The sequence below is a fragment of the Triturus cristatus genome, chromosome 8, assembly GCF_964204655.1.
Source record: "Triturus cristatus chromosome 8, aTriCri1.1, whole genome shotgun sequence".
Classification (NCBI taxonomy): domain Eukaryota; kingdom Metazoa; phylum Chordata; class Amphibia; order Caudata; family Salamandridae; genus Triturus; species Triturus cristatus.
In genome coordinates, this window is record NC_140591.1 from 1,671,531,455 (window position 1) to 1,671,675,633 (window position 144,179).

Below are 144,179 nucleotides of genomic sequence, written 5' to 3' on the forward strand. Positions count from 1 at the left end.
AATATAAATTTTTATGATCAAATTGTGTCCCCTATCTAGACCCCAACGGCTCCATGAACATGCTACAAGTACATGTATGTTCCCTCCACTTCAAGCTATGAAGACGCAAATACAATTGTGTCCAACATTAATATGCCTTCAAGTTCAGATCTGCCATGAATGGGTCAGATATTCCGTTCCTAAGTATGCCTTGCCACCGTCTTTATATGGTATACTTTTCACGTCTTTCACGTTTTCCAGCTCTGGCAAGGTAGGCCCTGAATTCTGCCATCAAGCTTTTCCTGCTTCTGCCTCTGAATGCTCCAGCCTGGACCTGCATCTGTATCCATGAACTTTGTCTTACTTCCTGCACGGCTAACGGTGCCTAGCCCGGCCTGTTGCCTGCCAAAACTGTATTCAGCCTTCAAGTTATCTGCTCCGCTCCTCGAGAAATGCATTCCTGTCCAGTGGCTTAGGTAAACATCCCTCCAGCTGCAGAGCAAAAGGCCCGGCCTTACTGTCTCCGTGCAAGTAATTCATGACTTTCGTTACCATGGTAGGCCCATGCCCCCTCGCATCTCATGTAGACACTTAGAAGCTTGTACACGCACTAGCAGTCAGTTTAGAATAGGCTCTGTCCGAAAAGACCTTTCCTTCCAGATAATATAGTTCCTTAAACACAAGATATTAGATACGATTTGGGACTAGGTTGACCTGACATCCCAGACTTCTGTCTCCTCATGTAAGGCTAAATGTCAAGTTCCCTTCACCCTCTAGTTACACGTCAATCACACGTCATGCGGCTGCGCGCGCATCTCTGCCTTGTATTTCTGCTGACTTTGCAGGATTCTCTTATGGATCCACCCACTTGTGTCATCATCATAATGACGTTTCTAGTATACGCCTTTATGCACGCCTATTGTAACGCCTTTTTCATTACGTATGTGTATTCTTATCTCTCTTCTCAGCTGTTACGCCTCCTGCATCTGTCTTTACTGTAATGCATTTAATATAAATATGACAACCTGTCAATAATGTGCTGCTGATCCCTTCCTGAACCTTCGTGGTGACGGAACTCGATTGCCTGGTTCGAACCATCATTCCTTTGTAAGGAATAAAGTCCCTTTTATAACCTCAAATACCACGGATTCTGCCTCTTATTTTTACTGAGTTATTCTTATTGAATTTTACCGCATAAATTAAGTCTAGGTAATTTAAATTTACCACATAATTGGCGCCCGAACAGGGACACCTCTCACACCCCACGCGCCGGAGGTGCGTTGCAGACTCGGTCTCCTGCCACTACCGGACGGACAATTACGCGTACCCGCAGGATTTCCTGTATCTCCCTCAGGCCAGCGGGGGCGACTGAGGCTGCGATCAACACCCAGACGAGGCGGTGAGGAGTGCGGAGAATCCCGACCAGAGCCTAGCTGAGAGAGCAAGATCCGAGGTATACAGAGGCCCACCAGATTCCGAAGTTCCGAAGTATCTAAGTCACGAGTCGAGTCCAGTCCAGTTTGGTCTAGTCCAGTCCAGACTTCCGAGGCCTTCCGTTCCGTGCTTCCCGGTGAGTACCGTTGCTGGGGACACATCTAGACGTGCACATTAGTTTGTGCCGGTCAAGACGGGTTTGGGTACACAGACCTGGTCTGCACTGTTTTAGCAGTGTATCTGTACTGTTTAGCAGTACATACAGTATATTTAGTATTATGCAGTTAACTAGTTTTATTCTAATTATTATTGTACGTTCTAAAATGTTTTGATATGTTTTAAATGTCGTGGTATGAGTGACTGTTCGATCTTCATTATTGTGTCTGTTGTAATTATTGTGTTCAAGACCAAGTAAGAATTAAGTAGCAAGGTTCAAGATGCCGTTATTTTCAAAATTAAGACAGATAAAAACTAGAAAAGGGATACTCGAGGAAGCTGTTCCCATTCCACCTAGGGACACTCCAGGGTACTTTATGTACCATAAACATGGCCTAGATGCCGTATTATATCTTGATCTATGGGTGGACTACACCAAGGATTTAGCAGAGAGTCAGAGATGGCCCGCTGCTGGAACATGGGATGCAGATTGCATCATGAGAATAGAAGAAGTATTATGGAAAAAGAAAGCCAGACAATCACAGAAAGATGCCATTGAACTATGGCGTAAAGAATCGCATAGGCGCACAGAGAAAGCGCTCAGAAAGGAAGAGAAAAGTAGGGAAGATTCAGAAAGAGCCCGAGAAAACGTATTAATTGACGAAGGTATCCGAGTAAAAACAGAACAAGTAGACAGACAACGAAACACTCTTATGAATGGTATGTATCCTCTTCTGGCCGAGGGTTTGCCTAAAGCCACCATGGAGGTACCAAGAGATCTGACACCTCCATTACTCCCGATTAAAGTACATCCCAAGACCGCAAAGGACATTTTCCTTTCTTCCTATTTAGATGATGCAGCCCCCGAATATGCTAATGGTGCGCAGCCACGCACACCACCTGTTAACGACGCTCAACCCCAAGATCAGCTGCACCCACCTCAGCAGCAACAAACTCCTCCTCACGTTCTAAACATTCCATCTGTTTCTACAGTCCTTCCTGCACCCACACTCTCTACCCTACACCCAACAAATCCTTTTGGACTTGGCACCTCAGGAGGTGCGACAGGAGGTTTTTCCACGCCACCGCCAGCAACTAGATTGACTTATAGGGATTTAGCACACCAACGTACACCTCAAAGAGCTAATGACAATATATTAAATGAGCCTCTTACAGATTGTAGATATGATCCAGTGCCAGGTAAACACGACAGAATGTTGCTATCTTCAGTACGTTTACGACGAGTCGCAAACTATTTAATGACATTACCAGGAATGGTTGAACATCTAGACAGAATATATCGCTTTGTCCAAACAGGGCAAGGTCCTGAAAGTATTGGCGAGGCCATGGAATACCAGAAAGTAGACATGCAAAAATTATTGTTACGCTTTTTCATAAACTGCTTGATCAGAAACAGAGATAGGCCTGAGGTAGATGCGGAGGAAATACAAGTACTTACCAGATGGGGTCAGAATATAGCAGACGGAAAACATGATAAACAGAAGTATATAGAAGTCATGTGCCGAAAGATCAGAAAAGAAGTAGAACGAATACATGAAAGAAGATTAGAAGCAGATAAAACAGAATCAGAGGGAGAGGAGGAGGAACAGCCAGAAATGAACACAGGACAATTAGAATTACCAGCTAGACAAACGATAGCTTATGTAGGAAAAGGAAGATCTTTTAATAAAACCATACGTCCGATACGTCCAGAATGTAACAGAATTTTTCAAACAGCTATCTCAAATCCAAGGACCCCTGAACACTTATTCCAGGCTACTGATAAATTACTTCGAGAACGAAGGGGGTACCATGTGCTCGATTCTATGGATGAACAAGAATTAGCCAGGTCAGCAGTACAATGGGCTGACAGTTCTGAAAAATACAGTGATGATGCGCTACACACACGTTTCTGAATCTCACACCCGATGAACAGCGTTTAGCTAGTATATACATGATACAACATCTCCTTATATTGTATAAAAAAGAACACACCGATCCTGGTCCCCTACCTGATATACTGATAGAACTACTCCTGAATAAATGGAGAGGTCTAGGTACCGATCTAATTAAAGTAATTCTAGAATACCGACATAGATATAGTGCCTTTTTGAGTCCAGAACATGATCCAGCTCCTTCCATGGAGAGAAAAACGTATTACATAGACAGACAGAATCCCTTACGCGAAGTACACCCAGTTAGAAATGATGATAATACATTTAGACGCGTGTTTCTGTACACGCCCATAACTAAAATAGAACTATTGGAAATGAAAAAATTAGTGCCTAGCCATGACAAAGATCCAGCAGGTTTTCACCGTGAACTAAAGGACATGTTACTCATGGGTGATTATACCTATCCTGACATTATGAAAATATTGAAAGTATTATTGCCTGCCGGTATTTATGAGAAACTCAAAGAAAAGGAATGGGAAGTGGGAGACCAAAAGATTGATTGGACAGTATTAGAAAACGAAGAAAATGCCCGACTGCAGGCGTAGGGCTTGGGGACAAAACTAAAGCATTACCAGGATTATTAGTACAAGTATTGCCACGTTTATTAACTACGAAAAAGGAAGACTGGGGAGCAATCTCAGCTTGTAAACAGAAACCAGATGAAGACACTAGTGATTTTTATTCCCGATTTGAAAAATGTTTTGGTATTAATAGCGGCCTGAAAGCAAGTAGCGATTCCTATCCACATCTTTTTGTAACAAAACTAGTCGAGAATTCCCTGCCACAGGTCAAAAATAGAGTATTAAAAGTTGAGAGCACTTGGCAAGCTAACACTCCTTCACAAATGTTACAAATGTTACAGTATCACCAAAATAGAATTAGAGAAGAACATGAACACGAACAAAGACGTATGAAAGACACGAAAATGAAAATGCTCGTCGCTCAGTCAGTTCCAGCTGACGGTCATAAAAAGGGTGCGACACAGTCCAGTAATTCAGCGGTTCCCGTTAAAGGGACATGCAACTATTGTAAACAGCCAGGTCATTATATAAACGATTGTGCAGTTCTGAAACATAATATCTCTACGGGTAAAACCAAGGAGAGACCACGTCCGCCTAGACAGGATCAGATCCAACAACAAGCACCTCAACATGTACAGCCTATGCCGGTTCCACAACAAACCGTAGTGGTACCACAGCCACAGTCTATTGCCGCAACACAAAACACGACACAACAGATGTACCAGTATGCACAAAATGACTATCCAGATTATCAGCGCTACACATGAAATAGCCTAGAGAGGGAAGTTGGCTTACCCCTTATTGAGGTTCCTGTAGATCAAGAGGGTCCTTATGTACAGAGTCAAGTATTAGGGAAAGACAGAAGGTTCCTACTTGACACAGGGGCAAGCAGAACAACTATAAGTCACGACGAAGTCCCAGGGGCACCCCTCTCAGGCTCACAAAATATTTCCCTTGGTTTCTCAGGAAAGCCTACCATTAACGAAGTATCGCAACCGCTTGCATTTACAGTTGGTCCATTGACACGGACTACAGATCTATTGCTTACAAAATCATGCCCAGAAAACTTGTTAGGTATAAAAACATTGAAAGCTCTAGGAGCTATAATATGTTGTTCTCCGGACGGAGTACGACTATTTTTGCGTGACTTTAAAGGTCACTACGTGTCAAGAGACATGGATCACCGGTTACAGAATCTACCTGCACATTTATGGACAAAAGGCCCCACTGATGTAGGTTGTATGCACATTACACCATATCGAGTCACACTCAAAGCAGGAGTGGTATTACTACGAATGCGACAATACAAGTTACCTCCAGATGCTGTAGTGGCTTTACTGCAAATCATTGACGAGCTCATTGCACAAGGAGTGGTTGTAGAAACCGACTCCAATATATGTAATTCTCCGATCATTCCGATTCTTAAACGAACTGATCCAAAAGCACCCCCAGTATATCGATTAGTTATTGATCTGCGCGAATTGAATAAATGCATTGTACCACAATATCCCGTGGTCCCAGATATCTCTTCATTACTGACAGCTATTGATTCAGAAGCAACGTTCTTTACTGTGATTGACCTCAAGAACGCCTTCTTTAGCGTTCCAATCGATCCGGAAAGCCAATATTTGTTCGGATTTAGTTTAAATGGACGAAGTTTTAAATTCGCACGCGCACCTCAAGGATTTACAGAAAGTCCTAGCATCTACAGCCAAGCACTGAAAAGACAACTTGACAGTATCCACATGCCAGTAAACACTGCACTGCTTCAGTATGTCGATGATCCACTGATCACCGCCCGAAGCGAACCCGAATGTGAAAAAGCATCACTGACGGTTTTACATTTTCTGGCCGACAAGGGGCACAAGGTGTCCCCTTCGAAGCTGCAATTCTGTGCCCAGCAAGTTGTGTACCTTGGGCACTTGCTGTCCAAGGGGGGGAGACAGCTCACACCTGACCGCATCCAGTTAATTGTAAACATGCCACCACCCAAGACACAAAAGGAGGTACGGGCCTTCATAGGCCTCACTTCATACTGCAGGCAGTGGATTCCCCAGTACGCATTTTTAGCAAAACCACTCATTCAGTTGACAACCCAGGAGGCAGCGACATCGACTGTCCTCCCTTGGACTCCAGAACATACACAAGCTTTTGAAGACTTAAAGAAAGCTTTATGCCAAGCACCTGTTTTAGCGACACCATGTTACAGTAAGCCTTTTACACTCTTTGTTACAGAACGTGAAGGTACTGCTTTGTCAGTACTCACTCAGGAACAAGCAGGATCACACAAACCATGTGCTTACTTTTCTAGCACATTAGATCCCGTAGCTCAAGCTCTTCCTGCGTGCCTGAAATCAGTCGCAGCGACAGCTCTAGCGATCAGACAAAGCGATTCCATAGTATTAGGACATCAATTGACAGTACAAGTACCACACGCAGTAGAGGTTCTCTTGAACCGGACACAAACACAACACTTGACTATAGCACGACTGACAGGTTACGAACTAACATTATTTCAGCCACACATAGAAATCAGACGTTGTAGTACATTAAATCCTGCCACACTTTTGCCATTAAGTGGAACAGACCCACTGGCACATGATTGTATCGAAGTCATTACTATTACGACAAAACCCAGACAAGACTTGACAGACGTCCCATTACCAGACCCAGACCTGACACTTTATGTGGATGGTTCATGTATGAGAACAAGTACAGGAGAGTTAGTGGCCGCTTATGCAGTCACGACAGACACCGAAGTCATAGAAACAAATTGTATTGACACATTATCAGCTCAAGCAGCAGAGCTTATTGCTCTGACACAAGCCTGTATTCAAGCCAAAAATAGAAAAGTTAACATATACACAGATTCACGTTATGCATTCGGAGTTGTACACGACTTCGGAGTCCTTTGGCGAGAGAGAGGTTATTTGACTTCTCACGGTGCCAACATTCAACACGGTCCCCTCATTCAAGCTCTGTTAGATGCAATACATCTGCCTACTTCAATATCTATCATGAAGTGCAAAGCCCATACAAAAGTCACCGATATTATTTCCCAGGGTAACGATCTAGCAGACCGAACAGCTAAACAGACAGCTCAGAATCGGAATCACGCAACGGACGTGACAAAGGCAATAGTTCCGACATCGACACACTGCATGACAGTTAGGGATCCCGCCCTTGATGTGATTGACATACAGACACATGCTACAGCAGAGGAAATAAAGAAATGGACTGAATTAGGAGGGATCCAAACAGATCAGGGATGGATGACGAAGGGAAAATCTATATGGTTTCTCCCCGACTCAATGGTTCAAGTTATCATTAACACAATACATAGTCCAGCGCATCTAGGAGAAAAAGCTATGTTAGACAGTATTCAACACATTTGGTTCAACAAACACTTACGAGCTGCAGCCAAACAGAAAGTCCGAACTTGTATGATATGTTGTCAGTTCAATCCAGGTAAAGGCGTACCTGTAGAGCAGGGTGGATTTCAACCTCCCGATCACCCTTTTGAAGTCCTCCAGATGGATTATATCCAGATGGAACGATGTCGAGGATTCAAATATGTCCTCGTAGTTGTATGCGCTCTTTCCCGTTGGACAGAGGCATATCCCGTCTCAGATTACACTGCCCCGACTACTGCCAAACAGTTAGTTCGTGAATTCTTCCCACGGTATGGTTTGCCCCGTATCGTGTACTCAGATAATGGCCAGCCGTTCTCATCCGAGCTAATGAAACACATTTCACTCTTGTTAGGCTATCAATGGAAATTTCACTGTGTCCGACATCCCGAGGCAGCAGGTCTCGTGGAACGTCATAATCAGACCCTGAAAATTCGACTTTCCAAAGTCTGTAGAGAGAAAGGCGTCGACTGGATAATAGCCTTGCCAGTTGCACTCTTTTACATAAGAATGGTAGCACATTCTCGCACAGGGCTATCCCCGTATGAGGTGGTCTTCGGTAGGCCACCAAATATGTGGGGGACGCCTATACCTCGTAAAATCACTGATGTTGATTGTAATATGCTGACAGATTACCTTGCTTCCTTGATGTCTGCACTACAATCTTGCCGTTCACAGGTAGCTGCAGCCTTTCCCGACAACACCGAGGTGAAGCCCCATGAAGTGGTTCCTGGAGACCTAGTCCTCATAAGAAACTTCGACAGGAGGAGCCCGTTGGAGCCTCGCTGGCAAACACCAAAACTGGTACTTCTAACCACGAGGACAGCAGTGAAGGTCGAGGGTCGCAAGGGTTGGTTACACTCGAGCCATATCAAGAAATTTCATGGACTACCATTTGACTTGAATTCTCAGCCCTGCCCCCTTCCAGAGACTGATTCAAAACTCCCCCTGGTTGAAAAGACCGAATCACAGGACTATAAACTGAAACTAAGATCTAGCAAGTCAGACAATTCGATTGTTTAAGTCCTCTCCAAGGTGAATCGGTTGAATTAAGTCTCTGACATGTATCCTCTAGACCGAATTAGAGAGAGAAATAGACAGAAACAGCTCAAGAAACATGCATATTGTAAATCACTTCATAGTCACTGTATAGTGACATTGTTGATTATGTTTTTTCTAAGTCTTTTTATTATTGCTGCGAGTATACTGTTGCACATGTACTATCCTATTTTCAAGCGTGCTTATTCTGCTTACAATGTTACTACCGAACATTCTTTTAGTGAACTACCTCCACATGAGTTGTCCTATAGATTTGCGCTGCGCAACAACACATTCATTAGTATGTTACACCATTTTCATCAGACCAGCAATGCTACAAATTGTTGGATATGTGGCCGACTTCCTCCCTATCAGAAATACAAAGGAGTTCTGCCTCTCTTTCCGTACCCGTTCACACGCAATGGTTCCTGTGGAGCATGGTTTAGTCTGATTAACTCTTTAGATTCAAACACTGTAGTTTACCAGAGCAACTGGGTATGGGGAAACCTGAACTTAGTTTTACTTAAAGCCTGTTATCTTAACAAGGAGGGACTTCCCAAAAGAACAGGAACTGATCTAGAAAATGAAGTATATGGATTAGGTAATTTTACACTTAACCTCATGATTCTGAATGTTGAATCTGAAGCTGTACTAGTCTTGCCTGCTATGTCAGTATTATCAGTCAAAGGTGAATTCTGTGTAAGAAAGAATGGTTCAGTACACCTGGGTCATAGTAAATGTACTACTGTGATCGAATTCAGTGATAAAGGCAAGTCTACATTTAGAGCTTCCCGTCATTCCTACTTTATATGTGGTCATACCGCATATATACGCCTACCTCTAGATTGGGATGGTACCTGTTACATTGCATTCCTTCTGCCACCTGTTTTCCTAGCCCCTCCTGATTATCATAGAAATACCAATCTAGTACACCATAGACCCCAGAGAGATATCCCAATTGTTGACTACACTGAAACAGCATGGGAACAATATACAGACTTCAATAAAGGTCTCTTTCCTTACATAGGTGTGGTCTCAAATAGTAAACTGATACGTAGATTAACCAGAACCCTTGAAGCAGTAGTGAATGAAACTACTTCCGCCCTAGGCAACTTAACAGAGGAGCAGTCTGCGATGCGGATTGTTGTTCTCCAAAATCGTCTTGTCCTTGACGTCATCCTAGCCGATAGGGGCGGAGCCTGTAGGGTCATCGGATCAAGTTGCTGTGTTTTCATCCCAGAAAACGCGCCATCCGTATATAAAGCCATAACTCGTCTTCACAAGATTGCAAACCAGATACATCAGAATCCAGGCACCTGGACATGGTCCGGTTGGTTCTGGAGCGTGTTGTCAGCCTGGGGATGGAAAGTCCTATCCTTCCTAGGTATTGGCCTTCTCATAGTATTCAGTTGTTGCCTGTGTCTACAATGTGGACCAGCGATTTGCGGCCTGTGTGCCACATCGTGTATTCCACGTTCAAGTTTTCATTCAAAATCCCGGAAGAAGAAAGAAGAGCAAATGATGTTACATGAACAGATTGATGGATTCCTGAAGATCGATATTTCATGAAGGGTCCGTAGGGGACAAGGAGGGAATGAGGAAATATAAATTTTTATGATCAAATTGTGTCCCCTATCTAGACCCCAACGGCTCCATGAACATGCTACAAGTACATGTATGTTCCCTCCACTTCAAGCTATGAAGACGCAAATACAATTGTGTCCAACATTAATATGCCTTCAAGTTCAGATCTGCCATGAATGGGTCAGATATTCCGTTCCTAAGTATGCCTTGCCACCGTCTTTATATGGTATACTTTTCACGTCTTTCACGTTTTCCAGCTCTGGCAAGGTAGGCCCTGAATTCTGCCATCGAGCTTTTCCTGCTTCTGCCTCTGAATGCTCCAGCCTGGACCTGCATCTGTATCCATGAACTTTGTCTTACTTCCTGCACGGCTAACGGTGCCTAGCCCGGCCTGTTGCCTGCCAAAACTGTATTCAGCCTTCAAGTTATCTGCTCCGCTCCTCGAGAAATGCATTCCTGTCCAGTAGCTTAGGTAAACATCCCTCCAGCTGCAGAGCAAAAGGCCCGGCCTTACTGTCACCGTGCAAGTAATTCATGACTTTCGTTACCATGGTAGGCCCATGCCCCCTCGCATCTCATGTAGACACTTAGATGCTTGTACACGCACTAGCAGTCAGTTTAGAATAGGCTCTGTCCGAAAAGACCTTTCCTTCCAGATAATATAGTTCCTTAAACACAAGATATTAGATACGATTTGGGACTAGGTTGACCTGACATCCCAGACTTCTGTCTCCTCATGTAAGGCTAAATGTCAAGTTCCCTTCACCCTCTAGTTACACGTCAATCACACGTCATGCGGCTGCGCGCGCATCTCTGCCTTGTATTTCTGCTGACTTTGCAGGATTCTCTTATGGATCCACCCACTTGTGTCATCATCATAATGACGTTTCTAGTATACGCCTTTATGCACGCCTATTGTAACGCCTTTTTCATTACGTATGTGTATTCTTATCTCTCTTCTCAGCTGTTACGCCTCCTGCATCTGTCTTTACTGTAATGCATTTAATATAAATATGACAACCTGTCAATAATGTGCTGCTGATCCCTTCCTGAACCTTCGTGGTGACGGAACTCGATTGCCTGGTTCGAACCATCATTCCTTTGTAAGGAATAAAGTCCCTTTTATAACCTCAAATACCACGGATTCTGCCTCTTATTTTTACTGAGTTATTCTTATTGAATTTTACCGCATAAATTAAGTCTAGGTAATTTAAATTTACCACAGTTGTGTACTCAAATAGCGTAATGCTTTAAGGGATGCATGCCTGCACCAAAAGCAAACAATCTAAGAAATGTCCTCATTCTATATATCCTGCGTAATTCAGGACATGAATAAGAGACATGTAATTATGTAACCTTGGGAGGCACACTATTGGCAAACAATCCCAAGTCCCTTATCCTTATATACGTTGAACTGTGTGAGATCTTCATTGGTGCTGCATGGGAAAAGCCACTGCAAGGCCCATCAAACACATCCTCAATGGAAGGGGAGTCAATGCTGCACTTTGTTCTTGCTTGCCTTACTGCATATCAATGAGGCCATGCAAGGGCACGCAGTCTGACTTTGCATTGCCTCAATGATATGAGTGTGAGACCTGCTCCACCAGAGCATCATGAACAGTGATTCTCCAGCAGCGCAGTTCACTTTTATATGTGGCCCACAGTGGCGTAGGTGGTCTAAACATATGTGACTTGTGTGATTGTGTTGGGCATATGACATGTAGTATGGTGCAAGTATGTAGGCCTACATCTGCTACAAATGCACTCCATTTAGTCCAACACTAATATGGCAACGTATTGCAACATAATTGAGTGGCATGTGCTTTACAAGTACTTTCCAACCAATATGCCATTCGTATATGTCCGATTCTGGAAGCGATCATTGATGATGGAATGACGGAACATGAAGGATTCATGAGCACTGCCTGGGTACTTTACGAGGACATTGATGATGAGGCCCAGGTGGTCCATGAATCACTGCATGTTCATGGAATGCATGTGCTTTCTACAGTGGTACAGTTGTGATGTAGCTGCTGGAGGCACAAATTACACACGTATGCAGTCCAGTGCCCCTTGCTTTTTTTCCTGGTGTTTCTGCGTTCAGTTGGGGAAGATGAGGTACTGTGGTACTGTGGTATGAGCCTTATGATGGCATTCAGGACGAAGGGGAGGAATGCTGAGAAGGATGCCCGGGATACTCCTGCCACTCTGGCTGTGGTGAGTTAGAAAGTTCCAGATGTCAGCATGTGTACTGAAGCCAGTAGCTTGGCCTGTGGAAGGATGTTGGTGCACCAATGCGATGTTGGCTGCAATCTTTTTAATCTTTACATCAGACCTTTGTGGTGTCTACCATTTCGGTTTCACTTACTCTTTTTGCCCACGTTCGGATCAACCTCCTCTGTCATGCTGCTGCTCAACTTGACCCAGTTCCAGGCAGGTCGCTCCCCACGCCGCACAGCTCCATCGTTCTGTGCCCGTGTCCCTGGTCGCTGCTGCCGCAAGTTCGAGGCACTCCTCCACCCGCAGGCCCGCGCCTGCGCCTCATTACTGGTGGTCAGTGGTGAACCGTACGTATCTGTCTCCTCACTCTGTTCCCGTTGCCTGTTATTTGTCTGTTATTGTATTCCATTCTGTTGTATTGTGGTGTATTTGTCTAGTGTTGTATTCCTTTCTGCTGTATTGTGGTGTATGCTACTTATTCTGCTGTTGCATTCCATTGTGTGGTATTCTGCCTTCTTTCTACTGTAACCCCGTTTTTAGTATTCTGTTCCCACTGCTGTATACCTGTTGTAATCTGGTTCCACTGTTATATTCCTTGTTTTTGTAGTCTGCTCTTTTCCTGACCATTTTCTCTCTTAGCCCCTGCATTCCAGCCTTCCTTTCCCCTTCCCGCCGTTTCATCCCCTGCGGCCCCGCCCCTCTCACTCTGCTGTGCGGCAGCGCGTGCCGCTGGCACGCCAAAGGCAAGTACGTCTGTGCCCGTTCGTGCCTGGACCATGCCCAGCGCCAGACCCTCTGGCCCCCGCGAGCGCCACGACATCAGATGCCGCTATGATGCCATCCTCCTCCATGCACTCAATGCCGGCCGATCTACCACCTGCTTCCAGGCCACCCCGAAGCGCACCCACGGACCTTTCACCTGCCGAAACTGCAACTTCACCAGCCAGTGTGCATCAGCACATCCTGCCCCCCCCCCCCACCGAGGCAGGCCACAACCATCTCAGATGCATACTGCTCAACACCCGCTCTGTCCACAGGCACGCCGTCGAACTCTGGGACCTGCTTGACTCATCCACCCCGAGCATCGCTTTCCTGATGGAGACCTAGCTGAACACCTCATCGGCACCTGATGTTGCCATAGCCATCCCGGATGGCTACAAGATCACCTACAGGGACCGCACAAACATTCCGGGAGGAGGAATCGCCATCGTCCAAAGAAACGCCCTCAGAATCTCGACCAACAACGAAGACACCCTCAGCACCGCCGAACACCTGCACTTCCAGATCTACATCAATCCCAACACCACCCTCAGAGGAACCCTCGTGTACAAACCCCCTGGACCCCGGACACAGTTCAGCGACTCCATCACAGACGTCGTCAGCCCGCACACCTTGGCCTCCACAGACTACATCCTCCTCGGAGACCAACGACAGCAACTCCACCACACTGCTGGACAACCTCGCCAACCTCGGTCTCAAACAGCTCGTCACGACACCCACCCATTCCGCCGGACACACGCTTGACCCCATTTTCTCTGCCAGCAGCCACGTCACCTTCAGCCACCACCACCTCTGCATCCACTTCTCCTTAGAGAAAACCACCGCACACAACCACTAGCAAAGAATCCCCCACCGCAGCTGGAACAAGGTCATCAAAGACCAGCTAATTACCACCCTCGCCCGAGACCCACCAACCGACCACACCGACCCCGACACAGCCACCCGCAACCTCAGGCAATGGATTGATGACTGCGCCAACACCCTGATCAAGAACCCTCAAACAGACGCACCAAAAGAAGGGCCATCTGGTTCACCGCCAACTTCCAGGCATCCAAGCATACCTGCCGAAGACTAGAGAAGAAATGGCGCCACAAGCAAACACCGGACAACCATGCAGCCCTCAAGAACGCCAGCCACAGACACCACCAACTAATTTGAACCGCCAAAAGGACCTCCGTCAAGGAACGCATCGTCAACAACGCACACAACAGCAAAGAGCTTTTCAACATTGTGAAGGAACTCGCCAACCTGAGCTCTAGCTCCAATTACATCCCACCGTCACAAGACCTCTGCAACTCTCTAGCCGCCTTCTTCCACCACAAGCTCATAGACATCCATGACAGCTTCAACATCCAGACCCCCTGACAGCCGCCGACACCCTAGACTCACCGCCTACCAGCCACACTGGCCTCCTGATCTCCTGGAACCACGTCACCAACGAAATCACCATCCAAACCATGAACACCATCCACTCCGGATCACCATCAGACCCCTGCCCCCACCACATCTTCAACAAAGTGAGCTCCATCATTGCAGCCCAACTCCGAAAGATCTTCAACAGCTCATTTGAGACTGCCACCTTCCCGGAAATCTGGAAACACTCAGAGATCAACGCTCTAATCAAGAAACCCAAGGCAGACCCAAAGGACCTCAAGATCTTCCGGTCCATCTCCCTGCTCCCGTTCCTGGCAAAAGTCATTGAGGAAATCGTCAACAGACAAATGACCCGCTTCCTCGAAGAGAACAACACCTTGAACTTGTCCCAATCCAGATTCTGCAGCAACCACAGCACCAAAACCACCCTCATCGCTGCCACCGACGACATCAGGACCCTGATGGACAGCGGCGAAACCGCAGCCCTCATCCTCCTAGATCTCTCGGCCGCCTTTGACACCGTCTGCCACCACACCCTACGCACACGCCTCCACAATGCAGCGATCCACGACAAAGCCCTCGACTGGATAACCTCCTTTCTCACCGACAGAACCCCGAGAGTCCGCCTCCCGCCATTCTGATCCGAAGCCACCAAGATCACCAATGGCGTACCACAAGGATCATCCCTCAGCCCCACCCTCTTCAACGTCTACATGACACCGCTCACCAACATCGTTCGATCACACAACCTCAGCATCATCTCATATGCCAACGACACCCAGCTGATCCTCTCCCTCACCAAAGACCCCGCCACTGCCAAAACCAACTTCCATGATGGAATGAAGGCTGACGCTGAATGGATGAAGAACAGTCGCCTGAAACTGAACTCAGACAAGATGGAGGTCCTCCTCCTCAGCTCCACCCCCTCCGCCTGGGACGACTCTTGGTGGCCAGCCTCGCTGGGAGCTGCGCCGACACCCACCAACCACACACGCAACCTGGGGGTCATCCTGGACTCATCTCTGTCAATGACCCAGCAAGTTAACGCCCTCTCCTCCTCCTGCTTCAACACCCTCCATATGCTGTGCAAAATCTACAGATGGAGCCCCACCGAAACCAGAAGGACGGTCACCCAGGCCCTCGTCACCAGCAGGCTGAACTACGGCAACACCCTCAACGTGGGAACCACGGCTAAACTCCAGAAGAGACTTCAACGCATACAGAACGCCTCCGCACGCCTCATCCTTGACATCACCTGCCACAGCCACATCACTGCCCACCTGAGGAACCTGCACTGGCTTCCCTTCAACAAGAGGATCACCTTCAAACTCATCATCCATGCCCACAAAGCACTCCACGACGCCGGACCAGCATACCTCAACAAACGACTCACCTTCTACTCCCCCAACCGCCAGATTTAGTCGGCTGACCTCACCCTCGCCACCATCTCACACATCCACCGAATGACCACCGGCGGGAGATCCTTCTCTCACCTTGCCGCCAAGACATGGAACACCCTTCCATCCACCTGCGACAGACCCAGGACTTGCTGACCTTCAGGAGGCTTCTCAAGACCTGGCTGTTCGAACAGTAGCAGCCCCCCCCCCCCCCCCCAAGCGCCTTGAGACCCTCACGGGTGAGTAGCGTGCTCTACAAATGTTTTATTGTTTGATTCCTGACAGGAACCAGGAGAATCTGATACCTGTCTGGAGTCTTGATTTTAATGTGATCACGAAAATCATATTGTTTCTCAGAGGACTCCGTGGGTGGTTTACCTTTCTGTTGTTGTTTAGATGTTTCCCATAGGTTTTTAACAAACTCACAGGCCGGCTTTGATTTATTTTCTGTACTAGGTTTGCCAGGAGGTGGTTTGGTAGGTCTTGTTCCCAATTATTGCCTCCTAAGGATGTATATACATTAGCAATATTATAAGCAAATTGCGTTCACTGTCGGCTGATGGTACCGCCACGAGCCACTGGCATTTAGCCAGAGATGCTGTTTCACCTTTAACATTAGACAGAAACTTTGCTGTCACTGTGGGAAAATTCCCCAGAAGTTTGATCCCCAAATCTAGGGCAGCACCTGCTCCATGTTCATTCTATATCTGTTTGAGTACATCTGGTATGACAGACATCAAGGGTGTGCCATGACAGATAGTATAGACAGCAGCAAAGATTGTCCCCCAGGTGTTACAGTCTGCAATACTGGGAACCATCCCATTGGGTAAGCGCATAATCAAAATTCTGTGCTTGTCTTGTGGCCCTGTAGGGGGAAACACAGATGCCAGTTGATCAATTTTGGGGACAATTCATAATGAAATTTCCTCACAATTAGTGGGTCCTTTGCCCACTGAATCAATAATTACAGGACTTATGGTGGGTGCTGCAGGCAACTGGGCTTGCCCTTGCAGGTCAATTCTAGCTGGCCCTGCCAACAAGGCACGTGAAACAAATTTAGTCAATCCTCTGCATAAGGCAAATAGACCAGTGTATAAAGCTTTTGATTATACAAGATTTTGATTAGCCATATCAGGGTAGGGTTTATATCCAGCTAAGGCTGACCTCAGTACTAAGTAGGACCCAAGCGACAGATGTAGCTACGTGAGGGAGGGCTCCAAGGAGATAATTTTGGTGTTTCCAGTAGGGGAGAGAAATCTCAAGAAGTGCGTAAGAACTATAATGATTAGGCGCTGCAGGTGTAGTGTATGTATGGAATGTCTTAGTGTTCACTTCAACAGCTGGAAATGTGAGCCAAGAATAAAAAACTTCAAAGCGATATGCAGCATCCCCTTCAACAACAAAGATAAGATGACCACCCGCTTTAGGAAGACCATGTTGTGCTAAATGTGCGTAAACTGCCAGTCTGCGATTGAACGTAATGGTTAAGGCCGCTCAGCCATCAGACAAACAGAAATTAAATCAAAGTGGAATACAAACTGGGTTTAAACCTTTTAATATTCTAAGTTGAAAAACTAACAGGTATAGATGCTTCGTAAACACTGCGGAAGATAATTCACAAACACTACTCAGGAGACCTGCAGATGAATACCAGACCAAATATTGGTGGACTATGCTTGGAACCATAGAACATCTGCATGTAGGGACTGAGTCACTATACGAAATAAGTATCTATGGCCCTGAATCCAACTCGCTTATATTGTCTGACTTGCCCTCCTAACCTTTCCAGAGAGTCAAGTGATTTGGCACCCAAGAACACAACACCCCCGACCCTCTGAGGGATCCCGGTATCAGGTCACCCCTTTTTATTTTCCTACTCGTACTTGTCCACCATAAAATCGAAAAGAGATATGAAGGAAGTTTATCAATATCTATGCTCAAATATTCAATAAGTGTGTCACAACTACAAAACAAATACAGGTCAGTAATGTCATTAGCATGATTAGCAGACCAGATGCAATAAAAAGCCCAGTCATATTATCTGACAGATTTGCCTAAACACACCCTCACTACAAAACTAAGTGATTTTAGATTATAGATCTCTGGGCTCAGTGGTGAACCCCATACCTTAGCATACATAGATGGTTGCTCTACATCTCAGCCATTGCATCCCTCTTGTCTCAGGATCTTTGCTCTTTCTGTCTTTTTTAGAACAAAAAATATGTGTGTTCAAAAATAACAGCTGGGTTTCTCTATTATGTCTAGGGGCTAGTGCCTGACCACAGAGGATAAGAAGAAGCAATGTTTGACCATGCCTAGGTTGTTCCGAATATAACCCAGAAAAAGAACAAAATACAGAAACATGCGGCTGATTACGATGTCGTTCAGAAACTGTTGTGAATGATTCAGTCTCGGAATCGTTTCCATATGAATCGAGTCCTACGAGTCCGAACGACCGATTATGATGCTTCCCAACATCGTTTGGTCAGACTTGCATTGACTTCGATGAGAGCCTGTGTTCCAAACGAGAACACAGGCTTCCATTGAAAAAAGAGGTGGTTGGGGAAAACGTTGTATCCTCTGGTGAGCACCACATGTGGCCTGCCATATTGCGCATAGTTGGGAAGAGGGGTCCCTTGGGTCCCCACACAGGCCCCAATCGGACACCTCCGGCTGAACGGGGGCCCATAACAGACCCCCAAAGACAGATTCCGACAGCCATTTCGAGTCGGATAGACCAAATCAGAACAGCTGTTTGAATCGGTCATCGTAATCGCTCGTTTGGAAACCGTGTCCATAGAGCTGTACGATTCGGCTCCAGAAGACTCGAGCTGTCTGAATGCCTTTCTGGACCAATTTGGACTGCCCGAATGGTTACCGTGCATCGTAATCGGTCTTTGGGAAATGTGTACGATTCATTGGGAAAGAAGGGTTCCGAATCGGATTCTGCAATACCAAATCCCATTCGGGGGCCTTTCCAAATGACATCGCAATCGGCCCCTATGTGTGAAAATAAAATGTGGCACAAAAACAAGCATGATATTTAGTAATGTGTGCAAAGCAAACGCAGCCTAAAATGTGCATATTTAGGGAAACATAGGGAAAACGACAATGGGAAATAGAGGAAACACACGACAAAGGAACAATTCTACTGTCTCCTTTTAAAGCTACGCTGGGCAAGAAGTTCCCTTGCTGTGCCCTATTATTTGAAAAAAACTTTAAATGTGGCACTAGCTGTCTGTCCTTCTGCCCCTTTGGAGTCTAACCGTCATAGAAATAAAGAGAATAATGATCCCAATGCTGCCCAGTCAGTTGTCACTTGGCCGATAGGGACATTGTCGACATCACTAAGTTAGCATGGCTCATGCAGCCATGATGCTGCTTTTGCACACGTTACTACATAACTTTATTTTTGCAAGTCTGTTTAAACCTTTCACATGAGAACTGTCTGCTGTGTTCGTTCCCTGCCTGTTCCTGGAGTTTAGTCTGAACATTGTGAGCAAGGTAGATAAACAATGCCCCTTATTATTCTGTTCTGGTCAGCCCCTAGTACCTAGACGAAACACAGCACTACAGCTGCGGCTGAAGACTCATGCTTTGATATTACAGGGATACATGTTTAGGAGAGACACACTTAGAGAGGCACCTTTCCAGGGAGAAGAGCAACACCCACCTTCGATGTAGAAATCCCATCTAAACTCTAAGGTATGGGATGTGCTAACAAAACCAAGAGATCTTCTATTGTATAATAATACTTCTTCTTTACAAGGAGAGGGAGGTTAGGCACTAGAGTACTTTCACCATTGTCTCTATACGATGACATCTCCCTTCATAATGCATGGACTGGCTGTGATGCTAGCTGTATTTCTGTTATGCATTTTTCTGCTTGTTAGTTAAAATAAACGTTCTAAACTACATTCGTGTCTCAGTCAGATCTGATTGTGGACAGGTACGAGAGTGTGAGCAAAAAGGTGTGTCTTGTTAATGCGATTCCTGAGAGATCTGGGTGTGTTGTGTTCTGGGGTGTCTAATAATTTGCTTCTCCGTGTTTGTGTAGGTCCTGGGCTCGTGGGTACTAAGGCGGTAGAAAGGCCCAGCCCCTATACACCAAGGTCCCACAATCCTGTTCATAGTTCTGTGTATGTGCAGAATCCCTGCAACACAGTTCCTCATGAAAACAAGAGAATCAGAGTCAGGGGACATAGAAAGACAATAGAAGGCTGCAAGATCTTGTGGTGTGTGCTTGTTAAAAGAATATCTTAAGGTGATACACTTATGAGCACCTGCATATACATTCTCTGCAATATAAACATGCAGGCATCTTAAAGATATGCTTCATGGTTACCACCTTTAGGCTACTTGACTGCTTCACAACTGCAGAAGGATCACAAACCAGGCATCAGTTGGGCCATAGCCGATAGATCACAAATCAGGCATTGTCTAGGCAATAGCCAATGGGACGCAAATCAGGCATCAACTGGACAATGGCTGGTGGATCACAAATCAGGTATTGGCTGAGCAATGCCTGATGAGTCATAAATCATGTATCAACTGGGTAATAGCCGATGGATTACAAATTAGGCATCGTCTGGGCAATAGCCTATGGTTCGCAAATCAATCATTGGCTGGGAATTGCTGATGGGTCACACATCAGGCCTCACCTGGGCAGTAGCCGATGGGTCATAAATCAGGCATCGTCTGGGGAACAGCCAATGGATCAAAAAGCAAGCATTGTATGGGCAATTGCCGATGGATCACAAATCAGGCATTAAACATGTCTCACAGGAAATCAGTAATAGGGTAGCATTAAAACACGTATCATGGATAAACAAACATGTGTAACAAAACAGCAAAAATGTATAAGAACAAGAACACATCATCCATATTTTCAAATCAGTAATTAACTCACAATGAAGACACATAAAATGCTATCTTTGCACCAACCAAAATACTCCATGTATGAGAGTGTGCCAGGAATTTCACATAAAAAGGTAACTATTGACCTTTCCAAATAAATGAGATCAGAACGTCCACAAATGGAATTAAATCAAAATTTCTGCCTCTTCCTATGAAACACATCCTTTCAGTGTCAAAAGAACCTCCTTGCACCTTTGGATGAGCTGCCAGCTGCATTCTGATGTGATTGAAGATGTGAAAGGAGTCTGCAACAAAATAAAAAGACTCCAGCATCGTTTTGTGGCTTCCTAATCCACTACCCTCAGCTGATGGAACTACCCTTGCACCACAATAAAACTGGCAGGCAGTAATGTGTGTGCATACTTGTTTTATTTATTCATTTTAGAAACCAGAAAAGCAGAAACGGGCTAAATATTGGTGAATACACAAGGTTATTTTTCATAAAGTTCAGTAAGTATAATGTTAGTCTTCTGTGTACTTCATCGCACAACTTTATTGTTTATGTTTAATGTGCAACATTATTTATATTCAATGCACAATTTTCTTGATAACACAGTACTTAAAATAAAAATATTGGCAGTAGCCGACAATTGTACTAGACTTTTGTAACTAAGACTTTTTCAGTACGACTTGTTTCTTCTTAAACTCACAAATTCAGCATGAACTGGGCAGCAGCACATCAGAAATGAGGCATTGGCACCATTGGAATACCAGATGCATCATAAATCAGGCATTAGATGGACAGTAGCTGATGGCTCACGAACCAGGCATTCACTGGAATACACTGGTTAGTAGCAAGTGGATCATGACTCAGGCATCAGTTGGTTCGTAACACATGGATCAGGCATTGGCTTGGTAATACCAGATGGATCCCTACATTTCATCTTCTATAGAAAACAAGATGGACCACAAATCAGGCATGCATGTGGTTTTGGAGATTGATCACAAATTAAGGACCGGCTAGTAAATGGTAGATGGATGGAGAATCAGGCATCGGCATTGGAATATCAAACAATCACAAATTAGTCATCAGCTGGGGATTAGCAGATGAATCACAAATAAGGCATTTGTTTTCAGGATTAGCATGAGGATCACAAGTAAGGCATTAGCTGGGGATTTGTGGATGGATCACAAATCAGGTAACGGATGAGAATTGGGAAATAGATCATTATTCAGGCATCGGATGGCTATTAGCAGATGAATGAAGAGTCCAGCATTCGTTGGGAATTTGGATATTGATCACAAATTCTGCATCAGCTAAATGATAGCAGATTATTAAAGAATCAGCAGGGGATTAGCAAATGGACCATGTATCAGGCTTTGGCTGGGGACTATTAAATGCAACATGACTAATGCATCTGATGGGGATTAGATGAAGCATCAGATAAAGGCATTAGCTGTGAATTAGCAGATGGATTTCATATCAGGAATCATTTAGGGATTATCAGATGGGTCACAAATCAGGCATTGGATGTGGATTAGAAAATTAATCATGAATGAAGCATTGGCTGGGGATGATCGGATTTATGAAAAATCAGGCCTTGGTTGGGGATTAGGAGATTGAGCACTAATTAGGCATCAGATTGATGATAGAAGATGATTGTAGAATCAGAAATTGGCTAAAGAATACCAGATGGATCATATGAAACTGGTTTTGTCTGGTGTTTGCTAGATGGATCATAAATCAGGCATCAGCTGGGGATTAGCAGATGGACCACGAATAAGGCATTGGCTGGGGATTAGCAAATGGACTACAAATAAGGCATTTCCTGGGTATTAGCAGATGGAACATGAATAAAGCATTGGTTGTGGGGAGCAGGTTTTATTGTGGACATACAAGTACGAGGAAGATGAGCTGCCTATTAAAAAAACAATGATGCAAGCAGAAGTAAAGAACCTACTAAGAATGTAAGAAAAAACAAATGCAGAAGTACGAAAAAAACAGAGTGTGAGCTGGATTGATGGTGAGTGAGCCCACCAAATAGAATGTCTCTTGCCATCTAGGAATGGGTTAACTTGTGTCTGCGGTGCCTGGCTCAAGTCCTCTTGACCTGCCCCACACCGTCATGAGCTGCCCCAGGGGCTGGCTAGTACATACGCCCTCACGCTCTGCTCCAAAGACTCTTGCATATCTCTGCCAAAGCTCAACATTTAAAATGCAACGCAGGAGAAGTGTCTTCTTGGGGACAGATATCTACTGCTCAAAGAGGTAGCCCATTTAGTGTTCTGACCACTTAGTGACTTTTCATTTCTGTGAATACTGTTGCGTAGTGTTGCAGAATGTTTGTTGGAGGTCTTACAATAAAACACTTATTCTTTATAATGATGCTCAATGTTTCACCATTTTATTCCAAATCCTTGTGGAGAGGAGTTGACCTAACTGCTAGGACGGTCAACCTTGAATCTGGGGAACCGGGTTCGAGTCTCGTCAATGACGCTGAACATCCTGTGATTCTGGGCAAATCACTTAGGGGCATGTTATCAAGAAACGGAGTTAAAATTATCGCTGCTTTAGTGGCAGAAAACTGACGCTAAAGCGGCGATAATGGGCTTGATAGTATGCCCTTGAGAATTCCAATTGAAGCCCAGATTCCCACCAGGATATGGACTTCTATGGGAATTCTCTGCGGCATATTATCAAGCCCATTGTCGCCGCTTTAGCTGCAGTTTTGTGCCGCTAAAGTGGCGATAATTTTAACGCCATGCTTGATAATATGCCGCTTAATCTCCCAGTGTCTACAAAAAAAATGAATGTGTCCTCATGTAACGCAACTGGTCATATGTAAAGCTCTCTGATGCCAAGTTTGCGCTATGTAAAACTCTGTAAAATAAAATAAACATTTAAAAAAATTAATTGTAATGAACTTCAGAGTCTGTTTAAAACATTATTTAAAGCTTAATGCAGAGTCCCTGTAATAATTACCGAGCAAAGCACTAATGCGTTTGTGTCCTTATTTGCACTATACCCGGATGTGCATGTGAAACAAAAAACAGAAGTGTCTTTTGACTGCTGATGATAGCCTTCTATCAGCATTTATGTCTCTTTCCAATTCCCCTTCCTTCCATGAAGTGCTCTCTGTTCTCCTGTCCTAAAGATGATCATTGGAGCTCCAGCAGAGTGAGATGGATAAGGGTCCTGTGCATAGACTGGGATGTGCTGATACAGTGAGGGTGTGAGAGGGAAGGCCCAGGCCTTCTGAATCATGGAGGCGGTCAGTGATGATGGGCGGAGTTGCTAAATCAACAGATGTTTGCATAATGGTTCCCTTCCCACATGATGGGCACTCCCTCCTACGTGTGGAGCTTCCTTTGGTGTGGGCGGTAAGTGACACCACCATGCCCGCAGGTAGACAACAGATGTTTGCATAATGGGCACTCCCTCCTACGTGTGGAGCTTCCTTTGGCGTGGGCGGTAAGTGACACCACCATGCCCGCAGGTAGACCTCTTTGTGGAATGAATCAGTGAATATGATGGATTTCTTAAGTGAGGCCCTGGTATTTGAGTATTCTAGAGAGCTGCTAAACATGAACATGTTAGAGAGAAACATCCCTTATTCCACGTGGATGAGGCATCTCAGCTTGACAGAGGGAAATCCTTAGAACATTTGTGCTCCTGTTTCTATGGTCACTCTATGTAGCATACATGCACTTGCTGGGTCTTGGAGAATTGCATACAAGTTGTTGATCTATTCTTCAAAGCCATGCTTGGCCTGTTGGAGCAGGATGCATTCTTAGTTGATGCTGGCAATTGTGGCAAAGTGGTCGGTTAGGCCAGTATTTGAGGTGTCATGCCATTTATGTAAGGCAGAACATTCTTAGTCAGTGTACTTGACAATTTCGAAGGAAGCTCCTGTTAAATGAAGGGGCATCAATTTCTTCACCTCATATGCAACCTTTGTGGCTGAAAAGAATATATGTAGACCAGCTACTGATATGTGGCAATTTGAAAACTGCAAAAATGATGCGACAGCCGTTTCAAATACGCTAAAGGAGGAATGCCAGTCATAGTTTGCAGATGTATGGTGGTCAGATTACCAAAGATTACCAAAGAACAAGCTGTGAGACCACCGTAGTTTTTCCAAGGTGGGGTAACTCTTGTGAGAAAAAGTGTTTAGAAGTGGTCTGTGGTGTACTTCAGTTCTCCCAGAGCTCCATCCTGACCCTGATCGCTGGTGCCGCATTGATTCTCCAACCCTTCCTTAGTGAAGAACATCAGGAGATGTGTCTTAGTATAATGGTTCAGAGATTTCAGTGGACATGTTTAATCCTGGTCTTGATAGATGTTGGCATGGATAGCAGAAGGAGGCAGTTTTAGGAAATTCACTTATATCTGGTCATGGATGTTAATTGGAGTTGTCCAAGCCCAAAACTAAAGGTTCAACCGCAAAGTTTCTTAAATGCAACAATATTTGCAAAAATGCACCTGTGCATGAAAAAGTCTTCCAAATGCTTTTACTGAGCAGTATTTTTCTTCAAAGCTCTTGTGCAAAATAAAAACCTTCCAGCTAAAAGTGTGTTGTGTGTAGCCTGTTGGATGAGGGGCTGTTTAACATTTATACACCATTAATGACAGTTAGGCACTTCCCGTCTGTTGAAGTGTTGTTATCGTTAGTGACTTTGCAATCCATCTGATTTTTTTCTACATATAAATTTAGGAGTCCATATAAGTTTGAAATAAATAATGATAATAGAAAGGGGATTGGGAGGATGCCTGTTGTTCGTTATGAGAGGAGGGAGCATGATTTGACACAATTGACCATTTTAATTCTTTTTTAAAGTTTCCTTGGAATGGATTTAAAGGGGTGATTGGCTCCAGGGTGACATATCCTAACTTGTCTAACCTGTCCAGTACAAACCAAGACCGCCTTACTTTGGGAAGCAAAATGGTGACCCAACAGCACTATGATAATGTTGCTCTTATTAGTTAAATCCAGGATGCCGCACCATAAGACGCTTCATAAAGCTGAGTCTCTGTCGACCAACATACAGAAGGATTGTGTTGATAAGTGTGGGAAATTCCCCTTTTTGTACAGTCACCCCCACACTTTTTCCCCCCAATGTTGATGGTTTTGACTCTGAAAGTGCACTGGTGCTTGGTAGCCAGGACCCAGGGTCGGTACCCTCTCCCTTAAATAGGAAACATGTGAAATCGTATTCCCAATTGGCAAGGACTTTTTCCCCCTTATAGGTTCCTATGAAGTAGTACCAGTGGAAACCGGGGCATGGGATTTAAAGGGGTCATCATGGCCTGCAGCACAGATTGTGCCACCCCTAGTGTCCCAAGTAAATACATTCCAGAGTTCCTGCCATTGTGAACTGCATGAGCAGTGCAAACTGCTCAAACCTCTACAGAAGTGCCTAATATATATATATATCACCCCTAAAGTAGACCTCCTGAGCCCAGGTGACAGGGCACATTATATTAAAGGTATGGATATATAACTGTAAGCTTATATATCGCTATAGAAGCCTCTTTCCATTCAGGGCCACTATTAGTGGTCAGGTAGACATAAGATAACATGAGCTGGTACCCGAGGACACAGAGCTGCCACCTTCATTAGGGTCTCACTGAAAAGTGTCATGTTTGGGATCAAACAACTTGTCTCATCAAATCTGACGTTTTCCCAAAGTCAGATTTAATGTGGCATGCACCCAGGTGGCTACCTTATAGATTGCCCACCTGGTTGCCCCAGTCTTTCCTGTGCCTTGGCTGACAGTTTTCAGCTGCTGCCGCCAAGGCAGGGATTTGACCCCTGCCAGGAGATGTGAACACTCCCAGTAGTCAGAAAGAAAAGCCTGCCTGGGTAGCAGGTGTCACCTCCATCCCTGACAGGATGGCTAGTGAAGTGGCTAGTGAAGTGGCAACAGGCTGCCTGCCAAAGGATGAAGCAGCCAACCCCTGGTCCCCAGGCATGTTTGTACCCAGGCAGGTGGGAAAAGTAGTTTGTAGGACACATACACCCCCAGAAGGCTAAACACATCCCTACCATGGGCAACCGGGTCTGTACAGTCAAAGATGGCTTCTGCCATTTTTAAAAGTGGCAGAATAGAGGGATCTGGATCTAGAAAAGATGGTACACACCACCAGATGTGATCACCTCAGGGGTAGAATAGCCAGTAGGGTTAGTAGCCCATTGGTTATTTGCACCCACACACTTAACACCCATAAATCCATGGTTTAAGGGCAACCTTGGCACTAGAGCCTCAGACCTGCTTGAACTGCAACCAAGGACAAACAAGAGACCCGAGTCTGAGACTTCAGGACCTGCATAATGCAAAGGTGCAATAACAGGCACCTGTGGCAACCGCCCAGCAACTGCATGATTGCTACTTGTCCCAGACCGGAGACCAGTTCCAGTGTTTTTGTATATAAGAGTCTATTCACAAAAGCATTTACAAATCTAGGATGCAGCATTACTGGAGTACGCTTTCACTTACTCTTCCACAGCTCTAAACATCCAACGCCCTATTAGAAAGAATGCAAATAGGATACAGCCATTTATATTTGAACTACCTGTATACAAACATTCCTTGATTATTCACATTTTAGATGTTTTGAAACTAATTCACAAAAAGGCATGTAAGTGCACCTAAAAGTACTTCAGGAGTAGTAATTTACTCTAATATGCCTTTGTGACTATGCCCCACTGTGCCAAGATAGCCTTACTGCTAACGTGGCACACGGTGGCATCCTGCTGACCTGTACTCTTCCAGAGGTGTGCACTTCAAAGTGATTCATGTCATCATTCTAAAGTTGAAGGTTCTAATGAGCCCTTTCAACCAGAGCTTATGTGGAGTATCTGTATTATGTTGAATGTGTGTTCTGTTGGGTAAAAATCCAGATATTCTGCTTTCTAAGGCTAGAAAGATGTGTAAATATAATGGGCCCAATTCACAAAGGCAATCTGAGATGAAAGTCTAACTTTACGATTTTTGGTATTCACAGAGGTCCTTTACGAGTCATATATTTACTTCTGCAGTTGAACAGGAGTCTCCGGCTTTGGCCGTACTTTCTGCACCTGGGCCGTACTCTCCGGCGGGAAACATCGTTTACATCGCATTCAGTACAACGCGATGCTGTTACATCGCGGTCGTTACAACGAACGCATGTAACCATGCGATGCCATTACAACGCAAGTCTTTACATCGACTTGCGCTAGATGGTGTGCTAACATTACAAATAGTGTAGTTTACTATCCCAACACCTTCCCTACTGTTAAGTGGACTGGAGTTGGAATAGTAAATTACGCTTTTCTAATGTTAGCACGCCATCTAGCGCAAGTCGATGTAAAGACTTGCGTTGTAATGGCATAGCGTAGTAACATCGCAGTCGTTGTAACGACCGCGATGTAACTGCACGCGTTGTAATGACTCGCGTTGTTACGTCATACATCCTCTCTGGCTCAGGCCGCATGAAGTGTTAACAATGGGCCCATAGTCATTTACAAATTCCAAAATGCTCCTCGCCCATAAAAGAGCTACAGGGGCAATATCGAAATATCAGAGGCTCTCACACAGTAGACCAATAGCGGCGGCTGTTAAGGTTTATGAGGGGAAGGCACTGTCATCAGCCCTCTATGGGGCGGAACTGTGGGGCTTTGAAAACTTGACAGAGCTAATTAGATCTGAGAACAAGTTCTTTAGAGATCTAGTCTCTCTCCCCCTGTCTACCCCACTAGCTCCACTCCGCAGCGACTTTGGCAGATATAACATCCGTGACGTGGCCAGGCTGCGCCCTATCCTATTCTGGTCGAGGATTAGAAGGTCCCCCCAACTCCACCACTTTGTCTTAGCCCTAGATGAGTTACTAAACTTGGGAGCAGACCACAAGATCCCCTGGATAATAAATTTGAAAAAACAACTGCAGAAGATTGGTTTGGAAGAAGCGTGGGTGACTCAGGTCCCACCCCCCAAACTAATGCTAAAAAAAATCTACTGGGATTGTGTTATGGCAATAAAATTAAGAAGCCAGGATGGTGTCCTCACTGTGCGCTTTTTAGATATGAAACCAGCTCCTAAATTGGAGCTTTTTCTGGATTTTATTGAATCACCGCACGACCAGTCATTATACCTCAAGCTCCGGTATGGTACCCTTCCTCTCTATGATTTCCAATCTAGTTGGAACAAGGTAAATACGCACCCAACAGGTTGCCCTGGCTGTGCTTCGCCCACCGAGTCCATCGGCCACTTTATGTTTGCTTGCCAGGCATACAGGCAACCCAGACTAAGGTGGCTTAAACCTGTTTGTAAAAATCTGGGCATAAGGTCTGCAAGGGCAGCATTGCGTATTTTGACATACGACACAACTGTCCCAAGTGTAATCTGCGGGACTGCCAAGTATCTGGGTTGGGCTTGGAGGTTAAGACGTAGGTTGCTTAAGGTGCATCATCTGCAAGAATACCATCCACCCACATGAATTTGCAACCTTTTTCTGCTTATAACATCAATGTCAGAGGTCATGTGAATATAACCTGAGCATATATGACTTTTTTATTCTTTTTAATTTCATATGAATTTTAGTTGGTTGCTGTAGTATGGTCTATTTTAAAATGTTTTCATACACATTGTGATGAACTTTTTATATACATTGAGATGAACTTTTATGACATTTTTTGCTAATGTCGAATAAAGTACTACAACAACATTTACAAAGTGCCAGACTGGCCCGAGGGGCAGCGGGGTATTGGTGGGGTACTTATCACAGAAGGCACAGTAATCACACCGTAGGGATACCGCCAAACAAGTGAAAGGCAGGGTGACCTGCAATCAGATGACATGAGTTGTAGTCACCCAGGTATCTGAAGGCAAGGATAGTGCCCAGCACTGTATATACACATTTTAGGAGCAAGGCAGGGAGTGGGATAGTGATGGAAGATGGCCGCCTGATTACAAACTGCACACCTTTTAAATGCCAATATTTTACCTATTACACCTCTCTAAGAGAGGCCAGCGTTTTTTGTGGGGCCACAGAGACCCCCTGCTATTTGTAGTTTATAAGAGTTTATGAAGATCTCAGAAGTTCTAGGCTCTGTATGTCTGTCCATAATGTAAAATGAAAGTGGTTTCCTGACAAGGAAAAAAGTGCTATCAGCAGGGGAACTGTGTGAAGAAATGTATACCCTTAATCCATTTGTGTGAAATATTATTGTCAGCTAAAGCTGTTCACTTATATGGTTAGATTTCAGCCAGAGCCGTCCTTTTTAGTAGACATTCATCTGGACCACTGACGCCCTGGCGTTATCTTTCAAGAAGCCCTTTTAGAGATTGGATGTCTGCCATGGGTGCCACTGGTAGCCCTGAGCCCTCCTATCCCCTCAGCTGTCCTAAGTCAGCAGCCATTGCGTTTATGGCACAAACTCTAGTGCTCACCTTGATGTTACAGGAGGTTCTGACCCTCTGAAGCTCCACCTCCTGCATGTGCAGCACCTGTTCGAGCAGGACAAGGTTCTCCATGACTGTGTGATGCAGAAGGGATGTGATGAGGTGTGGTGTGGCATTGGTACCTGCACAATGCAGGCTAATGCAGATCATTCCAAAAATGCTGCATCCTATGAGGATGTGACACAGGAAGTGAGAAGATTGTACCATACATCAGGCTACCTGACTGCTACACTTCCTGCAGACCGGGCTGCGTAGGGAGGAACACTCCCTTGAGCAACGCAGGTGAATGAAGCTCCTGGACTTGTTGACTACCTACTCACTAGGTATGACTAGGAGGCAACAAAAGAGAAGGGGCTTCTAAGAGGACATCTTATCAGAGCCGTCGTACAGACAGGGGTTGTGCAGTTACATGCCCTTTCCTGCACACAATATCTCAGTACAAGACTCAGCTTGCCAAGTGGGGGTGGGTAGCAGGGCCCTGCATCTAACCTGCCACCTGGAACACACCCACACAGTGCATGGCCAAAAGAGGCTGGCCACAAGGCCTTTGGGCATAGGCAGCAGGGGTTGTCCTCAGGCCACATCGACAACCAGGCCTGGCGCCCAATTTAGCTCAGGCTACCAATCCCCAGTCCTTAACATAGAACGGGCAGGTTTTCCTATTTTTAGATAAAGGGGGCATATGTATCAAATGAGTTTGTATTCGCAAACGCTGCGAATCGCAAAAAAACAGCGTTTGCGAATACAAAATGGCAAAATGAGATGTATGAGGCATTTCAAGAGCGCATTCTTAAGGAATCTCTAATTTTGCGATTTCTTAAGTTTGCGTAAGCATGTAAGAAATCGCAAATTGCGATTCCTTAAATGCCATGTAACACGCACCCAAGTTGTGCGATTTCTCCTTAAGAAATCACAAATTACCACCAACTTCAAGTTGGTGGTAATTTGCGATCTCTTTGAAAAATGCACTTTTTGGCATTTTTCAAAGTGCCATGTGTGCACACATGCTGATTTCAGGGGTGCATCAGGGTGTCATCATGACACCCTTGCACCTTTGAAAATATTCTCAATTTGCGATTAGCAAATAGCGATTCGCAAATTGAGAAAGACTTCCCATTCATTGCTATGGGCCTCCTGGCCCATAGGAATGAATGGGAAGGTATTCCTTAATTGCGATTTCGCAATTGCTAATCGCAATTAAGGAATTTTAAAAAATCGCAAAATTTGTGCGAATTTTTAGATACATCCCGTTTTGCAATTCTCAAATAGCGATTCTCAAAAAATTGCTATTTGAGAATCGCAAATGGGAATGTTCATACATATGCCCCATAGTCTGTTTCCCTGCCCTAAATTTTTATTGTGAGATTTAGGAATTGTATGTAGCAAGATATTCTTTAATTATAATGTGTTATTTTAACACGGGCCTCATTTATGAAAAGTGACGCATCACTGCGTGAAAACAGTGATGCGCCACTTTTCACTGCGCACTCCCTGCGACTCCAGTGATGCGTCATATTTACAGTATGACGCATCATGTCGCAAGGAGTCACAGATACGTCAGTATTTCTGACGTATCTGTAGGCGCAAAAGTGACGCATCGCTGGAGTGTGTCACAAAAGTGACGCAACTCCAGCAATGTGTCCTTTCACATGGGGCAAGCCCCGTGTGAAAGGGCCTGCGTCAGTCTTACGCCTGCCTTGAGGCAGGCGCAAGAAATTGACGCATTTGCACCCTAGAAGTGGCGCAGTGAAATCTCGTAGATTTCATTGCGTCACTTCTATGACCCTTTGTTGCGTCAAAACGCCCCCCTTGCATACATTATACCTGGCGCAGGTATAATGTGGCGCAGGGGTTTACAAAGTGACGCATCTACCTAGATGCGTCACTTTGTAAATATGGCGCAACATGGCACATGTTTTACGCCACTGGTGCGTCACAATAAGTGACGCACCGGCGGCGCAAAAGTGACGCAGGGGCTCATAAATGAGCCCCCTTGTATTTAACTGTTTGTAAAGTGCTTTTTATGCTATTTATGGAATTTAATTAACTCGGTGAACTTACTTTTTTCAGTTTTTTGAGACTTTTTAAAATGCATTTTTTATGTAAACCTTTTTTAACAAGTTTTTCATTATCCCTGTTTTTAACATTTTTTTGAAAATTTCTTACCATTTTCTTCCCAGTGTCTGTTCGTGGTGGAGAAGGTGGTGTGGTTATTTTACTCACTCAACAAAATAATTGTTTTTTAGAAAAAAGCAGCATGTGGCAACCATTTGGAGATGTGGGTCTGACTGCTCTTCCTTTTATCTTGATACTTCATGGTCCAGAGTCTCAGCCTCATCCTGACTTCCTGAGGGAAATTTCATTGGGGTGCATGGCTTACAGACAATGTAGATTCCAGTTCCTCCGAATGAATACGCCCCATGAGGCCTCCCTGTAACACCTGATCCCAAAGAGTGCGTTCACCTCACATGAGTTTAATTGGGGCCGTTGGTCTCTTCATCTGGATGTTCTTGCTATCTCTACACCTTCTATCTCTACAGCCAGGGCCTGCATAGAAGCTCCAGGAGTTTCAGATTGAGCCTGTTGTTTCTTGGGTCTGCTGAATATTTTCCTGGGACAGCTTTTCTTAAGCAGTTTTGTTCTGGTGAGTCAAGAGAGAACTTGTCTGTGGAGAGTGTGAAACAAAATGATGTAAGCGCGAGGGTGGGGTCCTTCCTTCTTCATGGTGGGGACTTGTGTTTTGGTCTCATCTGTGTTTCACCAGTCAGATCTCCTGTTTTCTGGATGCCTAGGGGCTGTGGTTCCATTGATGTCTGAAGATGGGATTTCTCTTCTGAATATAACTGTACCAGGAGTGAGTGCCCTGACCCCATCATTTTTATAAATGTCCAGTTTTATATGAAAACAAACTCTGGGTGGTGTTTGAAGGAAGGCCCAATGTAAGAACACTAAAAGAAACATAAAAGTGCATGTTATTTTCATTTCAGCAATAAAGATGCACAGGACTATTTTTGGAATTGTGACTCTTGCGCCACTGTGATGACAGGGCATTCTTCCTGTGTTTCCATAAATGCGTTCCCCAAACCATGTCATTCTTTAAGAAGTCAAGTTTGGTAGGAAAACCAATGGTTCTGATTAGTTTGCAAGCAGTCATAATGGTATTATCTAAAAAGGTCACAATCCTAGACTCCCATTTTCATTTTTGCACTTTTTAAGCCCTCTAAGGTTGGATTAGCTCCTGCAGATGTTTTCATCTGGTTCAAATCGCTCTTCGCTCTCAGAAGCCATTTCCACTGTACAAGTCTGCTACAGGAGAGAGTGCAGAGTTTTCTTGAGTTTACATTTTAAGGGAAGGTAAACCTTTGGTTTCTTTACAATTGCTTCTGGGCAAGAAGAACAGGAGACTAGAAAACAAGTGCAAGAGAGGCGAGAAGAAACCGAACAACTGGACGGTGTTAACATTTACAAGCCCCATCGCCACCACAGCGTCACTTTTCATGGTTTTGTGGTGGTGATAATGGCTATGCCTTATGTACAAGGCTGCGTTAAGGCACGTAATGTGGCTTAGCGCTGTCTTGTAAATAAGGCCCCCTTTCATGCTGTACTTAGCGTGAAAGGGGTGGGCAGTGGGTGTTGTGGTGGGCGTTCCACCGCAACACCCATTGATTTTGACGCTGCCGTAGATTTACAAGAGCAGCGTAAATATGGGGCAGCGCGAAAATTAAGACCCGGGAAAACCTGGTCTTACCTGGTGAAATGAGGAAAATGCTTTATTTCTCCTCGCTTTTTTTGTTTCTATGTGGGCTGCATTGTGCAGCACATATAAAAACAGCAAACGCTTTGTACAATTGTTGATGTTCAGTAAGGTGTCCCTTCCTGCACATAAACAATCTTTTTAAAAATGGCGAGTTGCAACTTCTATGTGTACTGAACAAAGCAGCACACATAGAAGTTACAAATCGGCATTTAAGATTGTTTAAGTGCAAGAAAGGACACCTTCCTGCACATAAACAATTATTCCCCACAACGCAGGAACCCTTGCACTATGGTGCAAGGGTGCTTGCATTGGCTCTTGGCAGCTGAAATTAGCTCCAGCACAGGGGGAAACGCAGGGATGCACCGTATTCTAAATACAGTGCAGCCCTGCGTTTCAGAAGTGGAGGAGCGCTGTGTTAAGCCAAGAAGGCTAACACCGCGCTCCATCACTTCCATGTAAATATGCCCCTCAGTGTTCCAAGTTATCACCAGAATGTATCCTTTGGAAACTTTTCACCATTCCATCTGGTGAAGCACTTTGAAGTACCTGACTTGCACTTTAGACCAGAAGACGCTGAACAGAGGGAATGAAAAGAAACGCAGCTTCTGAACCTCTTCAAAGCACAAGCATGTAAATGCTTGAATGAATAACAGCTCAATGCCGGGGAGAGTAGTAGGGAAGCAGAGCCATCCCTACCAGAGAGAGGGTGCTTGAAGGCATCCTTCTGAAGGAGGATGGAACCATCGATCCCTTCTTTCTAGCTGTGGGAGTGTATTACTGTGTGAGTTGCAAGGTCATCTCTTGCAAAGCGAAGTGGATGAGCAAGCAAAGATCAAGATCAGAAAACTAATAATGCTTTTAAAACAATAGTTATTTTCAGAACCACCTCTAATGGTTTTAAAATAATATAAATAAAGGTTGTTGATTTTGTATTTGAGTGAGAGTGAATGAGAGAGAGTAAAAGTGATGGACGTGTGCAGAGTTGGTGAGTTACAAGTGAGTGGGAGAGTAGATGAAGGCGAGGAAGTGAGGAAGAGGGAGTAAGTGGGTAAATGTGAGAGTAAGTGAGTGAGTGCATGAGAGTGAAAGGACATGCTGGAGTGTGTGAGTGAGGGGGATTGAGTGAGTGAGAAAATGAGAGGGTGTGGGCAGTGGTTATTGGTCAATTTTGGGGTTGAGCACATGGCATAGGCACTTGTCAAGCGCTACTAGGAAACCCTTTGTGGGGGAGTAGAACATACAGTCTCTCAACAAATTCATTGATGGTTTCTCCTGGTCTCTGGAGTTCCTGACTGAATATGTATCTTTTATAATCCACATTTGGCCCTGGATTAAACTTGACATTCATGGCTGTTTTGATGTGTTTGTCTGTCCTTCTTCTGGTATCTTTGTCATGGCTTCTTTCACTCCTTCACCAGCCACGTTCCCAGATACCTTATAATCTTTTTATCATCTTTTTCATCTATCGCATCTACGAAATCTTCAAAAGTCTCTATCCATGCAGTCCTTCTATTGCCAATACTGTGTTTTTTGGCAGTATCAAACACAGTGGACGGATTTAAGAATTCTTCAGCAATATATACATTGGACAACAGTAGTGGGCTCTCAGGCGATTCATGTTCAACTTGATGAGGCAGAACTTCTATAGTGCCTTGTGATGTGACGTGCTGGCTGCGGAGGGCATCATTACTAACTTTTGCCGCTTGGATCTTGCCGTGCTCTCCTTTGGAGCTGTATACTTGATGGCTGTCTGGTAAGTTGTTCTGGGGCTCTGCGCTGCAGCTTTGGTGGTGGCCCGCTTCTTTTGGGACAACTCCACATGCAGAATCCCGGAACCTCTGCTGGTGTCACTCCACAGCAAATTGTGGCACAGCTATTCATGAATGGCTTTGGCAAGTAAACATTGTATTCTTCTAGTTCATCAAAAGCAGATAGTGTTATGATTTTTGGTCGGGTTCGTACTTACCTTTTTCTTCACAACCACCTGGATAATCTCTAGTTTGTAGTAACTGAATTTGAGTTTGATTTGTACTCAAGTATCGTTGCGTGCTGCTTGTGTAACCTGGTTGCATCCTCCTTTAGAGTTCCTACTCCGTATGGCATATGGCATTCATTTGCAAACTGTATCAGTACCTTTTATTTGTGGCCACTTCGGTTTGTTCCTGGCCACCCTCATGAAGACTTTCACTCTCACTTTCTTTATCTTGAAGTGTTTACAGAGGCTGGTGTTGCACTGAGACTTCACCCTCCCAGCGTCACTGTCCACTTCGACTGCAGCACACGTGGCATGCACAAGCAGTTTGCTGGACAACGGCAAACTCTCTGGAACACCGTTTTTAGTGTACAGGCTTCAGATCCCCTATCTCGTCACAAGGTGTATCGTCCTGCCGGCCTAGGTGTGTACAACTAGTCTCCATGTGTTGCGTACACACTCGCCAGTGTGTACGCAACACATGGAGACCAGTTATACACATCTTTATTCCGCTGCATGCAAGTCAGAACTCACCATTCTAAGCCTGCCTTCAACTCATCCCTCAAATGCTTACGTCATAGCCCTACGGTGTACAGTGGGAACCAAAAGAGTTCCAGCGATCTTTTATTACCAGACACTACAGAAGGGTGAATCAAAGAGGCCGGAAGGGCCACATATAGCGGCCACACATAGCAATGTCAAGATAAGAACTATTGGCGTTGCCCTTGCATGATAGAAGGGTAGCTTGGAATTTGTTTACAAAAATTTTAAAGCCATTTCAAGATTGCTAGTCATGCATGTGCATGCGTCGTGATCCATGCACATGCATGAAGTTGGTAAAGAACAATTGTCAAAGCAACTAAGAACTTTTTTAAGCTGTGACCTTTTGGCTTTGCCAATGACCGTTTAAGGCCGGAATGAGCAGCCCCCATTATGAGAGCAGGCTTCACTTACGACAGGTGAGTAAAACTCAGATCTGAGACTCCGTACAAACTCTTCTGATGATTATGGTATTTACCATTATATTTCACCTCCTATCCTCCTATACTCTGCTCCCGGATTCCTTCTCCGCTCCCCCCCTTCTCCCTCCCTACCCCCCTGTAGCATCACTATGCTGTTACATGTTTTTCTCTTCATAGCGCTTGGTAAAAGGACATAGGGGCATATCAGCAAGCAGGCGATAAAAAATTATCGCTGCTTTTGCGTCCGTTTTCGGACAAAAGTGGCGATAATTTTATCACCTTATCAGCAAGGTCACTCTATCGCATGGAACCTTGCCTTATTGCCATTTCCCTTAACGCCCATCTTTGCATCTCTAATGAGATGCAAAGTGGGCGTTCCTCCCCAGGATAATGGGAGAAATGTTACTAACCGACATTTCTCCTATTAACAAGCCTCACGCAAAGCAGCATAGCGACAAGAAAAGTAGCGATAACCTCTGTTATCGCTACTTTCCTTACGCCTGCTTTGAAACTGACTTAGCCACGATATCCTATGGAAGGTGGATATCATGGCGAAGTATGTGAGGCCCTATCAGCAAGCTATCGCCAAACTTCGTGGGATAATCTCACGTTAGGCAGTTAGCGCTAGGATTTTTATCGCTTTTGAGATAAGTGTTGCTAATAGCACGCTATCTCAGCGATAAAAATCCACGCTAGCCGGACATAATTATCCTAGCGCTAAGTGCGCTTAGCGATAATTATCGCCAATCCTTGATGATATGCCCCTTAGACCTGCTGCACTATTAAATTTGTATGAGTGTCTCTCATTGTTCACTGTTTAGTACCCAAACGCCAATATAAGGAAACAAAAGTGATATAAAAACGTCGAATAAATAAATACTGACAATAATACATAATGATTCTCAAAGTTTATTGTCAAAAATTATTCCCACACATTGCAAACTTGGCACCACCTCAAAATGTACATTATGTAAATGAGAATTACATTCGAAATTCGTCTCGCAAAATGGTAAGAGTTGGGTTTTATTTAAATGCACTTTGAGGTCACCCGTGGTGGAATAAGTAACAAAACTTATATGTTTCTGATTTCGGGCGGGGGGTGACTTTGACAAAGCATGGGGGTGGTAGGGTGAGGGAGGGTGGGCAGGGGGGATGAACTTAGGGGCTACCTTAGGCTCGACAATTACACGTACCACTACTGGTTAACAGAGTCCACAGTGGCCTGGCAGATGTAATAACAGACCTTTGAGTTCATCAGAGCAGCTGTGATTATCAGACACCATGCCTTTCCCTGGTGATGTTTAATGCCGGAGTGGAAGGCCCCAGGGTTTCAGCATAAACACACTGCTGTAAGGACAGCCCTCCCACCCCCTTCTAGAGCTGGGCGACAGCTGGTCCTGGGCACACCTTATAAATGATGCCCACCTTCAGAGGCGCACCCAGAGGTGCCCCTCGGCAACGCCAGTGTGTGCATGGGAGTGTAGGTGCCTCCATGAGCTTGAGGGAAGCTGGTGGCTGTGGGGGGCGCCACGGAGTGCTGTGGGGACAGCCACGTCGCCAGATGTTGATGATAAACCGGATCTTACCATGTTGGCCTCAGATGTGCTTTGTTAGTTCAATGGCTGTCCACCTCCCCATAGCGCTGCTCCTCCTCGCCTTTGGGAGGGGGGAAGCGCTAGAAAAAGGCTGCACACTCCAGGCCTGGACCCAAGACTCCTACTCGAGGAGCGGAGATGTGCTCCTGGGGGGAGTGTTCATCGTTCACTCGGAATCCACCTCCCCTGGGCTCACATTCCAGGAGCATCCACCGCCGGCGTCCTGTGACGGGTAAGGGCAGCAGGTCACTGTCGCATGGCCCATGGCCGGGCTGAAGCTGGGCTCTGTGAGGGCAAGAGGCAGTTCAAGCGGTGTGAAGTGTCTCCAATCCGCATCTTGGTACTAATGAGTTGAGGCAACTGCCGGAGTTAATTATCCAGAGAGGCGCAGCTCCAGGGGGTTGTTTAGGGTGTTACACCCCCTAATAATTGTATTTTGTAATGGATAGTTGGGTGCAGGTGCTGTCAGTCGGGCATGGTGAGCTGTCTCTGGGATTCCTCCAGGAATGTTCACACACACCTACAAACTCGCACACACACACTATCTCCCTTTCTGTTTAGAAAGACTTCATGAATGTTGGTTAATTCACAAAATATTGTGCGGCAGATTTATAAGAAGGTTATGCATCTGTAGAGATGCGTCACTTTCCCTGCGCCACCCTGAGAAACCCTTGCGCCAATGTGGATGCGCCGTATTGACAATACGGCACACCATGGCGCAAGGATTAACAGATGCGTCAGAAATTCAGACACATCTGTTGCCGCAAAAGTCATGCATTGCTGGAGTCGTGTTGCAAACACGGCGCAACTCCATGAATGCATTTTGAGGACTGTACCCAGTACACTGCGTCACTCCTTATGCCTGCTTCAAGCAGGCGTAAAGTTTTGACGCAGTGGCGTCTTAGAAATGAGGCAGTGAAATCTTGTAGATTTCACTGCGTCACTGTTACGAGGCTTTCTAGCTTTGGACCGCCCCCACTGCATACATTATACCTGGCGCAGGTATAATGTGAAGCAGGGCTTTACAACGTGACGCATCTCCCTAGATGTTTCACGTTGTAAATAGGCCACATAGTTAGCGCCGCCGATGCGTCAAAAAAAGTGACGCAATGACAGCACAAGGCGCAAGGGGCTTGCAAATCTGCCCCTGTGTTTTTTCTCACTTAGTGCCCCTTCAATGCACATTCCTCTCCCTCTCTGCTGCTCCTTGAGCCCCTGCTGTGCACCCTGCTTGTGCATAATGTACTTTACAATGAGACCCAGTGTGATTGTTGGGAAAGCTGAAGCTGTAGCCCCCCCCAATCTTACTGATTAAGCCACGCCCCTGCTCATCCAGACTCCAGAGCAAAGATGTACACTTCTAAAGCAGAACATAAAATCACTAATTTACTAACGACTGACCTGCAATCTTGGGTTCAGGGGTAGCATGCTACTCGCTGCAAAGTGCGTCAGAGTCTCGTCGGGGCAGTAAGCGTTACATAGATACAATTTTCAATGACCACTAATGAATATGCTAGACCTTTGAAACGTGTGTGATCCCAGAATAGCATGAACTACACGCAGTCCAAAGTGTATCCACTCGCGTCCCTGCTGCGGTGACGCTACATAAGGGAGCAGAGCCTTTGCGGTCATTGTGTACAGGGTCTGTCTGGGCTCCAGCACAGGCCACTTCACTGTAACAGGGAATGGATGAGGGTCGGAAGTCCTTTTCTTTGTGTTCTGAAGCTAGGTGGACAACATGGTCTGAAGAAATAGCATCAAGTTCATCATCACTCCATAATCAGGCAGCTTCAGCCCCATCACGTGCTCGTTCTGGCAGCCAATTAGGAAGAAGAAAAGATATTCTATAAAGGAAGAGAAAGCATGATGATCTTTCATTGTTCGAGGGAGCTTTCTTCATTGGTCAGCTGTGGGAGATTTTGTAATCCAGTGGGATTGGACGCGGAAGTGCTGCTCAGCGTTTCATTGGCTCTGGAATCCTGGAGCACTTGCTGGACCCACTGACCTACCCTGAGAGGGGGACTCCCTCACACTTCCAATGCTCTGCTCAGGATTGGCGGAAGAGGACTTGGGGCAGTATGTGTGGAAAGGACTCGATAAATGCTGGTGGTGTTTTAGGTGAGAGCTCCATGTACCATCAGAGAGGCTAAAAGTCAGTGGGTTGTTTAATAGGCAGCTGATGAAGCTGAGAAAGATGAGGACTGGTGTGTACAAAACAAGGCGTTCCTAGGCGTAACTCATCACAGAAGGTTGACTTTAGAGACAACAAGATCCAAAGAATTAGTGAAGTCCAATTGCAATAGTTTCCACCTAAGCATACAGGTGGTAGAACCATTCTCAGAGACCTGAGACAACAGGAGATGCAAAAACTACAGGGAGGTTTGACCAGCAGAGGAAGGTTTACAGCCATTGTGGACACCAAAGCTCTTCAGAACAGTGGAAGGAAAGACTTAATGAGCCTTGATTGTCATCTAGCGATAACACGAGCTGGGCGTGATCAGCATACATGCACTATCTGGTGCCCTTCTTGGAGAGGGCCATCGCTGAAGGCACCATATACTTGTTGAAAAGATACTCATAGCTAGTACTGGAGAACTTATGAGCAGAAAAGGAATCCAGGTTAGCTGCTCCATAGACCAATTCCATCAATGCCAACAGCCTGATGCGCTTTACTAGAGTTGTGACTGAATGCCTGAAAGGTAGCGGAGATCCCATAGGATGGGTCGACTGCTTCTATCCCACTTCCAGAGGCAGGATCCCACTGCCAGAGACCGACCGGTCCTGTAAGCCATACCCGGCAGACGGCTGACAGCACAGCGGACTCCCACCCTGGTCAAGATGGCATGGAGAGGTGAGCTCTGCTCAGTCAAGCAATGCACCACACCTTTTGAGAACATCTCCAACCCCTAGCTTCGAATTAGGATTTGAAAGTAAGAGCCTTGTTTTTCAAGAAAGAGACACATTTAGATTGCATCAAATATGTGAAAAATCGAATGAAAAATCATGGGATCTAGCAATAGAATGGACCACACTCCAACCTGAAATCTAATATAAAATAATCTTTGAACTGTTTGAGAAGGGCCTGACAAACACATTGCTCATGCAAAAGAACTTATGTCATAATAACCTTGAATGAGACTCCCCAACCCAACAGACACTATGGCCCTTCCAAGAGCCTCATACAACTTACAGGAATAACTTTAGCCCTTCAACGACCCTCCTGCCCCCACTGCTCAGATATCCCATTGAAATACCCCTGAATTACTTCACAGAGTACCCCATTCTGCACGTTACCTGTTTGAGTGACCTCTGACACTTACTAAGCCCACTACTACCTTATCATGTAGCGCCCCGCAGCACTTTGAAATTTTATGGGCGCTTTAACTCACATATGAACTAGTTAAATGATGTTAATATTAATAACCCAATCAATGAAAATAAGAACGAGAGCTGATTTTAACATTTTGATATAAATATTTAGATAGGTGTGAGGTCTGGACATAGCAAAGCTTTGGTAAATCTGCCAATACTGTGTCCATTGCCCTTTCCAGCCTAAAATGTTTTTGTAAAATGTATTAATTCCGTATCAATTGCATCGCTAATCCAGATGTAGCTTGGTTTTATGTCTATGAATACAACTTGGGGGATATGTACAACAGAAGTGGCGGAGTGAGGCGTTTGTCGTCATGGCTTAACGCCTCAGTCCGCCACTTCAGAAACGCAAGGCTTACTTACAAGGATATGGTGCCGCCTTGCGTTTCCCCCAGCACTGGCGCTACACTTAGCAGTGTAGCGCCAACGCAGGCACCCTTGCACCATAGTGTCTGCGTGCAGGGGAAATATTGTTTATGTGCAGGAAGGTGTCCCTTCCTGTACATGAATAATCTTGAAATGCCATTTTGGCACTTCTATGAGTGCTGCTTAATGCAGCACTCATGGAAGTCACAAAATGTCATTCTTTTAACCCTTTCCCTGCATGCGTTGGCCAACGGCCGTCGCGAGCACTACCTCCGTAGTGTGCGCACGTCCATTGGCCAACGCGGCCCCGCCCGCGCACGGAAACGCCTGCACCGCGGTGGTTTTTCTGCCGCGGTATACGGGTTAAGGATTATGTGCAGGAAGGGGGACCATCCTGTACATAAAGAATAAAAGGCTTTTGGCTTTTTCCATGCGTGGTACACAAGGCAGCACACATGGAAAAAGCAAACACAAGGAGAAATATAGCATTTCTCCTGGAGTCACCAACTTAGGACTAGGTTTTCCCTGGTCTTAATTTTGGTGCTGCCTCCTATTTACGCTGCCCTTGTAAATAAGGGGCAGCGTCCAAATCAATGGAAGTTACGGTGGAACGCACATTGCAACACCCACTGCCCACCACTTTTATGCTAAGCATAGCATGAAAGGGGGCCTTATTTACAAGGCAGCGTTAAGCCTTGTTAAGTGGCTTAACACTGCCTTGTAAATAAGGTGAAGCCCCTATCGCCATGGAAACGTCACAAAAAATGGCGTTCCCATGGCGATAGGGGCTTGTATATATGCCCCCCTATATCTTCAAAGCGTAAGATTTCATTAATTCTACTGCCACAGTGCACATGGAACTAACTGCCTGTTGCTTCACCCTACAGGTTCCATGTCCGCTACTACCGGGACGTGCTGGCCATGGTCTTCGCCATAGAAGAAATTAACCATACTCCAGACCTGCTGCCAAACATCACCCTCGGGTTCCAGATCTATGATTCCTGCTTTTCGGAGATCAAAGCCATCGGAGGGATCCTGGATCTGCTCTCGGGGAGCCAGCAGCCAGTCCCTGGGTACCATTGCCATTCTGGGGCAATGCCTGCTGGAGTTATTGGGGAACTTATGTCCTCTATTTCAGTCCCAATAGCCAGGATTTTAGGTCTGTTCCATGTTCCACAGGTAAACAGAACACAACTGTGGGATTGACGTGCTTTGTGGGTGGGTGCACAACTGACAGGTGGACCAACAATAAGACCAAGAAGTTTAGAAAAAACTGTAACTAAACCAGGAAGAACATATGGGCAGGCAAGAGCATTCAGGATGTTAGAAGTCACAATCTCAGGATAGTTTGGGGGTAAAAGTTTGAGTCATTGACAGTAAAACTGCACAGCTTCTGAGAGAACTTGGCTGGCCCACTGAGCAATGCTAATAATAGATTGTGGACACCAGCAGCATGTCCACCATCAAGGTCCTTTACATCTGCCTAAAATAGATTGTGGGAGCCAGTGGTATATCCACCAGAAAGGTCCTTCACATTTGGCGATAATATTCTGTCGCCAGCAGCATGTCTACCACCAAGGTCATCTACATCTGGCCTCAAGGGAATGGCTGGAGGAGGAGACACAGTTCTAACCTCCACCTGGGGTGGGGTTTGTTGGACCCTTGCAGGTTGGTACTGACAACACATTCACTCTTAAATTTTGAATAACCATTGTCACAGTTTCACGGGCCAGTTCTGCTTGGGCTCGGCAGCCTGTGTAGGTGCCTTTCAAGGAGCTGTGTGGTTAGCACCACCACTTCAGTGTGAGTGGGTTTCTCCATCAGTTGGGGTTCGGTCAGATGACACATGGGATGGTTCACTGTCGCTATCGTTTCTTGCCCCGGCCCTTGAACGATTAGATATTATAAGTACGAGGGTGAAGCGTGCATCAGAAGACAATGGAAGTCAATGGAATGGAAGAGGTTGCTGTGTGTGGAGGACAGCCTTTTAAAGAGCTTTCTTTCTGTGCTCCACTTATTGTGTTTCTTAACAGGACATTTGGTGAGCTCACTGACTGGAAGGTAGGAAGACACTCATTGTTTGCTAACAGAGGAACCCATTCTGTCTTATAAATCACAGCATTCAATTGCAGACTGCTAGTCCCAGCAGGAAGGGGAATGGGTTCAACTTCTTTGTCCTGAAAGTTCTCTTGTCTTCTTGTTTTTTGTCAACAGTTTGTGGGGCCTCTGATTCCTGGACTCCTTCAGTTGTAAAGTGGTGTCCTCCAGGGACACCTACATGCCAGCCAGGGACGCCCACTGCCCTGAGAAGCAAGACCCCATGTTGATCCCCTCACCCCAATGTCTCAGACCCTCTGCACAACCACTGGCCATAGTTTTAGCCTGCACACCCACACCCATGGGAGGTGCTCACTTGTCTCCAGCTCTAGCATACATCCTAAGCCTCGGCTCAGATGGTGGCATCTTTGAGAATGAATGCTAGTGATAGAGATCAGGGTGTATACAATATTCCCACTACCACAGATAGAGTAATCTCACAGTTACACGCACATACATTCATCATACGCTAGGGCCCATTTCACTAACATACGCTCAAATACTCTACCACCAATAAACCTGTGGAAGAAAACACTCCTAAACACCCTGCATCTATATCGAGGCCGATAAGACCTGGTTTTGTGACTGTCCCTAAGTATAGTCTATACAATATATACAACAGTAATCAATAACGCAAACCCAATAATTGACAAAAATGAATATCCAACACCATGTTTAAAATTATATTGCTTTATCTAAGATTAGTCAAAGAAATTCAATCAGAGTAAATCATTTCTCATAGTTACCTATTCTAGCTAAATGTCAGAACAGGTCAGGACAAGTCTCTCGGTAAATGTCTCTCAAGACGAAGTCCCGTCAGCATCAATCCTCAGCAACGCAAGTTCATCACGCAGCAAAGGCAAAATGGTAAGTGGCAAATGGGGTGGGGAGAACCCTCTCTAAGCTAACAGTTTTTATAATAAATTGAACAAAGGAAAGATACATTGGAACATAGGAAAAATCATAATGTCCGCCGGACTTGCTGAGCAGAGCGAGAAGGAAAGGATGTAACATTGCTACATTTATGAATCTCCGCTCAGGAAAAATACACATAGCGAAAACTACGGAACAGGAACCAAGAAAATAAAACATGTATCACATTAATCCGGCTTCTCCTCGGCTATCGAGCCACAGTTCAGAGTTTCCCTCTAAGGCTCCTTTGTTTCCCAAGGCTGCCAAGGACACTTTCATTTCACTTGGAGATCTCCCAAAAACTGCTGCTGTCCTCATGGAAAGTTTCTCGACAAGGACCATGGTCAGTTAGCTTCAAAACCATTTCCAGCAGGGGTCTCCCTCGTCTCAGTTTTCACATATTCACTCGAGGCCAGGCTCACAAAATCAGCCATCATGGACTAGGCCTCCATAGGCCATAATAGACCATCTCAATTAAAAGAAATAAAAACAACGTTACTACAGCATAATGATTAAACAGTGTTAACCCCACTAATACCCTTAAGTGTATGCATTTATCTAGCTCTCACAACATAAAAAGCATTAATTCAAAAGCGTTTTGTGCTCAAAAATAAACAGCACATAGCAACGTTTAAACATGAAAACACATTTAACACACGCGTTATTATCAGTCAGCACATTTAAGCACATTCACGTGTAACTCTTTCTTGTTAAAACAAACGGATTGATTAATATAAACGCACTTGCACAAGACTAATAATTAATTATTAATTATTATTACTTTAGTACAACGAATAGACATGCCAGAGCTTCAAAAGCCCCAGAATTTTCAAACTGAAAACTCTGCTCCAGCACTAGTTTTGTACATTTGAAATTTTAGTGAACCTAAATAATATTTCCATTATTGATTCAAATCAGCAAAATGCATGAGACATGTAAATGTTTAAAGAACATAACGAGAGCACCAATTGTTATTGTTACTTATGAGTATATGCAAGCACTGGCAAAGCCAGTAGGTCTGATGTTGGCCTGCAGCCTTTTTAGGTTTTGCAGATTCTTGTTTTGCTGTGTCATGGTGAGTGCACAACTTTATTCTTGGAGAACCATCCGGGTTCTCATCAACCTCAAAAAACACCATTAGCTACAGGCAAAAATTGTTTTGGGTTTAAGAAAAACGCACATTAACATAGTAGCCCCTGACACAGAAGCAGGCAGCTGTGTGTGTGACTGCGTTCTTTGTGACAGGGCAGCATGCCGCCACTAAAAGTAAACTCGGCCAGTGGCTGAAGGGGGCCCACCCATTGACCAATGATGTGTGTTTCAGTGTCTGAATGAATACATGTGAATGACACAACAACAGAGTAATGGAGGAGATCATGGTGAATCCCCTACAAGTAACTATGTTAGACATGTCATTTATAGTAAAAATCAAAAATACTTGACTAACACTAGACCTAAAAAAGCCAATCGGTCTGGCATGGGCTGCCAGCTTCTGAACTTTGCTAATGCCTTTTCAGTAATACTTTAGGTAAAATGTTCTTACAAATAGGGAGGCTTGCAAAGACAGATATATATGATTTGATTGGTAGATAGTGTTATACCTGACATCTTGGTGTTGTATTCCCTCAGACATTGTGCCTTCACTTCCCTGTTTTGGCTGAACACTTGTTTGATGCCATTATGACTCTGCGCACCTTACCCCTGTTAATCAGTTGTAAAATGCATGTGCTCTCTCCCTTTCATCATGGTAGAATTGGTATTAACTTAATTGGCTCCTTTAATTTACTTATAAGTCCCTAGTATATGGTACTGCATGTACCCAGGACACGTAAGTTAAATGCTGTTAGTGGGCTGCAGCACTCATCGTGCCACCGACTAAGGTCGCACTTTAAGACATGTCTCAGGCCTGCCACTTCAGACTGTAGTGCAGTTTTAAACTGTCATGTCAACCTGGCAAAATAGAAAATGTTGCCAGGCCTCACCCTTCCTTTTTAATACCTATAAGGCATCTCTTAGACCCTAAAGGCTGCTAGGGCAGGGTGCATGGTATTCAAAAACTAAGACTTTTGTACTTACGTTTTACATGTCCTAGCAGTCAAAAACTCTGACATTCAGTTTTCACTGTAGCACGGCTACCTCTCCCATTGACTAACACTGGATCACCAAATTGCACCTAAGAAGTGATAATTTCAGGTTGAGGTCAGATAGAGAAATACTTCTTCTACTAATCTGAATTGTAAATTAAAATCCAAAGGAGGAGAGAGCACACTGCCTGGCACCAGCACACTCCCAGACGCATTGTGGTAAATGCAGTGCATGACACTCACTTCAGTTGAAACTCTTTAGTATTCACCATTTCTGGTGCAAACAGTGCTGTGCATCTCTAGACACGTGTTCTAGGATTGCTGAGCTTCTCCAGTAGAGAGTAACAAGTGATATTTGGGGGGCTGGCAATGCGGCTCTAGAGATACACAGCTCTGTACACACACACTAATGTGCATTGGAAGGGTAACCCTACAGCCAGTGATTTGTACAAGTCATTTCTTGGTAAGAAAAAAAGACATGCAGTATCACACCAAAATGAGATCACATAAAGCAAACATTTGAATGTAATAAAGAACGAGTTAGTATGTATGGTCTGCAGGTACATGTGCCAGAGGTTATACATCATGGGTGAAAAACTCAAGAAAGACCTGAGATATAGGGGCATTCAAGAGCTGCCCAGGAACCTAACAAACAAAGTTAAGTAGGGGCTGCAAATCCAGTCTCTACAGAGTTAACCTTTTGACCTTAGTGACCTTTAATGTATACAGGATTGTTCAGCACAAAGATGACTGCCATTATTATTGTGTTACATTAAGAGTTCATATTTTATATTTCTATTAAACAGCAGTTTGAACAGCCTGGACTTGTCCCCGAGGTCATTTAGGGGAGCTAGAAAAGAAGCAAAAGACAGGGAAGGAATTGAGCACAACCCTATGTAAAGAGGGCTGCGTTCAGCCAGGTGTCTGGGAAGTCCTACATCTGGCAGTAGGAAATCCCTCCCTATGGAGTGGAAGATGAACCTTGCTTGACCTGATCACATTTCCTACTCAGTAGACACATTTAACCTGCCTGATTATGTTTTCTTTGTATAATGTTTGTTCTTTGGGCCGTGTTTTTAAGAGACTGGTTTCCACTACATTGCAATTGCCCAGATGTTTACTCAGGGACTAGGAGACTTTTCTCAAGGAGACGTAGAGTTGAAGGATTGTTCCCTTGACCAGGGCATTGATTTAAGGAGTGAAATTGAAGTCTGAATCTAAAATGACCAGTATGTTTGGACTGTATATCAGTGGGATGCCCAAACTTGTAAAAGTGGCTCCACCCTGACCCCCTACTACAAATGCAGCTTCAGTCTTTATTCCATGTAAACAATTATTTTTTTCTGCAACCAGTGGCTGTTTTGACCTAAGAACTTTGTGAAGTGTGCATACGGGTCATTCCTGATTGCCTCCCTGTCCCAAAAGCCTCCCTCAGAGAACGTTGGGGTGCACTGTGTCCCATGCTTACACTAAATCAAAGGACATCAAGGCTTTTCACTTACCTTCAAGGGTAACAAGGAGGCCTTCTTTTATATTAGCCAGAGTTGGTTCTGTGCCTCACAAGGGTGTGTAGACAGGATGATGTATGATATCCTGTTTGATGATGAATACATATTGGAATATTTAAGCACCTTGTACTTAAATTCTTCTTTTATTGTAATTTCAATTTACATAGGCAACATTCAACATTAATAGTCTTTTCCCTTTGTTGTCAAGTATTACGCTTAAAAATCCATCAGTCTTTGTCCAGCATCTTCTCTTAGGACAGACCCCTGTTGCAGATTGACACCTCTTTGCCCCATGGCTTCAGTGCCCCTCCAGCAGTAACTTCAATGCATTTTGTGGGAACATGCCCCCTTTTCCTGGTTGTGTTTTCATGCAGCATGTTATAAGGCACACCGACACATACTCAACAGCAGGCAATGCATACTTATAAATATCTCTCTTACTTCATGGATCCATGTAATAGCTTTCTAGTTATCCAAAAATATATATTTACTAAACGCATCTCATTCACTGCAGATCAGCTATGGGTCGGTGCTCTCCACACTAAGCGACAAGCTCCAGTTCCCATCTTTCCTACGTACGGTGCCGAGCAGCTCCTTCCAGAATATTGCTCTAGCCCGGTTAATGGGTCACTTTGGCTGGACCTGGATTGGGATGATCATCTCTGATGATGACCTGGGAGTGAAGGGAGGACAAGACATGAAGAGGGTAATTGAGGAAAATGGGGGATGTGTGGCTTTCATGGAAAAGGTCCACCTCATGTATGCCATAGAAAAGCTCCAACATATCGTCGAAGTTACCCAGTGGCACGGTGTGAAAGTGATCATTGTTCACAGCTCGGAAGTCCATGTCAAGATGCTCATGGAAGTATTCCTTGCATGCAAGGTGATGGATAAAGTATTTGTCTTCTCCGCATCATTCACTCTGACACCTGGACTCTTCTCTAAAGAAACCTGGACATTATTTAACGGTTCCCTAGGACTTTCTCCCCATGTAGCAAAGATGGAACATTTTCAGGAGTTTCTTACTCACCTTCATCCTTTAAGAGATCCAAGGGATATCTTTATCAAACCATTCTGGGAGAAAGTGTTTGGCTGCAAGTGGCTGGAGTCTGAGGAGGTGGAGACAATGGCCATGGTACAGAAGAACAAGATGTCAGTTCTGTGCTCAGAGAACCAAACCTTGGCCAGTATGGTCACCGAGGTGTTTGAACTGTCTGACCTCAGTTACACATACCACACCTACCTGGCAGTGCACGCCTTGGCTCACTCTTTGAATTCTTTGATGTCTTGTATACCTGGTCATGCTCCTCTCAACAGTGAAGCCTGTGCTGATATCAGCAATATTCAACCCTGGCAGGTAAATGAGCAAAAACCATTAATCCCTTACAGTCCTGGAACAGACAAAGAATAAGGGCTCTAGGCTCTAGTGAGACATCCACCGCACGCATCCCTGTTTGAATGGAGAAGGTATGAAGGGGAATGTGAAGACTGTTCACATTTTTCAATTGCTCAGTGTGCAGTTATTTTCCATAGAGGTTCTCATATAAATCCTGGAACACTCTCTAGTGAAACGTTTCACTTCAGATGATACACGGGCTTGGGAAACGGCAAGTATGAGTAAGGTGTTGGCGTGTTTGTTTCTGGGATGCCAAAAGTTTGTAAAGGTGCACAGTGTTTTTGACCTGCCTGTACAATAATAAATATTTCTCTATACCAGTGAATAATGGTAGCATCAATAGCTATGGTGCAGCAGTAATTTGGTGGTTAATATCACTCACGTAATGGTCATATCTATCTATATATGTCATCAGTGATGTAATAAATGATGTCATAGCCATGTCATGAGTGATATAAAATGTAAGGTCATAAGCAGTGCATGGCGGAGGTGCACAATACAGTAGCTGTGCTAACTCTAACTGGTGAAGTTCTGTGTTTTTTTTAGTTCAAAATGTTCAGTTGGCACTGACATATTCATCTAACTATACCCTCCTTTAACCTTTGATTTTATCAGTCAATATCTAGGGTGATTTTCGACCTGATTAATATTTTTCTACTATACGTAAAGCCAAACCCCTGATGCGCATGGCCAACCACCCCTCATCGGCAGCCAATCCCATGCTACCCACAGTCTTCAGCCGGGTGCATCGGTGGAGTCAGCCACAGTGCCCAGTGCCTAACCTCCCAGTAGACAGCAATCCCCATGCTGTCTTCGGCGGTGCACGGCGAGCATTGGTCACAGGGCCTGGCCTGTGACCAACCCCTGTTGCAGGTAGCCATCCCCCACAGGCTACCAACCCCACACTGTGCACGGCCTTTGGCATATGCTGAGTAGGGTCGGCCTTTGGGCCCCAGGGATCCCATTACCCAGGGCAGTTTTATTTAAAGGTAGAGGGGGTTATGCGGTCTATTGTACTGACCATTCACTTACCCTCTGCGTTTGACCCGCATAGTAAGCTTGCTGCCTTTGCCCCTTCCCCATGCCATATGTTGTCTGAGCCCAGTGCATTTGCCTCTGTCTATGCTCAAGCCCCCTCCTTTTGGCCAACATGGTCCGTTGTGCTGCCGCTAACCCTCCTGCCTTCCATATTTGGTCTGTTGTGCTGCCCCCACCCCTCTAACCTTCCCTGAGTGGTCACCATGCTGTCTTTGCTCCTGACCACCTTCCAGCTTTCCTCCATGTGCGACTATCACCTCCCTCCTGCCCTTCATGGTGCATTGTGCTTCCTCAGCCCTTGATGGTTTGCTATGTTGCCACAGCCTTTCTCTTCTGTTCTGCATGGTTCTTTTGCCGCCCTTGTCACACTGCCCCTGCCCTCCATACTCCGTTTTTCTGCCACTGCCCATCCTGGCTGCACTGTATGGTCTTTGTCTTGCCCCTCTTGTCTGACCAGCATGGGCAGCATGATGCCTCCTCTCCTGCTCTCACCTGCCCCCCGCTGTCCAAGTCTGAGCCCCTGCTTCCTCCCTCCCTACCCACAGTGTTCTAATGAACAACAAGAGCGTTAAAATCCTGAATGCCATCATGACGGCATTCAGGCATGCCACACTTTTGTCATAAATACAGTAAATGTAGTTCTTCATTAGAACACTCTGGGAAAGTTGATGATCACCAGGGAATTAATTGGCAGGCTGCTGCTGGTATTGAAGGTACATGTTTCAGTCTCAATCTCAGAATGTTTTAGTCAGTCAGTCAAAGTTGGCTTTATTTCGATATAAAACATATCTTTAAAAGCAATACAATACATCTATTTTTAAAAATAAAATAAAAGGCCAATTCATAAGAAAACAATTATGCAGGTTCAAAATACGAATGGCATAGATAAATTACATAAAAATTCCAATTTTTAAAACCATAATTAAACAACATACAAAAGCCTTTTTGATCTGATCGACCATGCCCGATTTAAGAACTTCGCCATACCACAGGCGAATAAAGGGCGTGTGTCGGATTTTAAAATACGGAGAGCCTCTCTACATTGTCTTGTGCCTAGCGCTTTACATAGGGGTTTCAGCCACCTGAGGCGAGGAGCTTTATATGCAGGACATTCAAATAAAAGGTGGGAAACCGACTCAATCCTGGTCTCACAGAAAGGGCAGAAAGGAGTAGTCTGTGCTGGTACCTTCCATCCTGCGGTCAACTCACAGACGGGCAGCACACCTATCCTAAATTTAAAATATAAAGCCCTATCTCTAAATTTTGAAATGATATCGAGATAAGGCTCAAGTAGTGCCACCTCCTTTACTAATAGGAATTCAGCAGAAGGTCTACATAGATTGGGATTAGAGTTTCTGGACTCCATTACCCATTTCCAGTACAGTTTTTTCAGGACAGACTTGGATGGTGCGGTCCTGGACTGCCAGGCCCCTCCAAGACCCAACTCGCCCAGCAACCGCTTAACATCCCTCAACCATCCTATTTTATGCCAACCAAGCATTGATAAAACCTCATTTAGCCCCTCTTCATAACTAACAAGCTCCGGAACTCTCCATATGCGGGCCCAGAGGAGTAGAGGGCGCAACCTTGCCTGGTCTTTAATAGGACAGCAGCCCATGTCAAGGAGTAAGGGAAGGGTGGGGGTACTATAAGGGAGGCCCATTAAATCCTTCAAAAACGTATTTTCTCAACGGGTCAACTGATCCACATTCTGCGCCCCCCAAAGCTCTGCTCCGTAAAGCGCCGCACTCACCCCTCTTGCCTTGTAGATGTCAAGTACTGGGGCAATCGGTTTGAGGGTGGAGGACCGTTGTTCTTTGAGCAGTGCCCCCACCACCCTTTTATGACTTAGCAGCATTTTGTGGAGATGACAATTCCACCTCATGGTGTCAGAGAGGCGGATTCCTAAATAGTCAAACTCCTTGACTCTTTGTAGGGACACTGAGTTCAGTGCAGGTGGCCAACCCCTTTTTTGGGGGGGATTCAAGACCAAATATTTGGTCTTTCCCGTGTTAATTTCTAATCCCCTCAAATTACAAAAAGTTTGGAACCGATCAAGGAGGCACTGCAGTCCAACTGGGGTCTTAGAGATCAAGAGGGTGTCGTCTGCAAATAATAGAGTGGGTATTCTCCTGCCCGCCAGGGATGGAGCATCTGAAGGATTTTGTAAGAGATGCTCCACCACTCCATTGACGTACAATGAAAACAGAGTGGGGGCTAAAACACAGCCCTGACGGACACCTCTATTTACAGTTATTCGGGCGGTCTTTTGGCCCTGATTGCCCCACCGAACCTGTGCAAAGTTTTCTGCATGGAACTTAATTATCAAAGATAATAAGTACGGTGGCATACCTAAATCTGACAACACCCTCCATAAGCGGCTGCGGGGCACTAGGTCAAAGGCAGTCCGTAAATCTATAAAGGCAAGATACAGACTGCCTTTGCCCAGCACAACCACCTTCCAGTATAACAACAGCAGACGGAATGACTGCTCAATGGTCCCAGTACCTGACCTAAAGCCCGCCTGGAAATCAGAAAGTATCCTATTCTCCTCTACCCACTGGAGCATCCTCCCTAAAACCACCTTTCCTGCCACTTTTTGCGATTAATCCAGTAGGCTTATAGGGCGATAATTAGCTGGGTCGTCCCGACTCCCTTTTTTGAAAATCGGGACGACCTCAGCGCCCATCCTGGATTCTGGGAGAGGTGCATCATAAAAACTTGCATTAAGTAATGATGCAATGAGCTTTCCCCATTCTAATATATTAATGCGGATCAAATCCCCGGGTAGCCCATCCGGCCCCGCAGCTTTATTTGGGACAAGACACGAAATCGCAACCTCTACTTCCTTCCCTGTAAACAGGAGGTCCTCACTCAGCCCGAAAAAATCAACCGAAAAAGTTTCAGCTGGATCTACCCCAACCCCCGTAGCCACAGTATAAAGGTTGGAAAAATGGTCAAACCATGACGCCTCAGGGATATTGCATGTTATATGGGAATCTATGGGTGTGTCCCTGGTTCTAATTAAATCCCAAAAACCCTTCGAGTCCCTCCCAGCACTTGCCAGTTTTAGATCACACCAGAACTGATTTTCCCACTCTTTCTTCGCCTTACCAATAGCACCCCTGTACAACTTTCTGGCTGTACTAATCAATTCGGTATCCTTAAGTTTAACTGCATTGATTAAGTCCCTTTTCGCACTTCTGCAGGGAGCAGAATACCAACCAGGGTTACCCTTAGGGCGCCCCATCTTGTTGGCCCGATAACCTGGATTTCGCACAGTGAAGAGGTCACCTAATTCTTTGGTAGTATGGCTAAACAGAGTGGAAATCTCATGAACATTCGTCGCAAGGGAATCTAGTCTGGACAAGGCGTTAGCCATGATTGATCTTATTGCCACGATCTTGCCCTCATCGAAAGCTACATTTTTCCATTTTAGGCGCCTACCGCAATTCGAGGGACAAACATCGCTTGTTGACTTCCACGCCTGGGGGGCTTGCAGTTTCTCCCCAACCGTCCACATTGGGGACAGTGACAAAGACAGCGGATTATGATCGCTGTCAGACGAAGGGAGGACTGCCATATCCAACAAATGCCCCCAGAGCTTGAAATTCAGCAGGATATAGTCAATTCGAGATGAATGACCTACCCTATTGAAGGTGTGGGCCCCACAGGAGTCCGACTTTGACCGTCCATTTACTGCCCTCACACCATATTCCAGGGTTAGGACATTTAAATGGATAGCACTTTGGGTCCAGCTCTTAATAGGTGGTATTAACAGGGGTGGAATGCCTCTCCTAACATCTTCTTCTTGAGAGCCTAATATGTCATCCTCTGCTAGGGGTTCAAAGGTGCAGTTAAAGTCCCCTGCTATCATAATATACGTTGCTGACCTACAGGATCTGAGTGCATCCTCTAAGCCCAGTAGGGTCAATGAGGGCGCGCCCCCTTTCGGGGATCTAACATAGATATTAAAAATCTCTAAAGTCCGCCCCCCCAGAAGACCCTCTGACTACTAGTCTCTGCAAATCTGGGGACTTAGTTTCTATACACCTAATCTGATACCCCAATAAGATGCTTACCCAAATTAATAGACCGAATAATGAAATGGATGAGTAAGATCTTTGAGAACTCATACAAAATGCATTTTTGGATTTGCTTTCTGCAGCCCTAACCTTAATTTTTATGACAAAACAAACCCCTCCCCCCATTTTGTACATTTCTAAAGGAAATGTTTTAAGTTTTAAAGCTTTGATTCACTCAAGATGGCTTCGGGTCTGCCATACTTTAGTCATAAGTAACAATGTCTTTGTCCTCGGCACGTAGAAGACACAGCGGCCCTCATCCTCCCGGATCTCTCTGCAGCATTTGACACAGTCTTCTACCCCAAAGCCCACATGAGATCAGAATCCAAGAACATGCACTCTGAAGGATCTGCTCCTTCTTGACTGGAAGGGCCCAGTCAGCCAACCTGGCACCGTACACCTCGGACATCAGCAAACTCATCTGCAGAGTTATTCACGGATCCTCCCTGAGCCCAACCCTTATGAACGCATACGCGATCCCTCTAGCCAGCATCATTCGTTCTTATGACAACATCAACATCCTCTCCTACGTCAATGACACTCATCTCATTGTTTTCCTCACAGAAAAGACACCCAGAACCTGGATCAAGTTCAGTGCCCACTGGATAAACACTATGGGCCAAATGTATCATTTGTTCATGCATTAGGAAAGCTCGCTGGGGAGGCAGGAGCTTTATCTACGGGGCTGCCAAAGCTTGGAATGAACTTCCTCCGTACCTCAGGACCGTGACGGATCTGCTGTCATTCAGAAAGGAACTTAAGACCTGGTTGTTCCGTAATGAATATTCCCGGTCATCCATCCATACATTGCCCTTGACTGAGGATCCTCAGGATCTTTCTAGACAGCGCCAGGACACCTCCGGGTAATTGCCGCGCTATACAAAACTCAATAACATAACATAACATAACATGCAACACAGCAAGACATCTTGCTGCACTGTGTGAAAGGGAGAGGGCAAGTATGCACCGTATCTATTAAGATACGGCGCATGCCTGCTCTGTTCTTACGCAGGTGCACTTTACGTGGCTGTCAGAAAAAACTATGCCAACCAATGTTATAAGGTCTAGAAATACCCACGTTGGAGAGAACAATTACCGTTTGTTCGGTTTTTCCTTTGCCATCTTCTGAAGATGTTTTGCTGCAGAGGGATTGCAGACTTACAAAATGGCTGCCAACTCAAAGACCGATTCTGTTAGTGTTCTATGCCTCAGCCCCTTTTTTGATTTTTCCAGCTTTGATCACGCCTGCACGAATCTCTTGCGGCGCACTTCGAATTTTGTTCGACTGAGAGGAGCATTGTCTTGTTTTCGCCCCTGTCATTCTGATAGGAATTTCAGTCACTCCCTTTTTGTTCCACCTGCTCTTGTAGGCTGGTGTTCACACCAAGGAGTATTCTCCTCTTTTAGCCATAGTGATTTCCTGTGAGCGCCTGTCAAGTGTTTTGACAGCAGCACAAGAAGACCGTTCTGAGGGCAATAAATGGTCAGTTTTTCAATGGACTGTCAGAAAATTCTGAACTACATAACTTCAAGCTGCAAGTAAGGCTTTTCTGAACATTTTCCCTTACACAGTAATTGCATGAGATGAAATATGAGGAAAAACTAAGACAAGACATAAAGGCTCATTTGGAAAAGTATCCTGAAATATTCTTCATCTTCATCTGAAAATAAATACCTTCCAGAATTCTTGATAATTCGTTTTCCAATATTTTAATTCTTCTAGAGCCTTCTTTCTACTGAACTCTATTCAAGAAAGTCTCCTAGAAGTATATGAGAGACATGCTTGTGCCTCAAGGGCTTTAGGTATATTGAGAATTTAAGTTTACAGTCATTAGTATTAATTTAGTTCTGATTTTAGCTTGATAGAGGAAAAGTGATATAATGCTTATGAATGTTATTCTTTTTAGAGGAACAGAGAAGGACACACTAGAAGATATTGAGAGCGTAGTGGAAGGCGGCGTCCGGAACCCAGGCAGTCGCTCTCTTGTCTCTCCCATCCTGCTGGTGTGTGCTGGCAAACTGGAATGTTTCTCCTTGTCAGTAGGCATCGGAGGGCATCAGGAGGATACTCATCTGCTCCTGTGGAACCAGTTGGAATCAGTTCAGTCTCTTGACAGTAGCCTAGTGCCAACGCAGGCTCCCTTGCACAATGGTTGCAGGTAGGGTTGTTTTTGAGCAGGAAGGTACACCTTCCTGCACAGAAACAATCTTTTGAAGTTTTGTATTCTTGCTACGTGTGCTGTACATGTAGAAAGAGGAAAAAAAGAGGAGGGATAAAGATATTGCTCCTTGTTGCACCTCCCCTAGGAAGGTGTAGCATTTTGACGAATTCCCAGGTCTACTACTCATAGTAAATCAGGAAATGCGCCAAATCAATGGGTGGATGCATGGGAACATCCAGCCATTGCCTCTCTGGGGCAGAGGAACGCAAAGCTGCGACTTGCGATGCCTTGATGTACTCTAGGTTTACCAAGCACCGCAGGGTCATGCAAGGTGGTCTTGTGTAGCCCGGTAAATTTCACCTAGGTTTTGCGTCGCCCTAGCATTACCTGGCACGGTACAAGGGCGAAGAAAAACTATGAATAATATGCCAGAAATTATTATGTTCAGTAAGAGCACATTACTGTGAGACTCCACCTGGTGGCCAACAGAGCTAGCACTGACACATCTGGGGGTAACATTCAATAAAGAATGGAGAGGAAGAAGAATCACCTCTTTTCAAATAGTGGAAAGAAATTCTAATAATCCATGGCTTACCAGGCATGGGCACAAAAGTAGAAAATTTCAGAAAAAGCCAGTATCAATCACAGGCATAACCACTATAAGCAGGCAAATTGAACCAATGAGACAAAACAAATGTCCCCACCAATGTAAGGCGCAAACACATTAAGACATACACATAATAGGAATAAGAAAGTTGGCATCAAAAACAGAAAATTAACAGATAATAATGAATATAAAGGTGCTAGTAATACATGAGCCCTTAGTTAACCATTATTGAAAGTAGCCACTTGTCAATTAATTTATTCCAATTCATTAAGGCCATTATGTGCAGTGGTGTATCCATTTACATGATCTTAGCTTCATTTTAGCAATGAGATCACCACCTCCTGGAGTTTTAACATTTTTAAGCACAATCCACCTTACCTCATCAGCATGTGGTTGGTGCTAGATACATGTTCAACTAGGGGTGCTCCCGAGTCTCACATCTGATGCGACTGCAATGTTGCAAGATTCTGACTTTGACTTTTTGTCTAGTTTGACCCACATCAGCCAGTCCACAAGAACATTTAATACTGTAGATCAGTGGTTCTTAAGCTTTTTCCTTCTGTGGACACCCACTTAATCATTACTGGTACCCAACAACCCTCAGTGAATCATTATTTGAATACGGGGACCCCCCACTAAGTCATTAATAGAAGCCGGGGACCCCGGCCTGAGCAATTTCAAGGATATGAATAGAAACACAATAAACACAAATACAGAAACAAACATTTAACAAATACACAAATAATGAAATATTTTATATCATTCACAAAAATATAAACAAAAACCAACTTTGTGTAATTTTCATGAAAGGGTGGAGCTTTTCTAAATTCAACTGAAGCCACTCATCATCCATACTATATTCAGTTTGATGAATTTGCAGTTCTCCCACTAATTTTTCTAAGGATACTAACGTACGGGCTCATTTATGAGCTTGTGACGCAGCGCAGCAAGTCACTTTGCTGTGCTGAACTGCATGACAGGAAAAGGGCAGGAACGTGCCGTATTATGGGCAATGTGGTAAATGTCTGTCCTTTCATCTGTGCTGGCGCCCTTTTTGGCAGCCTCGCACCTATGCAGGCACCCTTGTGCAAGGGTGCCGGTTTTGCATGCAGAATTTGGTTTTTGTGCAGGAAGGTGCACATTCCGGCACAAAAACCATCCTGGGAGGCATATTCCTCTTCCTATGTGTGCTGCAGAATGCAGCATATATGGAAAGAGGAAGAAACAAGAAGAAATAGATATATTTCTCCTCGTTACACCTCCCCTTAGATGGTGTAAGAATTTAGTGCATCCCCCACACAACGCACACGGAACTCCTTCCCAGGGCAGAGTAACTCAATGCAGCAGTTTGCACTGTATTGCGTTACTCCAGATTTTTAAACCACTCTGAGGTATACAAAGTGGCTTTGTGTGGCTTCAAAAGTCTGACTTAGGGGTTTGCGTCACAAATGAACCATGTTGCGTGGTGCAAACTTGATACACCCTCCAATTTTAAAGTGCTTCACATTTTTAAAACATTTTACATTTTTTAATTTTACATGGTGCTGCTTTATTTACATATAGTTTATTTATCTGTTACTATCCTTTCGTTTTCCAAGCAGTCAAAGACCCTCTAAGTAGGCTTTGTAGACCTACAGAGGTACCCGGACCATAGATTTGGAACCACTGGTGTAGATGACATCTGTACTGTTACAATTGGTGTAGTCTTGCGTGGTGAACTTCTTACACTTATGACTGAAATCCTTGCGTTCAAGTGCCAACTCACAGGTCTTAGAGAGAATCTATTGGAACCCAAAAAGAATAATGTCACCAAGAAGAGCAAAGTAACACGCGTCATTCCGATACCACTGCAAAAACACAGTAATTCCTATACTGTTGTTTATCAAGATGACTTTGTGAGTCCCTTTTTCCTATCTCATTTATGGTAGTGAATAGTTCACACTTACAGGAGATTATGACACATGTTTAATATGCAGAGTGTTCCTATTGATTGTCCTGATGAAGACAACATTATGATGTACTTCTGGCACGGTTTCTAGGAGAGTCGAAATGTGGATGGAAGCCTTTTGTTGCCTGGATCCAAAGACATTATGTTGGGTCAAGAGATATGTGAATCAAGTGCACAGTCCCAAGTATTTAAACTCACTGAACTTTGTTCTTGACCAGGCATTTTTGGAAAAGTATTGTTTATGTGCTTATGTAAATGTTTTTTTACGTATTAAACACCTGATGACACATCGCACAGGCAATTTTGCACTAACCACGAAGCACCATTTTTAACATCATTGAAAGCAGTCTCTATGACTCAAATGTTTACATAAATTGTCATTTTTTAATTAATTATCATCATGAGTTATTTATTATCACAAAAGAGCCTCCTCCTCGCTTCTTGAATTCTACAAATAACCGAAGACCTGGCTTTTTGAGTTGTCCCAGTAGGCCGTAGCTATGGCTAGACTCACACCTCAGCACCAGGATACCCTCCTGGGTAACTGCGCATGTTACAAATCTGTATAACATAACGTAACAAATGTAGTGCTCTAGTTGTTCATTAGAATACTGTGAGACGCTCCTGTAGAGCCCTGGGGAACCAGCTGACCGATATTGCTGCTGCTGCTGGGATACATGTTTTACTCAGAATATAAGACTTTAATCTCACATTGCTGAGGGAGATAGTGTGAATTTACAGAAAATATTCTCTTGTTTTAGATTCTATAGCATCTTCCATAACCTCTATGAGGAAATCATGAGAGAAACCAGTTGTCTCTAAAACATGATCCATTAAATCTCTGCAGATAATCAACATTTTACACAGAGTAAAAGTATCTTAGAGTATTAACAAATGGCTTATATTGTGGGTAAAATCGGTTATAACCCTTTAGATGTGCTCCTTTTGTGATGCTAAAAAAGAAGCTTTCATTATAATGTATTTCAACTGGAATCATGTCCTAGAATCTGTAATGGCTGCCACAACATGCTGTCAATGATGTGGCCAGCAGTCAAGGGACCCCTTCCCCACCTGCACTTTGGAGTCAGGGTGTGCTCACCCTGCCACCTTATGCCTTTTTTAAAAATTCATTTCCAGGACACATCACATCACACCAAACTGAAAAAAGCACTCCTTTCAGTAAAGATCTTGCTTTCAGAAGCACTGACTAAAATTCTTGTCTGAAATTGCATGAAAACATGCGCTTTGGGACCCCCCTCCTCTTTTTCTCATTTGCCACCTGATGGATCACCCCTAAGATTTTCAAGCAGGAGCTGATGTGCATGAACTATTTTTGGAAAAGTTTGTGAAGTTTAATCAAACGGCGCAAAAGTTATTAGCAAATCAAAAAATTCTTTTTTCTATGCATCTGACCCTACAATAACCACATAGTGGTGACCACATGTATGTATATACATATAGATACATATATATTGGTGCATCTGGGGTCAAAACAAGTGCACATCACAGTCACCGATATTTGTGTAGAATACTGGTCTTCACATTTATGGATGTTATTATAAAAGCAAAGTTTCCTCATCTGCATTAGCATCAATGCATGGGAGTACATGGAGAATGCTCTACTCTTGTAGTAATGCCTGTATACCTGTATACGGCATGACCAGGATTTCAAACAGTATACTTCAGAATTGCATATGCTATTTTCAACACTGATTGCCCTGTTTAATAAAAACACTTTTCCAATGTAACTATACAGTATAAAAATAATAAAAATGTAATATAAACAAAACTGACTGGTAATATGAAATATTGTCCTCTATTACCATCTCGGAGTTCTGTAACGCCAAGATGGTAATATCGGACTATATTTCTCATGTTAAAGGGACGTTATAGTTAGGCGATAATGTCACTGATAGAATAATGTTTAAACCAAATAAACACTGAAATTCTGTAATTGCAAGTTAGTGAACTAACTATAACTTGCGCGCCTTGAATGCACTGCGTATGAACTTACATATTACATCACTCATCACATGTTCAATTACATCATTGATGACATCTCTGATGACATCTCAAATTACATAATTGATGGAATCTGTACTTAATGTGCCTGAACCCTACTAAACTGACAATTAACCCAAACAAACACAAACACAAAGTGAAAATTTCCAAAAAGTCCTCATAAGAATGTGAGATGTCTAAAATCAGAATGCAGAAACACCTGGATCTATGTGAAGGACAAACTGATGATGCTGAAATCAAGGACCACATTACCTCATCATGTGGAACATTTCTGCAATAAACAGATGCACTTGGCACACCAGCAGTCAGTACTCAATCAGAATAGAGATGCAGGATTAAAAACATAAAAACAAGGCAACAAGTTTGCTCCATCTGCACACCCAGGATCTGCAACAACATCTGCGTGCCCTTCAGAACTGACCTAACCATACTTTAATTTATTAAAGAGCTGAAAGCAGACCTCTTTAAAGAGATCTACATTATAACACTACATCAGTCCATATTTGCTCTCAGAACCCAGAAATACCTCATATCACTTGTTAAGTGTAATTGTAATTGTGATTGTAATGGTATTTGTAGAGCGCGATTGCTGCCCGTGGGCGTCCAAGCGCTAAGCTGACCAGAAAGTGATGGAGGAGGTGCTATGGTACAGTGGGTTTGTCAAACAGCCATGTTTTTAAGTTTTTGCGGAATGATAGAAGATTTGAGTTGGACCGGAGTGAAAGGGGAAGGTCGTTCCAGAGCCTGGCGGTATTCAGCGAGAACATTCTTCCCCCTGCTCTGGCTCGCTTTACTCTGGGAATGACGGCAAGGAAGGCCTCCTTTGATCGTAGGTTCCTGTTGGGATGATAGGGGGTGACAAGATTTCTGTTGATCGCTGGGCTTGTGTTCCAGAAGGTGCGGTGCGCCAGGCACAGTGCTTTGAAGGCTATCCTCTGCCTCACTGGCAGCCAGTGGAGAATTTTTAGAGCAGGTTTAGCAGACTGAGTGCGCGGGATTTCTAGCAAGGAACGAGCTGCACAGTTTTGAACAGCCTGCAGTTTTCGAAGTGTAAACTCAGGTGCCCCCATGTATAGGGCATTGTTCGAGTCAAGGCGAGACTGGATTAGCCCTTGGACCGCAACCTTTTTGGCTTCTAGTGGCAGCAGCGGAAGAACCTTCCTCAAGGTTCTTAGAAGGCCAAAGCATGTGGCAGATAGTTTTGTGGCCTGGGTGGAGAAGGAGAGTTTGCTGTCCAACCACACTCCCAGGCTCTTCACGCTTTCCTTTGGGGTGGGGGGGGGACCCAGTGCATTAGGCCACAGGGAGGTGAATGGGACTGGAGAAGGTGGGCCTAGGAGCATGAGCTCCGTCTTATCTCCATTTAATTTAAGGGAGGAGTTGGTCATCCAACCCTTTATGTCCTCTAGGCAGTGTAGCAGATCGGCAGGGGAGCACTTGCTGTTCTCGGTGGCCAGCGAGACCACCAGCTGGGTGTCGTCGGCGTATGACACGATTTTGATGCCATGCGGTTCGACGACACTTGCCAGCGGCCTCATGTAGACGTTAAACAGCACAGGGCTCAGGGAAGAGCCCTGTGGTACTCCGCAGCTCAGGGGTTTGCTTGAGGATACTGTTACACCGTCGAAGATCTGAAACGACCTCCCAGACAGAAAGGATTCCAGCCACCTTAAAGCGTCACCTGAAACTCCGATGTTATGGAGACGGTCCAGCAAGGTGGAGTAGCTGACCGTATCGAATGCGGCACTTAGATCAAGGAGGATCACTGCCACTGATCCTCCTTCGTCCAGAATCCTTCTAGTATCTTCGGTGACTGCTAATAAGGCGGTTTCTGTCCCGTGTTGTGGTCTAAAACCTGTCTGGGATATGTGTAACAGCGAGTGATCCTCCAGGAACTGCACCAGCTGTGCATTTATGTGCTTCTCTAGCACCTTGCTCGTCCAAGGAAGGAGTGAGATGGGACGGTAACTTGACAGATCGTTTGGGTCTAGGCTAGGTTTCTTTAGCAGTGCCCGTACCATGGCCTGCTTCCAGGCTGTAGGGACAGAGCATGCAGAGATGGACGAGTTCAAGAGATCCAAGATTACAGGCAGGGTGGCTTTGCTTGCCTGCATCAGGATGTCTGGAGGGGCAGGGTCACGGGGAGATCCTGACTTGACCGCACGGGCCACTTTGCTTAAAGTGTCGAGGTCGAGGGGGAGAAAGTGCTCGAGCGACGGCTGGCCTGGACGGGGAGGTGGTCTGAGGCGAGGTGGTTTGAACGCTTCCGGGGGGGTGGCTGCAGGTGGAAAGGTGGAATAGATTTTTAAAACTTTGTTATGGAAAAAATCTGCAAGCTCGTTGCATTGCTTCTGGGATTTGATAGGGGGGGGAGCCGTGGTGGCGCTAGAGCATTGTTTTATGATTTGGAAGATTTCCTTGGGTTTGGACTTCGCTTCCATTATTTTCTCTGAGAAATAGGTAGCCTGGGCTGCTCTAATCCCTTCTTTATATACCTTGATGGCCTCTTTATAAGAGGTCTTCTTTTCTGGGAGGAAATCTAGGCGCCAGGCTCTCTCTCTTTGTCTGCAAGTGCGTTTAAGCTGTTTTAGAGAGTCAGAAAACCAGGGGGCAGATTTATGAAGTCTCTTAGAGGAGGATTTACGCATCGGGAGAGTGGAGTCTAATGAGCGGGTGATCCAGTCTCTATAGATGTCATTTCCCACATTAGGATCCGAGCAGGGTGAGGGGCAAGTGGAATCCAGTTGGTGCAGCCAGGATTCCAACGGGAGTTTTGACCAGTTCCTCCTAATGGTCACTTGAGGGGGTGCTTGGGGATTTTTATGAGTGGCCCACGAGAAAGGGACCAGAAAGTGGTCTGACCACGGAAGGGGAATGGGTTGATCAACCGTTAGGTCCAGGCAGTTGCTGAAAATGGGGTCTAGCAAATTGCCTTTTCCATGGGTCGGAGCCGCCACCAACTGGGTGAGTTGGAGGGCCTCCAGATCTTCTAGTAAGTCCTGTGCGATGTGATCAGCAGGGGAATTAAAATGAAGATTGAGGTCCCCCAAAATCGTGTGGTTGGCTGATGTGAGGGTTCTTTCCGCAATGATTTCTGGCAGGGACCTGTGGAACAGTTTTGCAGGTTCCGGGGGGCGATAAATCAGGGTGCCTGAGAAGGAGTTGTTTGCATCGAACTCTAAGCAGAAAGCTGCGCTTTCACAATCAGGGATAGTGTCTGCCGAGAAACGGCATTGGTACTGGTTTTTCAGAATGATCGCCAGACCTCCGCCTCTGCCGACCGGTCTATCCACTCTGAGAATGTGATAACCTACGGGTAGTGCTCGCACCACGTCTGGGTCGGAGTGGACAGTGAGCCATGTTTCTGTCAGGAAGATTGCGTCGGGTTTTTTCTCCTCGAGCAATATGGCAATCTCCGTATGGTGTTTCGGTAGAGAGCGGCAGTTTAGTGCAAACATATGGAATACTTGTGCCTTGGCCGACGGAGTTTTGCGGAAGAGGTGCTTGCATCCCTGACATGAGCCGGGTAGTTCGGTGGGGGCATATATAAGAGGGCATTGGGGAGTACAATTCCTACCTCTTTTGTGTAGGGCCGCCGAGCTATAAGTCCTGCTCTGGGCGAGGAAGGGGCCAGGGGTTGTGGCCCTGGGTCCCGGCTGGTCGCGGACGGGCGCAGACGGGCTTGCCTTAGGCGCGCCTTCGGCGCGCAGACGGCGCTCCCGCTGCGCTCGTCCGCTGCGCTTCCTGTAGATGCACATTTGTAGGGCGAAGGGGCGTGGCCTCTAGTGGGCGTGTCCGGCGAGCGCGCCTGCTCTAATGGCGGCCGCTTTGTTGTTGTCAGTAGCGCTACAGCGTATGCACCGCTGAGTGCTTCAGGGGGTATTTGGCAATTCAATTTTTGTTTAAAAGCACAGATTTAACAAGTGACACCACACAAAGGTTTAAAACTTGGATTAGCCAAGTGTTCTTCGTTCAGTACCTCCAGCTCCCGGCTTCCGCCTCAGGACTGGGTCAGCTGATCGGTCGTTGCGCTGTGGAGCAGCGTTTATATAGTCAAGGGGGCGTGGCCTCTAGTGGGCGTGTCCGGCGAGCGCGCCTGCTCTAATGGCGGCCGCTTTGTTGTTGTAAGTAGCGCTACAGCGTATGCACCGCTGAGTGCTTCAGGGGGTATTTGGCAATTCAATTTTGTTTAAAAGCACAGATTTAACAAGTGACACCACACAAAGGTTTAAAACTTGGATTAGCCAAGTGTTCTTCGTTCAGTACCTCCAGCTCCCGGCTTCCGCCTCAGGACTGGGTCAGCTGATCGGTCGTTGCGCTGTGGAGCAGCGTTTATATAGTCAAGGGGGCGTGGCCTCTAGTGGGCGTGTCCGGCGAGCGCGCCTGCTCTAATGGCGGCCGCTTTGTTGTTGTAAGTAGCGCTACAGCGTATGCACCGCTGAGTGCTTCAGGGGGTATTTGGCAATTCAATTTTTGTTTAAAAGCACAGATTTAACAAGTGACACCACACAAAGGTTTAAAACTTGGATTAGCCAAGTGTTCTTCGTTCAGTACCTCCAGATCCCGGCTTCCGCCTCAGGACTGGGTCAGCTGATCGGTCGTTGCGCTGTGGAGCAGCGTTTATATAGTCAAGGGGGCGTGGCCTCTAGTGGGCGTGTCCGGCGAGCGCGCCTGCTCTAATGGCGGCCGCTTTGTTGTTGTAAGTAGCGCTACAGCGTATGCACCGCTGAGTGCTTCAGGGGGTATTTGGCAATTCAATTTTTGTTTAAAAGCACAGAATTAACAAGTGACACCACACAAAGGTTTAAAACTTGGATTAGCCAAGTGTTCTTCGTTCAGTACCTCCAGCTCCCGGCTTCCGCCTCAGGACTGGGTCAGCTGATCGGTCGTTGCGCTGTGGAGCAGCGTTTATATAGTCAAGGGGGCGTGGCCTCTAGTGGGCGTGTCCGGCGAGCGCGCCTGCTCTAATGGCGGCCGCTTTGTTGTTGTAAGTAGCGCTACAGCGTATGCACCGCTGAGTGCTTCAGGGGGTATTTGGCAATTCAATTTTTGTTTAAAAGCACAGATTTAACAAGTGACACCACACAAAGGTTTAAAACTTGGATTAGCCAAGTGTTCTTCGTTCAGTACCTCCAGCTCCCGGCTTCCGCCTCAGGACTGGGTCAGCTGATGCTGTAGCACTGCTTTTGATCCTGCCCAACTTTCAGCTAGGCTTGTGCTGGACAAATTCTACACATATGCATGAATACATGTGCTGTTGGTTGCCACTGTATCGCCAAGGAGGAACCCAATATGCTAGGGCTGTGGAAGACCACTAGAGCCCAATAGAGCCGTCAAGCACCGTTGATGTTCCAACCTCTGGAGACAGGCAGGTAAACACATTTACAAATGCTCTACACACAGGCAGACAAACACGCACCTCTCTTTTCACACATAACCACACACACACGCAGACAAACACACACCACTCACACATTCTCATTTATAAGCATAAAAACTGCACATGCACAAAAGCACAGAGACAAATGCAGACATTTAAATGGACACAGGAAATCAAAGTATTTTCGAGCCATTCTCTCACACCAACTTCCATCTTGCATAGTGCCACCAATAATTGTGCTATTTTGTGTTGCTTCTGCAAGTCACACAAGCCCCACCACATGTTGTTTGGTCATGGGCAGGCAAGGGCAGTATAAAAAGCAGTTCAGTATAGCAATGTCAAGTCAATTAGCATTTATGCTCCTCAGGACTATAGTGCTTACAACTCTCTGCCTTCTGACCACAGGAGATTCCCGAGCACCAGAATACCTGTGTGTTGGAAACAGAGGACAGGTTACAGCAAGTTCAATACGAATCAGCTGCAAAGGGTCACTATCCTAAACATGTCTCTGCCTACACTTGTCACTGAATAGTCCTTTTTGTGGCTCAACCAATGACATAATGAGTCAATTGTCTGACTTAAGCTTCTTCCAAAATGCATGCGGATGTGTATTTGTGTGTGAACACACTGCTCTGCTGTACTTCTGATAGACCCAGCACTGGAAGTGCAGCAGAGCTATCTTCTAACCTGCTGTTCTCGATCTCAGCTGGTGTGTTTGAACCTCAGATCCCCCCAGATGCAACTCACCCCTAGAATAAGGTAAAAGAGAAATAAGATAGAAGTCCCTAAACAGGTGTGCATCTTATCTCATCGATCTCTTGTGCTCTGATTGATTAGGTGCTCCACTACGTAAAGCATGTAAATGTGTCCATCACAAATGGAGACAGAATATACTTTGATATAAATGGAGACGCCCTGAGTGCCTATGACATCCTCAATGTGCAGATCCCCACCGCTGATGACTTCAGACTGGTGAAGGTGGGCAGTTTTGAACCAGGAAAAAGTGAGGCTATCATTGTCAACACAGACGCCATTTTATGGGCAGAGAACAACAAGGTGAGCAGTAAATTAGTTTACAAATATGTTGTTTAAAGTAATTAATGTGTTGTCATGCATATTAGTTTGGTTCAAGATGATGTTCCTGAATCATAAAGATTGGTCCATCGGCTACTGACTTACCCCTGACTTACTCATGAATTTCAGGAGTGCTGCAAGAGTAAGTCACAGGAAAATCTGCATGCATTTTTGTGGTGAATGCGTGCCTATGGCAAGCCCGTCCGTGCCTGGACCGTGCCTAGCGCCAATCCCCCATGCCCCCACAAACCCCACGACGCCTGACGTCGCTACGATGCCAACACCCTCCGTGAACTCAACACCGGCCGATCATCAAACTGCTTCCAGGCCAGCCAGAAACTCACCCACAGACCCTTCACCTGCCGCAGCTGCAGCTTCACAAGCCGCCAAACACCTGCACGTCCTACACCACCCACCAGAGCTGAACGCAACCACCTCAGAGGCATACTACCCACTCTGTCCACAAGCACGCCATCGAACTCTTGGACCTTCTCGACTCAGCCTCCCCGGACGTCACCTTCCTAACAGAGACCTGGATGAACCCCTCCTTTGCACCTGAAATCACCATAGCCATCCCTGATGGTTACAAGATCACCAGAAGGGACTGCACCAACAGACCAGGAGGAGGAATTGCCATTGTCTGCAGAAACCCCCTTGACCTGCACAACAGACACCTCCAGCACCGCCGAACACCTGCACTTCAAGATCCACACGGACCCCAACACCACCCTCAGAGGAACACTTGTTTACAGACAGTTCATCGACACCATCGCCGACATTGTCAGCATGCACGCTCTTGCTTCCACAGACTACATCCTCCTCGGAGACCTGAACTTCCACCTTGAGAATGCCAATGACACCAACTCCGTCACTCTGCTCGATAACCACACCAGCCTCAGACTCAAACAGCTCATCATGACCCCCACCTACACTGCTGGACACACACTTGACCCCATCTTCTCTGCTAGCAACCACGTCTCCATCCGCCACACCACCGTACTTCTCTGGACCGACCATCGCTGAGTCCACTTCACCTTCATGAAAGCCACATCACACCACCACTCGCAACAGATCCACTACCACAGCTGGAACAAGGTCACAGAAGAGCAGCTCATCACCACCCTCGCCCGAGACCCACCTATAGACACCACCGACACAGCCACCCGCAACCTCAGGCAATAGATTGACGACTGCATGAACACTCTCGCCCAATCAAAAAACCCTAAAACAGGAGCACCGACAGAAAGGCCAGCTGGTTCACCACCGACCTCCAGGAATCCAAGCAGACTTGTGAAGACTCGAGAAAAAGTGGCGCCACGAACAGACACCGGACAACCAGGCAGCCCTAAAGAACGCCAGCCGCAAGCACCACCAACTCATCCGAGCCACCAAAAGGACCTCCTTCAAGGAATGCATCGATAACAACGCACACAACAGCAAAGAACTCTTCAACATCGTGAAGGAACTTTCCAAACCCAGCTCTAGCTCCAACGACATCCCGCCGTCGCAAGACCTATGCGGCTCCTTAGCCTCCTTCTTTCACCGCAAGATCATAGACATCCATGACAGCTTCAATGCCCAGACCCTTCCTCCAGCCGCTGACACCGCAGACTCACCACCCCCAGCCTCACCAAACGCCTGATCTCCTGGACCCACGGAAACAACGACGACACCATCAAGACCACGAACACCATCCACTCCGGCTCACCATCTGACCCCTGCCCTCACGACATCTTCAACAAAGCAAACCGCATCATCGCACCCCAACTCCGAAAGATCATCAACAGCTCCTTCGAGACCACCACCTACCTGGAAAGCTGGAAGCACGCCGAGATCAATGCCCTACTCAAAAATCCCACAGCGGACCCTAATGACCTCAAGAACTTCCGGCCCATCGCCCTGCTCCCGTTCCCGGCGAAAGTCATCGAAAGATTGTCAACAGCCAACTGACCCACTTCCTCGAAGAGAACAACATCCTGGACCCATCCCAATATGAATTCCGCAACAATCACAGCACCGAAACCACCCTCATCGCTGCCACAAACGACATCAGGACCATACTCGATGACAGGAAAACCGCGGCCCTCATCCTCCTGGACCTCTCGGCCTCCTTCGACACCGTCTGCCGCCACAGCCTACGTACATGCCTACATGACGCAGGAAAAGGGGACAAAGCCCTGGACCGGACCACTTACTGCATCACCGACAGAACCCAGAGGGTCCGACTCCCCCATTCCGTTCTGAAGCCACCAAGATCATCTGCAGCGTGCCTCAAGGATCGTCCCTCAGCCCTACTCTTTTCAACATCTACATGGCACCGCTCGCCAACATAGTCTGCTCGCACAACCTCAACATCGTATCCTACGCCAACGACACACAGCTGATCCTCTCACTCACCAAGAACCCCACCACCGCCAAAACCAACCTCCACGAAGGAATGAAGGCCGTTGCCAACTGGATGCAGAACAGTCACCTGAAACCAGACAAGACAGAGGTCCTCATCCTCGGCTCTACCCCCTCCGCCTGGGGCGACTCTTGGTGGCCAGCCCCCTGGGAGCTGCACCCACACCCACCAACCACGCTCGTAATCTGGAGTTCATGCTGGACTCATCACTCTCAATGACCCAGCCAGTCAATGCCGTCTCCTCCTTCTGCTTCAACACCCTCCGCATGCTCCGCAAGATCTACAGATGGATCCCCAGCAGAACCAGAAGGAGAGTCACCCATGCCCTCGTCAGCAGCAGACTGGACTACGGCAACACCCTCTATGCAGGAACCACGGCCAAACGCATACAGAACGCCTCTGCATGCCTCATCCTCGACATACCCCGCCACACCCACATCACCGCCCACCTGAATGACCTGCACTGACTCCCAGTCAACAAGAGTATTACCTTCAAGGTCCTCACCCACACTCACAAAGCACTCCACAACGCCGGACCAGCATACCTCACCAAACATCTCACCTTCTACACCCCGAACCGTCAGCTTCGCTCCGCCGACCTCGCCCTCGCCACCATCCCACGCATCCACAGGACCTCCACCGGCAGCAGATCCTTCTCCTACCTCACCGCCAAGACATGGAACACCCTCCCGACACAGCTGCATCAGACCCAGGACCTGCTGACCTTCAGGAGACGTCTCAAGACCTGGTTGTTCGAGCAGTAGCTGCACCCTCCACCCCCTCAGGTCCCTGAGACCCTCATGGGTGATTAGTGCACTCTACAAATGTCTGATTGATTGATTGATTTGGTTCAGAGTGTATGAAATCATTGTAGCAATGCAAGCAACCTATTTCAAACAAGCATTGGCAAGATAAATCTTACTGATGCTAAACAGGAAAACAAAGGAGATTGTGCATTATTTTCTTGTGTTACTTTGAGTAGCAGCCAAGATAAAGAAACTACTTTCCTTATGAGACACAGGGACAATAACTACAGAGTGACATCATTATGATAATAACCAATGAACCATGACCTATAGTAATAATTGACTTGACAGCAAGCAACAAGCCCTCTTTTCTTGCTGTTCACAGTCAAGATAAGTACTCTGCATTGTTGTTCTCTTAATTCTTAGGCCTTAACTCAATGTTGTTCGTTCTTAATGTTCATTTTACAATAATTTGTTGCTCTGTGCCCACAACCATTTTGCGCTTTCCATGCGTTGTCATTTTTTCTGACTTTTGTGCAGTCTCATTTCGCCTAAACCATTTGCCTCTGCCATGCTTTCATAATATATCGGTCACGCCCTTGTGGCTTTTATTGCCTGAAAAGTATGCGGCACTCAGAGTTTTGGCACTCCTCTCTGCCCGCTCTTCTTATGGTGGCCCAAAGCAGGGCTGTTGGAGAGTTGGATCTGAGGAAAAACATCTTTGCCTTTTACCTCACACTATTGCCAACTTACTTCCTATGACTCTGTGTTTTTCCTTCAAATGCCCCTAACAGTGGAGATTTTGTTTCTGTGAACTACCAATCGGCAACCGTTGACTTTTCATTTCTCTCTGCTGACTAATCAAGTTGAAAGGAAAGAATTTAGCAGTTGCCTATTACAATTTAAAACAAAATAATAATTAAATATGACTTCACAGCAATTTATTTTCAAGACAATCAAACTGTCCATCTCAGAACCATCATTTCAATGTACACTTCAGAATATGAAAATTCTCTATTTCCATACATGTGGGCTAAGTAAAATTCAGCAATCGAACACACTTAAGAACTGATTTCAGACATTTTCAATTGTGTGCCCCAGGGAGTACTGTCCTCTTGTTCCGATCACAATATTGCTTCAAGAGGAAAGGTTTATCCATTCGTTCAAAAGAGCGGCTTAAGTGTTTTTTACACTGGAAAATAAACATCAGCGATTTAATAATAAAAAATACGAGATTTAAGTACTCGAACATTCCTTGCTGAGTACAAACATGTCCCGTACCTCTCCTGGCCCGACCAGTCTCCTGTATGTGACAATTTCTTGGGGCTCCCAGACATTTCCCAGCTCACAGCGCGGGCAAGAAGATGTACTCTGCAGGAGGAAGAGAGGCTCTGCTGCAGGGTGAACCGTGCACAGCTTGTTCTAAAACCCAAGGCATAGCAAATATGCAGTAAGTACGTTTTAAAAATGACTACAGAGTACATGCAGTTCTCTTAATTTATTGACTCGTTCAAGTAAGTGAATTATGTAGCTGTGGTGCGCCAGACCCCTGGACAGCTCACTTCACTGGTGTTACATTTTGAAATAATACATCCTGCTGTGACCGCTGTGTGTATCTCCCAGCCTCTCCTGAGGGTTGACCAGCACCATGCTGTCATGACGCTGCTAACTGCACCAGCCGGAGTCCGCAAGTCAGCTTACTCTAATTAGTGTATGCTATAGGCCCCGAGGCAGCTGGACTCTGTGTTATGGCCTCTCACACCCTGTAAGATGGTTCTGCAGTATAAACACAAGTCCTTGCTCCTTTTAGTGTTAATTCTAAGCGGAGCGATGTGACCTGCTTTCTAGCTGTCCGTTTTTTTTTTCCTAGTGGTGACATCTGACGCTAATATTAATAGTTACTTCACAAGTCTTACTTATTGCATACAGCATTCGCTTATTATTAAGGAGGCCCCTGCAGTGACAGCTTTACTGACTTTGTTCACCCCACTCCAAGTGAAAAACCTTTTCCCATCACATTAACGTTTGCATGGCCTCGTCTTGGACAACAAACACCACCTGGTAAAAGTGATTTGTTTTATTCTCCTTGTTTTACCATGCTCCTTTTCTTTTATTTTTGTCTAATTGGCATTGCTTCTGCCTTTTTATTCTTATTGGTCAATACATTATGCCACCTAAAATTCACAAGTTTATTATATGATCAGCATTGTACAAGAGAAGCAACAATATAGCAATAGAATAAAACACACACTTCCTATCACTTTTATGAAATATTTAAGTAAACAAGACTCGGTGTCAAGAACAGAAGTATGGGCATGGTCTTCAATGCTAGGTCATGTGAAGTGATGCTCGTCCTCTTTCATATCTGCCAAGGTTTCAGATTGCTATGTATGATATTTTGATAATTTCGTTGTAATTATGACTCAGCCACCTCATGATTTAGCAGCAGTTTTAGGATGTTAGAGTGTCTCGTTGCTCAAATGGGTCAAATTTCTGATATTTATGTTTCCCTCATCTTTTATTGGCTGATTTTGCTGGCGAGAAAAGTGTCACTAATGGCACTCATAATTACACAGAAATAATGCAAATGCTCTCGGGTAATTTCTGGGTTTCCTGCCTTGTGCTTCAGCCGCTCGCTGTTTCCCCCACCGGGACACTGGAGCAGTAAACCCTGAGCCATGCAGCGCACAAGGAACTTCACTTCCATTACAGTCCAATAAAGGAGCAAGTTGGTCAGAGCACGAGCCCGAAGCACTTCCACACGCGGGGTGATGGGAGTCTGCGAGTGGAATGTGAATAGGAAAGCACTGCGCCACAGTGCGATGAGTGCTGTGTGCATCGTCGAAGGAAAAGTATTTTTTAGATGCGTCAGTGCTTAATTTGTCAAATAATGAGTACCGGTGCCCAAAGCTCTGCTCGGAAGCCCTATTAAATAAATGTCGGCGGGCCTAATAGCAGGGCTCTCTAGAATTGAAACCACCCCAGGCCTCTTTAATCCAGTACCTGACACCCTTGGCTAGTTTATTCCTCTCGCTGGTTCCTGCTGTCTCCCTTTGTGACGGTACTTAAGTCTTTCTTATACTCCTTCTTTCCCCTTTGTGTGTTTAGGTCGAGCATTCGCGACCTCTTGTATATACTTTAGTATATACTTATTATATACTTAATGTGTATGTGCTATGTGGGCTCTGTAGATCAGCCCTAGGACTTGTCTGCTTCCGCTTAAGAACTTTTTTTTCTGTTCAACTGCCTCTATTTATCTTGATAGAAAACGACCAGCAGAGGTCAGTAAAATACCAGAATCACTTTAGCAGGCTCTAGATTCCAGTCCATAGAAATGGTCTTCCACGAACACCCGTAGACAAAATATTTTTTTCAAATCTTGTATTTGCAGTAATATGACCACCAAAGGCCATGAATTTATAATAAATACAGAGCTTTGAACTATACCAATTCCAGCTGAAAGGCAATATTTCTCTCCATGTGTTCCCATACCTGGCGTGTCATGCAGTTTGTTGCTTACTTTTCCTTTATTTTAAAGAACAGTAGATGTTCAGCACCCAGGCTAATGTGCTGCATAGGTAAATAAATATAGGTTCCCAAAGGCAAGACTAATTGCATTGCACATGCTTGTTTATTATGCTACATACTGCCCTATGTACTGTCTATGGCCCACCTTAGGTGTATGATACATGTATTAAAAATGGAGTTTTAGATGTGGCAAGAGGATTATGTTACAAGGTTGGATTGATGGTTTAAAACTGCACACAGGCTACAATGACAGGCCTCAGGCATGTCTTAAAAGGCGTCTCAAGTGGGTGGCACAATACGTGTTGCAGGCCCCCTAGTAGAATTTAATTTAAAGGGTCTGGTCAAATGTTATACCACTTTACTAGGGACTTAGGAGTGAATGTATTGTGCTAATCAGGTATATGCTAATTGCACCATGTTGTAAGGAGTGTGCACAAGTATGTTAGCACTGGTTAGCAATAATAAAATGCATAGAGTCTTAAAGCCAACAAAAATTAACGTAATCAAAACCAGGAGGGGAGTAGGCAAAACATTTGTGGGAAGAACACTATAAGGCTGACTGGCCTAAAAGTGTTGTGATGTTTGCTTAAGAAATTCCATATCTGAAAAGTATTATTTAGTAATATTTTAAAGCTAATTAGACAAAATCCGAATGGCATGATTGATGTGGATGATATTTTCAAAGACACATAATACAAGTTTATTCACATTTGCCTCTAGGCTTTGCTTAAAATGTATTGGTTAATGGTAGCTGTCTTCCATATCGAGACTAAATTCCAATGTAAACAATGTCGGCACAATTACTCCACTGTCCATTGGTACTTTCCTGGTATTGAAACCAATCCTAGATAATCCCTAACAAAATTACCATCTTCAAGGCTCGGTGTGTATCGTTTTGCAGGAACCATTGCCTTTTCACAAAGGGGATGTTGCAAGTTTAAACGCTGTGTTATTGACAAACCCTGTAATAATAGGTTTCCGTAGTTATTCGAATCCAGCATCTTCCCCGACGACTGGAAGTGGGCTGAGGACAAGCCCCTCCTCAGAAACCCTTGGCTGACCCAACAGACCTGAAAAACTACCAGCCCATATCTCTCCTTCCCTTCGCAGGCAAAGTCACCGAGAAATTTGTCAACGCACAACTGACCACCTTCATCGAAGAGAACACCATACTCGACTCCTCCCAGTCCAGATTCTGTAGCAACCACAGCACCGAGAAAGCCCTCCTTGACGCAACCCATGACATCCGCATGCTACTCGGCCAGGGACACACTGCGGCCCTCATTCTGCTAGACCTCTCAACTGCCTTCGACACCGTCTCTCATCCCATTCTCGCAAACAGACTCCATGACGCTGGCATACAAGGACTCGCCATCGACTGGATCTGCACTTTTCTCACCAGCAGAACCCAACGGATCAGACTCCCACCCTTCCTCTACGAATCCAGAGAGGTCAACTGCGGAGTACCACAAGGATCATCGCTCAGCCCCACGCTCTTCAATATCTATTCGCCTTCATCGTCAGACAGTATAGGCTCAGCTAAGTATCCTACGCCGATGACACCCAGCTCATCCTCTCGCTCACGAAGAACCCCAAAGACACCAGAATCAGCTTCCAAGAAGGAATGAAAGACGTCACCGCCTGTATGAGCGCCAGCTGCCTAAAGTTTGTCTTAAGTTAATTCTGTGAATCGGGCACCATGTTTCTTGTAGACAAATTACATGAGATGACTTTAATGTCTTTTGCTATTCATTGTTCTCTAGCTTGTTTTTGACACCTGCCACATTCCAAGACTTAGTTTGTAAACCCCTTCCCTGCAGGATGGAATGCGGGTTTTGTGTTCTGATCACCTGCTCAGCTGCCCTAGGTTCCATGGTTACTGAAGGATCATTCGCATTTGACGATGTCCCTGATTGTCAATCTAAATCTTTGCAGCTGCTAAGGAACGCAAATATATTTGAATTTGTCCAGTTATCTTTTATTTCTTTAGTTCTTCCATAGTGGTTTTGATGATTATTATTATGGATACTAGCTCTCTTATTAGGTTTATAGAATAAACCCAGTGGTATGGCGCTTATTTTTCCATCATGCCAATACTATGATGTTGTCTATGATGAAGAATAGAAAAGCAGTTGTTTGACCATGGGTGGGCATTGGAAGTTTACCACCATACAACCACCCTGACCTTGCTTCTTTGTTTCTCCCACCAAGGCCACGTGTCTCAGCATGATTATTTCCCGGCATAAGACATTAGGTGTACATATACCATTTGACAACCAGTTAACTACTTTATTGCGTAGGTCTTCCCATGAGTCATTGGTTTTAGGGTTTAATTCCGGTACATTTTTCAGGATTATGACATATGGTGTCAAATGTAGTGCGTGCACAGAAGCATTCAATGGTATGATATTCTTGTTCGTCTGCCGGTGAGTATGCCCCAACTCCTGGTTTACAATCGGCAGGTGAGGTTGGACTGGTTCGCAGTCACTCATTCTGACCATCTTGGGAGGTTGTGATATGCCCATAGGGCTCGCTGTTTTTGCTTGATCTTCCCTCTGCATGGGTGGGGGTTTTAAAGTATGAAGCGGCGGCACATCTGGAATTAGAAACTGGCTAGAGTTAGATTGACTGTGTCTATCAAATTTTTAGATAGCTGTTCAAGGTTTATCATACAGTCCATCATCTCCATAACTTCTGTCAGGAATACTTTACTATGTATCCTTTTTAGCAGTAATTCAATACCTTTAGGAATGGTGGTATTACTTTAAATCTAATTTTCATATTAATGTATCAATCATATGCCTGTATAGCTTTTTACCTTATTGGCAGACACTCCTTTCGCCCTCTTTGTTTTAGTGGGCATGTTGGGCTTAGTGGTTGCATTCAGGACTGGCTATCTACATTTTTTAGAAGGAGGAGGGACTTAGTCATCACCAGAAGATAGTTCCGTTATCTCAAGGGGGTCAGTTGAGACTGAAGGTGTGATGTTACTCGATTTACCCCCTGGTAAGTAATGATGTATCTATTTGTGGCTGCGGGTCATTACCCGAGATGTTAGCGTCAGTGATGGCTTCACCAATAGTGCTCTGTAGTGCACTCTTTGTGCCCCAATCTCGCTTTAGCATCACAAATGTCCTCATTTAACCTGCCCATGGCATCTGTAAGATAGTTAGTTATGGTACTGCCTCTCTTCCCGGCTTTTATACTGGTATCCATAGTTTCTATGGGCAGTTTTCGCTTCCCCATGTTGTCTAGACCAAATGTCTCTTAAATTAGCACACAACACCACGATAGAGCATCAAGATTACCCTTCCAATCCAGCCAAGAGAGTCAGGCAAAAAGGGATTGTGGGTTTCCTGGTCCAAGCAGCTCTCACAAGCGGCTCTCCCCCGCGGTGCCAGTGGATTGTGGAACTCAGTCTGTTTTAAACAGTAGCAGCAGTAAACATTAACCATTAGTGGCATACCCCCTACCCAGACAAATGTCATTGTATCTCTCTGCTGTTCAAAAAAGAAAGACAGATAAATCTTTTAGTTAATAACAAATCTACACATAAATGAGGAATAAATAAGTGTTAGTAAAAGATCTTTATTCTCTCTATAGTACATTTTGAACGTTCAAGGTCGACTCAGACATCTTGAGAGTTGTCCACTGGCACGTGCCTGGTTCTTGCACCACGACTGCATCTCTGGCTGGTTCGTCCAGTGACCCCATCTCTTCATACACCAGTGAGTTAGAAGCAGGTACAGCTTTTTCAGCAGCTTCCATTTTGGCAAATGGTTTTCAGGTGGTGTGTGTTTACTGGAGGCTTCAATGATGCTGGAGCCCTTAGTAGGGGATTTCATCCTTGGGAAATCTAAGCTTTAATAATCTCTGGAGTGCCTCCTAAGTAAAACTGGTGACATCAGAACCCTCTTCTTAAGAATAGCTCTGATGTGAAGCCTCCTCCATCGGCATAGGTGCCATGCTCTGGGAATATTCATCGATAGTGTTCACACCGTTTGTAATGGGCTTCTTTTTTGCGACATAGTTGTATTTCTTCATAACAACAGTGAGATCTCTTTCTAGTAGGAACTCCGAGGTTTGGCATCAGCTGGGTGGGAAGCTCCTTATATGCATTTGTTGCTCTGAAAGGGGGTCATACTCCTCTACATCACATCCTGGTCACATAGTCTTCTGGGGTAAGGATTCGCAGGCCGCATCACAACCCCACAGTCACAAGTTCTTCTGCGACAACCTAAACTCAGTAACATGATCTTCAGGGCTCAGGGCTCATAGGTATGATACCGCCTGGCCACTTGGTCTTCCAGGGCCAAAGTTTGTGGGTGCCATCACAGCTGAATCACATGACTGGGATGGTTCACCTGATCAAGGTGATGTCACAACTGCCCAGTTACATGACCCCCGGACAGTCACATGACCAACCAGAATGGTACATTCTGCAGCACACAGAGAGAGGAAAACACCCCGCAGGATTGTTTTTGTACAGGAAGATGTCCTTTCCTGCACAAGATCAATTCTGCATGCAACACAGGCACCCTTGCCCCATGGTGCAAGCATGCCTACAATGGTGCTAAGCTGCCAAAACGGCTACAGTGCAGGGAGAAGGGTCAGAAATACACTGTATTGCCCCTCAGGGCCCAATCTATGAGTGCTGATGCAGTAATGGATGCAAATACACCAATTGCATTTTGTGGGGTTGGCTGAAAAGTTGATTTGGTGACAGGATGTTTTTATAAGAAAGAAGGTGGGACACCCACTCCTTTAAGAGTAACATTAATGCTTCGCCTGTCTTTTCTTCATATACTCTGAGACTCTAGGAACAATACTCTCTGTGTGCTCTTTGTGCAGCTTCCACGCTCTGTCTGTAATGAAAACTGCCTGCCTGGCTACAGAGAGGCAGTGAGAGAAGGGAGGCCTGCCTGCTGCTTTGAGTGCATTCCCTGTTCTCAAGGAGAGGTCACAAATCAGGGTGAGTTTTGGCATACAATACACTATTTGACCAACATATTAAAAATATATATTATGGAGTTGAATTAGGTTTAACCTACCTGTTGTAATGGTTTATGCGTAAAATACATTACAATGTATAGAATAACGTGTGCATTAAAATAAATAAGTATTGACTCTTCTTACAAATTTCGTATTACATTTCACATTTCCATAAACAAAGACAATGTGTTCATCTCTGATCATTTATTCTATCACCAACATGTTTTTTATTTCACACTATTTCTTGAACATATTACTTTTCAAGACTCAGTTCTACTATGAATTATAAGACCATCAGCAGTGATCACTGTGGACCATGGTGTGGCTAGGGGGCCGGATACATGCAGCTGCTTCTGTTTCAGAGAGGCTGGCCTAGGATTAGGACGGCCATGTGCCTAGATGGTACTGGACTCTAAGAAGGCCGTAGTCAGCTGGTTCAGTAGCACAAGCATAGCATAAGATCTGCATCCAGAGCCAATTAAGTAAGAGACTCATGCACCTCACTTGCACAGCAGAGCAGGGTTGGGTGTGCAGGAGGTTGGACGCGTTAACATGTTCCGACCCTCTATAGACAGCAAGGTGAGGTGAACCTTAGATAGGGTGCACGACACAGTCAAAGAGCAGGACCTGGCTATAGGGCGATGCCCTCCTTCTAGCCCCTGCGTGCACATGGCCATAGCCATGCACAGCAGGGACTGGTCACGTGAGAGGTTGGGCATGCTTTCAAAACCATGTGAGTGCAGTGCCTGACCGTAGGCCAGACCGTGCAACCAATATATTTGAAGCACAACTGAAAGTGTTTGCTACAGGGTTGGGGGCCCAGTCGAATATGCACAGCGACTGGCCAAAAGGCAAGACCTGATGTCGATCCATGGTGAACATGGCCAAAGTATACTGTATATGAATGAATGAATGAATTAATGAATTAATGCCAGAGGACTAGGACTGTGGTACACACCAATACACAGAAGAGCCCCTGTCTAACCAGAAGACAAAATCCAAGTTTTTAGCCTCCTACAAAATACGACCTCTGAAACGAAGCATCCGGAGGTCCAAAGCAAGCTGATTCTAAGCTTTGGCCGCAAAGAACAAAAATGCTTTGCCAACCCTCCTCAAAAGCTTAGTGCAAGGCACAGTGAACATGGTGGTGGATGCTGATCACACGACTCTGGAGGGGCAGTTAGGGGGGAGCATACCAACAATAGAACCTGGGCTAGATTGAAACAATGCCCAATGGACCAGAGATGGAGATTTGACGAGGATCCGCTTCTTGGTAGGCAGCAAGTGTAGAGATTTTAAAAAGGGGACACTAATGCCCATCTAGAAAGACTCAGGGTGAGCTGGACAGCAGCATTTTCCACCACCTGCAGATGTCCTAGTAGAACCTCAGATGCCCCAGGAAAAGAGCGTGATCATAGTACAAATGAGAAGAGATTGATGCCTAGATCACTATCCGCCTGCAGTGTATGGGAAGGAGATACAAGATTGAGAAAGTAGCCTAAAACACGTGCCACCCACAGAAGAAATCTGAGGTTGCATTGAGAGTTGGGTATCCAATGTAACTCCCAAGTTTTTTGCCACGAAAGCTAGAGCGGGGAGCTGGCAAAGCAAAAGGCCAAAAAGCTTCCGACGAGTTGACCGAATGGAAGCGAAAGAGAAGAATCTCGTTTTTCTCTGAATTACATTTTAGCTCACTGCTCTGCATCAATCAAACACTGCTGACATACAATCCTTAAACGACCCCTCGAAGGTGAAAAGCAACTGGGTTCTGTCCGCTTAAGAATTACGGCTCCTGCAAAGTAGACAGCGGGGACATAAAGATGTTGAATAGAGTGTGGCTCATAGAAGAACCCTAAGGCACTCCCTGCCTCACTGCTTTAATAGCAGAACTAAAAGGCACTAACCATACCGACTGTCCTCTGGAATCAAGAAAAGATTTCTACCTGTGCTTTATGTGTAAAATAATAGGTTCCGCTGCTCAAAGCGCTGCTCATACACTTGCGGCTGGAGCTATAGCATGTCAGAGTGTGATTAGCAAGGGTGCACAGCCCCGAACCGACCTCAAGCCTCTTTAAGTCAATGCCAGACACTCAAAGGTGTCTTCTTTCACCCATGTTGTTGGATTATCTGTGCTTCTTTTCCTCCGTATTTTTTTTATTTGTTTTTCCCCTCTGTTGGCCTCAAGAAATGTCTGATGTGGCGAAATAAGTGCTGGTCCCCAGACATAAGTTCCAGTGGCCCCCACCGGCAACCACCAGATCAAATTAAGCACTGATTTCAACCAATGCCACACCGATCCTCTAACCCCCAGGTTGGCAAGATGTTGTAAAAGGATCATGTGATGGACAGTATCAAACACTGCTGAAAGATCAATGTTTGAAATTGGGTTACTACTTGGCAAAGGAATGCACTCTGTCCAAGTAGGGACCACAGTTGTAGTTAGGGTAAGTCAGATACACAACCTATTTTAACCTGTGCTCACCCTCTGGTAGCTTGGCACAGAGCAGACAGGCTTAACTTAAGAGTCAATGTGTAAAGTATTGGTGCAACGCTTAAGTTACAGTAAAACAGTGAAACCACTACAAAAAGACTCCACACCAGTTCAGCAAACTAGAAAATATATATCTGGGCAAAACAAGACCATAATGACAAAAAGTTGATCAATAGATCTTGAGATATTAATTTTTAACAAATAAATTGCAACATAGTGTTCAGTTGGGTCCCGCTTTGACATGGAACCCTTCACGATACAGGTGCTGCGTCATCATCGAGCCATGCAGGGGTGTCCTCAAAACGTTTATGCATCATCGCCGAGCCTCAGAGCGCTGTCTTCAGATTGGCTCTGCGTTGGCATTGAACCTTGCAGTCGGGACCCGCATCATCGTCGAGCCACTCAGGGATGTCCTCGGATGGGGACTGTGTCGGCATTGGAAGGCACTGTGTTGCTTCTGATCAGTGTAAAGTCATCAATGTTTCGCTTTTTGCAACAAAGCAGCTGCAGAACCCACTTTTAAGGACAGGGCTGGATTGGCACCACTTGGCAGGGCAGGGCTCACAGTTGGCAGTGCCAGTCAGCCGAAGCAGAGTTGAAGGAAGTCTTCGGTGGCCCTGAGACTTCAAGAACAGGGGGCAAGCCAGCAAGCCCTTGGAGGAACTTGGGTTCAAGGATGTAGAGAGGAGATCCAGTCCTTCTCACTCCCAAGCAAGAGGTAGTATGTCAGCACAGCAAAGCAGGTAGAAAAGTGGCAGTACCTCCAACAGCACAGTAATCAGCATGCAGCAGTCCAAAAAAAAAAGCAGTTATGAAAGTGGCAGTCCCTCCTGCAGCACAGCAGCTATTCTTCCGGCCAGAATGTCTTTGGTTCCAGCAAGGTTCTCATTTGATGGTGTCAGTGGGTCAGTATTTATACCCAGGTGTGAATTTGAAGTGGGGGAGACTTCAAGGAGGACTTTGAAGTTCAAAAGTTCCTGCCTTTCCTGCCCTTGCTCCAGACTCACTACATGGGAGTATGCAGCCATTTTTGTGGGGCCATGCACATCCCTATTCAGGTGCAAGTGTCAGCTACTACCTCCCAATCTTCCTCAGGAAGGCCCATCTGCCTGATGATGGGCCATCAGGATATGAATGTGCAAAGTCCAACTGTCATCAGACGTGTATTCAGAGACAGACCGAGGCATAGAATGGTTAAAGTATGAAAATGAGAACTGGCATTTTCAGACTTACAATTTAAAATCCGACTTCACCATAAGTTATGATTTAAATTGTGAGTTCAAAGACACCAAACTCCAAATTTCTATCTTTTCCCAATTGTAAATTGCAATTAAAAGATGTTTAAGGCTATCCTAATGTTAACCTATGGGAGAGATAGGCCTTGAATCAGTGAATAACGAATTTGATAGTTTTTCCATACCAGGACATGTCAACGCAAACGTCCTACCTTTTAAAAACACTGCACTGTGCCCATGGGGCTGCCTAGGGCCTACTTTAGGGGTGACTTATTTACAATAAAAGGGAATATTCGGGCCTGGCAAGTATGTTAACTTGCTAGGTTGAAATAGCAGTTTAAAACTGCACTCACAGGCTCTGCAGGGGCTACTGAAGTGGGTGGCACAACCAGTGCTGCAGGTCCATGAGTAGCATTTAAATTTACAGGCCCTGGGTGCACATACAGTGCACTTTACTAGGGACTTACAAGTAAATAAAATATGCAAATTGTAGATAAGCCAATGTTACCATGTTTAGCATAAACCCCATATGCACTTTAGTACTGGTTATCAGTGGTAAACTGCCCAGATCATAAAGCAAGCAAAAATGAAGTCCGCAAAACAGGTGGACATACAACAAAAAGTCATGGGAAACCACAGCAAGGATGCCAGTTCTAACAATCAAGTAAAATCAGCACAGCATTTTTGCCTTGATCCAGAGCCTGCTTGATATGGTCAGATATGTCTAGTAGTGTAGTCCCCATACTGTGATGAGGATGAAACCCTGATTGACTAAGATGCAGCATCATAACCTGTTCTAAATATTCTGAGAGATAGATATTTACCAGTTTTTCCAGCATTTAAGCTGGCAACAAAGAGATGGTCCTGTAGTTGGGAAGTATGTTTGGATTTAAAGAGGACTTCTTAAGCAAGATTCCAAGTGGCTTGAATAACGCTGCTACCATTTCAGGAGGGCAGGAGTCAAGCGAGAGCCAGATATGCAATACATAACTGCCTCAGTAGATTGCTCCAGGAAAATTACCCTGAAATAAGAAAAATTACTGTCAATATCATCCTGCCTCACAAGAGGCAGAGCTGCCTTCAAAATATTAAGAGTCTTTTGAGTATCGCAATCTTAGCCTCGTACAACGATGCAAGCCCTAGTACAGGCCTTTGAGGGCAAAAAAGGATTTAGTGACCTGAAAAATGGCAGTAACATATTTTTTTTCCTCAGAATATATGATCTGTGACCATTTGATTGAGTCATGATAAGTCCTAGGGTCAGATTTATATCTAACTTACTGTCCAAGTTCTTTCTAATTTCTTAAATGCTCTCCTTTCGGCAGCCAGAGAGTAGGAGAGCCAAGGGGCGAACACCCCTCACTGCTGCTTCTACTTCAGCTGCTGTGGGAACACATCCTCAGCTGCCTTGCCCATCCAAGAAGTAATTGCCTCTGTTGTGTCCTCACCAGCCCGGGAGCATGTAAATGACCACCCCTTGAGGAGCACCTGGCGCGAACAAGCAGTTTGCTAGACCTTGGCAAACTCCTAGAGAGCCCAGTCTTGTTTCTTCAGGGCATATATTCCCTGCTCGCCACCAGTGGTCGCCTTGCCCGGAAACATGTAAATGACCACGCCACACACGGAGCTAAGTAGCACACGTCTTTATTCTTCAGAATGCAGCTGTTAACTGAACGCACTATATCATAATTTTCTTGATCACACCCAAATACCTCCCAACGGATTAGGTAACTTTGTAAGGAGTCCTCGGAGGACCAAAAGGGTTCTACTGCACATGATCACGACACTACAGCCTCCACACTTAAATCTATATTATTTTATAAAGGGGAGGAAAGGTTATAGGTAAGAACTTTGACCAATCAATGGCCTGAACTTTATTCCACTCACAGAAGAATATCTCTGCAACAGGGCTGGCCTGTTGAATGAGGTTATCATACCTCCACCTGAATGGAATTTGAAAGTGATCTGGGCAGGGAATTTTTTACAGGGGACTGATAACAGAAGAATAATTAGAGAAGACCAAATCAATAATAAGGCCTGCAGAGTGAGATGGGGAGGTTATCATCTTAAAAGTGAAAAGTCTCTGATAGATGTTTGTCAAGGGTATTGTTGCAGGGATTCTGCACATACACAGAACTATGCGCGGGAAACCAGGACCTCAGTGTGTAGTGGGGTACTAAAATACCGACCTCGGTGCCCAGAACCCCAATCGGACTAGCTATAGTTTCTCATTTGTTCTCCGTACTAAAGCACAGCAACCAATGATTAGACATCCTAGAACATGCTACTCCGTTCCTCTCAGGATACGTGGGAACAAGAACAGTCTTTCGTTCAAACTCTCGTACTTGTCCACAACATGAGTAAATAGAGCCAAAGTATAGTTTAACATGTTTATTTTAACTAACGTGCTCTATAATGCGGTACACGAGCTAATACTAGCAGCAAAATTCATAAGATCAAACAAATTAGCATTGTTTCAATTCCATACAGAACAAAAGGGGAAATCATATTATAATGATAGTGGAAACAGAACTATAGCGCCTTGCCACCCTCCCCGTGCAAGAAGCTAGTTTATTATAATTATAGAAGACCTCCAGTCGTTGTCAGGGGAACCCCATACCTCCGAGTTCATGTGCAGGAATTTACATCTCCGGACAAGCACAGCTCTTCTATCCTGGAAAGCGTTTCTCCAAGTGCCCTAACATGCATGCAAGGCCATATTAAAAGCACCAGATTTTCAGTGTTGCAGCTGTGTTCTATGTTATGGACGTGCGGCTGACCAAAGCAATTCAACGGAGCTCATTGTTTTTCGACCTTGAACATGCTGCGCAGACTAGGAGCACAGTGTACAGCTTGATATGTGAAAGGCAGACAGTTCTCATGGGAAAGCGAGCAAGCAAAGTGTTTATGAGAAATGTGCCATGTAGTAACGTAAGCAAAAAGCAGCAAAATAGCAGTCAAGCGTATACTAGCTTATGCTAACTTAGTAATGTCCGCAGGTGAGCCCATATCCTCACTACACCCTCCCCTTGGTCAGTCCAATGGACAGTGGTATGCCGAGAACACAGTTTTCAAGAAGTCTGAGCAAGAATCAAGAGCATTCGTATCAATGCGATCCCTGAATTGGCAATGAAAGAGGGCTTGAAAGTGGAGAGCGGGGAAAGAAAAAGGAAAAAAAATAACTTTTGTGTCCACAAAAGGCACACAAAAACAAAAGAAATAAATCCAGCAGGGACGAGTGTTAGCTGAGTTAATCCAGCAGAGTGTATGAACAGTAGGTTGCAATTGCCTCCAAGAGGAAGTCATTGTTATCGTCAGAAAAAAGAGATGTCACACAATTAAGCAAAGTGAATAAACATGTTGGAAATGGGATCTCTGGTTGGCTAAGGCTTGCGCCAAAGCCAGGCAGAGACCACCACTCTAGTTAGGGCAAGGGAGTTACATGTCAAAGATAACCCCTGCTGGTAGTTTGGCACAAGCAGTCAGGCTTATCCCGGAGGCAATGTGTAAAGCGTTTGAGCACGCACACAGCAACAACATACCAGGCACCCCACAAAAGGAACTCCACACAAGGTTATATAAAAAATAGCCTTTGTATTCTCGTAACACATTAGAATAGTAATCACATAATATACATTGTGCCACCTGGCACTAGGTAATATCTACAAGGGATTATGTACACCTGACAGGGCCAACTGGACCACTGTCAGAACCATCTCAAAGTGAACTTAGTAAAAGTAGGACATCACATAAACGTACAACCAGTAATCACTGGTAACCACTGTACTCAGCATTATCCTGTAACATAAACCACATTATGCACAGTATCACAGTTAGGCGTGAATTACATTCTGTGCCAACGTCCCCAGCATAAACACATTATGCAATCATCTCATAAGTCTAAACGTATTAGACCCTAACCTCCTAAGCATCACACACATTAGGGGTATACCTCACAGTAGGGAATAATCTCACTAGCATAAACCACAGTATGCAAATAACCTCATACCTACACCATATTTAGAGGCACATATCACAGTATAGAATAACTCAAACATACACACAGTATGCACAACCTCATAATCATAAAAGCACATTAGAGGCATAAATCAGGGTGCGTAAATCATAATACATGCATCACATTTCCTAGCACCACATAAATCATATTAGGGCCTGGCGCCCTATAAACCTAGCAGTCCCCCTGGCCAACTGGCCTTCTCAAAGGGGCTCAAATGCCCTATGTCCAAAAGTCAGGGCAGCTGCCAATGAAGCAATATCATAAAGTGCACCATTGCACAGACCTAAACGGTGCAGCTGTCACTAAGTGCTGTACAGCTGTAAATCAAATGTGGGCATGGGCACCCACTGTGCCCTTCAAACCAATGTGCCCAATCGTTGTAGCTGCCCGTGCTGGTGCGGCGCAGCTGGGAATAAAACGCAATACAGGGCCCTGGCACTTCTGTGCCTCTTCAATGAAATTACCCCATCGCTGCAGCTGCCCTCTGCAAGCGGGGCAGCTGAGATAAACAAAGTAACGGGGCCCTGGCACCTCTGTCCCCATTGGGGCCCCACTGGGGTGCTTTATACAAAAGTGCCCAAAGAATGGAGCCACACGGGCTCTGGAAACAGAACATGGCCCACGTTGGAGCGGCCCCCTATCAGGCGGGGGTTGCTCAGAACAGTGGCACCAACAACCAAGAAAAAAAAGGACGGCCTTAGCTCCACTCACCGGGGCTGGGATCAGGCTCCTCTGGTCCAGGTGGCAGGCAACAGGGGAGCCTCCCCTCCTCGGAGGACTCCTCTCTCATTCTCTCTTCACTGCACGCAGGGCTCCATCTGCATCACGGAAGCACCGCTAGGAATCCTGCTCCTGGTCTCTCTCTTCACCCGGTCTCTTCTCAGGCCTCAAGACCGGAACACCGCTCTCCTCCCTCATGGCAGTTCCTCCTGGCCCCCAGCAGCAGCACGCCCCCGCTGCTTTCAGGAACAGAAGAGAGAACATTTTCACGGGGTCACAGCCCCTACATTTATACCCAGATGCTCTTTGTCTGTTAGTGCAGGGCATGGGGGAACCAGATGCAACTGGTTCAGGGGGGAATTGGAGCACTTTGTTTTGCAAGCTCCTCTTCCCCTTTGTCAGGTGGGGGCTAGGTGATCAGACACACCACAGGGGGCAGAGCCAGCATTCACTAAGGCAGGCACCATCCTATTCAGAGTCAGGGGATTACCCCTCCCAATACTCCCAGCCCAGATGTCCTATTCAGCCCAGCGCTGACTCACCCTGCCCCTCCTGGAGCCACACACACCTCCCAGCCCCTGTCACTCACAAGCCAGACATGCAATTCACATCAGGCAGGCAGACACATAGCACACAGAAATGCCAACTTCTAAAAGTGGCATTTCTCCACCAGTCATCCTAAATTTGCGCACACCATTGTGCAGCATTTATTCTCACTAATTCATACATACTAGACTTGACCACACTGCTCCTCTCATACCAGGAATTACCATGGACACACAATTATCCCCAATGCATTCCTATGGGAGGGCAGGCCAACTTCACCAAATGTACACAGAGAGCGCACGCACTTTACACTGGACTGCAGTGCTAAAGTGCCCAGAGGCCTAAAACCACCAACACCATGTCAGACTTAAGGCAAAAAGTTGAAGGGTGAACCTTCCAAAAAGGTCAAGTCCAACAGAACATATATGTTCCTCAACAATGGGCGCTTCCAGCACCATCAAAGGACAACTTGTGTGATACTCAATGTAACTCCGTTGTAGGAAATACTGTGCCGACGCACAGATATCCCATTCTGCCAAAACTCCCAGCGCAGCCACGCAGGCCATAATACCAACACCGGAACAATCTTGCTCGTGGGCCACTAAGGGACTCATTAGCAGTTCGAAATCTGGTGGGGAAATGCCGTATTGGAGAGGCAAAAATCCAATGCCCATTGAAAGGAACAATCCAAGCAGTTGAAGACAGGTTGCGCACAAGTGTAGTAAGCAAAGCGAAAAGATTATCCATAAGCCACGCTGAGTGTGGCCAGGGGCAGAGTACCGTAGCATTCAAGCAAACAGTTACGGAGCATCTGCAGCCGGTCTTGGCTGTGCTGGCCCACAGGAAGAGCATCCATTTCGCAGTAGGCAAATCACCAGCAGAATTCCAGCGGCTAAGGCAAGTAATAGTGGCAAGCCACTGAAGACGTTGGAAAAAATAAAATGAATAAATGCTGGTATCACACCAAATATAGTTTGGAAAGGGGTGACAAGGCCAGAGCCCAAAAATTGGCCAAGCCTGCAGTGTTAGAAGCATTGAAGATAGTGTGAATCAATGCACCAAAATGTAGTGGGAAGTCAGTATTAAGAAGGGCTTGTACTTCTGTACGGGTGTTAGCCACGTGAAGGACGATTGTTTCACAGGCAGATGTGAGCAAAACTTCTTTTTGGGATAATAATGGTCTTATTCTGTTCAACTTGTTGAAGTCTGCCTTCAAGGTCGGAATGGAAGGCCAAATTGAGTTATCGAGCCTTCCGTGTGGGTGTGGAAAAAGCACATTTTTACAGCAAACCACACGCTGTGAAACCGTCACAATGTAAGGGATGCTGGCCAGCATGCCGAAGCATTCCTCATTATTTAAAAACAAATAACTACCGTTTGCAAGAAGAGTGAAGGTTGGTGTAATAGCTGGCACTGGAATACCTTTCAAAACACATGCAAGATTTGGGGCCGTAACGTTACAAGCGCCATGCAATTGTACATTTTTGCAAACAAGAGAGTGACCTATTGTTGTATTACATGATTCCCCAGTTAGGTATACCTTCTTGTCATCCCGTAGGCATCTGTATTTGAATGGTAATGGCCAAACTTTGTGTGCAAATGCACTGTCTAAGAGTTTGAAGCGGCCTAGTGGATAATGTTTCATGCATGAGGTAAATTTAAACAAGGAAAATGGGAGAGTTATAACCTCATGGATGAGCCAGACAGCTGAGTCTGTTTCGGCCACAGAGAATGGTAAAGGATCTAACTTTTCAATATGTAAAAGAGAATATGTAGCATCTTTCAGGGACATAAACTGCTGCCCCATCCTAGTAAATATGGGGCAGCATGAAAAAGCAATGGGTGTTACGGCGGAAGGCCCACTGCACTACCTAATGCCCACCCCTTTGCCGCAGCATATGTCTGTGATAAGGAGCATGTTTACAAGGTGGCAAACGTGGCTTAATGCCACCTTGTAAATATGTGGTAGAGATCAACACCACTGGAGCTTCAGAAAAAGTTATACTCTGGTGACGCTAGGGGCTTGTAAATATGCCCCCGGTTCTGTTGGTAAAAGACAGAGAACACATGCTGCCTATTATATTAATTAAACCGGCTGCATGCCGTCAGCATATGCAAGCAACCTCAAACAATATTTATGCACTATTTTTTACATAAGACTAGGGGCATGGAGAGAAATGGGGGGACCATTGATTCTTTATAAATATGTACATACTATGTAGGTTTAAGACAAATGTCTACATCTGGTGCCATAATCCACTAAACTTTTTTCCTAGGAGAAGGCCCCATGGCTAGCAGCTTGGCTCTCTTCAGAAGGAATATTTCTGCAATGAACTGCCTTACTGTACTTCTGCTGTAACTGTCATTTGGACTTGTAATCAACTTGCTCTTCACCCTTGTTTGTCTCACTTTCCACCTCTCATATACATTGTTTCTCTCACCTCTATGCAAACTTACTCACTTTTCAGAAATATTTTAAATACTTTTTATATATTTATCAGTGGAAATCCAACCATGTTATAAATCAATCTGTTAGCACCGATTTTGTGGCCACTTTTGAAAAAATGAGTCCAGTCCTAGGCAGCATAAATGGTCATAACAATTACATTTAAAATACTGTGGTCAGCATGAGATCAGTGTTGTTAAATGTTTGAAGATATAGCTTTCTGAAATTTGTGCAAATTCATTCATTTTCTTAAAAAGTAATGTATCATAAACAGGAATGCATACCAGCAAAAGATTGTTAAAGATGTTTTAGATTGAAAAGATAAAAGTACCCAATCACTTAAGTCATCCTTTTTGATCAACTTTAATGTTCCTTAATAATTTTAATTCTTGTTATTTATTAAACATAAGCTGCCAGAAAAGTCAATGTAACCTCTTTTCTCATTTAGATACAAATGAATGTATGCAATGCCCTGATGACCAGTGGTCCAATGAGAAACGTGATCAATGCATCCAAAAAGTGACTGAGTTCCTCTCATTTAAAGAGCCTTTGGGACAAATGCTCTCTATCTGTGCTGCTTTCATGACCTTCGTTGCTGCTTCCATCCTTTGTGTCTTCATCAATAACCAAGACTCTCCCATTGTCAGAGCCAACAACCGTGGACTCAGCTACCTGCTCCTCCTATCCCTCATGTTCTGCTTTCTCTGCTCTTTTATATTCATTGGGGATCCCGGGAGGCTCACCTGCATGCTACGACAAACAGTCTTTGGTGTAGTTTTTTCACTGAGTGTCTCCTCTGTCCTGGCAAAAACCATAATTGTTGTCATTGCATTCAAGACAATAAATCCCAGTAGCCCTGCAAGGAAATGGCTTGGATCAAGGACACCTTGCTGTGTAGTCTTCATAAGTTCTATAATACAAGGTATTATCTGTGCTCTTTGGCTCATTAAATCCCCTCCATTTCCAGAGCTCAACACGAAGTCATACAATGAGAAGATAATCTTTGAGTGTAATGAAGGAGACACCATCTTCTTCTACTGCATGCTGGGATACATGGGCCTCCTGGCCTTGGTCAGCTTTATCGTGGCTTTTCTCTCAAGGAATCTCCCTGGAAGCTTCAACGAGGCCAAGCTGATCACCTTCAGTATGCTGGTGTTTGTCAGTGTGTGGATCTCCTTCATCCCAGCATACCTGAGCACACGGGGAAAGTACATGGTGGCCGTGGAGGTGTTTGCCATCCTGTGCTCCAGTGCTGGACTGCTCGGATGCATATTCTTTCCTAAGTGTTATATTATACTGCTGAGGCCAGAGAAAAACACAAAAGCATATTTAGTTAGAAAAGCTCATTTTAAAAATAAATAGAAGGTTTCCATAGCAAAATATTGGAAAATGTAGAATGTCTAAAAGGCATGGACTTGAAGGTCATTCAAGAAGAAGAACCCTCAAGTTGACATCTCACGGAAAATATTTGTAATTGGAACCTTGTGGCTATGTCCAATATGCAGTCCATTTCAATAAATGTATTTCTTTACTCCTTGTCTTTTCTGCAGTCAAATGTACCATCATATAACTCATGCCTGTTAAGCCGCTCATACTTCAATACTCATTCTGCTTATTCTCCATCCAAACATGTTTTACTGCCCACGCAGCTAAAAAGAAACAATAGCACAACTGGGGTTAGACCCTCAAAGCAGCGTTACATAAAATGATTAGAAAATATTATTAGTTTTGAAGTCAACAAAGCTTCCGTGACACTGAGGTAAAACAATATGAATATCGCATAAAATACCTAAACACCACCTCCAAGCAGACCTGTTTTGACCACAGCTGTATAATAGATATGTTGGGATCATTATTCAAATTTTGAATTTATGTTGTAAGAAAAATCACTTTTCTATGACTACATTGAAGGGTTATGGTTAGACCTGTCTGCCTTGGGTGGTCTTCCCCTTAACGTTTTCCATCTGCCCTCCTATTTTTCTGAATTAATTTCTGTTAGCCTTAGGACTGTGTGAACTTTACTACTGCTAGCTAGTGCTAAAATGCTTGTGCTTACTCCCTAAATCATGGTAAATTGGCTTATACCTGACTGGCACATTTAATTCACTTATGCGTCCCTAGTAAAGTGGTATACCATATACTCGGGTCGGGTAAATTAAATCCTATTAGTGGGCCTGAGCACTTTTTCCTCCACCCACTTCAGTAGCCCCTTATAACGTGTCTCAGGCCTGCCATTGCAGAGTGCTAGCAGTTTCAAATTGCCAATTTAGATTGATAAAATAATCCAATTTCCAAGCCTTAAACCTCTCTTTTATTACAAATACGTCTCCCCTAAGTTACGCCCATAGATGAGGGTGCATTGTAATTAAAAGGATGGGCATGTACTTTTAAGTTTTACATGTCCTAGTAGTGCAAAACTGCTAAATTATTTTTTCACTACGATGAGACCATTAACATTGGGTTGCCTTATTGAAAATTAATATGTGCTAACTTTTGTTTAGGAGCATATAGGAAATGTATGTTTGACATCTAAAATATTGTGATTTAAAATGCTCTAGTCGGATTTTAAGTCAAAATTTTGAAAATGCCACTTGTACAAAGTAGGCACTTTCCTGCAATAGCTAATTTGTGTCGATCACATGAGTGGTTATTGTTAGCACTTGCACTCTGTATATTTCTCCCAGACAGCCCCACAATAGAAGGATTAGGGATGCTTGGATGGACCATCCCTGGCAGGGTGGGGCAGAGTGGGTACAGCCCGATTTCAAATCAATAGGCTGTTCCCTGCCTTCACACAAAGGACTTCACACTACATCATTGTTCTTGCAGTCAGGCTGAAGTCAAGGCAAGGGATGCAGGAAACTCCAAGAAAAATGTCTAGAACCGTTTCCTACTTCAAAGAAGGCACAAAGTATAAAAGTAGGTCTCTCAGAGCACTCTTCCATTTACTTTCTGGACCAGCGGGAGGACTCTCAGAAATCTGCCTGCTGTGTACTTCAGAAGACTGCTTTACTGCACCTGCTCCGCTGCCTGAAGTGTGCCTTCAGCCTTCAGAGGCCTGCCTTTTTGCTTGATTCCTGTTCCATTGCTTGAACCAAGGACTACCAGAGTAACTTCAAGGGCTATTTGGCTGGACTGATCGAAGCCTCAGGGACAGAAAATGCTCCAAGCATCTTGAGCTTGCACCTGGACACAGCCTGAGTGAGTCCTAACCCTCACTTGGTGGCTCTCCAGTCCTGGACCCTTGGAAGAAGTGCTAAAGGTGCACATATACCCAAAAAACAAACTTGGGTTACTGCCTGCACAGTGAAGCATGGAGCGGCTGCTTCAAAGTCGCTTCGTATTTCACTTGAATGCGCTGCCCCCTGGCCAGTACATTTTAGTGGCCGGCCAGGGGGCAACACATTCAATCTAATATGGTGCACTCTTCTTTGTACACAGTTGATAGGTGCCCTGGCACTAACAAAGAAAATGCAATGCATTGCATAATACAGCCCCTAATCATGCCGGACTGGGACAAAGCCACAAGGTCAGGCTGACTGCGATGAGGGTAGGCTGGCTACATGGTCCCAGTTTGGCCCGCTGAGCAAGCGATGCATTGGTTCCGGGATAGAGCAAGGCTGTGGTTCTAAGTCCTGTTGTGTCATCATTGAAGATCCCATTGTCAGGGTGTACAATGTGAAGCCTGGTGTCGGGATGCAGTGCTCAGCTGGAGATGCATCCGTTCCGAAGAGGTGTGAGGCAGCGATGCAGAGTCCAGTGTCATCATTATAGCTGCCATCAATGAGAGAGAGGCAAGGATCTGTGCTGTAGATGTGCCGCACCATCCGCAATGCATCAGTTCCGTGGATTGCTGGGGCAACACAGGTCTTTGTTTTTCTTTGTTAAATATTTTTGTATTGAGCTAGTTCATAATATACATAATCAATGATTGCATAATTAAAAATTATTACATTACAATCATTTTTTTTTAAACTTTAGATGTTAATCCATTATGCTTTGCATGCGAGGGTTCGTATTCCATCCTCGCCGCCAGTGTTGTAATTATGCAAAGAAAAGGCATTGATTCAATAAGTAGTCTTTATTCAGCGTCTCCACTGCTCCGCCATAACTCCAGCAGCCTGCCTCAGCTGAGCCTTGTCAACATTCCAAGGCAAGCTCACGGGCAACTGCCAGATAGACAGAACATTCCAAGGTTGTAAAAGGGATGGGGGAAAGAGGAGCATACTGAAATATACAACTATAATACAACAGATGCCCATTGCTCTCCCATCTTGAAGCCTCATTTGTCTCTAAAAGGAGTAGATCTCCAATGTATATATCTGTTAAATAGGTCACTCCATTAATAGGAGGGATATCATAATGCCTATACATGCGCTGCTTATGCTTGTGGCCAACTCCAGCATCTTGTATCTCTCCTTTTTGGGAGCTTTCGTGAGGAGTGAAAAATCAACAATTTCATATACCTGAAATATCACTTGTAAAAAAGAGTGTCAAACTGGATCACACATGGGGACTAAAAATATCTGTATGTAGTATGTGCAAAATTTGCGAAGTAATATTTTTCAGGATGGGAAGGGCCAGCCCTCCTTCTTTCATTGGCCTGCATAAGATATCCATTGCCAATCTAGGCATTTTATTAGCCCATAAAAACGCCGGAAAATCCCCTGCATCTCTTTAATAAATGTCATCTGTAGGTAGACTAGCCATTCAAATTAAAGCAACACGACCCATTATTGAAAAAGGTAAATTTATCCATTTTGCAAACAACCCCTTAATCTTACTTATTAGGGGAACATAATTCAATGAATAAAAATCATTAACATTTTCTGAGACATATATCCCTAAGTATCTGTTGGGCCTTGAGTTGGATGGAGTTCAGTTAATAAAGAGTTGAGGGCGCGACAGCAAAATAAAATATCTGGTTTTAATTTGTTTATCTTATAACCTCCCAATGAACCTCCCAATGATTCATATTCATGAACAATTTCAAACACCCTCTTTTGGTTCGCTAAAACCAGATTAAGAAACAAGGCTATATCATCAGCGTATAATTTAATACTAATCGTTCCTTGCTGTGGTGATATTATATCTGCATTATTTCAAACAGCAATAGCTAGTGTCTCTATAAAAAGGGCAAAAAGTATTGGTGACAAAGGACACCCCTGTCTTGTACCTCTGCTAACCTTACATGTACCAATATTACTGGAATTGATCATTATTTGCACAGAGGCACCTTAATATAAAACTGAAATTATTTTGATAAAATTAGAGGGGAACCCAAACTCCTCGAGTATAGTAAAAAGGCTTTCCCAATACACTAAATCGAAATACTTTTCAGCGTCTAATAGCGTAACCTGCACCGTAATTTAATTTTGTAAAAAATAATCCAAGGCTTCAATCAGAAAATATGTATTAAAAAATCTTTGTCTCCCTGGTACAAAGCTGCACTGATCAGGGTGTAGGACTGAACCTAAACTGCTGCTCATTCCATTTGCTAAAAGTTTAGTTATAATTTTATAATCAACATTTAAAAAACTTATAGGTGTACATTAATTAATATCATCCTTATCTTTATTTATCTTCAAATAGCTAACCACAACTGCGGTGCCAAATGAAGCCGGGATTTCACCCACTTCTAAGATATGATTAGTGAACTTAACAGGCTCAGGATTTTTATACAGATCAGCAGGCATACCATCTTCTGCACAGGCCTTTCCATTAGCCTAAGATTTCACAAGTCTTCAGTTTCTTTAAGAGAGACAATACCTACCGAGGCTTGCACTTGGCTTGACTGTAATTTGGGAATATGGAACTTGCTAAGAAAACCCCTAAGTCTCAGAACATTCACATCCTGTTGTGGGCTATATATTGATTCATAGTGTTTTAAAAATCTGCCCTGTTTTTGTGCTGGGTCCATTATATTAGCTTTTGTTTCCTTATCTATGAGAGATATGCTAAAAATCTACCTGCAAATTCACTCTCCTCATACACATTTTTGGAGAAATGCTGAATTAGCAGAACATCCTCTGGCATAATAATATTCTTGCACAAATGTCCTTGCTTGTCTGAGTGCCAATTTATTAATAAGAGTTTTACTATGTAAATATTGCACATTTACCTGATTCAAATTCAAATTCATAATCTTTGTTCAAATTCAAATTCAAATTCAAACCAGCTTTATTCGGTGCAATTCAAGTCACCATAAACGCAAAACAAATTTTAAAAATATACATACAACTACATTTTCATTTTTAGTTCATCCAGATAAAAAAAAATGGCAATTTAAAATACATGTATAATATCTTCACAGACCGTAGGGTGCTCAATACATAAAATGCTAAAAGCCACAAGTCATTATTAGATAGACAAGAACTACTATCTTCCGTCCTGCATATTTAATTATTAATGGGTAAAAATGAATAACAATTCCTAAAGTGCTAGTGCCATATCTTTAAACGGGTAATTAAATACCATACAACAGCATACGGAACAATGTTGTCTAATTTCGGGTAAAATCATTTACAGATTAAAACAATTTAATTTAATAACTTCAGCCGTAATTTGACCCTGGCTGTCCTCTGGTGTTTCTTATTCTGATTGCTACTGTTAGAAAACTTGTTATACATGCCAAGGTCAATGAATCTTCAGCCCTTTGTAAATATAATAAAGCAGCCTTTGCTTGTCTAAATGTACTATTTTTTAATAGTCTTACTAGGTAACGACGCCTGGGAAAAGAATAAAAAGGGCATAACAATACAAAATGAAGGGTATCCTGCGGAGATTTATTATCGCAGCCGCAGGTGCCTTTCTGCTCAACTGTAGCGGTACAACCCAAAGGGTCCGCTAGTAGATGATGTATAAGGTTGAGCCTAAAACGAGTGAACAAAAACCTATTCTGTGCGTTATGTATTAAGCTGAGGTATGGTTCCATGCCAACTAATGTCTTGCTCATGCTGGAGGCACGAGCTAAGAACTTTCTACCTTCAGTATCGGCTCTATACTCTTCAGCTTTTGTCAAGAGCAAATCCTTAATTCTGATCTTGTCTTGGGGTATTACTGTAGTCGGATTTGTAAAGAGATCCGTACATTCTATTCCTTCCAGGGATGTTTTTACATATCTAAGCCACGGAATACACATTCCTTTGTCCCTGCTGATGCAATCTCTAATGATTTGCCTTCCTAATTCCGCAGCAGTGTTGGACCAGGTCCTAATCCAAGCCAAAATAGTTCTGGCCTTGATCAGGTCCTCAATGTGTGGCCTCCCTAGTTCGGCATGGGTGATATAAGCCGGAGAACTCTGAGGAATTTTAAGTATCTTGCGCAAAAATTTATTTTCCTTAACCTGTATTTGTCGTGTCCCAGCAAAGCCCCATACTTCTGCTCCATACATTACTTTGGCGCAGCAGATGGAGCCGTAAAGATGCATGACCTGCTCCGGTGACCACCGACCCAGCCTTCGCCCATAGCTCATTATTGTCCTGATGACGAGATCAGTTTTATGCTCCGTTCTTCAGTTAAAAGTTTAAAATTTAAAAGCCCATCAAATAAAAGACCCAGGTAGGAAAAAGTTTTCACTTGTTCAAGTATGTGTGTTCCTATTCGATAGGTAAATTTTTTACAGGGTTTAGTTCCTGCTAGCAAGACATAGGACTTGGTTAGATTTGCTGATAGATCTAAAGTATCCATAAAATCAACAAAACCGTCTATTAGACACTGCAGGCTTTTTGGCGTTCGTGCCAGAAGGACCGCGTCGTCTGCGTACAACAGCACTGGAATGGGGCGACGACCCACCCCTGGGGGTGTCTGCATTCAACCTACACAATGTCTGTTCCAATTCGTTAATATACAAGGAAAATAAGAACGGGGCCAATATACAGCCCTGTCTTACTCCACTTGTACAACGAAAGGATCCAGTTCTGTCCCCAGCCAAATTAAACCGTACCTTGGCAAAAGTTCTCCAGTGGAGTGCTCTCAAAATATTTATTAGTTCTGGGTCAACTCCCAATCTAGTCATAAGACCCCATAACATTTCTCTGTTTACACGATCGAATGCGGCCGAGAGATCCATAAACCCCAGATATATTGATTGTTCACTGGCTATAGTATATTTTGCCACCAGTAAATAAAGATTCAAGCATTGGTCTGTGGTTGATCTGCCAGTCCTGAAGCCATATTGAAAATCTGAGATTATATGGTGTTCCTCGGCCCAGTCCAATGGACGATTTAAAATCATTCTACCTAAAACTTTTGCTGTCACATCAATCAATGATATGGGACGATAGCACTGCGGATCATCTTTTTTACCTTTTTTAAAAATGGGCACTATAATTGCTGTTGACCACGAGCGTGGCATGCCAACTGCAATAGCTACATTGATTACGCGTGTCAGGATTGGAGCCCAGAATTCTACCTTGTGTAAGAAGAGATCAGGTGGTATACCGTCTGGGCCGGGTGCCTTATTTTGTGTTAGCCCCAGAATTCCTGCTTTAACTTCCCCCACGGTGAATTCAATCACTGCCCTCCATGGGCACATTTCCTCTTCAGCCAAGGAGTTTACAGCTGAAAAATTGTATAAACTTTTGAAATGATTGAACCAACACTCGGGGAGAATGGATTTACCAATTACCGGCGCTGCAATATCCTGGAAACATGGGTTATTTATGGTTTTCCAGAAGATACCTAGATCCCTCTTTTCCGCAGCTTCCCTTAAGGTTTCCCGAGTTTGGGATTGTAAGGCAAATCTCCTGCATTTTATAGCTTTTTTATAAGCAATCCTACAATGGGCTATTCGTGGTTTGTCTCTTGGTCTCAATTTCAGACTTTTTTTAGGTACTTCTGTGCTCGTGAACAATCTTTATTGAACCATCTAGGCACATTATTTTGTTTCCGTGGCCGGGTGGATTTTAGTAGCCTATCTATATGGTTGGCCATTGACTCAAATGCTTTAGTCACGGCCAAACCCTCTACTAGGGGATCACTACAAATTTCAAACTCTTTTCTCCCTTCCATGATTAGGGTCTCATAAAAGGCATCTCCGTCAATACGGGACCACCTTAAGCGCCTCCCCTGGTCCGTTACTTTCTCTAGACTACCTTTCTGTGCGCTTCTTCTTTCTTTGGGGGCGGACCGATCTTTGATCCATAGCGTGAGTGGATTATGAAGACTAAATATACTCCAGTCAATAGTGGTCTCTTTTATCCATTACCACAGTATATTTGAGACTAATATGAAGTCTATAATTGAACTACACCCCCTCCCTTTAAAAGTTATTGGGGCGCCAGTTCCTTCTTCTACACACACCAAATCAAGTGTGTGTTTTAGTGAATGAGTTTTCATTACTTTTTCTAACTCCCTCCCCTCCCTGGTGTGTTCAAAGTGCAAACCTTTTGATATGGTACACCCAGACCAATCACCCATGCAGTGTTTTAAATTTGGGCATAAGTGACAATTTAAATCACCCACTAGGATTATACAAGGGGCCACTGTGGATTTACACTGCTCCATTACACCAGTCAAATGACTGTTTAAGTCATGTAGTATGGAGCCTTCCATGCTCGAGAATATGGCATTATAAAAATTAACTAAAATAATGCACATTTTATTTATTTTGAGCCTCAAACCTTGGAAGTAGCTGGAATTCCAATTCAAATTAGTCCACACACCTTCCAGTTTCAGGTCCACATAAATAACTAATCCTCCTCTGGCTCTACGAAAAGTAGATTTTTGTGCTGGAACAGCAAAACACCCGTACCCTTCTAACTGGAAGGGGTTGTAGTCAGCCACCCATGTTTCCTGAAGACAAATAACATGAAACCTTGCTATATAGTCCCTCCACTCATAATTGTCAAATTTGGAGGACAGGCCAGCTACGTTCCAGGAAACTAATCCTATATCATCAATCGATAGTTTCTCCTTAACGATAGGATTACTAGGCGGAGGAGTAATTAGTCAGTCAACCCCCTCCAGTCCAGAAAGTGTTGCAAAGTGGTTGGAGGTTGGGATGTTAAACATGGGACCTGCCATTGTCTGGGTATTTAAGTGTGTTGAACTCCCATTATTTCCTACCAAGATCTTTGGGTAGAAATAACTTAAATCATGGGTGGATATGCCTCCCTCGTAGCCCCCTGAATACCAGTCTCTGATGTGGTTTACCACCCTATGATCCCTGAAATTAACAATAATAACATCCCCCTGTACATTTTTTGGTCTTCGTCCCACCCATCCTAACCTTCTAACATGAAGAATCTCCCCATCTAAGTTGGCGGGTAGTGGCCTATTCACTCTGAGCCAGTGCATCACCTTATTCTTAAGAGTCTTATGGCCTTCATGATTCTCCAATGCTAGCTCTGGTACCTTTGTGAGTACGATGACATAGGGTTCTGCCTCTGGTGGGAGATCTATATGCTGAGATGGTCCCCTAAAATTTCTGTCTATGTGTGCTCTCCCACCAATTTTACTACGCTCATGGCTCTGCTTATTTGAGGCCCCACTCTCTCTCGGTTTCCTAGAATCCAAGTTCGTATACTGTGTGGTCGAACTATTCTCACTAAGGGGGGGGGGGGGTCTTTGCACTATGTACGGGATTAACTGATTTCATCACTGGTTCGGATACCGGGCCAGGGGGATTCAAAGTGCACATTCTCACTGATATTTCCCTCAGAGACTTAGCATTAGCTGCACCATTATCTTGTATAGACTCTAGCAGCTCTGACATTCTTTTTACCCTTTCCACCAAAGGTAACAACAACGATTTGACTAATTTTTCTATGTCCCTCATTAGATCTTGATAGGGGTATGCTACGAAACTGTCTGGACCGATTTTAAATGCTCCAGAGTCCGTTGTGCTCGTAGAGCACGTGGCAGTGTTTGGGGTTTTAGCCCCACCTCCTTTTTGCTTGTGTGTACCACGCTTCCTTTTTTGTTTTGGGAAACTAGGTCCTAAACCTTTTGTTTTACTTGTACTGTTCGTCTTTATGGGGGGCTTTTTTACTGAGGGCTGAGCCTCAATAAGGTATTCAGTTTCTGATCCTATACTGTTATCTTCGATAACAGATTCTTTTATACCTGATTGAGAATCTACTTGATCTTGTAGCTGTGGGGAGATATCTATGTCACTTATTTGTTCTATGTGTTTGGTGTGTTTAGTATTGTGAGATGGGGTGGTAGCTAGCTGAATAGCCCCCAGAGAAGAATGTTTCCTCTGTAATTCAGAGGATAAACGTCGTTCAGTATGCACAATTTCACATTCTAACATTGAGGCAGCCCTCGTTATAAACTGATCTAGGGTGCCCCTGACAGATCCTCCCACCAATGATTTCCTATTCATACTAAGCCTAGCGTTCATTATATACAATATGGAGAAAAGCCTTTCTTGTGAAAGCCTCCAATATAGAATAATGACCTGGTATTACTTAAGTGACCAAAATTGGAATCAGCAACCCACCTGAGTAAATCAACCCCGCCACCTTTTGCCCTCTCAAGACACTCAAGTTAAATCTACATGTACCAGAAGCATATGGTCTCAAGGAACATAGAAATATTGATGTTACAACATAGGCCAGCCAACTCCAAGCGACAGGCCACAGACGGTCAGAATCGAACAAAGATTTACAACCGCCTGTTAGCACGTCAGTACTCACGAGTCAATGCCCAACAGCAAACGTTAGAGAGTATGCCCAGCCCTGCCTTTTCCGGCCTTTGACGGGCAAGGACGGGCCTGCCCTTGGCCCGGGCTTTGCCCGGGCGCTGCCCGCTCGCGTCCCGCGCTGCAGGATGCGCCCCGGTCTAATAAGGGCTTCCTGCTGATGTCATTGTGCGCGTCAGCCGCGCTAGGGCCTCTGGGGGTTGTAGTTCTGCTCCGCTAGTCACACACTGCCGTTCCCCTCACGGCTTCACTGTGACTGATACCGGGCACCAGGCAAATTAGGTAGGTGAGGCAGCGATTCAGTAAGTCAGCCGTTCCCCTCACGGCAAATGGGGTAGTCTCGATTGCGCGTTCAATTTTACAGATAAAATCATAAAAGACAAATCGTTTAAAACACCATACAGATTTTCAGTGCCAAAATCATTCTTGTTTTCAAAACCCCAACAAAAAGAGTACAAGAAAGAAAAAAATAGAGGGAGAGTTTAACAGCTGTAAAAACAGTAAGGCTGGCCTGACATGGGTAAAATTCAAAGGTGTTAAAATTGGGTGTATGAACTTATGTCGTAGATTATTATATTTTGGGCAGAGCAAAATCACGTACAATGTATCGTTGTTCAACATGTTGTCACAGTTGCAAAGGGGCAAATCCGAGTGCGTAAAACAACCATGGTTAAAAGGGCCTAGACAGGGAAATAAATTTAAGCTGAAATAAGTCAGCAATCGACGTTGGTGGCAAGATATATTTCAAGTCAGGTAAGGTTCAATATTACTAACTGTTTTCACTAATAGTGCATGTAGCATAGAGCGCTTCATTAGTGGAGTCCTCACGTTCTGATGCCAACTTATTTATTTATTTGAAAAGTTTTATATAGTGCTGGCTAAACCCAGAAGTATCAGAGCACTTTACATGAGGAAGAACATTGCTTCGGAACATAGTTACACAGTTACCTCAGTAGCTGGAGCGTAGTTACACGAGTTACATGAGTTACAAAAGCAAGAAACCAAAGGAGCCAACTTGTCTCTAAAAGCAGTTTTGACCCATTTGTCATCAGTACGAGTTATGTCTGAGCGGTTAACAAACATATCTGGCCTCACTAGGGCCCACAAATTACGCGCCACATACACCAGTCATGGGATCTGGAAGAATTTTTCTAGTTTTAAGCAATACTGCAAAATTAATCTACTAAAACTGAGTTCCTCCTGTAACCAAATTGAATTCCTAAGTTTTAAAGGACAGAGGTGGAGGTGGTCATTTAAAAAATCTAAACCTAGTTCTTCGTGGACAATTTATAAGGTACATTTTGACAAACTCCAAAGAGGCTCTTTATATATTTGTATTTGGCAGCTTGGAGTGGAGCAACCCGTTCATATCCCCAAATTCCACTGCCATAGCACACTAGGAGGATACACTGAACCCTGTAAATTTCCAGGACCGATTAAATATAAGTGTGCCCGAGTCGGTGTGAAAAATCTCAGGTGCTGAAATTCGCTCTATTGAAAGATAAAACATTCTGGTCTATAAGTGAGTGCCATTTAAACTCGGAGTCCAGTTGGATCCCAAAGTCACTAAACTTGTCTACCTGGCTGATGTTTTGGCCCTCTATTACGTATTACGTTTTTCATGGTTTTTGTGTTTGATGGTCCAAACTTCATAACTTGTGATTTTGAGAAGTTTGTCGACAAGTCAAGACTATTCATAAAACTAACAAAAAGGTTAAGGAGCTTTTTCAAACCTTTAGCTATACGGGCAATTCAAACTGTATCTTCCGCATAGAGCAAGGCAGGTATAGAACAACCTCCTACTCTAGGGACGTCAACACCCGGGGCTGTCGGGGCTTGCTCTATGTTGTTAATATAAAAAATAAATAGAAGAGGAGCTAAAATACAGCCCTGCCGCACCCAGTGCCGAATTTCAAAGTGCTCAGTGCCTTCCTCGTTTGGACCAAACCTGACACTGGCCGAAAGTTCATTGTGCAAATCACACAAAAAATGTATTAAAACTAAATCAACATCCATCTGTTCCATTGTGAACCAAAGCTTAGAGTGATTGACTGTATCAAAAGCAGAGCTAAGGTCCATGAAGGCAAGATGCATAGCCCCCTTCTGAGCCTTAGTGTATTTGCAAGTTAATAAGTAGAGGTTCAAAGTTTGCTCTATAGTGCCCCGACCGGGGCGAAACCCATACAGAAGGTCTCTTCGGCCCACTCCATAAGGCGGTTCAATAAAATCAGACCAATAATTTTCACCTCCAATTCTATAAGGTAAATGGGCCTAATGCAGGCTGGATTTTACTATAATTGATTGAGACCAGGATGGTGGAAAATGGCTGGAAGATGCAGAATTTAGATGCAGTGTCAGTAACGGGGCCCACAAATCTATACAGGTTTTGTATCGGTCCCCTGGTACCCGATCAGGCCCTGGAACTTTGTTCAAAGGCAACAGGGAGATGGCAGCTCCCAGTTGGTCTTCTGATAGCTCTGGCTCCACGTCTAGGCTATAAATGGCCTTGAAATGGTCGACCCAGGCCTGAGAAGGGATAGTACAGGCCTAGTTAGTGAGGTGATCTTTACTAAAAAGAGACAAGTTGATAACAACCCAAAAAGCAGAGCTATGGCGCTGCTGACTAGCAGTTAATAGCGTATCACAGATCTCCTCTTTTATTTGGGCTTTACGTTCCTTACATGCCATTCTAAACACAGCCCTGGCTCTTTTGACCTTCTCTTGGCAGCGGGGCTTCGCATGCAGGAGATTCCAGAGGTCCTTATAGGTTTTAGAGCACCGACTTGTTGCCAAAGAAGGGTCAGTTTTGCAGAGCACGGATTTATTAAACCTACCGATATTAGAAAATGACGCCAAGATTCACTGAGGTGACTCTACTTCGGACAAAGAAGTGTGAAAATCAGGTTGACATGAGGTGATCACATTTTGGACAAAAGCTGAGGAAACAATGCTCTCCCACCTTACCCTTCGGCCTGATCTGTCAGGGTGATGGGCTTCTTATAGAGGGGCACTGCTCCCAGTGATTTATTATCCCAGTAAAATGGTGCTGTTAGCGGGTTGTGATCACTCAGGTTGTGCTTTAGAACCTAAAAATCTGAGGGCCTTATTTATGGGCTTTTGCCATAGGGCAGCACCGCAGGCCTCCCTGCTGCGCTGCACTAAGGCAAAAGGAAAGGGCGGGAATGCGCTGTATCTATGTGATACAGCAAATTCCTGTCCTTTTCCCCTGCGCTGGCGCACAATGGGCTGCCGTGCGCCAATGCAGGCACTTTTGCACCATAGTGCAAGGCTTCCTGCATTGCAGGGATGATAGAATTTGTGCAGGAAGAGACAACTTTCTGCACAAAATCAATCCATTCAGGTGCTTTCCTTTTCGATGTGTGCTGCAAAGTAGAAGCACGAGGAGTAATGTTTTCATTTCTCTTTGTTGCGCCTTCCTAACGCCACCCCTGGGATGGTGTTAGGTTCTGACGCATTCCCAGGTTTACGATTGCTCGTAAATCTGGGGATGTGTCAGGTTCCCTGGTGAAGCGTGGGAACACCCACAGCAACGCCCATGGAACGCCCCTTCCACACAGTTTTCACTACTAAAAGGAGTGACGTTCTGGGGACGCAAAAGTGCCCGTAGTGCCTCATTAAAGAGGCCCTAAAAGTGCAGTAAAAAAATAACCAGAAACAAAAATGTAGTCAACAGCGGTGCAATGGCCCTCCCCTTAAAAGTAGGTGTACTCTCCTTCGGATAATCCTGGTTACTGACCATCCCATTCAACAAGTTAAACTCAGACGTAAGGCTGTTTGAAGCATCCCCTTGGCATGTGTGTTTAAAATAAGCCCTCAGAATCCTTGTAATTTGTACTGGAATACCAGGGGTGCAAATTAAAATCCCCAGCAAACATGATTATAGTGAAAGGGGGTTCAGAATAAAAAAAATGCGAATGAATGTTTTAAGACTGATGTCTTTGTGATTTGTTTTTCAGCGAAACTGTGTTATAGAAACTAATAAGGAGCAGTCTACGCTGACTGGGGAATATGAAAAGGGTGCCCAAGATGGTCTTACAGTTTGACTTTTTTAACCTCTACTTTACAATCATGCTCTAATGTTACTAGAGTTGTGAGGCCGCCACTAGCCCGCCCCCTAGAGGGACGGGTAGATGGGACTGAGTGCGAGGAAAAACCATCAAGATGTAAGCAACCCTCAGTATTCCACATTATCTGTAAACAAATAAAGTTACAATTCTTCAGCATACCGAGCCAATCAACATCTGTGAGCCTACTCTGGTAGGAAGCGGTTGCGTAATTGTAAAGCAGTGGTGTCAGATAAAACAGAAGGGTTAATTAACCTATGGCGCGACCCTACCATCAGAGTTTTTAGGCAGTTAAAAAAGAAGCCCAAAGGAAAAACAGTTATACGGTGAATTGATGCACCTTTTGATCTCAGGGCATGAAAAATTGAATCTGCCAGTGCAGGATCATTAAAATTCACTGTTATGCAATCACCCAGAGCTGTTTTCTGGGTGTGGCCTATAGAGCCCACTCTGCGAGCCAAAATGACTTCTTCTGCCAGTGTCTGAGTGGGAGGGTGGAAAGCATTCACTCTGGTTGCCAACCAGTGACTACTTTATTTTTGAATTGGGCATAATGTTCCTGTGTATCCTTCTCCAAAGGGGGTACGTCCACCAGCACAACAATGAAAGGGGTGGCCGCCGGGGTGCAACTGGCTAGTAGCGTTGGAGGGGCGGCCCACTAAAGAGGCATTTTGGAATATACTGGGAGCAGCCACATCTGGATTAGTAGAGCTTCCTTGATGAATCGGCTGGGCCATGCCAAAGACTTGCCGCCCGGAATTAGCCTCCGCTATACACGGTGGGCCAGTTTGATGGTTAATACGGGCCCATGAAGATGATTGTAATGAGGCTGTAGGTAGAACCTGAGCCTGAACCTGCGGGAGATGCACCTTCCCTTGACTCATCACTAACATCACAAGAGATAGTACTCGAGCCTGTGTTCGACAAATGTCTCTGAAAGTCAGAGAGCCAACTACTTGCTTGAATGTAAATTATTCACAGACCTCTTTAATGACCCCACTGTTTGCTCAAGTGCAGTTATCCGAGTATCAAACGCATTTAAGGCTGTGGCGATCTTAATTTCCAGATTCTTAGATGACACCATAAGGGTTGCTTTTGAATTGTCCTGCACACGGGCTGCGAGATTGTCCAAGGCTGTTGCAATTGAAGCCTTCCCGGGAACAGGTATAGCCTTCTTTGTTGACCTTGCGAAAACATACTGGCCCGGGACAGATGTTTTACGTCGGGTACCTGGTTTGCGAGTTTTAGCAGGACATTTCAACATAGTGTCCCTAGGCACAGGTTGTGCGTCCTGGATACCAGAAGAGCCAACCAAAGGGTCTGAGGAGGTAGGGGGAGCAACGGGAATGCACCGGTAATAATGTTGTTAGGGTCAACCCCCCCCAGTCAGAGTATCTGCCTCTTGGCTTGTAGCTTGATGGTTCGCAGCCAGCTCTATTTCAGCGCTGGTCATCTCATCCGTTAACACCCCCACAACCTGATTCAGAAAAGACAATATCAATGTGCTGGCTCTTGGCCTTTTATCACCCCCCTTTAGCTGTTCCCGCCTTTTTCTTCCCCATGCTCAGAATATAAATGACACCAAACTGAGGTCCAACAAGCCGGTGACAGAAAGGGGAAACCACTATCAGAATACTAGAAGACCAGTGACTGCACCCCAGCGTCGCCAGGGCCGTTTCTAGGTGTTTTGCCGCCCTTGGCTAGAATTGAAAAATGCCACCCCCTCCCTTCTACTACCATCACTCTCTCCCCCTGTCATCCAGGCTAGAAGAATTAATGCATTAGATATAAAAGAACTTGTATTAAACATTAAACAATAAAACACATCAAACATTAAATAACTAAATGCGATATTCAACGACAATGAGTGACACTGTCTCGCGAGTAAAATCAAGCAGTGAAGACGAGGGAAACATAAATATCAGAAATGACACCCATTTGATCAACGAGAAACACTAAGAAGTTCTTAAAACTGATTGCGCGGGTGGCATGATGCTGTTCCTATGCATTATTCATTGTAAATCTTGCATAAACATCACGTGTTTCAACATCCTTTCTAGATCATCACATTGCATATAGGTGGGTCACTACTTAAATAAACTGTGTTGCCTGTACATAACTGCTTTATTCTATTAACTGTGAAAGTGCCACAACTCAAGTATTGAAATATCACACATAGAAACACTGCATACAAGGAGTACTGCACATAAACAACCTAAAACACGGCAATTAACTTCAGTTTTAAAGCGGTGACAGGCAGAATCCTATGTTCACCTCTCCCTACTACCTTCAGTGGTAGCCATAGCTGATGCTCCGCCACAACACCTTGACAGCTGCCCCAAAAACAAAGTGACACAGTCAGCTGACTCATGGACACCGCGACAGACAGACAGGCACTGGGCAAGCCTCTCCGGCAGTCATGGTGCTGTAATCTATTAAAAACGAGTCTCATCAACCCTGATAAAAATCATGATTACCCCAAAAGCGTTCTGTGCTACCTGCCCAGCCCTGCAAGGGCGCTCAGCGAGGGCTGCAGGACACTGGAAGATTTACAGGGAGGTGCTCAGAAACACGAGGATGGAAACGGAAGAGGTAGCTAAGAAACACGAAGGGCAGGAGAGAGAAATACAAGGCGCTGAGAAACAGGGGTTCCTAATATGAGGAGTCTAGAAACACGTGCTGGGCACAGGAAGGAGCTGAGGACATTAGGTAAACGTCACAGAGCATCCTCCGGGGCATGAACGGACGCAGAATTAAGGGCAAAACGCTGTTCGTAAACAAGGAATAGTTCACAAGAACTGGGAAACTGTGTACATGACAGACGGTATTTTGCTACGGGAGGCCTAGGGCCATATGTAGGTATCTAAATACCGGTCGGTAACGGCCGAAATTCGGTAAATATGCCGTTACCGACCGGTATTTAGTCAATTGAGATGTAGGAGGCCAAAAACCAGTTTTTGGTAAATATGAAGCGGTAAATACCGATTCATATTTACCGAATACAGATTTACCGAATCGGTAAATATGAAGTGGTAAATATGAAGTGGTAAATATGAAGTGGCAAATATGAAGTGGTAAAACTGAAAAAGACATGTAGGTAAATTCGGTAATTAAGAAATCCATGAAATTCGGTAATTAAGAGTCGGTAATTAACACGGATTGAAAGCAGGTGGTAAGCCTCAACAGTGCATATAAGCAATCCCAAAATGCAACAGCGTGGACACCATGGCCGCTCTGTATGCCATTGCAAGGCGCCTACGTCTACAGGCAGCAGGTCTGAGGATTTGGAGACGGGAGGAACGCATCTACAGACAGCGCATCACACTCTTTCAACAGACTGACGCAGAGATACATGAAAGGTACAGGCTACACCCACAAACCATCATGGACCTGATCAGGGACCTGCACCCACTCCTGGACCAGCCAACAAGAAGGGCGCATGCCATACCACCACATGTGCAGGTGCTCTGCAGCCTACATCTACTCGCATCTGGCAGTTACCAGGGGGTGATAGCTGCGGTGGGCGGTGTATCCCAGAGTTGCCTGTCCCGTTTCTTCAGGAAGTTCCTGGATGCCATGATGCAGAGAATGCACCACTACATCAGCTTCCCAAACACACAGGCTGAACTGCAGAAATCCAAGACAGACTTTTACCACATGGCACAGTTCCCCCATGTCATTGGCTGTATTTATGGCACACACATCCCAATCTGCCCACCAGCTGCCACTGAGCACATCTACAGGAACAGAAAGTCCACCCACTCCATCAATGTGCAGGTAATCTGCGATGTAGGGAACATCATCACTGATATTGTAGCGAAGTTTCCTGGGAGCACCCACGACTCCTACATCTTCCAGAACAGTGGGATCTACACACGACTGCTTGCCGGAGAATTTGGAGACCGATACCTGCTAGGTAAGTAACAGTGACGCCCCATGAGACTTGCAAATCATAGTGTATTGAGACATGTGACTGATGGTTCACTTTCACTCACCTAGGCGACAGTGCATATGCCGTGCGGTCATTCATCCTCACTCCCTACCTACACCCATCAACCCAGAGTAAGAGACGATATAACGTGGCACACAAATCTACACGCAACGTGGTGGAGCGCACGTTTGGACTATTGAAAAGCAGGTTCCGCTGCCTCCACAAAAGCGGAGGCGCACGCCAGTACACACCCATCATCTGTTGCAAGATTATTGCCACTTGTGCAATGCTGCACAACCTTGCCACAAAGAGAGGTACAGAGGTGGAACTAACAGATTTTGAGGACAATGAGGATGATTCAGGTCAGCCAGAGGACAACGCTGCTGGAGTGCCAACAGCAACAGATGGGAGAGAGAGACGGGCAGAGATCACATGCAACTATTTTTGAGTAAGTAAGGGGACACAGCCAATTGTTGTATGTCATGACGTAGTTTAATAATGCGGCACTACGCCACAACACCAAAAATATGCCATTCTGGCAACATTGCGTATGTACAAGGAGTAAGTCCAGGGTTACGTCACCCAATAGTATTTGGCTATGCGGTGCAGCATTAATGCTTGTGTCCACGCGCTACAGTGCGGGATGGCACGGATTGAGCCTCCTCACTACTGCCAACCCCAAGCCGCCTGCTGGGACCGGGGGGGTTATGCTGCTCCTGCTGCTGGTTTCGATGCTTTCCGCAGCATCCCCTGCACCACTTGTGGCCGCCTGACTGGTCAATAGCACCTCCAGGGCACTGGTGACCTGCACCATCCCCCTAGTAACGTCGCTGCTGCAGTGTGTCAGGCCCTCCTGCATGTTGACTGAGCGCCGGCAGAGTAGTGAAGTTGCAGTTGCCAGGCGGTTGAGTGCCCTGGTGTGCCTGTCTCCCCTCTGGCATTCCCGGCGCCTTGCAGCTCTATCTGCGTCTAACTTGCTGCACAACAGCTTCATGGACTGTGACACATCCCGCAGGCCCGCTGTCATGTCAGTAATCCCCGCCGCTGATGTTCCTGTCCATGTTTCTGAATGTGGTTCTCAGTCCCCCGCACATGCCGCTGAACTGACATGACTGCCTTTGTTTGTAGGCGCTGCTGCTTGAGCAAGTTGCCCTCGAGTCCCGCAAAGACCCCATGGCTGTCACCGTCTGCTGGTGGACTCTGAACCCGCGACCTGCGGCGCTGTCTTGCCCCCGTGTGTGCTCCCTTCGAGGTGGTGGGCACAGTGGCATAGCTCCCATCCTGGGGCATTGTGTTTGGCTCCGGGCCCCTGCTGTCGTCCGATGAGGTCTCTAACGCTGCCAACCTGCCAGCAGCACGCCTCCTCGGCATCACAATTGCAAGTGGTGATGTGGGCGGTGACTCAAGCATGAGTGGTGATGCGGCCTGTGGTGGTGGTGATGCAGGCTGTGGTGGTGGTGATGCAGGCTGTGGTGGTGGTGATGCTGGCTGTGCAGTACTCGTGCTGGCCAGAGCTGACCTGTCTTGCCGGTGTGCCCTCTCTCCTGTACCATGTGCAGTCCTGCGCGATGTTACATCTGTGGACAGAAATGCAACATCAGCTCAGTGTACCTGAAGGGCTGCATTGCAAGCATCACAATAAATTCATGTAACACTCTCACATTGTCCTCTGCCTGCTTTTGGCTAATGTGTGTACCATGCATTGTTGTCCTGTGCTATTCACTTCATGGTTGGGGGTTCCCTGACTACATCTCCCATAATGCATTGCCTGTCTGCACTAACACATGGACTGGAGTGGGATACTCATTTCACAATGTGGGATAGGGGTAGGAGGGGCTACATTGCTGTGCATTCGTCTTACCTTGTTGGGTGGCGGCTCTGGCAGAGCTGTCGGCATCTCCATGCCCCACGACGCTCTCGTGCTCTATTGTGGCCTCCACCAGCTCCTCCAGTTCGGTGAGGGCAGGTGCCCTGTTGATTCCACCTCCAGTCTGGCTGGCCTCCTTCTGGATTTCCCCCATCTTCCTCTTTGTCACAATCCTCAGGTCGTACCAGCGCTTTTTGAGTACCTCAATGTCCCTGTGGGTCACTCCCACAGCATTGACCTGCGCCTGGATACCCAGCCATATAGTGCGCTTCTCAGACTCCGGCACTTGCAGGGACTGCCTCCCAAACAGCTTCTGGTGCTGCTTCCCCACCTCCTCCACTAGCACCTGGAGTTCCTTGGGGCTGAATTTCATCTTCCTCCTCCTTTCCCCTCCATCTCTCTGTGTCCTCTGGCTGGACATGGTGATTTTGAGCTGCACAAACAGGCACTGGCTCCCTGCCTCTCCTCTGCACTCCAAGCCTCTCCAGAGTCTGTTAATTGTGTGCACCTGCCTGGGTGTGGCCACTTCCTGGTTGGGTGGGGTGTGGTTGCAAAGGATTGGCTGTTTCATCCAGTCATGTGATTTTCTTTTCCCGATTCGGTAAATACCGAATCGGTAAATACCACCTCGGTATTTACCGATTCGGTAAATTCCGATTCTTGAATACCGAATGTTACCGATTCGGTAAATATTACCGAATTATTACCTACATATAACTTACCGATTCTTAAATACCGAATCGGTACGGTTCGGTATTTAAGAATCGGTAAATTTTATTTACCTACATGAGGCCCTAAATGTTGTCAAGAAGAAAGTATGAAAAGAAGGTGATGGATGGATAGAGGACTAAATATTCTTTAAGATGAAGGACACAGGAGAAAACACGATACAAAGGAGTTGCAGCGAGTATTGATAAAGTCTGTCTGGAATCAAGAATTTTTAAAACAAGGAGATTTTAAAGGCATTAAAGGCTAACCCATGGTGGTGAGGCATTAAGGCTCTCTTTGGGGCAGGGGAGGGCCAGAGCTCCCCAATGGTGCCTGTTTCCCCATAAACTCAGTGTATTAGGGTGCATTCTGCTAGCTAACAGCTAGAGACAAAGGCACTCCTATTCCGTAAAAGTGGCCCTCTCAGTAAATTGTGATACTGACATTAAAATTTTGGGATAGGGAAAATTTATATTACTATACAAAATGTAAATTTCTTTGGTAGTTGTGATTACATAAAATGGGCAAACGTAGATACTGAACTGCCTGTATTGAGGTAGTGCCATCCCCATTCAGCTCTCTCCATTGACAACGGGTGGAGCTATCGTTAGTGCAGTAGGCACAATGGCACCGGGAACCGGGGATGTGAGGGCTCGCTGCATCTCAGGTTATGGCTGCTTTTTAATATATAAATGGCTGCCCATTTTCCTTACTTGTCTTAAGGCCTATGGTGCCCCGCTGACAAACACATTATTTCAGAGTAAATCAACCATCTGAGAAAGGAAGGTGGGTCAGTGATCTAGTATCCAAGTTGTTATTGGTCTATCTTCCAAACTAATTAAAATAGGGCCTAACTGTTAGAATTCAAACATGTGCACCTTTCAGCAGCATTCACATTCTGTGGGTGCTCCAAAAATAACAAAGGTTAGCACTTTAGGGCAAGCAAAAAATCCGAACATTTTTGGAGGGCCCACCTTTGTAGGACTGATCGACGGTTAAAATGCGTGAAGCAGAGACAAAGGGTAGTACCCATGGTTGGCCCTTTCATTTATAACGGGTGTCCCTGCTCCTTGGCTATTAATGCACTCCAAAGAGCTACTAATTTCTGGGAATGCTGAGGTGCGAGGGAGGAAGAGTCAGTGGGTTGAAGTCATCCACGGGTGCATGTGCGCATGTATCATGAATTCAACAGTACTGCTCGACTCACCGACAAATAATTATATCCCGGTCTGCCCCCTCCCCCTTCCCTCAAACGCGCAGATCACACCTCAGCAGGGCTGTCACAGAGAGCTATCCAATGCTGCTCCGCTGAGTGCGCTGCTGACCTGTGTGAACTTCTGCTAGAGTACAGGGCACTGGCAGGCAGGTGATCATGACCGTGCTACAGTACAACTGCTAATTTAGAAAAACCAATACCATCCATTGCTAACCAAATAGCAGATCAATTATACACTTTCAGAGGGCACTGTGACGCACACATACTTTGCGTGGCTCACTGCTGCAATACTCCTGCTGCAAGGCAAGCTCGCCGCGGCTTTTCTTCCGGCGCCAGCCTGAAAAGTCTTCTCGGACATTGTGACCTCTCAGCGGCAGCTGGAGCACAGTGGTGTACTGGGCCCAACAGCGACCGTTGGCCGCGGTCCGGGTTGGAGGATGGTACTGTTCAGGTCCGTTAGTCGCGTTGCAGTGCTTCACATTAATTTTAAAAATAATGTGAAACTGCGTGCCCCGCCTTCCCTCCAATAGAATTGTGACCAACCCTCGCGCCACCGCGGAGGCAGCAGCATAGCAGACTCCACCTATTAGTTTCTGCACGGCCGGTGTCAGGAATTGTTACAATGTTTGTAGCAAGTTGCTGCTCAGCCAGCCCCCATAAGCCGCCTGCTGGGAGCAGCACGCACGCTGCCTCTCCACCAGGGGGAGACAGTTTCAGTCAGGGATTGGAAACTAACAGCAGTTAATAGCATATTTTTTGCCGCTCTCCCCCTTTTGCTGCCCTAGGCTGCTGCCTAGTCCTGCCTAATGGTAGAAACAGACCTGAGCGTCGTATCCACTCACCATCAGCAAAGTCTCCAAGGTTCAGGCTCCAGGAGAAAGAGGGGTGGCACCGCGGGAAGCCTCGGTAATCTTTATGGCGCTCGGGCACCTCGCCTCCTCGCCATGGCTCCTCGTCCTGGGCCGGTGTTCTAAGGAGCTTTGCTCCCCCATCGGGAAATGCTCCCCCTACGTCAGAGGGGAGCTGACAAATATAGCATTTATCTATCGAGCTCTGCTCCCCTATCGGTATGTGCTCCCCCTACGTCTTTTGCTTCTTGGTGCCTGGCCATAAGTGTATGCCTCCCCTAAAGCACTGCAGCTATTTTACCTATTTTACCGAAATCTGTTATGGCATCGTAAAGTAGTCAAACCTTTACTTTTTTAGGCAATACTTTTGAATATATTTTCATATGTATCATATGCATCAGGCATTTGTTCATTTTAAATTTTCCGAAATTTTTGTTGAGCTCTGCTCCCCCATCGGTATGTGCTCCCCCTACGTCTTTTGCTCCTTGGTGCCTGGCCATAAGTGTATGCCTCCCCTAAAGCACTGCAGCTATTTTACCTATTTTACCGAAATCTGTTATGGCATCGTAAAGTAGTCAAACCTTTACTTTTTTAGGCAATACTTTTGAATATATTTTCATATGTATCATATGCATCAGGCATTTGTTCATTTTAAATTTTCCGAAATTTTTGTTGAGCTCTGCTCCCCCATCGGTATTTGCTCCCCCTACGTCTTTTGCTTGTTGGTGCCTGGCCATAAGTTTATGCCTCCCTTAAAGCGCTGCAGCTATTTTACCTATTTTACCAGAATCTGTTATGGCATGGGTAAATTAGTCAAACCTTTACTTTTTTAGGCCATACATTTGGATATATTTTCATATGTAGCATATGCATCAGGCATTTGAACATTTTAAATTTTCCTAAATATTTGTAATTTAAATTATTTTTTGATTTTGAAAAAAGGAGTTTATTCGTGTTTGAGTAATGCCATAATTTTTTCTACAAATATGTATATATTTATACATAAATAAAATAGTGCCTTTCCCCACCACCCTGTGTTCATCCTCCTTTTTTTTAAAAATGTTTTATTTTGCACTTAGGCCCTTGTAACTTTTTGTCCACATAAGGTATCAATGTTAATTTTGTCATAAACAAAGTAGGTCGCACACTGCTCGTCATACCAGTAAATAGCCCCATAGAACTCTGGATAATGTAGTGGCAGCGGTGAGTACGCCTATGCCACGAGTAGGTCTGTATTATGCCATCCCTGGACACGTGTTTCTAGGTGATTGCCTCTCGTCAGCAGGGAGCAGGTAAGTATGTGGGGTGCGGTATGTGAGGTGCCGAGTACTTGGCACCCCACATACTTACCTGCTCCCTGCTGACAAGAGGCAATTACCTCGAAACACGTGTCCAGGGATGGCATTATATGGACATACTCGTGGCATAGGCGTACTCACCGCTGCCACTACATTATCCAGAATTCTTTGGGGCTATTTGCTAGTATGACTAGCAGTGTGCGACCTACTCCGTATTTGAATGTTAATTTTTTCCCCTTTTTCCCAACAACCGCAGTATTTGAAAGGTACGCAGTGTTTTTTAATTCCCCTGGAAGGTACATATACATTTTCTAAATATTTTAATTTTTTGCCTTTTTAAATGAAAAACATCTACATTTGAAAGGGTCTGGTGTGCAGCGGGACTCCAGGCATCTGCATGTAGTTTGTTGTAGTTGTCGGGCACATGGCAGAGGTATCATGTCTCAGCTTGTCAGTCTACAATGTATCTTGGATTCCCCTCTACACCATCACATGCGCACAGCACCTCATCATAAGTTTGTGTGCCATTGACAGCCAGGAGGTCCTCACCCTCCCCAAAGACACTCACCTTGCCAGTTCTCATATTCAATAATGCATGAGATCCATTTGTAGATGGCTGAACATCAGCCACCTGATGCTGGACTTGTACAGGACTGAGGTGATCATCTGCGGATTGTCCCCTTACAGCTGGTTCAACTGCTTGTGTTCCACCCGCAAGGGCCCTGCACAAGCACACAGTGGCCACGCACACAATCTGGTGTGTATCATGGATTGCTTGCTCACATGAGCTATGCTGATCACCAGCATCTGTACCTCAGGCTGTAGCGCACTCTGCATTATTCACATGATTCCCAGTTCGATCCACCTCAAGGCAAGACAGACCATCCCCCATGTCCACTACAACATTTGTGCCAAATCCTACCCTGCCCTCTACTGAGCAAGTACATTACAACTCCCATTATATTTGTCTACATCTAGGGTGCCTGCATAGCTGTGCTTCAACATCCGGCGACCCAGCCACATCACCGTCCAGCAGAGATATCTGCAATGGATAACTGTTTGCTGCCGGATGACCTTCACAATCCACACCCACACTCATGAGGCAGACCACGAGCCCAATACAACCTTGTGCCACTGTCATCCAAGACCCCCTTGTGCCATCTCCATGCTTCCAACCTTGGCCTGGCCACCATTCTCCACATCCACCTTACTCAAGCGTGCTGGACACATTTCTCCCACCTGGCTACACATACCTTGGACTCCCTCCCCAGGACACTCCACATGAGCCCTGACCTCTGTGCATGAATGTTGCTCTTCAAAATACGTCTGTCCGCACAGTTGTGCAAGCCCCCCCTCAGCAGGTTGCTCCCATCACGGGTAAATATAGTGCACCATGTCTGTATTGAATTATACATTGTAACCCATGTGTGTCCTGTGCCAGAGTCAGATCCCAGGGTGTGGATGGTCTGAGTTTCTTCAACATTCAGGCATTGTTTGATATTACAACACACACATGTAATGGAATAATGCAAAATGACTGCTTCATCTCATGATTGTGAGGATTTTTATTTGTGGCGTGTTTTTTGTTTTGCGGTGGATGAAAAGAGGTGCTCGCCGGGTGTCTTGGCATTGGAAGTCATCAGAGTCCATGGCACAGTCTTGGTCATCATTGGTCAGACTGTGACCAGTAAGTACATGTGAGGTGCTGCTGTTGCGCCAGAGGGCCAGGTAACAGGCCAGGTGACCTGTGACATGTCGATGGTCTGCTGACTCTCACGGTCTTTTCTGTGGACGACCCACCTTCCTCTGGGGACCCTCAGATGCAGGCATTGACGATGTTTGTGATGCTCCGTTGGACTAATCCTCCTCCTCCTCATCCCTCTTTGTGGCTGTTGGTGATCTTCGCCTGGTGGCACAGGGAGGGTTGCCCATGTTGTCAGCAATCCGATGGAGTGAACGGCTCATGTCCGTTTGCACTGCCACAAGCTCAGCCACTCTTGCCTCCATCCGTCCTTGGTGTTGTCGTTGACTGGCATATGTTGCTCGGCCTGCAGGGTCCTCATCTCCTCGAGGGTCCCCTTGATGTCTGTGAGTGTCGACCCAACCTGCCTGATGCCCCTGATGTCATGCCGGTATGTGTCGAGGATGTGGCGTACGTGTGCCATACCGGTTCCCTCAGCTGGCTGGTCAGGTTCTCGCCTCCTCCGTCCTCCACTCCCACCACCCCTGCCCACACGAGCCTGGCCTGCCGTTGTGGACACATCAGGTCTAAGGGACCCCTGAGGGATGGCATTTGCGGGGTCAACTGCCTCCTCCTGGGTGCCCTGAGAACCTTGTCCCTCCTGGTCAGACTGGCTGTGTTGTCCAGTGCGAGCAGGGCTCCTGTGTGTATCCTGGGATGTGGCATGAATGGAGGTGGTGGTTGGCACAGTTTTTCCTTATGCAGGTGCTGCAGGGGCTTGGGCACCAGAGGGGCCAGGTTGGTCGTGGTCATCCACGGAGTGGTGAGAGTCGTCGCTGCCGGTGGTGTCTTCTTGACGCCGATCCTGTGCCTTTGATTCTTCCCCCCCAGTGTTTGGTGTAGATCCATGACTTTTCACTGTCTGTCAGAGAGAGAGAATGGTAATGGTGTTTACTGCGACATCCATGTTTCATACATATTTATGTTGGCACAGTTCCTCTAGGTAGTTGGATATGGCTAGCATTCCTCTCAAATTACATTTGTGCATGGGTATGTTGCGGGGGACAGATTGATATGTACTCCTGAGTCTTTGGCCTGTCTAATGAGTGCTTATCTGGCTATGGATTGGTCTGGTTGTGTCACATGTCCATTGTGGTAGTGTCAAAATCCGTTGCCTGCCACAGTGGTGTGTGCTTGTTTAAGGGTTTGGGGGGGTGTGTGACCGGGCATGCTGTTGGGTGTGGTGTGATTTGTCATTGGGTCTACCAGGTGATGTGTTTATCCCCTCATGGTGCATGTTGGCATGACAGTGAATGTGAGTTCCTCTGGTAAGTAGGACGCATGTGCAGTTGGTGTTGTTTGATTGTACAGTGGTCACATGAGTGCCTTGTGCTGTCTACAGCAGGGCCAAGTGTCATCTACTTTGTCTGTACTTGCCAACTCACTGTGCATTGAGCATGTTGCATGGGTATGTCCCTAGGCCACTGCTTTCCACACTTTTTCTGTTGTTGACACACTTTTTGTAGATGCATCATTTTGGGACGTAGTAAGGCAGTCTAGTCAGCAAGCGTAGCGAGCGAGACAGTACCACCTGACGGTTTGCACTGTAAGTGGGCAAATGGTGCATTTTCAAGTCAATTAGAGAAAGCAGGAAGGTTACTAAAGTATTTGTCAATCTGTTCTAACAAACACAGTCAGTGGCAAAACTTGGTTTTAAGGTTAGGTTTGTGCCTCAAGCAAGCATCTACTCATGCACAGATTGACACATGCCCCACTGATTTAAAACACAAGAAGGGCTGGTACACGCACTGCCAAACCTTGTAACCATGCACACAGTCCACCTGCTGACGAGCAATCAAGCCCAATCCACCCAAGGGTGATTTGGTGTCCCTCTGTCTCCCTCTCTCCCTCCCTCTGTCACCCTCCTCCCTCTGTCTGTCTCCCTCTGTCTTCCTCTGTCTCCCTCCATCTCACTCTCTTTCCTTCTCCCTCCGTCTGTCTGTCACCCTCTGTCACCTCAGCCCAGCTTCCTGGGCACTCACACTTTGCAGTTCTTTCACAGGCCATTTGCTTTTTCATGAGGCTTAGTTTTTAATCTCCTGTCCCCCATAGATCAGAGTGTCTCTGACTGCGCTGCTGCGGCGGTGTGTGCTGACACTCTTTCAAAGGGATGTCTCTTCATTAGCTGCTGTTATGTTCAAAATGGCCGTTCATACCAATGTCATCCTTCAACGCGTCCACTATTTGCAGGCGACACAGTACTGTATCGGCACACACTGTTTGGCAAGCTCTGCCCTAGGCCATATGGGCTGAGGGCATTGGTGTCTGCTTCTGAGTTGCACAATGTGTTTTGTGATGCCCACCCTCCGAGCATCGCGGACATCCAGTCTTGTGTTTGTATTTTATGTGGCCTGTGACTTTGCATGGCCTTGCTTGGTGAATGGGGCATGGACCCGTTAGTGGCATGTGCGTGTTTTTGGAGTGTGGTTGTGTCCGGTGTGGGCTTTGGGGTAGTTGCTTGTATTTTTTTTGCAGTTGGCTTGTGGATGCGGTTCCCTCCATGTTACTTGAGTTGTTTGTGTACTCACCAGGCTCTGCGACTCCTTCAAGTCCATGTACTCCCACCGGCGGAAGCGTGCCCATCACCTTCTCCTCCCAGGGATGGTAATTTGCTGGTTTGCGGGGGGAGGCGCCTCCACTGATGTTTGTCTGGCCGTGCTCTTCATTCGTTTTTCCCTTTGACCGCCCTCCTCAGATTGTACCACCTGTCTTGGCATTCATGCCTGGTCCTTCTGATGGGCGCAACATCATTCACCTGATCTACGATCCTCTGCCATATGGCTCATTTCTCCACTATGCTGGTCTGTCTTACCAATGTTCCAAAGAGCTGTTTCTCGACTCTGATGACTTCTTTGACAAGTATGTCCAGTTCCTCCCTTGACAACTTTGAATTCCTGTGTGTGGGCATGGTGTGGGGTGTGGGTGTGGATGGTTGTGGGTGTGTGGGTGTGGATGTGACGGTGTTTGTGTGAATGTGATTAGGGGGTGTTTGTGAAGGTGGTTGTGTGAAGGTGTGCAAGTGAAAGTTGTAGTCAGGATTCAGGTATGCTGCAGTGGTTTGTATGTGGACTCTGTCTGTAGTGGGTCTGTTGCAAAGGCTCATGGTTTGTTTGTGTCTTGGCCCTTTTCAATGGTACATTTGTGAGTGTGGCTGTGTTTGAACTTTGGGTGGGTGTGTTATAAGAAGTGGTTGTGTTTTGGGCCTCTGTTTACCAGTTTTGATGTTGCAGGTCAGTGTATTCCATGTATTTGGGCTTGAAGGACGTGTTCTGCGATTCTAATTGACCCTCCTGGTGGATTTTAGCAGTGTCCTGGTTTAGTGCGAGTTGTTTTTGCGTCTTCGGCCATGTTGTTGTACACTGCTCACATTTGCAATGGTTTGGTACGATTCTTAAATGCGCAATGCTGGGTCAGGGTGCTTTTGTATGGGCCTGGGGTAGGGTGCGTACAGGCATGGGGATGGGGTACGGTGTTGGGGTATGGTGCGTACAGGCACGGCCATGGTGTAGGGGCCTGGGGGGACAGGCGGTATATACGGGGGACTGGGGGTACGACACGTACATACAGGGGGGCCGGGGGTAAGTCGCATACATAGGTGGGTCTGGGTGTACGGCCCGTACATACTGTGGACCAGGGGTATGGTGCGTACATACGGGGGACCGGGGGTACAGTGCGGATATATGGGGGCTGGGTGTACGGCGCGTACATACGTGGGTGTGCTGGGTGTACGGCGCGTCCATCTGGGGGTGGTGTTCGGCCCGTATGCGGGCACATGTTTAGACGTCTACATGGTTGCTATTGGAGTTTGCTCTGTAGGGTGTTTTTTCCATACGTTTGTACATTTTGACGGACGGGACGGATCGTACTTTTGCGCTTGGTCTTCAATTTTACAAAATGGACGTAAAAATGTACGGGGAAGTTTTTTGGACTTTTTCCGATCCGACGACGTGTCGAGCAATTTTCCCAATGCGATTCGTATGTAGTTTTCCACATACAAATCGTACTTGTCAGTTTGTACGTGACTTGTACGAATCGTACTTAAAAAAATATGGATTGGATTTGTATGGGTAATATTTTTTACGGATCAGAATTGGCACCTAAAAGTATTAGGTAAGTACTATTTTTTTTTAATTTAGAGGTGCCTTTTCAATTGTGTTTTGGTTTAGGGGAGGTAATTTACATTTTTATGTTTAAGTAAAAAGTATTTTTTTTTTTTTTTAGGTCAAGCCAATTTCTCAAGTTTTTATAATTTAATATAATAATTATTTTCATGTGTTATATGCATTTATCCTTAGTATATGTTTTGCTCAATATGTAATATTAAATATATTTTAATTTTTTTTTAAATCAGATTTATATATATATATTTTGTGTGAGTACGTTTGCTGTTTTTAATATTTCTATTCTCTTTAATTTGTTACTGACTGTAGTGATAATATTGATTCTATTTATTAATTGCAGTGTGAATATTAACATTTAGCTTGCTACTATCCTTACTGTTGCCCTCACTGGAGTATGAATAATATTTTTGGCTCCTCTGCTATCCAACACTTTCTCAACTCTTTCACTCATGTGATTTCGAATATTTTTTGTTAACCAGTCCACTATCCAACACTTTCCCTATTCTTGCACTCATTGCATTTCTAATTGTATATTTCTACCCCTCCGCTATCCAATACTTTCACTACTGTTACACTCATTTTATTGTGAAGCTTAATTTTTACCCCTCTGCTTTCCAACACTTTCCCTACTGTTTCAATTATTGTAGTGGCAATAGTAAAGGTTATCCCTTGCAAATTCCATTTTTTACCTACTGTTGCACTCATTTTGTTGGCAATTTTACATTTTACCCCGCCACTATCCAACACTTTCACCACTGTTGCACCCACTTGGACTGTGAATAGTAGTTTCTACACCTCCGATACCCAGCACTTTGCCAATTGTTGCACTCATTGGATTGTGAATATTTATTTTTTCGCCGTACGCTATCCAAGGCTTTCCTTATTGTTACACTGAGGGCCTGATTCTGATGCATTTCCTAAAGCATTCCCAACCAGGGCCTGATTCTGATGCGGTTACGAATGCCTCCTAATGACATTTTCTCCTTCCAAATTGTATCGGGAAATTTTTTCCTGACCGAGGGTCCAATTATCATGCGGTTAGGAACATATGCTCCCATTTAAGTCAAGGGGAGTCCAACCACATTGTATCTGGAAGCATCCGGATGCATCGTACTCTGCCGGTTGGACTCTCCCGATCAGAGTGGGTCGGAAACTATTTCCCAAACGATTTGTTTGTGAAACTTTAACAACCAGCATCCTTTTTCGTGCCTTTACTGGAGTGTGAACTGTAATTTTTACCCCTCCCCTATGTAACACTTTCACCTTCTGATACACTTTCTCGAGTCTGACAAGTATTTTTAACACCTCCGCTATCCAACACTTTTAATATTGTTGTAGTCACTTAAGTGGGAATAGTATTTTGAACTCTATTGTTATTCAACATTTACCTTACTGTTGCACTGACTTTATTACTATATAAAAGTTAAAATACTTTTATATTTATTTTTTATTTTTTAATATTATTGATATGTCTATATATATATATATATTTTTGTGTGTCTGTGTGTTTATAGTTTGATATAAATTTACATTTAAACAAACACAAATATATATTGTATTTATTTTATAATCTGTACTTTTTTGGTTATGTATGTTTGTTTTACCTTAATTTTATAGCGGTATATTTGGTTAAATATTTATAACTTTTATTTTTTAAACCAAAATTTATTTACTAATTATATATATACATATGTTTTTCATTTATTTCACACACACACAGATATATATATTTAAAATATCGATATAAAATATTATATATATACATATATATATATATATAATCTTGCCAAAAGATATGTTGTCACTTAAATCCTGGGTTTTGTTAACGTTGCTTGCTTGTTGTTCTTCTGGTCTTTTTCTTGGCTTACAATCCGGATGGCCTTGCCCCTTCCTTTAGGAATCTGCCCCTTTTAAATAGTATTTTATAAATAGATATTATTTACAAAGAGTCCTAGTATTCTAAAATAAATGTACATGGCTTTCTCTACCAATCACAAGTTTTCTTTTACGTGGTATTGTCATAGAGTACCCTTATGCTCATAACCGAGGACTGTTACACAACTGCAAACATACTCAATATTCAAAAATTGATTTACATGACTCAAGTAGATCGTTAAAACTGTTTAACAAAACAAAGGAACCTTTATGTATATTTTGTCACTAAAACAAAGAAGATCAGATAAGTACGGTTAGCAAGATAAACATTTTTACGTTTACAATGTTGCCAATGCCCTTTTCAGAGGTTGCAAAGTTGTCCTCTGGCAGGAGAAACACATATTGATTATAATATCTTTGATGCAACTTACAACAGAACCCACTTTCTGTTAAGTTTAATACGGGCAAGTTCAATGGCAGCAACATCAGTTTACTTCCAGTGACTTTAGGCTTCAAATAATAAAATCTTATAATTAAAATTTGATTGAAAATGCAAGTCATTTTTTAGCAAAGCCATGATTTACGACGATTATTGATTTTGGGACAACTTTGGTCCTCTTCTCCACAGTCCAGAGTAGACAAGTACAGAGTTCTCCTAAGGCGTGGGGTTGTTTGTCACTGTGAATGCCCACGGTACATGGGGCATGCAAACAAAGGCTAAAGGCTAAAGTATAAAGGCTGCGTCGGTAACCACACTGCGTAGAAACACAATAGGTCATGAAGTTGGTATTTTACAAAACTTAACAGTAAAAATATTTTGTTAGCTAAATATCTTCTACATAATATTGTAAGGTTAAAATATCATGAATTATAATAACTATTTAAAAATAATCTAAATTACGTTACTCATTATTTTCTTCTTCTTAAAATATCTGACATACAGTCTCGTTTCCTTCGCCTGACTCATAAACCATCTGCCCGAGTAGGCCGTAATAAAATCTTAATAACCTATTCAAATGCTCACGTACGGAAGGGCAACTGTTTGGTCATTCTCAATTGTTCACGGATGGAAATCGAAGAAACTAACTTGGTGTGAGGTCATCCTTACAATTCTGCATATACAGTTTGCGACTGCCACATTAAGATTTGTTATTCTGAAAGCCATTCTTAATTGGTATTGAAGGACTGGGTTTTTCTAAGACCCAGCGGTGCCAGGGAACAACACCTGAAACCTTCGTGGGTTACCTGTTCTGGCGTACCAAACACAGAGACACGGGACACTTCCAGCGGCGTCAGAGATCAGCGTTTATTTTACTGCAGGGATACAGAGGTCACAAGAAGTACACAGCGTGTAGGTTCTCGGAGACTGCTTCAATTTGCAAAAGTGGATCGCTCCTTTTATACACGTTTTTCCCATAGCCCAATATAGTGAACAAAGATTACAACTCAGTTCCCACAATAAACTTCAAAAGGGTCGCGTTCATGTTTCAGGAGGCCGGAACATGATTACCACAGTATTGCCAGTTCCCAACTGTAAAAGCATATCTTCTCTGCAATAAAACACATTCCATCCTGATCGTAAACACATTAGGAGAAGGGACAAAAACAGATGCAAAGAAAGAACAAGGATGCACAACAGGTTAAAGAAGAGTGTTAGGAGTAATAAAGGAAACTTGATAACGGGATCAGAGACACCGTGTCTAATGTATGCATGGCTGAAACAATAGACCGGCACGGCAAGATGAGCCTCGAGCGGGGCCATCTGCCTTCGTCGTGTCGTTTCCCTCATCATAAAAGTCATACTCAAAGGAACACGTGTCTCTCGTGTAAGCTTGAGAGTCCCAGGGTCACGAAGCGGACAAAAGTCCGTTCGCTGGCTACTTGAGGGCAAGAAACAAAATGGATGCCGTATCTAAAATGGAACCCGAGGGTTCAGATGAACAAACCCAAAAATCAGACGAACCATACATAGTTGCGTAGCGAAACTGCGTACACCCACTATACTCGTCATTTGCGGTTCGTAGATACCCAACTCATCCATATTCGTCACCACTCAAAAGTGTCGTTCCGTCCCACACGGAACCTCAGACGCTCCTTTTGCCCTCATGTAGGCAAGCACTAGTCCAGATCAGAATCTACTTCAATATTCATCAGGTCGTTCAGTTGCTGCTGGAACATCATTCTATTCATCAACGTCTCCTTGGTAACAGATGGTCGTCTCATACACGTTGTAGCACATAGGCCACATAAGGCAGGACCACACTGTACACAAAGACAACACGTGAACAGAAACGTTACAACAACCCCTACGATCATCAGAATCTTCCAACCCCAAGTTGACATCAGGCCCCAAAACCATCCTAGGAGCGTCCAATTACCTTCGTCCACGTGTATGGACTCGGAAATCTTGTGCAACTTCGAGATGGCTTGGTAAACAGTTGGAGCATTGTCAGGAATATAAATGCAACAACTCGAATGGATAACTTTACACACACCACCTCTATCTGCGAGAACAACATCTAGAACCATACGGTTCTGCAACGTCATGAGTCTATCCGCCTGAAGTTCAGCTGTGAGATTACCAAGGGCACTTGCAGTAATATTAGCAGTCGACTCTACTACACGTGTCAGCTGTCTTAGGTTCCTACTATTAACCATAGGTCCCCAAAACGGCAAGAAACCCTTAAAGAAGTCTCCTGCTTCTTGACCGGCAGTATCCTCTTTGCTAATAACACCTCTCACAACTCTAGTTTTGTGATAATCTGAGGCGACAGTGAAAGTCGGTGGTAAAAGATTCGCAATATAACAGGTACCCGAAAAATCACGGGGTAACCATGTATATGCGCGTTCATAACATATGAAATAAGTGCCCTTAGCGGTCAGAAAAACAGGGGAGGAGAGCATCGGCAGAACATACGTATCAGTGCAAGCACTGTTGCCAAGTTGTGCTCTCGGATTTCGACCCAAACCTTTCAAGCAGAAATTACCGAGGTGTGGTACAATCCATATTGGGGACGAGCTCTTAAGCTGTCTATCACCCACTGACGTACTATACTCAGCCTCGTTCAGATCCTTGTAAGCCTGTACCTCCTCACTTGGGATAAGCGATGCATCAAAAACATCTCTATCTAAATCCGCTATCGCTATCGCCAAAGGTTTGTGATACGGCCCAGGACCAAAATTGGCAGAACGTGGCTCTCGACTGGGGTAGGAATCTAGTGCACTACGGAACATAGTTTGGAATGCTCGAGCCGAACCCTGGGGGCTGTAGGGAAGAACCAAATACGGAATACCCCTATCCATGGTATGTGGCATTAACCCACACACCCAACAATTGGTAGTGTTCATCACCAACTGATGCTGATGTAGAAGTTGAACAAAGGAGTTATTCATGAACTCCGCACGTCTAACCTGCTCATGTTGAGGCAGAGGATGAAAAGAATGTGGGGAAACAGTGGTGAGGGAGCTTAGTTTAGGAGAAAGGGTAGGGGAAACAGAAAGTAATAACAACTGTACTCCAAAATATACTCCACCCACCAATAACATAGATACGGTCAGGAACAGTAGGAACACCTGAAACAAAAAACATTTTGTACATACAACTCTTCTTAATTCTGATCTCTGCGCCGACATCCTTTCTACTTCCAACAGCTTAGAGAATGCCATCCTCTACAAACCGTCCGTGACGTACTTGACGCACTTCGTTCTGAGAAGCGATTATCAATCCCCAGGAGTTCCCAGGAATCAACAAAAGTAACCGACCTAGCGTCAGAAACCTGCTAAACAGAAAGGAGTACCCGCACGGCCCTACGGTGACCCGGATGGAGAGGTTTCCTCGAAAAGCTCAAATCACAAATCTCTTAGCCGCGGGACAGCACATAAAAACTCAAAAAGAAAGGATATAATTGTCCATAATGTTCATAACATCAAAAAAAACAAATATACAACTAATTTTTATTAGTCCTTGAACGAAGAAAATATCGGCTTCTTCCAGGTTGAGTTTGCTCTACAAACAATTGTTCAGCTGGCGCAACAGTGTTCGATGAAATGGACAACGAGTCAGACCTTTAGCTCTCTGCTACCGATGACTCTTCATGTGGGTTTGGCAGTGACAAATCACTCCCCACCGGTTGAGCGTCGCTAAACAGCACAAAGAGCAAAGGAGTCTCAGTTTCTGTTGCCGAAATCCCAGTCCTCACCCAACCATCCGTTGGTAAGGGGATCGGCACCTTCTTCGTGTGACTGGCGTGTACCCAATTTTTCCTGCCCTCCAGCCGAACCGCAGTCCTCGTCGTCAATAAGACTTGGAAGGGTCCAAGTTACGCTTTCGACCAAAATTTCGGGTAACAACCCAGTCCCCTGGCCGGAGCTGGTGTCCAGGACCCTCTGTCTGCGCCGGTAGAGCTTCAAAGACCTGTTGATGGATTAACCGTAGTTTAGTGGTCAAATCATGCAAGTAATCAATTAACATTGGATACTCAAGACTATCAAAGGCCCTTGGTCTCGGAACCCCCCAAATATTCGCAGGGCGGCCGAACACAATCTCATATGGGCTAAGCCCTACTCGAGAGTGTACGGTCGCTCTGGTCGATAGGAGAGCCAGAGGCAAGGCATCAGGCCACGATAAACCAGTCGTAGCTTGAATCTTGGCGAGTTTCAGTTTCAGGGTACCATTGTACCCTTCAACCAAACCCGCTGCCTGAGGATGATTAGCACTATGGAATTTCTGACGAATTCCAAGGCCCTTACACACACTCTGCATTACACTTCCCACAAACTCACTCCCATTATCCGACCATACAATCCGTGGCATTCCGTACCGAGGAAAGTATTCCTTCAGCAGGATTTTTGCTGTGGACAGGGCAGTGTTATCCTTAAGAGGATAGGCCTCAATCCATCTGGAGAACGCACAAACCACAACCAAAACATACTTTAGGTTATTGCATCTCTCCATATGGATAAAGTCCAGCTGGATAACCTCAAAGGGACAAACAGGAGGAGCAAAATGACCAGGTGGAGTGGGGGTACCCTTGCCAGGATTGTGCATCAAACACACCATACAATTCTTAACCACTCTCTCGGCACATTTAGCCATACCCTCATTTCTCCATACAGGTGACAAAAACCTACATATTCCTTTCGCACTAATATGTGCCAACCCATGAGCCATCGTCACAACAGCTAATACGTACGCATCTGGCAACATCCACCTCTGACATTCCGTCAGGTCAACCCAACATCCATGCATGTCCAACTTTCCCGTACTTTCTTTCCACTTAGTCTTCTCGGCTTTGGTAGCCTCGTTCTGAATTGCTTTCACACTCTCAATAGTATTTTCACACATACCAGTCTCTGTCGGCCACCTTACTGAACTCGTGACATACATTCGGGTAGCAAGATCCTTAGCCGTTTCCTTGGCAATCTCATCCGCAAATGCATTACCACGACCGACATCATCCGTCACTTTCCGATGTGCACTACATTTAACAATTGCCACTTGTTTAGGCAGTGTAAGTGCATCCAAAAGGTCATTCACGAGCTGTCCATGTTGGATCTTCGTACCATGCGATGTCATAAATCCTCTTTCTCTCCACAATCTTCCAAAGTTATGCGCAACACCGAATGCATACTGACTGTCAGTAAACACATTCACTCGCTTTCCTTTAGACAAAACACACGCTCTTGTCAATGCGATCAACTCTGCAGCTTGTGCTGAATTCTGATTCAATCTCGCAGTTTCCACAACCGTGCTCAACGTTACTACAGCATACGCAGTCGTCACATCACCATTCGGCAATTTAAAGCACGACCCATCCACGTACAAGGTACCATCGGGATCTGTCAAGGGAGTGTTTTTCAGGTCCACACGACCTTTTGTTTCCTCCTCAGTTCGTAAATAACAATCATGTGGTGGCACATCATCTGATTCCATACTAATCGGCAACAATGTCGCTGGGTTCAATACATTACAACGTTTGATCTGTATATGACTTGCCAAAAGGGTCAGCTCGTACCCAGACAACCTTGCACTCGTCAGATGTTGAGTCTTTGTCCGATTCAAGAGAGTATCAACTGCATGCGGAACCATCACCACAAGCATATTATCCATAACAAGACCTGCGGACTGCCGAATAGACGCCGCTGCTGCCGCTGTCGCCCTCAAGCAACTTGGCAACGCTCTAGCTACCGGGTCTAAGGTCGAGGAAAAATATGCACACGGGCGCTGCTTGTCGCCAAATTGTTGCGTTAAAACACTCAACGCACAACCTTCCCTCTCGTGAACGTATAATGCGAATGGCTTGCTATAATCAGGAGTACCTAACACAGGAGCCGAACACAGTGCGTCACGTAGTTCAGAAAAACTTTTCTGACATTCCTCCGTCCACGGCAAAGGAGTCGAAACATCCTTGCACGTGAGAGCTATCAATGGCTTCGCTAACAGTGAAAAATTCGGAATCCACTGTCTGCAGTACGACGTGATACCCAAAAAGGCACGCACATCTCTCTGAGTTGTTGGCACAGTCATTCGAGCAATTGCTGCGATTCTTTCAGGGGTCAACCTTCTTCCCGCCTTTGACAATAAGTGACCTAAGTAGGTAACTTCTTGACAACAATATTGCAATTTAGAAGGTGACACTTTGTGGTGTAAGTCACAGAGATGCTGCAATAGTGACACAGTAGCAGTCTTGCAAATTTGTTCAGTATCTGCAGCTACCAACAGATCGTCAACGTACTGAATCAAAGCCGCACCAGTCGGCAGCACAAATGCATCTAGTTGACTTTTAAGAGCTTGGCTGTATATCGATGGGCTCTCACAATAGCCTTGAGGTGCGTGTTTGAACCGGAAACTGCGACCTCCTAACGAAAATCCGAACAAATCACGACTTTCCTCAGCAATCGGAATGCTAAAGAAAGCATTTTTCAGATCGATTACCGAGAACCATGATGCAGAGGCTGGAATCAGAGTCAGTAAAGCTGTAATGTCTGAAACCACAGGAAACTGTGGGACAACAATTTTGTTGACTTCCCGCAAGTCAATAACTAAACGGTACACGGGAGGTTTGGACGGATCAGTTCGTTTCAGAATAGGCAACACGGGACTATTACACACGTTACCTCGTGTCTCCTCAAAAACATCTTTACCAATCAGATCGTAAATGATCGCTAATAGTGCCCGTTCACCATCAAGGGAAATACGATACTGTGGTATGCGTGGTAAGCGCGCATCAACTTTCAATTGAACAACATAAGGTGGGATATCCAACAGGCCCACATCATTGGGACCTGTTGCCCACAAAGAAACCGGAAGAGAACTCAATTCCGGTGGGAGCTTATCGATCGATAGATACATAGGGGAAATCACATTCTCACCCAACGTAAGCTCCACACCCGTAGGAGAGCAGTACAGAGTCGCATGTAACCTCTTCAACAAATCCAAACCCAAAAGATTCTCACCACAACCAGTAGTCAAAATCAAAGGAGCTTCTAACTCATGAGACCCAATCGTAAGTGGCAAGGGGCTAGAAACTGGATTGCTAACGGGGGCGCCAGAGAATCCAACGGAAACATTCGTTAAGCCAGACAAAGGCGCGCCAGGGAGTTTCGAATGCATAATGGAACTTTTTGCTGCACCAGTGTCCAACAGAAAAGGCTCAACGATACCCAATGTGGCTACTGTAACATAAGGCCCTCTCTGATCAACCGGAACTGATACTTCTCCCTTCCTTCGTCTATGGCTGTCCTAGTAGATACCATCCATATCAACATCACGCTCAACGTAACAGTCATCCACATGATACTGAGCAGATCTACCAGACGAAAGATCGCGTCGATCGAAACAATTCTGCGAGTCTGAGGAAGTGGCAAAACGCTCGGCCTGATTCTGAGTAACTCCACGACCTCTACCACGTGAAGCTTGTTGAGGACCACCACGTCCTCCTCGAGCTGACACACCATTATTCCTATCACGGAGAACCGGACAATTAAACTTCAAATGGCCCTCCCCTCGACAGTACGCACATTGATTATATCCCAACACAAAACGAGGTGCGGGAGAGACATTTCGCGTCTGCGATCTAGAGAACTGTGATTGCGATCTATTTGGCTGTTGCGAATCATTAAAATTCGAGCGCGGAGGATACGCTTGCTGCAATAAGACCTTAGTTTTAAGATCCTTTGTTTTCTTATCTGCACGTTCACTTTCCTCCTTTTCCCTATTTTCGTAATATTGGGCCGTAGCCAATATTTGAGCAGTGGTAGAAACAGCCCATGAACTCTCAGAATTTTTCAACTTATTGCTAAGTTCGGGCAACAAGTTCGACACAAACTTATCAACAAACAGCCGCTGACCACCCTCTGAGCCCATGTCCTGGCCACTATGATCGACAAATGCTTCCTCAAATCTCGTAAAGAAATCGGAAACGCTTTCATCCCTCTTTTGCTTGCACGCGGACAGCTTGTCCCAATTAACGCGCATCGCCGGCATAAGCGTTTTCATTAGAGTAATAATCCTCTGGGGCAACGCCACAATAAGCTGCTCAGGCTTAGCCCCACCGACTTGCTGAGCGTCTGCCGCTGTAAGGGCAGCCCAGTCACCGCCTAACTCAGCCGCGTGATTCTCGTGACGAATTTTTGCCCAAATCGGCTGAGGCACTACATTGCCAAACAACATATCAATATCAGCTAGATTCATAACAGTAGCATCCACCAATTGGGACAGCTCCTTATAATAACCTGCTGGATTTTTACGGGGATCAGGCAAAGTTTGCTTCACCTGTAAGACTTCCGATCGTTTCCAAGGGAGGTGTATCCACACTCTCTGAAAACGGCCTGGGACAGCAGGGTAAGCATTAGGATCGCCTGGCATCCATACTGGGGGAACTTCCCGCATCGGATATTGACCAGGGGTTGCCATCCATGCTGCCGTCTCCTCCTTAAACAATGCTCGAGGTTGCACTGTACATCGAAAGGATAACAAACGTTCTAGAGCTTCTCGAACCTTGTCACCTACGATCACGCCGGTTGTGAACCGATGCTGGAGATCAGAAACCTCAGACGGTACAGTATCTACCACATCATGATCCCACTCCTCCTTCAATGATTTACACAATTCCTCAAACACGAATCGTTGAGTGGGCGCATTAAACTGAGAAAATGTGTCAAACACTACACGCGAAGGATATTTAACTGGATTACGAATCCATTTACGTGGCATTTTTACCAGCGATTCACGTTCTCTATCGTCAGGAAGCTGGCTGCGCCTCTGAGCGACATCTGAAAGAGTCGAGCCGAGTATTGGCCCAAAAAGCGGAGAATAAAGAGAAGCAACAGCAGTCACGAGACGACTACGAACAGAAGGAGAAGAGGAAGAAGATCCAGGCGCGGCGACAGTAGGGGTGGAGACAATAGCAGTAGACGCGGCACCAGGAGTAGCAGGAACAACAGACTGAGGAGGGACTTGAAAAGGCGCAGTAGGAAGAGAAGCCGGTAAAAGAGGAGGAACGATTTGCGGCACAAGGGGATTCGGGAGAGCGGGAGGAACGGCGGGCTGACCAGCGGCCGCCAAAACAGCAGGTGGAGGAAGAGGTAGAATCACAGGACCCAGAGTATCGGGAGCATAGGGAGGTGGTGATTTCAACAGATAAGACAATAGCGAATCCTCTACCGCTTCTTCTCCTGACTTATCATTGTTAGGCGGTAGCACCGGATAACACTTATCCACCGCCATATGATGAAGTCGAGCACTAACTTCCTGCTCTTTCTCATCTTTGTCTCGCTGATACTGTTCAGCATCTCGCATCACCGCAATAACGCCTTCTCTTTTACTTTTCTTACTCTGCTTGATTTCTTTCTGCTTGGCCTCTTTCCGCCACAACCGGAAGGAAACAAACATGGCCGGCCTAGCCTTCTTTTTAAACAGTTTAGCTTCCAAATTATCTAAAACGGCAGTTTCGAAACTACCATAAGATGGCCAACTAAGAACACCATCATTTTTAGTGTAGCGGACCCAATATTCATTATACACGATAGGACCCACACCATGGCGACTATAGAGCTCGTAAATTGGAGTTCCAACCGGAGGTATCGGACATGAATCCTCCAGCCGGGAATCCATTCTGCAACATTTAAGAAACCCAAACAAAGTACTACGGCTAGGCATCGCGCACACTAACCGAGTTTACAAACTTCAAGGGCTATCGAATTTACGATATCCTCGCAAAAAGTTTGCGAGACCCTCGGTTTTTGGCAATTGCAATCGTCAAATAAAACCCAACAACTAAGAACCACAAATGCTATGGTACCATGTAAACAACAAAGGAACACAGGGAGCGACCCACAAATACTTAACTGAAAGAACAATGGCGTCACCAGGAAGGCCCGTCTATCGTCTCGCCGTACAAAGGACTACGCCAGGCGCCAAAAACAGGTCGACAGTCAGGGCATCAGTCCGTCGCAGCCGTCAGGAGGCGGGGATCTTCGCGGGAAAAGACGTCGGGCCACTTATTTCGACAACTGGATCGATGAAGCGGGGTGCACCTTCCCTCGGAGATTTCACACGAAGTTCCTCACGATCATCGGGCTTTGGACCGGTACCGCTGATGTCGCCCCACGTTGGGCGCCAACTGAAGGACTGGGTTTTTCTAAGACCCAGCGGTGCCAGGGAACAACACCTGAAACCTTCGTGGGTTACCTGTTCTGGCGTACCAAACACAGAGACACGGGACACTTCCAGCGGCGTCAGAGATCAGCGTTTATTTTACTGCAGGGATACAGAGGTCACAAGAAGTACACAGCGTGTAGGTTCTCGGAGACTGCTTCAATTTGCAAAAGTGGATCGCTCCTTTTATACACGTTTTTCCCATAGCCCAATATAGTGAACAAAGATTACAACTCAGTTCCCACAATAAACTTCAAAAGGGTCGCGTTCATGTTTCAGGAGGCCGGAACATGATTACCACAGTATTGCCAGTTCCCAACTGTAAAAGCATATCTTCTCTGCAATAAAACACATTCCATCCTGATCGTAAACACATTAGGAGAAGGGACAAAAACAGATGCAAAGAAAGAACAAGGATGCACAACAGGTTAAAGAAGAGTGTTAGGAGTAATAAAGGAAACTTGATAACGGGATCAGAGACACCGTGTCTAATGTATGCATGGCTGAAACAATAGACCGGCACGGCAAGATGAGCCTCGAGCGGGGCCATCTGCCTTCGTCGTGTCGTTTCCCTCATCATAAAAGTCATACTCAAAGGAACACGTGTCTCTCGTGTAAGCTTGAGAGTCCCAGGGTCACGAAGCGGACAAAAGTCCGTTCGCTGGCTACTTGAGGGCAAGAAACAAAATGGATGCCGTATCTAAAATGGAACCCGAGGGTTCAGATGAACAAACCCAAAAATCAGACGAACCATACATAGTTGCGTAGCGAAACTGCGTACACCCACTATACTCGTCATTTGCGGTTCGTAGATACCCAACTCATCCATATTCGTCACCACTCAAAAGTGTTGTTCCGTCCCACACGGAACCTCAGTATGTCCAACACGTACTAATGCTTTTGGATACTGACTTTTGGGAGTTCTATAAGGACACTTGTCATAGTCTATGGTTTTGCGCAGATATTTATTTCCCATACAGTAGTTTCTGTGGTTGTTTTTTGGAACACAGGCTCCCTTAGAAGCGAACGCGAGTCCTTCAACATTTTTGGGGATTCATTATATTCTGTCATGTTCAACCGCCGACCAGTAGTTGGTCTAATCCGTATTATCTAGTGGTTTTGTTAGCAATATGTAAAAGTTGCTATTTTTTTTTTAAACAATTTTTATTTTTGTCAATATAGCCATTACCATGCAGAGCCCTGTAACCCCGAGACGTCTGCCAAATCCATCATACATGGACATAAAGGCAATAGACTGTTGTATATTCAATAACTCCCAAACTCCCGTCCCAACTCCACCTCCGCCCTCCAACCCCCAAAGATCGCACTTCCTACTGCTAGCCTTACTCTCCCCCTTTCGTCCATCTTGCCCCTTCAGGACCACCAGCGTCTGTGTGTAGCTGCCCCTATGGAGTGATCTCCCTCTCTGCGGGGGGTTCCAGCCCAATTCCCCGGTAGTCTGCCCATCCTTTCCAGATCTTAAAGTGTTTGCGTGGGCAGCCCCTTGCCTCGAAAACGGGCCACTCCTGCCCCATACAAAAGTCCAGGCCTTTCTTCCATCTCATCATTGAAGGGGCTCGTGCCACCTTCCACTCCCTTGCAATATCCCGCTTGGCCAGAGTGATTCCAGCAACAAGAGATGACGTTTGTATATATTTCCCCCTATATCCTCCATGACATGGAGTAGAGCCAGCCGCGGCTAGCGGGGGAGCCCCCACCCCAGTACTTCCGAGAGGCACGCCAACACTCACTTCCAGAATCGATCAAGGGAAGCGCACTGCCAGATAGCGTGAAAGAATGTGCCCTCTTCCCTGCCACACCTCAGGCACTCCGGTGATGCAATCAGCCCCGTCCACCACAGACGCTCCCTCGTGAAGTTCACCCGGCGCAGTTATTTAAATTGAACTAACCGGAGCCTCATGCTTATGGGAGCACTTCGCGGGCCGGCCAGCGCCTCCCTCCAATCCTCTTCCTCCAGAGCACCCACATCTGCCTCCCAGTCCCCCGGAAGTTTGCTCAGTATGGGGGAGCTGTGTATAACAAGGGATTGATAGATCCTGGATATTTTTTTATCTGGTATATCCCCCCATGAAGACTTTTGCCTCCAATTGGCTGAAGTCAGGAAGCGATTCCAGTCCCACAAATGTGGGCGACAGGGCATGCTGGAGATATCTTAAAAATTGCCCACGTGGCATTTGGAATTCCTGCTGTAGCTCATGGAAAGATTTAAGTGTTGTCTCTCTCATTACATCTCCCAGCGTGTAGATGCTAATGTCATCCCATGCCTTAAAACCTTGTAGGGCCGCCAAGTGTGGTAAACGCCCATTGTGCCACAGGGGAGTCTCCCGAGTCAAGGTCTGCCACCACCCCAGACGGCGCAAGGCCTGCCTCCAGATTTGAAACACTACATGTGTTACCGGGGGCATAGCATCCCTCAGTGACTCCGAGTAGAGGAGCGTATGCAGCGTATGGCGTCCCAGAAGCTTCCGTTCCAGCTCATATGCCGGTTCTCCCCTGTACCCGTACCACCATTCGTTAAGGACTAGAAGATGTGAAGCTTGATAATATGACAGAATATCCGAACTCGCCAGCCCTCCACATTGGCTGGACAGGAAACACGTCCGTTTAGCCACGCGCACCTTACCCCCCTCCCATAGGAATTGCCCAAGCACCGAATTCACCTGCCTGAACCAACCGTGCTGAATCTTGTACGGATGATTCTGGAGCTGATATGAGTTGAGGAAGCACCACCATTTTAAATATTGCCGATCGCCCATACTAAAATTGACATTTTAATGAACTGATTGATGTTTTGTGAATTAAGTCTGTTAAAAATAAATTATTATGAAAATGAGATGTAAATATGTCAAAATAGTCATTATTTTGTTATGTTTTCATATGGTTTGGAAATTTATCACAATATTTTTTATATTTTTTGACACATGTATATGTATTTAAAACTTTGAATTCTACTAATATTGGATTATCTGAGGTTTTTTTTTTTTTTTACTCCAAATTTTTTCGGGGTTATAACATTATTTAATTTTTATAATTTTTTTTTTTTTTTTAACATTGGTTAAGATATATATTTTTTTAACTTTATAAAAACATTATGATAAATTTCTCTGAAGGTTTCTTTTTTTTCCTGGTGGATAAACAAGGGGACTAATTAAAAACACTATAAACATGTTTCTTCAAAAGAAAATACTTTTCAATTTACATTTTTAAATGTAACTACATTTACTTTAAATATCATAGTTGGATGTTTGAGGTACATTATTTTTTTTTTTCTTTTTTACCTTAACATTTGGAGGTTAATTAAATTACAAATTTTTTTTTATCTATTGTACGATAAAAGAATCTAATATTTCTTAGCTTTTAAAACATTTTTTCAAATTATTTATATTACTTTGAGATTAAATAAAATATTGTAATTATCTTCTTTATTCTATTGCAATTTTAACAAAGTTAATTACTTTTTTTTTTGTTTGCAGGTGTTATTAATAGAAGTCTGATTAGGTGACATTAAGATTTTGGTTTTGACTGGTTGGTCACATATTGTATTCAAACATTTTTGTTTAGAAAAAAATAACGAGAGGGTTAATTACTGGCAGAGTAGTATTGTCAAAATATACCTTTCTTTCTCTGACATTGAAGAACTCCAAGACAATCTTTTTTAAAAAAAAAATAACATACTTTCTAATCCTTATTTCTCTTCTCTTTCTTTGTCAACATTTCTTTTGCTTACAATTATATAACACAAAAAATTTATACCGCCTTACATTTAATATTTTAAACAAATCTTATTTTTGAATATTTATATGTTACTTATATATTGACAAAAGGTGAATACTAGAATTTGGGCTTTCATACTTAGGGGATTATTACAATGTCGGGTTGACCATACCCGAATCCGGACAGAGATACAGTCGCTGCTCCTGACACTGTCATCTGGATGCAAGTGCACATGGTGTGGTCTCAAACTACCATTTCCCTATGGAAAATTGTGCTGCATTTGGAAACACATCGCAGCACTACCTACTATATAGAAATACAAGTTTGACTAAATCCATGCAGAGTGTGACATGCACCTCATACATGCATAGGGTTATGGGGGAACAGGGTCTTGATTGGTGTCCATAAAGACTCTCTTTAACACCAAATACATGCCTGAAAGTCCTACATGCATTTCACTTTGGAAAACAACATCTTTTTTAAAAAAGTGTAAATGCCTTCTCTAAGCAATCATTAGGCCTTTCCAACTACACATCATTATACTTGACAACTTAGGATTCCATTCCGATCTCCATGCCACTATCAAATTCCATTTTCCAACTTTGTTATGTGGCGTTTCAAATTGAAGACATGCAATGTCCTTCTAACAGCCTCCCCACCAACGGGAAGAGACTACACCAATTGCATGGTAAACAGTCACGACATTTCAGAATTTTGAAATCTGGACTTTATTTTTTTATATTTCTTATATTTTTAAAATGTTAACTTTCTAAACAGTACATTTAATATATATCATACAGTAATGAATACATATATTAAATAAACATCTTTTAGGAATTCATACAGCAATTTACAATATTCATTAATATTAATATGGTGTTACGTTACTGATTTTGTTTTACGACAAGTTAAAGTTTTCTTTTTAGGGACTACTAATTTATTCTACTTTATGTTCATTGAAGGGTGAAATAGATATTTTTGTTTGCCTCTTGACATTTCATCATTGGTGTTAGATTTCCGTTGGGATAATTGAATTAATTTGATGTTTAATGATAACAAATTTTAGTAAATGTTTGGTGTTTCATATGACTACAATTATTTAACATATTAATGCCTGCACATTCAGTGGATTTCATATTTTTTTTTGTGTGAGTACTATTCCTTTAGGTACTTTACAGCTGCTTCACACGGTAATGTGATACTGCAGATAGAATGCACATTTTTTAATTTTGACTGTCCATCACGTTTGTAACATTAATTTAGTTATCGATTGGTGATAGTTAATTACTTAAATGTAGTTTTCCAAAACAGTCAATAATTTTGTTAGTTTCCTAATGGGAATAGTTCTTTGGGTTTATTATTTTGTTAATTACTTCATCTGTATTCGATTAAGTATCCAATGTAATTTTGATATTTACAGTTTTTATTATCATACACAATATATTACTTAACTCAAATATATTATTTGGAATATTGAAATATTTAGCCAGATTAACTACTAATTAACCTTACTTACTTTAGTTGTGCAATGGGGTTAGTTAATTCTTTGCCTTTTAGTATCCAGTAGCTTCACTGAATTATGTTACATTGGAATGGAAAGAATAATTTCTATCCATTTATTCTGAACATTTTTATATATATATTTATTGATTTTTGGAATGTTAAAAAAAATAATCGAAATATTTACTGTTACACGGCTTCCTAGATTTAAATAATATTGTTTTGTAAATAATACATTTGGTATGTTTATCTATCTATCAACACTTTTAAACATTTATTGGAGTAGTAGGGAGTTGACATTGTACATTAGTTAACGATGTGCCTCTTTACAAGGTCAATTTGTGAGTGTTAGATTTCAGGTCTGAGTCATTCGGAGTTACATCTTATGTTTCAATGCCGCATTACAATGCAGGTTATCGAAAGATAAACAGGAAGGTTAATTATGTACAATTTCAACTGGGTTAAGTAGACCTTGTACAAGTCAGAGGCCTTACCGTATTTGCTAAGCTCCATGTTTTTGCTGTTGTTTTTACAATGTTGTTTTCCATTATGCTTTCTATGGTGGGCTTTAATACATGAAAAACCTTTGGAAACCTATCTCTGTGTGCCGCTACCTGTTCCCTCCATTCTCCATGCCCCCTATGTTTGTTGTTGTGATAATTCCTGCACTGTGTGGCAGGTACCCCTATCCGGACACAGAATCCACAGTTTGGGAAAGGGAGTGGGATCTTCCATTGACTCAATGTCGGTACATGAGACACCACTTCTATTGTTGGCCAGTGCCCTCACAGATTTGGACGTAATCCTACAGGTTGCCCTGATGCTGCGCACACTGGAACTTCAGGGCCCACTTCAGAGCCTGCATATGCCATCTGGATGCAGGCCACGAGCCCCATCAGCCTCAGGCTCATCAGGACAGAAAAGCGGGACAAGGGCAGAAAGATCGGAATTATAGCCAGAATATCCCGGACTCGCAGTTCAGTAGGATACAGCCTAAAACACATTGTGTCCATAAGCGCTCCCATTAAGACGAACTTCTGAAAGCAAATAAGTTGCAATTTTGGCATGCAGATTGACAACCACAGCAAATGCAGGAGGTCAGCCTTAGTCTGGAGGGGGGAAATGCAGTCTGGGGCAAGCCCGGATTCAACATCCAGTCATTGAGATAGGGGAAGACTTCAACCCCAAATCTGCGCAGATGGGCTGCAAACACCGCCAGCACTTTTGTGAACAGAGAGCTGGTGGGAAGGCAAAAATAGAGCACGGTCAAATGAAACTGCTCGTGGCCTACCATGAAACGGCGATAACGCCTTTGGACCTGTAGTTATATGAAAATAAGCATCCTGCTTGTAAAACACCACCATCCAGTCTTGCAGGTCAAGGGCAGATAAGACTTGGGCTAGCATCAACATTTTTTACTTCTCCTTCAGGATGAAGCAAACATGGTGTTGAGGTGGTCCAAAATAGGCCACAGGTCCTTGTTCAACTTTGGGACCAGAAAGTATTGTGAATAACTTCACACATTAATGCTGCCTTCGGAACGCGCCCGATGGCCCTATTGGCTAAGAGGGCCACACATTCCTGTTTAAGTGCGTTGTGATTCCCGACATGCAGTGAAACTGAGATGGAATTGCTGGAGGGGTAGTCTCGTAGGGAGTAGCCACTCTGGGACTATTTGTAAAACCCACCTTTCCAAAGTAAAGGGACACCAGTGTGGGAGTTGACAGCGAATCCTGCCGCAAACTGTACTTTGGTGGGCATGAAAGACCTGAATCAGAAGGTTTGGAGGCAGTGGTGGCTTTGGTGAAGGTGAAATCACACGCTCACTGTACCCCTGACACGTCTCGCCAGATCCAACTTCCGCAGACGCGCTGAGACTGTTGCTGCGCATGCCTGTGCCTCGTAAACAAACATTTTGGGCACAATTCCAGCTGACTAAAAATGATTGAAAAGCAAATGTTTCAGGAGGGCGCTTGGCCAAAAGGATCAAGGACTTGGGCCTTAGCCTGCGAGTTTTTAAACTGGTCCAAAACACTATCTGCTTTGTTGTCAAAAATGCGATTGCTATCAAAGGACATTTACATAAGAAAGTTCTGGACATCAACATAAAAAATTGTAGTCCTCATCCGGGACTTATGACGGACCAACAGTGTTGTTGAAATTGCTGTGCACATCTTCTCTCCTGTGTCTAGGCCAGAAATAATAGTGAACTTGTCTGCAACCCTCCCTTCAATTTCTGTGCTAACTGTCCAAGCCTCCTCCGTACATTCAGGCAGCACTTGCGACACTGTATCACACACAGATTGGAAATAACGTCCCAAGAGACATGCACAGTTCACAGACCAAAACCCTAAACTTGAAAGAGGAAAATTCTTCTTACCCAATTGCTCAATTTGCTAGTATTATCTGGCCGGGGTGGTCGAAGGGAAGGTTCTTGTGTACGCAGAGGTTTGGAATATAAAGCTCTCAGGGGTATTGTGTTTTTAGAGGAAAATGGGTTCGCACAGGGCTATGCAATGGGGTTGTGCCACGTTCCTAGCTACAGGAGCACCTGTGTTGTGCTTGGATCAGGTGCCAAAAATAACGTCCCAAAGTGCATCATTAAAACGCAGCAGCGGCAAAGCAAAGGTTGCTCTGCTCTAAAGCACTTTGGTCATGGGTTAGTCCTGATGGCCACTGTAAGTAGCTCATGGTGGAGGTCCTCGTCCGCCCTACGCAACAAAACTGCATAACTTGCACCCTCCTACGTAGCCAAGGTAGGAGGATACAGCATGCAAAGCTCTTGAGAGATCTTCATACCACTGGCGTCCCCCAACTCCTCGGGCCAGTCTGGGTCAAACTCACATTCTGCTGTGAGATGCTCCTCAGACCACTCCTAGGGCTCCCCTTCCTCCAATAGGCTGATGGACAGGCTAAAAATAAGGAGGATGGACAAAGGGATAGAAATTCAACATCTGTGTCGGAATCAACATCGAGCAATGCCGTTCCGTCCACGTATCCACTTCCGGCCTTAACCACATCCCCACATAATCTGGCGTTGCTGTGCAATGTCTGAAGTAGTGCTGGTATTGTCGACATCGGTGGAGGTGTCACGAGGTACACCACCATGATCCAGCCCTGGATCCATGTTTGACCTGCAGCTCAGAAGCCCGACCCAACGCCTATTCCGTGGACCTAGCCACCTGTGGAAACATGCTACGGCCCCATTCTTTCCCGCAGTGACACAATGCGCACAGGCAGTATGCAACGACCAAAAGCGCAAAGCTATGGCTCACAGAAATTTAGTAAATCTGTGCAGGAGTCGCCGACAGACCCGTGAAAGGCAGGTAGGCTTCCAGCGA

General features: G+C 44.9%; 2 protein-coding genes across 2 annotated transcripts; both read left to right on the forward strand.

The window, feature by feature from the left end:
- Positions 1 to 11,970: 11,970 nt before the first annotated feature.
- Positions 11,971 to 85,306, forward strand: LOC146808558 (vomeronasal type-2 receptor 1-like). Its single transcript, XM_085624006.1, has 6 exons — positions 11,971 to 12,090; positions 12,905 to 13,044; positions 43,058 to 43,349; positions 49,286 to 50,128; positions 68,247 to 68,465; positions 85,205 to 85,306. Exons 1-6 carry the CDS (start codon positions 11,971 to 11,973, stop codon positions 85,304 to 85,306), a joined length of 1,716 nt encoding a protein of 571 aa, XP_085480132.1.
- Positions 85,307 to 92,071: 6,765 nt separating this feature from the next.
- LOC146808559 (vomeronasal type-2 receptor 26-like) lies at positions 92,072 to 92,971 on the forward strand. Its single transcript, XM_085624007.1, has one exon. The coding sequence runs from the start codon at positions 92,072 to 92,074 to the stop codon at positions 92,969 to 92,971; it is 900 nt and encodes a 299-aa protein (XP_085480133.1).
- The last annotated feature ends 51,208 nt before the right edge of the window (positions 92,972 to 144,179 follow it).

Excerpts from the sequence above, each read along its gene's own strand:
- LOC146808559 (XM_085624007.1), top strand. The coding sequence starts at position 92,072 with ATGCAATGCCCTGATGACCAGTGGTCCAATGAGAAACGTGATCAATGC.
- LOC146808558 (XM_085624006.1), top strand. The coding sequence starts at position 11,971 with ATGACGGAACATGAAGGATTCATGAGCACTGCCTGGGTACTTTACGAG. Across the intron at positions 13,045-43,057 it reads CGCTGGCACGCCAAAGGCAA|GTTCCATGTCCGCTACTACC; the intron begins GTACGTCTGTGC and ends TTCACCCTACAG. Across the intron at positions 68,466-85,204 it reads TATGGGCAGAGAACAACAAG|CCAGAGAGTAGGAGAGCCAA; the intron begins GTGAGCAGTAAA and ends TCCTTTCGGCAG.